The 144,179-nt window shown below is 37.8% G+C and overlaps 1 long non-coding RNA gene across 2 annotated transcripts; it reads left to right on the forward strand.

Annotated features, from left to right (window-relative positions):
• The first annotated feature begins 31,562 nt into the window (after positions 1-31,562).
• Positions 31,563-104,967, forward strand: LOC118011984. 2 transcript variants are annotated; one of them, XR_004679583.1, is made up of 6 exons: positions 31,563-31,759; positions 31,914-32,054; positions 34,925-36,084; positions 101,549-101,758; positions 101,858-102,071; positions 104,854-104,967. It is a non-coding gene; the product is annotated as an uncharacterized LOC118011984 (long non-coding RNA). The 2 variants fall into 2 exon arrangements; XR_004679582.1 differs by lacking the exons at positions 101,549-101,758; positions 101,858-102,071; positions 104,854-104,967 and having other exon boundaries at positions 31,564-31,759; positions 34,925-37,024.
• The last annotated feature ends 39,212 nt before the right edge of the window (positions 104,968-144,179 follow it).

Here is a 144,179-nt window from a genome sequence, read left to right on the forward strand (position 1 = left end):
TTACTTGTTTCCAGCCTCCGCAACCCATATTGACATCCAATATTTTAAATTTATTTCTCTAACTTCTCCAAAATAATCTAAACTCCTTAAAAAGACAGGACTTTATTCTGGATCTATTTCCAGAATAGATGTGCATATGATATATTATAGATTTTTTTTTACAGATTTTTTTTTCTGAATGAATAAATGAATGAATGAGTTTCAAAGTGTAAAAAGTTACCTAATTTCTCAGAAATTTTGCTAATTATTTTTTTCCTGTGAATCGAACCCTGAAGAAAGACAAGCTTGGGGCCTTCATTATTATCTCCTTTTTATAGCAATGATTCAGAAGGCATTGATAGATATTTAACACATCTTTCAGATGCATCCTGACTAGGCCCAAGGTAACTTGGAGGTGGGAGCATTCATCATTTGCCATATGATAAGCTTCTGTTGTTTGCTTGTAGTGCAAGGAGTTCATAATGCCTACTTTATATGCAATATGCTTGAAAAATGAAAGATTATTGTTGATATTAAAGTAAGATATGTAATATTATATGTAATTCATTTTCCTCAATGTATGCCCTTTAGCTATATTCAACCCTGTCCTTCCCACCTAGTCCTAAGATAAATGTAAAAGTGGGATTCTGTATATAAATGGTGCATCTATCTACAAAATTGATTTCTGGGGCCAAAGAAATAATTGTAATTTATGAGATACACTTGTGATAGTCATGAATGTTAAGCAGAGTAGATAGGTCTGGGTGACATGACTTTGATTTTTAATTATAGGTCAACTCACTTAATTCCATAATGTGACACTTCACCCTTCTTTTTTTAAACTGAAAGCTAAAAGTGCAAATGAACTAAACTTTGAATGTCAACCTGAGTTTCAGCAGCTAAATATGCAACTCTGAGCAAGTAACTTGACCTCCTGGGCCCTCAGTTTTCCTAGCTTGGCCCACATTATATCTAATGTCCATCCTTAAATCTGCAAAAAATGCAATAGTTCTTTATCATCATTTATTAAGGGAACCAGCTTGGGAATTAGAACTTAGGTGAGAAGTGTTTTAGTCCTAAGTGTAATACACAGCTTTCTGATAACAAGAGAGTGAGGAAGAAAAGGAAGAGAGAGAGAGTGTGTGTGTGTCCTACATCAGAAATCTTTTTATTTTATAATTTTTTTAAGATTTTATTTATTTATTTGAGAGAGAGAATGAGAGACAGAGAGCACGAGAGGGAAGAGGGTCAGAGGGAGAAGCAGACCCCCCACTGAGCAGGGAGCCCGATGTGGGACTTGATTCCGGGACTCCAGGATCATGACCTGAGCCGAAGGCAGTCGCTTAACCAACTGAGCCACCCAGGCGCCCTATTCTATAAATTTTTTTAAAAGATTTTATTTATTTATTTTTTATTTGAGAGAGAGTGCGAGCAGACTCCACCCTGAACGCAGAGCCCAACATGAGGCTTGATCCCACAACTGTGAGATCAGGACCTGAGCTGAAACCAAGAGTTCGGCCCTCAACTGACTGAGCCACCCAGGCACCCCCATTGGAAATCTTTTAAAAAAATACAACCCCAGTTTTAAAAACACATCCCTAGTTTGCCAGACCTTGCCTATTTGGGAGAACAGATGAGGTCAGAGTCACAGAGTACTCAAGTTTTATTGGAACTTTCCTTTGACTCAAGAATCTCACTGTCTTCTTGAACATCATTCTTCCTCAGCATTAAGAGGTTTCTTAGAATCCCTACGGATTGTGCTTAGCTGTGAAGAAAGGAGTTGGGGCAAGTCTGAGGGAAAGAAGTTTCAGTGATGTCAACAATAAGCATAAGGTTACCATTACCTGAAGGAGTTTGGTGCATTGAAGATAGGATATGGTTAGATACTAAAGAATGGGAGTGGGGGTGGGAGATGGGGGAGATAACATAAGATTAGAAAGTGAGGTGAGGCTAGATCAAGCAGGGGTCTGTAGGGCAGCTATTTTAACTTTCATGTGTGATACTTCTGCTTACCATAAATCAAGGTAGAGCTGAGGTAGAAGGAAAATTTGAGTGCCAGACACCATGATGTATTGAGATAGATCCTTCTCTCACTACCAAGGGTCTCCTCACTAGTTCATGTTCATCCTGGGTGGTTCTTTCTTACCTAAGTGTAAGAGGCCTCCCAGCAAGTCTTAGATCTTTCACAGATTTCTTGGAGATTGGCCCTGCTAACTCACCAGGTATGCCCAGTCATGTCAGAAGCACGATTTAGGTACAAGGCAAAAAAACCTGTACTCAGATTACATCATAATATAATATAATCAAAATTTGTGATGCCTTCAGGAATCTAGAAACTTAAATGCTAAGTGCACTTTAACTTCTAATTGGAGGTTAAAGATGATCTAGATAAGGTTACTGCTCGTGTCTCTCATCAAAAATGGATTTTTCATTAGTTCCTTTGTTATCTGCTTTCTGAGTCACTGATCCTAGCCCATCCCACAGTTCTAACACACAGATGAAGCCAATCCTCCTCTTGAGCTAGATCTCCTTATTAGTAGAACAAGCTGGTATCACTGGGACAATTTTCAAACTCTGACAAAATATAGGCAAACCCTTGCAGAAGGGCTGACAGAGAAGTAGCTGGCCTAATTGGAAGCTGATATTTAAAACAATGAATAGAATCTTCTGCATCACCTTAAAGGATCACTGACTTTATGCAAACATGCCGAGGGTGCCCTGCTTTCCCATTAGAAAATATGACCAAATATATTCTCGTATTATGTATATGTGGCAAGACTAGTTGGTAATGACTAACAAAATACTTGTTTCAGCCACAATGATGAAAACAAATGCCTTTATTTGGGAAAGGTCCCCTAGTGAAACCAATCATTTCAATGAAAAGAACTATGTGCTGCTGAAGTCGTGTCCCAACATAAAATGTGCATTTGTGGAAACGATGCTTTACTTAGCAATGCTCTCAAAGCTTGATGAGGAAGTAAAAGGATCAACAAACGGAAGTGTAGTATGAATTTCTTTGCAAAATATTTTATGTGACTGAACTATTTTGTGGGTTGATTTAAGTATTTTTTGTTTATGAAAAATTATTTAATGACAGTACTCTTGAAATTACATGCCTATAGAGAAGGTCACAATAGTCTGACAATAAAGTTTGTTTCTGAGGGAGTAGAGAGCCAGGCTCACTTGAATAGCAGTTGGGAGTCTGGGTTCCTTTGTGTGTATGTGGTTGTGCTCTTGGTTGGTTTGGTTTTCAGTGGGGGATGGGCTGAGAGAAAAACAGTTTTAACTAAAAAGATATGCCCAGTTGATTAAAATTTACTAAAGAACATATCTACATTTTTAGGCTATCTTTCAAAATCAGTACTCTGTTCTGAATTATCCATTAACTTGCAGATTCAGGTTCACCCCCTTATTATTAAAATACATATTCATAAACCTTCCGCAGTTGTGATGTTCTAGTTGCAAATAGCTTCTACTTTTCTAGGACATAATTTCACTTTGTTTAAGCAAGAATTCTTGAGTGTTTTTTGTTTTTGTTTTTAAAGGGAAAGAATCCATTTGCTGATTTTTTTTCTCTTTATTGGGCTCATCAAATGATTTCAGGCACATTTTTTCAGGCCCTTTGTTGATAAGCTCTTATTGGGTTAGCATTGCATTTATTTGTTTCTAAGATCTGATTCTGGGGATGTTTGAGATGAACTCATTAACATCTAGATTTTTCGTGAAAACAGAAACTTTTTCATCACAAAGTTGGGAGTAAGACCTGGGCGATTAGTTATATCTGCTTCCTGAACCCCATTATTTGTAAAGAAACTCAATAAGGACCCTTTGACTTTTGCCACACACCACTTAACAGAGTTATTAACTAAGAGATGTATGTTATTATATCAGACCTCTCAGAGCAGATAAAGATTTAATGCAGGATACCTTCCTAGCACTGATGACAGCATGAAGAATTACACACTCTGGGACAAGTGTTAAAATGCCTGGCAATTTCTGTGAGTCTATGGAAGAAATAGTTTAAAAAATAGCTTTTATCAGATAATTGTGTTGATCTCATTTGCCAGAGTAGAAGAGTATACATTAAGTTATGTAAGGCTAGTAAGGCTATTAAAATATAATTTTCTTAGAGGCGGAGATACAGTTTAAAACTTAAAATTTAAAAAAAACCCTAAAATTCAAAGAAAAAAAACCCTGTGATTTTTTATGCTATTGACTCTTGGAAAGTTTGCATGAATGGCTGAGGACGAATGACATCATAACATGGACAGAATTGCTCCAACAGGGAAGGGTTTGCTAACTTGTACCTACGGCTTACACTTCATGTATATCATTTAATCCTCACAATAATTCTCTGGGGGGAGCTTTACTATTGTTATCCCTCTTTTATTATTATTATTATTATTATTATTATTATTATTATTATTATTATTATTATTTTTTTTTTTTTTTTTTTTAGAGAGGGGTGGAGGGGCAGAAATAATATTAAGCATGCTCCATGTAGAAATTTTCAAAATGAATAATGCAAGTAAATTGATTAGGCGGGAGCTTGGCATTGGCACTTAGTATGCACTTAATAATCATGAGCCGGGTGGGAAGGATTCTTCTATCCCATGTGGCCATTTTGCCCAGGGAGAAACTTTTATTGACAAAACCCCAAGTTTTTGGTAGAATTACCATGCTGTAAATATCAAGAGTTATGCCAGGCAACTCTCTCATTGCTTCTAGCATCCAAGCAGAGGTGCCCTTGCCTCCTTCCCTCTCTTAGGGTGCGGCTTGGGCCAGTGACTAGCTGTGTAAATGGATTAAGAACCTCACCCACAGGCCAGTTATTCTGGATTCGTATAAAGGGTGAATAAAACAGTGCTTTGAAATTCAGCCTGAGTCCCTTGATACAGCAGTGCTTTCCAGAGAAGTCCTGCATGAGGAGACATATTGAATGTGCAGTAACTATCAATAAAATAGACTTCATGTTACATTTGGTTATTTTTTCCTTTGTGTCAGGGAATTCTAGAAGGCACCAAGGATGAAAAACCAAGACCTAGCTCTTTCAATTATTATAAAAAGGAATATCAGTCTTAGGATCCTACCCTTTATTTAAATGAGAAAATAAAATGTAGATAACAATAGCAACTAGCTAAGGGTTTGAATCCATATTTAAGTGGAGAAAACTGAACATATGATATTTTAAATGATGAAAAGTAGAGGTGACTGGGTGGCACAGTCAGTTAGTTGTCCAACTCTTGGTTTGGCTCAGGTCATGATCTCAGGGCCATGAGATTGAGCCCCAAACCAGGCTCCACATTCAGCACAGAGTCTGCTTAAGACTCTCTTTACCTCTGTCCTTACCCCCACCCCCCATACTCTCTCTCTAAAATAAATAAATACATCTTTTAAAAAAATGATGAAAAGTATACTGAAAAATGTTGACTGCATTTTAATCCATCCCGCACCTCCATACATACTGCCATCATGTTATGGTAAATTGAATTAACATTTACTTACTTCTGAATAATGAAGTCACATACCTCCCTGATATGTGACTTTGGGTTTGCATATATAGACTTTTTGAGTCATTCAAGATGGATTAAGGAATGAGAAAACTAGGTGTTGTAAAATGATAAAGCAGAGGTCTGAACCAGATAGCACCCCCTTGAGGGAGATGAAGCAAAGCAAGGTAACAGCGCAGGCTGAAGAGAGCAAGAGGTGGGGGTGCTATGACAGATGGCAAATGTGTCTCAGAGAATGGCTGTCTTCTGATGAGCACTGGCATTGCTGAACTGAGTAGATTGTAAAAAATAAAAATTAAGTAAAAAATTCAAAAATTACTTCATTTGTTTCTTCTTGAGCGTGAAAGTTTCTTTATGTCTCTGGGGCCACTGTGGGCAAGAGGCAGGAAGTCAAAAATTTTGAGACGTAAACAGACTTTGAGCACTCAAAGAGAGTATTCATTCATTCATTTGCTCATCACTCAGTCACTTATTTATTCCTTTAGTGAATATTTAGTGTGTTTCTTCTATGTCCTAGACAAGAAAAAAAAATGATATTCACATCTCAAATATTTTGAATCTCTTAATGAAAATCCTGGAGATAAAAAATTTGGAAAGATTATAGCAATCCAGAGATGGTATATTAAAAATAACTGAGCCATAGCTGTTACTGTAAAGGAAGCATAAAGAAATATATACTTTTTAAATTATTTTATGTATTAGAAAAAATATATAAAGTATTTAATATATAATATAAAATATATATGTACAAATGTCTGCATAAATTTATTGATGTCCTGAACAGGCTTTAGATCTTAACAATTTTTTTAAATTTTTTTAAAGGTAATGGTTATACGGAATTGACACTGTAAATTTGGTTGTCACTGCTCTCTCTAATAACAGAATGATAAAAAGAAATATAAGACTTTTTTAGATTAAATCATCTATCACCCACTTATAACTGGGTAAAAGATGATTAACATTACTTCATATTGTTGATTGGCTTTTTATGATAATTGCTTTTTGATCGGTTTTTGTAAATTGGAACTTGAAACTCCAAGGTGAGATTTATAACACCAGGAAGATTTTTTTTTTTTTTTTAAGATTTTATTTGACAGAGAAAGAGAGAGACAGTGAGAGAGGGAACACAAGCAGGGGGAGTGGGAGAGGGAGAAGCAGGCTTCCTGCAGAACAGGGAGCCCGATGCGGGGCTCGATCCCAGGAGCCTGGGATCATGACCTGAGCCGAAGGCAGACGCTTAACTACTGAGTCACCCAGGCGCCCCAGGAAGATTTTTATTAAACCCTGAATAACAACAAAAAAATATGCTTATAAAGAGAACTTTAATTATATTCCTCTGCAAAAAAAAAAAGTTCATATTTCAGAATTAAATAAAAACTACTTGGAACTAAGAAATTTCTATTGATGCAACATTGTGAGTTCCTTGAAAAAAATTAAGTCATAATATAATAGGGAAACGGGATGTGGGAAAATATTGTTCATTTCTCACTCTAATAATCAAAATCACACATAAGTTCCATAATTATAATAGTAATGGTAACTCACATTTATTGATCGCTTAGAGTGTGCCAATTCAGTGTCAAGCACTTGTCTACAAGTCATTTTACTTAATGCTCCAGAAGACAAGCATCATTACTCTTCTCATTCTATAGATTAGATGCTCTCGCACTGAGATGTAAAGTTCTTTGTCCAAAGTCACACAGCTGATAAGTGGAGGTTGGATTCTCCAAATCTGTGTGTCTTCTAAACCCACTGGATTGACTATGCTGGATGGCAAACTATAGAAATTACTTTCTTTGATGCGGTCAGCTGGCATTTGAATTAAGGAAAGAAAAAAAAAGTCTTACTGCAATCCTCGTTTGATTTCAGAACGTGGAGGAGAAAATGAAGAGGAAAGTGGACCCTGTCCTTGATGAATCATGAACTCTATCTCAAAGGGATGAACCTCTTCAGTATCCTTGCATTCTGAAACACAGCTTCCCACACAGCACGAAGAACCTACTTAGTTCTAAGAATATCATATGCAAAACATACAGATTGTTTGAGGAAAATTTCTCTTGCGCATGCATTATAGGGGGAAAATCTCAAATGTAACCCAAAATGAAATGAGATAAACAAAAGAAAAATGAAAAAAAAATGAACTCTATTCTCCCATTCTGTCCAGCACTCTTCTCCCCGACAATCTCCATTTGAAAATACTTTCTCAGCCTTCTTACGGTTTTGAGCACATATTTAACATTTTGAAAAACTTCTATTTGTCTTTGGCTAGAATATCCTACATAAACATCCTCTGCCTACTTATTTAGAACAGCTCCTGTTTCTTCTCACATTCTCCTCTTGCAAGTTCACTATTGTGATAACAATCATATCCCTCCAAACGTAATAATTAACACTTAGTAATAGGAATGTAGGAAGTTTATTTTTGGTTTCCCTTACCCCAAAATGAAATTGCTTTTTCTTTATGGTCTCAGGGGAACACTAGTAGTGTGGCTGTATTCTTGAATTTCCAAATCTCATTCCTGAAGAATTCCACGGACAGAGATCAACCATTTATGCTGGGGATTGTGCTTCTTCCTAAAAGCTCTCGAATGAAGAATGATATAAAAATGGCATATTAGTCAGAGATCCTTAACTGGATTGACTTCCTCCCTTCTCATTATCCTTGAGCCAATCAGAGATGATTGCAGCATACATTTACTTGGAATGACAAGGCAGACAAATATCAGGATGATTGAAGAAAGATGAAAATAGAAAGTGGAGTTGGAAGATAGACTGAGAACAGAGATGCATATGCTGTGATTTGAAACGAAACATCAAATTTATTTGTGGTATGACCCCAAATATCAGTGTATGTGTAATGTACTATTTGGGTAATAAGTATATTTGGAAATAGTTGGAATTCTTAATTTGATTTTCTAAACTTTATAATATTTTCATTTTCAGTGTCAGCTTGATTCTTTCCTCTAATCATTCAGCTGGATGGCTGGCCAACTTTTCCTAAAGTTGGTTTTAAAGAGCGTTTCCAGGGGCACCTGTGTGGCTCAGTCATTAAGCGTCTGCCTTTGGCTCAGGCCATGATCCCAGGGTCCTGGGATCGAGCCCCACATCAGGCTCCCTGCTCCTCGGGAAGCCTGCCTCTCCCTCTCCCACTCCCCCTGTTTGTGTTCCCTCTCTCATTGTGTCTCTCTCTGTCAAATAAATAAATAAAATCTTTAAGGAGCCTTTCCAAACTATTCTCATTGTCCCTACTTAAGTGGCCTACACCTCTTAGCATGCCCTCCCCTCCATACCACTTTGAGTTCACTATTTCTTTACAACAGCTCACTTCCCCATTCCACATTTTGTATTTAATAATTTCTGATGCTCTCTAGTAATAGGAAAATTTGCTTCTACTTTTATAGGAGGGAAAAATGTTGAGTATTGTTCCTTTTTGAGCTGGAACCTCTTGATTACATAATTTCAAGGCATCACCTTTTGTTGTCTTTCAATTTCCCCAAGAGTGGTAAAATTGTCAAGATGGTAGAAAAATGTAATTGTTCCTTCATGAAAATAGGAAAAAAAGAACTGATATGAAATATTTGCTTCTCTTTTCTGTGAAATAAAGCAACAAAAATGTATTGCACTTCTCGCTCTAGTCTTGAATGGTCATTTGTTTCTAGGATAGTGGAAGTGTTAGCCACTTGCTGCAGCGCTTCTACACACAAGATGGAGAAAATTCCTATCAATTTTGAAGGTGTAGCTTGAGTTATGGTTGTTTGTTCTGTTCTTGAGAGACCTGTATCTTTATCACACTTGTGAAAACAAAAGAAAATAAACAAACCTATAGATCCAACTATTTGAAAATGGGTTAGCAAAGTCATCGACATGTGATGGGATTTGAAGGATCCTAGGAGAATCTGATTCCTGATTCCCTTCCCCAAACACTCTCCGCCCCTCCCTATTGAGAGGCAAGTCTACATGCTGGGTTAACCCTCTATTTCCTCTACTTCAGTTACAACATTTTTTTTTTTTTTAAGTGAGCGAGAGACAGAGGGAGAGAGATTGGGCAGAGGGGAAGGCGGAGAGGGAGAGAGAGTATTTTAAGCAGTTTCCATGCCCAGCATGGAGCCTGATGCAAGGCTCCATCTCACAACCTGAACCAAATGAACCAAGAGTTGGTCACTTAACCGACTGAGCCACCCAGGAGCCCCTTGAGTTATAACTTTCTAATTTATAGTTTTAAATTCTATTAAAATGCAAGAGCATATTTTGTTGTTGTTGTTTTGTAGGAAAATGATGTATTTACTTTGCAGAGGTAGTGCTAGGGTTGCTGCAGAGCGTGAACATGATTAATATCACCTTAAACTGTTGCTTGGCCTAGATTTGCTTGTGTAGGATGTAACTTCATTAACGTGGAATCCCTTCACCTTCCAAATGAAGAATGTGAAAGAAGACTTTGATAAGGCAATAAGAGCTTCGGGGGGTGAATTTAAATACCCGAAGTGCCGGTGGTGATGTCAGTGAATGGGTGGGAGGGCACAGAAGGAGGAGAGAAACCCTGACCACACACAAACCTGCCCTGCTTTACAATTTTGTTGAAAACAGCTTTGACAGAAGCCCTCGCTTATTTTCACCCAACTTGTTTACAGTTTTCAACCCACATTTTAACCTCACCTCAACCTTCAGCTAAGGTTGCTAAGACACATGCTTATATTTAAATAAGAACACCTAGCATCCAATAACAGACTGTTGGGTCCTGAGAAGCTAGGGTGACAAATGACAGTCCTGGATTGATACAATTGTGAATTTCTTTATTTCAAACCTCATCTTTCATTCAAACTCTGCTCATTCTCCCTTTTGCAGGTAAGGCTTTTCCACGGCAGTATCAGAATATAAATAGTTAACACTTCTATTAAAACAAGCTTTTTAGATGAGGCTGAGCTGTTCTTTATTCTTCACCTATATCACATTAATAGTTGGGCATTTTAAGTATAAGTATATAACGTGTCTTTGTACCCACTGAATAATATTATCATATTATTATACATATATATATAATATACACATATATATACATTATACATACTAGTAATTCACATGTACATAAATGTGAAACTATCTTCTGTTTTCCTTATTAGCTTTAATGACTGGTAACACATCATCTCTTATGAGTCTTTGATTACTAATATTGTTTCTCCTTTGACAAAGACGTTACCTTGGATAACCTATCCCCACAGAGTTTTATGGCCTGCTTTCCAAATTACACAAATTACTCAGAAGTGAAAACCACAATGGAAATATTACAGAATCACATTCCTGGCTCTGGAACACAATGCCTTGGTTGTTAGCCAATTTTCTTTTCTTCATCGTTCAGAGTAGTTTATAAAATTGTTTTTCTATGCCAATATTGAGTACTGGCACTAATGTGTTCTCCTTTAAATTTATTGCTGGCATTTACCAGGATAATTTGGAAGGAACATATCAGTATAAACTGAATAGTACATCTCGATCCAGGAGTTCTCTCATTATCCTAAATAGGTCATTAATTTGTATCATGGAGACTCCATCTGAAATGTATGGGCAAAGAGTGAAAGAACGAACCAAGACTTACAGGAACTTGCTGATAGAACAAGATGTTACTGCTAATTTAGGGTTTCACCAGGGTAAATTTTCTGTGTCTCAATAGTTTCGTTACCAGTATCATTAAACAACCATGTAAGAATTTTGTGCAGTGTCCCGGGCATTGAAACAGTGCTAAAGAAACGAGACAAGGCAAAGAACATATATTCTATGATCAACATACATAGCAGCTATAATACAGTATTACATTAAAAAGCATAAAACTTGATTATGTAAAATTCATTCAAGAATGCAAAAGGGTTTTATTATTAGGAAATTTGCTTATCTACTTATATAGCTCATCATATTAATAGGTTAAAGAAAGACATGCAACTCACTCAATAGATACTAAAGACATCCGATAAAATTTCATAGTATTCTTGTTGAAAAAAGTTTTGAAATGGTCATGGATATTTTCTTCGTAGGATAGGAATAATAAAACTAGACCAGTGACTTGCATCACAGTGGGTGAATTCTCATTAAAATAAAGAACAAGACATGAACGCCATTATTACCATCACTATCTAGCATTATCCTTTGAGAGCCTGCTTATCCATTAGAAGATAACAACCAAAAAAAGAGGTGTAATAATGAGAAAAAGAAGGCAAATTTATCAATATTTGAATTTTTGATTGTATATATATACTCCAAGATAACCAGTTGGGTGGAAGGAAGGGTGTTAGCTCAGAGCTATTTAATTCACAATAATCAGTTAAAATATAATAGAAACAAAACTAAGGTGTCTAAGAATAGCAAGAAATATGTGATATCTTTATGAATAAAATTGTACAAAAATTTTTGGAAGCACAAAAATAAGAACTGAGATATGGACAGTTGTTTTCTGAGGATGTCAATTTTCTTTGAATTAATATATAAATTTAATTCAATTCCTATAAAGTCTTTTTTTTTTTCAAGAATATGATTAAATGATGCTAAGGTTGATCTGGAAAAGTAAATATCTGATTATAGGCAAACACCTGAAAACGATGAATATTGAAGGGGATCTTAAAATGCATTGAAAAGCCATGGTCATCAGAAGATTCTAGAGGGGAGAGGGGTGGGTGGATGGGTTAGCCTGGTGATGGGTATTAAAGAGGGCACATATTGAATGGAGCACTGGGTGTTATATGCAAACAATGCATCATGGAACACTACATCAAAAACTAATAATGTAATGTATGGTGATTAACATAACATAATAAAATAAAATTAAAAAAAAGAAGATTCTGGCACTGAAATAAATATAAAGAAATAGGGGAATTTAATTCAATTTTGTACCACTATGATACTCCCTGAGTACATGTTAAGCAGCATCATTTCCTAGGCATGATTGTTAATCACTTCATAGCCATTACCCTGTAGCTATATACACAACTGATATTCACTGGAAAATGTACAGACAGTTCTTGCTATTGTGTTCAACCAGCTATTTGTCTTGATATGGGTAGACAGGTTACATAGATGCCAACAAACACCACTTTTTAATGTCAAAGGTGTTAATTTCTTATTTCTATTTCCTATAAAAACCCATATGTTTCATAACCAATTATATGTTCTATAATTTTAAAATATTTTTAAAGCAATGACTTATATGTAACACATATTTAGTGAAAATTGGAAAATATACACCTTTACCCACTCTAGGATATTCTTCTTATTCATCACTGACAATATGATGGCTGGGTTAGTATTTTATTCTTTAAATTTTATGTTTAATTATGAGTTTGAAATTTTGCCTTGTGTTTATGAACTACTTGTGTTTTCTTCTGTGGATTTTATGTCTATATTTAGGCAATTTTTCTTTCCAATTTGAGGTTTTTTTTTTTTTTTTTTTTACAAATTGGTTTCTGAAAATGTATCTCCATAGTAAGGTTGCTAGACCTTTGTTTTTCAAACACATGGCAAACATTTTCCTATATTGTCCCTTGACTACTTATAATGCATTTCATCACAGAGAAATTTTAATTTTTATGTAGCCAGATTTATTGATCTTTTCCTTGTGCCTGTCATACTTAATGGGAGCTTCCCCATTCTTACTTAGTGGGAACTTCCCCATTCTTATATTCATTTATACTGCTCTTGTAAACTGGTGGTTTCATTTTCATATGTAAATCTTTAATCCATTTAGATTTATTATAGTGTCAATTACAAGAAGGAATATAATTTTATTAGTCTGTTTCCTTCTATTATGAAATGTGATCATTATTTGATATGAATCAATATAATTTGATATATATTAATATATACCTTAATATATATTTCATATAGCATATATTTATTATTTAGTGTAATTTGATAGATTAATCAACATTAATTTTAGACATAATAATATACACACATGACTTAAACCCTGAAATATCTTCTTTTCTTCCTTCTTCTTGCTACAGCAGACAGAATTGTAATGCTGATGTTGGATGAGAGAAAGCAGCTTCCATGGGGGCCCAGAGGACCCAACTCAGGGGCACATAGACCTGCTATATTTCAAACATAAGCAGTCAGCATTTTGAAAGGCATATCAGAGTGGACCTAGAGGACTTTTACTCCATGCACACTCCAATTCCTCCTGCCCCCTTTATCCCTACTTCTATCGTAGGCATTGGCACCATTGGCACACCATTGGCAGCAAGGCTTCTCCATTATTCCATGAAGAAATCTCAGGTAGCAATGATGAATGGGTATACACTAAACAGTGTCCTTCATTGCTATTCTAATATATGAAAAATGTCATTGGTATTATTTTTAGTTAAGGTACTACCTAAATTAAAGTACTTTATGTGAACATACACATACTTGCTTAGAGAAATTGTAATTGTCCAATTTTTTTTTCAATGCACTTTTATGTCCATTTGAACAGGTTCTCACACCAAAGAGAAACCTGGAAGGTACTACTTTACTCATGTGATCAAAGCCAATATTAACAGTAATGGGACAAATCTAAATTACTGATATGATCTAATGTGAAGAAGCCACCATCATTTCTGTAGTATTACTGACAGAATGGTTATCATGAATCTAATCATGAGAAAATATCAAAAATGTCAAGGTTATGAAAGTCAAAGAAGACTGAGAAATAATTCCAAACTGAAGGAGATTGGAGAGATATGTCAATTAATTGCAATGTGTGATTCTGAGCTAGGTGTTGTTGTTGTTGTTTTGTTGTTGTTTGTTTTATATGTTTTTTTGTCTGTCTTTATTAGTTTAATTGGAAAACCTGAAGGGGAGTCTGAAAAATTAGATGGTAATGATATATCTGTTCTAATTTCCTGGTTTTTGGAGGTAGTATTGTGGCTATGAGGAAGAATGTTCTTACTTGTAGAATATGACAGTAAATATTTAGGGATGATTGGGTTGGATATCTTGGTGGCAACTTACTTTCAAAAAGTAAAAGTTAAGAAAAGAAGAGTTATTTCTACAGTACCTACAACTTTTCTGTAAGTGTGAGATTCTTTTAATTGTTTCAAAATAAAATAGAAAAAAATGATTAAACATGGCTTGATAGCAGGCAAATTATTAAGATGTAGCTATTGATTTCCTACAATGTTGCTAACATTCTGCCATGATTTATCAGTGATGGGTGGTCATTATTTAAGATATGCTTGCTACCTTTGTAGTGTTTACAGTCTACTTGAGTATATCATATATGAAATATAATTATTTAAGGCTAATGAAGGTCTTATGTGTTCAATAGGCATTTACAGGTTGACTGATGTATTTAGAAATCAAAGAGAGTGCCTTTAGGGGATATTTTGCATGAAACATTCTTTAGAAGATAAGAAGAAACCTCTTTTGCTTACATCACTGAATTGTGGTTAAGCAAGGGGCAAAAAGTGACGGTGAGATTGGGCAGGTGAGAATGGATGACTGGCAGAGGATTGTCAGCTGAGCTACTTGTTGTACAGCTAAGGTCTGGATAGGAGCTTGTGTATTTAGAGTCAGCAAAATCCAACACTCCACTCCCAAATTGAAATAAGGCACATGGCAGATACTCATTATTCTTTCACACATAGAGACTGTATGGTAAAAGAGGATTTTATATGTCAACAATTAAGTAATATGTAAGGAGATATTATATAAACTTAATAAATAGATATATAAGAGAAATAGAACAAGTTTTTAATATTTACATTATTTTTGTAAAGGGTAAGAGTAACTGATTCCCCTGGCTTCCTGAAGGCTTTCCGGGATAATCAGCTTTATTATTCTTCCAAACCACATTAAGGTTACTTTCTTCATCCTTTGCCTCAACCACATCGCACTGCTTGAGCTTCCTTTCTGGGCATCACCAGTTACCCATTAGTGATATCCTAGTTCCCAGAGGGAATGAAAGAAAAAAAAAGAAATTAGAATATGAAAACAAATATACAAAGTGACTAATCTTAATGAAATCACATGTGTCATTAAAAAATAGAGGGAAGATTTATCTAATCCACTATCTCTGGATCTCTGCTCCAAATGTTAATTAATGGCCACCTAGAGTTCTGTTGAGGCATCTTCAGCTCCCAGATATACCACCATTTGAAGGAGTATGTATATATGTGTGTCTGTGGGCACAAGTCATGACAAAAGAAACAAAAGCTTTCACACTTCGAAAGGATTTTCCTTTTTTCTTGTCTGTAAGATATAAAGAGTTTTTGATATAAAGAGTTGTGATAAGCTATCATGCCCACCTCCTTCAAATCGTGTCTTTAACATAATAAGTAAGAGGCACCATTGCTATTTTAGATTCATGAGGCTCTTGGGACAATTTTTTTTCAAAAAAGATGAAGACATTTCTGGAGTCTGTATCAGCTTATTAGTCCTGCAAGCTCTCTTGAATAAAGGTGATGCTATCGTTTGATGTGAACATATCGAGGCCAGGTTAACACATCCTCTTGCCTGGTGTATGTATTTGCACATCAGTTTGAATGTTCTGCCTAAAGTATCCCCTCTTCATTTCATTGCTTGCATCAGAATGTCCCTAAAGCTTTTAATCACTTTGATCAACATAAAATGGTTCCCAACACTTGTAACATATTAGAATTATTTGGGAAGTTGAGAAAAAAAAGCCTATGACTGATTTAAAAACAAGGGGAATTAATTGATTTGGAGAAAAATCCAGTTATTGTGACTTTAAAAATCTTCCCTGAGTTCTAAAATATGATCAGAGATGAACACTAGATGGATTAGCTGGGGAAGGCTTCCTAAAAAATGGACTTTTCTCCATCTTGTTGTACTGCTCAGACGACAACTGACATGTTAACATTTTTCTTTCATTGAATGGATGTGGTATACTCAGATTGTGTAGAAATTCAGAAGTTGCTTTGATGTCAGGAAAAGGAAACTCAATATTGACAAATAAGGTAAAGAGATAGATACAAAGCGTGCAATGAGTGTATTCCCTGGACCAGTTCTAAATAATGAGCTCAAATGTGAGGCTACTGATCACAACATGATATTCATTTTGAATAAATTTATTCATTAACCCAGGACCTAACATGAGCCACATCCTACACTAGACATATAGGACTGAAAGCTGAAGCCAATTCAGTCTGCTTTATGGAACACACAGCATAGTAATGCAGCACAAGGCAAACACAGGGTAAATTCATTGAAACTGAACATGGGGCCTTAGTAAAATGCAGTGTAAGAAAAGGAAAAAGGTATTTGGTAACAAATAGGGAAGAGCATTATCCTTGCTGAAAAGTTAGCTTCCTTTATTATTATTATTTTTTTTTACAATGGCAAACTCCCTACAATTCTTACTTTTATTGCAATATTGTTAGTCTTTACTTATATATTTTTTCTTCTTTGTTTGCTTATGTTTGCTTGCTAAATAACAGAACTGCATGACCTGGGAGTCTCAGTGTATTTGAATAAAAATGTTTATTTATGAGAACTTAAGAAAACAAATGGGTCAGTTTCAGTTAATTCTCCAGAGCCTGTAGCAATAGTTAATTGTTTCCGTCCTGGGGCAATTATAACAAGCCTTTCCCAAGACTAGGACTTGGAACTTTTCCAGAGGTGGTTGATAGGCCTAGCTCCAACAGAAGGTTCCTAGTCAAATGAATCTGGGGAATTATGGATTAAGCAAAGTTACATATGTTTATTTACCTCAGGATTACTTAGAACCTTTAATATATTAGTGTACAATATGACTCAACAAGAAAGGGTATTTTGTTCAGGGGTTCTCAAACACAAAGAGCTGGGAACTTTCTTTTTTTTCCTGCTTAGGATTGGCAGCAATACAGCCCTGTGGCTCTTCCAGTTACATCTTATAACAGTCTATGTTTCAAATGTCATCCCATCAGAGAGACTTCTGCCAACTGCCCTATCTAAATGGACATCAGGCTTATATCAATTTCTACCCTCTCACCTTATTTCACATTGTTCTCCTTCGCTGTGTGTTTCTCACTCCCCCTTAGAATTTAAGGTCTCTGCTAGAGTAAAGCCCCGCTTCTCTTCAGTGCTTGACACACAGTAAATACTCAAAATACATGTGGACTGAGTTGCCATCTTTAGAGTATGGCTTTTGTTGTCATGGCCTTAAAATGGCTGGTCTATTTTCAAGCATCACAACCATGTTCTAGACAGAATGACAGGCAAATGATAAAAGTCATGTGCCTGCTGGTGCTGTCCTTCCCGTCTGGAAGACCACAGTTTTCTGAGTGGTTCCACCCTGTAGACCTCTGCTTATACATCACTGCTATGACTATGAGTTTCAGGGGGTTCTACAAAAGATGAGCATCTTAACCAGGCAAACAGCCATTCTGAATGAAGTAAGATTTCTGTTATTAAGGAAGGAATAAGGCTACATTGGGTATTATGTATGCCGTTAGCATGCATCCCCACCAGCCCCAGGACACTGTGATTTTCACATAGTCGGCTTCACTTGTGTTACTTCTTTGGCTTCCATAGGCATTTGAGTTTTCAGCCTTGAACTAGACATTTTTCTTTTTTTTTTTTAAGATTTTGCTTATTTATTTGAGAGAGGGAGAGAGAGTGCAAGTGGCAGAACAGACATAGGGAGAGGGAGAGAGAGAATCTCAAGCAGACTCCATGCTGAGCGTGGAGCCAGACCCAGGGTTTGATCCCAGGACCCTGAGATCATGACCCTGAGCAGAAATCAAGAGTTGGACACTTAACCAGCTGAGCCACGCAAGTGCCTCTGAACTAGACATTTCTTAAAGTCATTCCCAGTCTTTAAATTATATGATTTTACGATCTATGGATCTCTAGCAAATGCCTTTGATTTCTCTGTATACAGAACTTTTTTCACAAATTGGGTTTAAATTATTAATTCAATGATTATTTAAGGGAAAGAAGGTTTCTTTTTTTTTTTTTCCTGTAAAAAAACCCAACCCAACCCAAACCAAACCAAACCAAACCAACCAAACAAACAAACAAACCCCACTTCCAGGTAATGGTCAGCTTTGTTCTGAAGTCATTCTTGGTTGTGTTTGCTGAAGTAAAACAAATGCTCTGTAACAAGTGACCGTCTTTCCCCTGGGAAGGTTTGTCATGCAACCATCACGAGTCCTAATCATGGTCTTAGGAACAATGATGACGCTGTCACTAGAAGGTCAGGAGAGGAAGCTGAGAGGCTCTGCATTCTAAGCCAGAGCAAGACTGACAGAGGACACAGAAAAAAAAAAAAAAAAGAAAGAAAGAAAGAAAGAAATCAGACCCGCATAAAAGGAAATGAAGACACACAAAGAAAACACTTTGAGAAATGTATTGAAAATTGGAACATCTGGTTTTATGAAATATCCTGTCACCTTCTAACAATTTTCCATTTTGCTGTTTGATAAGTGACAAGTTTCACATTGCACAGGTGGCCAATTCCACTAAAAATAGTTTCTTGAGCCTTATCAGTGTCATTTATCAGAGGCAGCAGAAAATGTTGAACTGCACTAGAGATATTCATTCCTGTCCTATCTACACTCCTGAATGGCTAGTGAATTTCAGGATGGGCCAAGATGATACGCTGGTATTTACTGGGTGTGTACTAAATGGTAGGCAGTGTAGTAGACATGCTCACATTCATCATACTATTTATTTCTTGCAAGAAGCCTGCTAGCCTATTACAAAAGAGGAAATTGAAGCATACGCTATAAACTGAGGCATATAACTTGAACCTGCTGACTTTCCATTTTCTCTAATCTTATTAGCATTGGACTGGTTGATACCCTTTTTCATTTGTACAGTGACTGTGTTTAATAATGTCCCTAAAATGGAGCTCCTCATTTGTAGAACAGAGATAATAATATCTGCCTTATTGTTGCAGGAAGGGAGGGAGGGCGGAGAGAGGGAGGGCACAAGGACAGAAGGAAAAAGGAAAGAAAGAAAACTAGAGGTATATATAAGCTCAGAATTAGACTACCTTTAGATTTCTTCTCTTTTTTTTTTTTTAAGATTTATTTATTTGTTTTAGAGAGAGAGAGTGCAGGGTGAAGGAGTAGAGGGAGAGAGAGTCCTAATCAGACTCCCTGCTGAGCACGGAGCCCTACACCGGGCTCTGTCTCAGGACCCTGAAATCACGACCCGAGCCGAAATCAGGAGTGCTACCTCAACTGGCCGAGCCACCCAGGCGCCCCTGCCTTTAGACTTCTTAAGAGCAGCACTGGAAATAAAAAATAAATAAATTTTAAAATACATTAAGTAAATAAATAAATAAAACAATCATTTCAAAATCCTGCAGGAGAATTGTTTTCTCCTTGAGTTCTATACCTAGACAAACTATTAAGAAGGCATGAGGGCAGAATAGAGATATTTTCAGACATGGAAGATCTCCAAAAATTCACCCAATCCCATGTGACTCCTCTTCTATCATCTCTCTGTCCTCCAAATATAGCTATGCATACCCTTCTTCCCTTCATAATTATTGCAGCTGCGTTTCACATGCAACATTCCTTTGTACAATACAGTTAAAAAGGAATTACTAGAAAAAATGAAATAGGTCCCAAGTTATTATTAGATTGAACAGAAATTAAATTATATTTTAATAAATGCAATGTGAAAAACTAACATAAGAAAAAAAGAATGACAAAATCTGTACATGTTTATCATTAAAAGGGAGGGTATGGATTAAATTGAATGTTTATTACACTTGAAAATTTTAGTTGTTCCACATATGTAACTTAACAGGTGTTATTAGTGACAGAGGAATTCCTTATTTTAGACAGATACATACATAGCTTAACACACCAAGTTTTTATCAATATTTAATGTTTTTAATGTCACAAATGTGCATACTTCTTGCTTGTTAATTTATCCATTCTAGGCTGGATTGGTGACAGTGGTACCTCAGGGTATAACATATATCTAAAACATTTCAGGGCACCGGGGTGGCTCAGTCGTTAAGCGTCTGCCTTCGGCTCAGGTCATGATCCCAGGGTCCTGGGATCGAGCCCCACATCGGGCTCCCTGCTCAGCGGGAAGCCTGCCTCTCCCTCTCCCACTCCCCCTGCTTGTGTTCCCTCTCTCGCTGTGTCTCTCTCTGTCAAATAAATAAAATCTTTAAAAAAATAAAAAAAATTAAAAAATAAAACATTTCTATCTTTTTTTTCAATAACATTTGTAGGAGTAAAACTGATCTCCCAAAATGTGTGACAGAAGGATTTGAGAGTAATTTCAGCTTTCTCAGGACATTCAGTTATATCTTTTATTTAAAATGAAGGAAATGATAATATATTTTCAACATTTAACTTTTCACCAATAAGCTAGTTCTAACAATCTACCCTATAGTTTTAATTAAGTTTAAATTATCTTTCAGTGGAAGAAAAGGATTCCAGATCTATAAATAACCTATTGTGTGAACCTCACATGTATATGTATATAACATATATATGATAAAAATAAAAATGTTTTATCAAACTTATGATGTATTCAGTGATAACTTTCCCCAAATGCAGTATGAAGATTATCCCCTACTTCACTGATAATCATGTTAAATTACAAAATATGTCATAAGAATCTGCCAAAATTACTGAAGCTGATCTGCCATTATAAAGTATGTTGCATTCCTTCTTTACATGAGAATATTAAGGTAATTAAAATATAAATGATATCAAACAAGTAAGCAAATATGGCTATCTAATTTAATCTTTAGAATTTGGGATGTCAACTATTTTTTATTTTGCAGGAAAACCAAAAATTCGATCAGTCTACACAGAACTTTTCCCCTGAAAAACCAATGAACTTCAGTATGCATAAAAGCTGCTCATAGTCAGTTTTCATATTATCCCATAATTAGTGCAAAAAACTAAAATTCGCTACATTAGTCTTTGCATAATTCATACCTTATAACCTAGGTGACTTTTTTTTTTTTTTTCAGGACAGCAATTTAGTAGCAGGCATAGAGCACAACTTCCAGATTGAACAGAGACAGAGGACTCAAGGAAGAAGTTGCAAGAAAAAAAACCACATACATACACAAAAACAGTTGAATTGCTAGCTCCCTGAAGTGCGTGACCACGTGACAAAGAGCATTCAAGAGTCTTTTTAATTCACTTGGAGAGTTTGAAAGCATTAATGATAATGACAGAAAATCACGAAAGCAAATAAAAAAAAGATATTTATTAGCTGAGAAAAACTAAGTAAATCATGCTTAAAATGATTGTAATGAAACTATGATAAACTGCATTAAAGGATGCACAGAAAGAGATGCAGGATGTGAGGGAATGTAAGGATGCTTCTTGTTTTCTAGTAGAAAGTTAATAGATGATGCCTACAAATTATAAATTGGAAGGTAGCAGGAAAAGCTTATTATTTAGAACTGTGGAGGTGGGTATCCAAATAAACTGCTAAAAGTCACTTGTCAGTAGTCACTTGTTGGGGGAGGGGGCGTGGGATGAAGAATGGAAGTGAAATAGGGGACTTCTGATTTCGGGATAAGGTTTGTAAAACATTTTGACTTGTAAAACTGCACATGCATAAAATAATTTAATAAAAGATGCTACTCTGATTTAGTATTTTTATACTAAATTATACTAAATTTATCAAAATTTTGATCTACTAAAATACCTGTTTCACACAATGTTTTCTCTAAATATATGTATATGTCAATCTCATAAACTGTTTAAAACTTCTCAGTTGCCATGACTAAACCTAATCTTCTAACATAATTTTGAACCATTCTTAAAACTTTTAAAGTTTTACCTGAAAAATCAACTGCTTCTCATTCCATGGGTCTTTGTGTTTAAAGTTCAGGAATTTTGACATTTTAAAGGTTCGATAGGGGTTATTGCTTTTTGTGCTTATGACTTTAAGTGGCTCGGAAGACTTCAAATTTTCTTTTTAGTAAGTCACCTCACCTCTGAGCAGAGAAACCCCTGCCCCTTAGAGGGAAAGCTTTTGTACAAATTTCAACCAAGAAGAAATGAGGTTAGAGTGGAAAGTATTTGGCAATGATAAATTTTAGCCCTTGCCAGAATTACAGTTATTGAGCTTTAAGTTGGTAAAATTTCATATTGCTATGCTTAATGGAAAATATAATGATGTTCTTTGGATAAATAAGTTAAATTTTATATTAAAGCAGGTAAAAGCGCAGATAAACTTGCCTTCATCAGCTTGCTCACAAATTCTGACTGTATCTTTGTTGAGATTTCTTTTCCTATGTCTTTTTTTACTATGAAGATTATAAAAGCACAAGGCAAATAGCTTAAACCTGAAACAAATTCCATTCTGTTCAGTGACCTGAAACATTTCCCTGGGAAATTTTTACTTGGGCCACATGATCCTTGCTTGTTCTTTAGTCCTTCATTACCTGAAACCTTTCAGGGATTCCATCCTTCTAAGTGAAAAATTATTCTTTGGCTGTAATTTAGAGCCTCTGAAATTCCCACTGGAAATTCTACTTGGGGGTGCCTAGAAAAAAACAAACAAACATGAGAAATTGCCTTGAGTTATTCTGTAGCAGATGGCACTTTGTATTTAAAATGGGGAAGAGATTGCTTTCTTGCACAATACCTATGCTCCATGTAAATCATCCCCTCTGACTGAAGATTCACTGTAGGGTTCACATTGACCTGGAAGCAATTCAGTCTACAGGGATCAAGGCCAAGGGGAAAGATAGATATGGCATAAGAGCCAATTCATTATGCTAGTCATCCTTTCCCAAAATAAGTGTGCAGTTGCAGTCAGGTTAATATGAGCATCAGGGTCACAAAAGCATGAGGAGGCCGTGTGAAATTCCAAGGGACAGAGCGACCTGCTCTGTTTGGGTCACATCATGGCAGATAGATTTTCATCTTATGCTGCTTTAGCAACATATTGTGTCAATGAAGGCTTCTTTTCTACAGGCTACCTTCCCAAGGCCCCTCTGAATCCTCTATTTCTAGACAGTTCTTGAAGGCACTGGGTTTAGGTCTCCAATGCCATTCCCACACTCTTATTTGGGCAGCCATAGGGAGCATAGAAAAAGTGATTTTAAGGATCCATCAGATCCTATTTGATTTCCAGTCTCTGAATTACTCCAACCCATATAGTTTGATTTCATTCACTCCTGCCCTACAGCCCCCATTGGAGGCTTAATTACCAGAACCAGTTCTGCCCTAAAGATGCAGCATCTGAACCACTTCTAAGTGTGTGAAGGTAACTAAGCACCACCACCCCTTTTCTCTGGGAATCTCTTCAATGCAAGTGAATTTCAGCCCAGACTCAGGATGACCCCCAGCTCTCTTTGACCTCAGAGTCTACAATCTGTGACTTGTCCAATACACTGCATGCTACATCCAGGAACTTGACTGGATTTTATCCCTTAGAGACATTAAAAGAAACCTCAAATACAAAATGTTTCAAACTGCAGTCATGATCCTTTCTCGAAACCCTCCAAACAGATCTTTTTCTGTTCACTTCCATTAAGTGGTGACATTGACTTCTGCCTTAATCAACTAAACCAGAAACAATGGTCTTTTCTGAGTCCTATTTCTTCCATGCCTTATTCCCCACATCCGCTTAATCACCAACTCTCGATAAGTCTTACCCTACCCCGGTTCTGCTACTAATTTACACTGTCATCTCCCTCCTATACTGTTGTAAAATCTTCCTTCCTGCTATGCTCACCTAGCCTCCAGCCTTTTCTTACTCTTCCTTCTGCCAATGTAAATCACAAATAGGATGACTACAATCTTGCAATGGCTCCCTATTGCCTCAGGATAAAATTCTTTTTCTTTAAGAAGGCCTGAAAGCCTCTTTTTGATCTGACCTGTCTTTGTCCTATCTTATAACCTTTGTTCTACCCAGATGTTCCATTCTTTTTAATGCCTTGTAGATGCTTCTGTTTTCTAAGGAAACTTCTTGTGTTTTCTTTTTTTTTTAAAGATTTTATTTATTTATTTGAGAGAGAGGAGAGAGAGAGAGAGTCTGTGCCTGCATGCACCAGTGGGGGAGGGGCAGAAGGAGAGGAAGGGGAAGGAGAAGCAGACTCCCCTCTGAGCAGAGGGCCAGACTCAGGGCTGGATCCCAGGACCTGAGATCATGACCTGAGCTGAAGGGCAGACACTTAGGCAACTGAGCCACTCAGGCACCCCCTTCTTGTGTTTTCTAAACAAACCAACTTATCTCAGACTTCTGTGCTTTGCAGGTGTTCTTCCTGTAAAGCCCCTTCTCAATCCACCTGGACCTAGCCTTCTTTCAAAGGCTATTAGGCTTCACCCTCTTGTGGGTCTTTCCAACACACAGAGTGTGGCTCAAGACAGTCCAATCTTACTGTCCCACTAGGTCATTTTCTTACGTCTTATTTACTCTCAGCCCACTGTATTCTGGCTTATCCTGTTGCTATTTCCAAAAGTGCTTTTGCTAAAACCCAAAATGACCTTCAATCTGCTAAGTCAAATGGAACTTTTTTGGAGTTTAGCTTACTTGGCACAACTTTTGTGTTGGATACTGTGGATTATGTTCTTGTTTTGGAGCTCTTCGTATACTACTGGATTGTGGGACTCCCACATTATCCTAATTTTCCTTCCTTCCTTCCTTCCTTCCTTCCTTCCTTCCTTCCTGCCTTCCTGCCTTCCTGCCTTCCTGCCTTCCTGCCTTCCTTTCTTCCTTCCTCCTCCTCTGACCAGTCCTCTGTCTAATCTTCCTCTGTGTACTCTCTTAATAATGGACATTCTTGGGCTACATTCTTAGCCCACCAGCTTACTTACCACCTCAATCTTATCCACATTGATAAATCTTACACTTATCTACAGCCCATTAAACTTCTCCATCCAAAAATCAGACAAGAGCCTGCCATCCAACATGTGTGAAACTGAGCTATCTTTTCTGCTAATATCAGCTTTACTTCTCCACTCCTTTAGTAAGTGAAATCAAAGTCGTCCAATCATTCAGAATAGAAACCTGAGGTTTTCCTTGATCTCTCATTTTTCCTAAATCCCTAAACAATCACAAGGTCCTGTAGAATTCCCCTCAAACATGTGTTGACTCTATTGCACCCTCTCTGCCATAATGTTCCTTCTTGTTAGACTACTGGGCACACTTGCAACTGGCTATGTGTCTTCCCCTGGACCTGTACAGCCCCTCCTCCCCAGAACTGCCAGAGACATCTACCCTCAGCATATCACTTCCCACATCACTCCTTTACCCACACTTCCTCAACAGTTCCCTCTTACTTACAAGAGACTGAAGTCCATGCTCATTAACATCTCAATATAATTTATCTCCATCTTCCTTTCCTATGTCATCTCTTGCACCATCTACCTCCCACTTAATCAGCATCCACAGCGAGCCACTTTTAATTATCATGCCCAATATGGTGCTCTTTGTGTCTATGCTTTAGTTGACATTAACACCTCTCTCTGAAGACTCAGGAAGTTTCTTCTGCCTCCCACTCTTACTTCCAATCCTATTGCATTCACCTACAGACTGGATCATGTTGCTCTCTTCCTTGCTTTCTCCCATAAAGGACTCATTACTTCTACCTGTGTTCTAGACCCACCCTTTCTTTTCTCCTCTGCAATCTGGCCTCTGAAATTATCCCTTGCTTTTATTCATGGACATGATTTCCAATTCCACTGCATATTTCCCTTCAACCTCCACATGTGATTTCCTCTTCCAATGTTTTTAAAAGTCTTTCTTTGTACCTGCATTTCTTTTCTTTCTTTTATCATCACACATACTGGAAGAGTGTGGCTTCAGTTCCCTTTCTCCGGCTTACTCCTCAGCCCACCGTAATGTCATTTCAAATTGCAGCACAGAGTTGAAACTGCTTTCTCAACCTCCCTGATTATTGATTTTAAACTCAGAGATTGAATTTTTGTCCTCATCCTATTCAATCCCCCTGAATTAATTGAAATGAATGCAGGCTTCTCTTCTCTGATATTCTCTTTACTGTGGTTAAACTACAGCACATCATCCTACTTCTTCTGTGTCTACCATCCTGCCTTCTCCTCCTCCTTCTACTTGTCCCAAACACAGGAATCCCACTAAGTAACTATTCCCTCTCCTTCTCTCCTTTTCTTATACTGGAGCTTCAGCCATCACTTCTCTCCAAATGAAACCCAAACATGTACATGTTAACTTCTACTTATTTTTCAAATCTGTATTTCTAATTTGAGTATCCCTCAGATTCAGAAGGGATAAAAGGACCTAATTAAATCTCACCGTGTTCTTCCCTCAATGATCCTGTTCTCCTGTGTCTTCCATATCAACTGTTTTAGAGCCTTACATTCATCTTTTCCCCACCCTCCACATCCAGAGGATATTCTAGTGCTGTTGGTCCTATGTCCACACTGCCTCTTACACCCTTTTTCTCCTTTTCATTCCTGTTACTGTGACACTGGTTTATAGTCTCTCTTTTAAGCTTTTTAAGATTTTATTTATTTATTTATCTGAGAGAGAGAGAGAAAGAGAGAGAAAGAGCACAAGAAGAGGAAGGGGCAGTGGGAGAAGGAGAAGCCGACTCCTGGATGAGCAGGGAGCCTGACAGGACATGGGGCAGGGCTTGATCCCATGACCTTGAGATCATGACCTGTGCCAAAGGTGGCTGCTTCACCAATTGAGTCACCCAGGCGCCCCAAGCATTATATTCTTTTAAGCTTTTTAAAAGAGATGCCTCATTGGCTTATCTCGTCTCTCCAACTTCTTCCATATGTTACCATCATTACCCTTTCCAAAAGCCACGATCTGTTCACATCATTTTCTTGCTTACAGATCTGCTTTCTTTCCTATTGTTAATAAAATCAGATTAAAACATAAAAATTATTTAAAAAAATCACTGTAGTTCAAGATTAACATTTCTCATCATCTGGATCAATCTCTTTCACCAGCCTTGATTTTTCGAATTATATCTCAAAATTATTAGAACACTAATTATTTCAGAACTTGGGCTTTACATATTGATGTTATTTCTGTATCTAGAAGTAATAATTAGGCAGTTGCTATATGCCAGATTCTATGATGTGTATGGAGGATACATAATAAATAAGACAAAAACTTCCCTTAGTCTTTATAGAGATCAGTTCTAGGTCAGAAAAAATAAAATAAATATATAAATAAGTAAATAAAGCGTATTACATGCTATACTAGAGGAAATGTTAGATTTTAAATGTGAATAGTAAGTCACCTTACCTCATGCTTGTGGTGGTAGTGTTGATGGTATGTTGGGTAGGAAAGTTGGATACAGAAGTAGGCACTATTTAAATTGAGTCAATTAAAGATGGGGAAAATGGGTGAGTGTGCAGATTCTGGGCAAGAGAAAATGGCCACACATAATATAACAATTAAAGATGTTCAATGTAGTTATTGCACAGGATCCAAAGGGGAGAATGCTTACTGTGGTGAAGCTTGTCGGGTGAGAAAACACTAGATAATGAAAGTACTATCAACCAACACAAGTACCTTGGACATCATACAACAAGCAATTGGAAGTCCGTTTTAAACACGTGTTGGGTGTGCTAGAATCATATTTGCAGTGGGAAGAATCATTCTGGCTGCAGTGTGCAGGATAAAATAGAGAGAAAAGACCAGAGGAAGTGGGAGTACTCAGGAACTGTTGCAGAAATTCTTGGGAACAACCACATTGACCTTACTGGATTCTTTGTTACATGAACAGAGAGGTGGATTGGTATAGAAAATAGTTACGAGGAATAAAAATCAGGATTTGGTGATGACTTTATTGTTGTTGGTATCCAATTAAGTAGAACAGATGATAGTCAGTGGGCAGGGGATATATAAGTCTGGAACTCAGGAAAGGGATCAGCGCTTGAGATGTAGATTTGTAATTCATTAGCATATAGGGTTAGCTAAGCTATGGAAGTCAATGAGATTGACTTTTAAGAGTGGTTGAAACAAGAGGGCAATGGTGGTTCTAGGAAGGTCAGAGAAGCTGTTTCAGTAAAGAAGGAGTCCAATATAGTCAAATATAGCCAAGAGGAGAAATAAGGATTGTTTTGGGATTGGGGGAGGGAGCATGCAGTGTCAAGGATATCATTAGTGGAAGCACTTTCAGTAGAGAGTTGAGATAGAGGTTACTTTGCTTTGTTTATTAACATGCCTTCATGTCCATCTCTTGGATGGGACAGTAGGCAACAGTCCTGGCTGTGTACTTGGTGGTGGTGGTGGAAAGGGGCAAGACTACAGGCCACTATACCCTACTTCTCTTTTCGACCATAAGTACAAGTCAATTTTGACATTTTCATCTTTTGAAATCCCAAGGAGCCTATGAACGATAGTGGCAGCAAAGCCTCTTTTAAAGTGTGATTATCTTAGGCTCTCTGCCATAGCTGATTGTCCTAGGTCCCACCCTCTTCTAAGGCTAGAACTACCTGCCATCTCCTCTTTGTTGAAATTCCATTAATTTTCAAGAAATAGATCAAATATCACTTTCCCCTAAAGACATCCTGGCTTCATAAGAGAATTATTGCTCTTATTCTGTGTTCTCAGAGGATTCTGTATATAAATTCATTAAGTGTTTAAAACATTCTCCTTCATAAAATAGTTATATATGTAGGTCTGCTTTCCCCTCTTGGGACACTGTCTTATTTATCTTTGCATCCCAGATCTCACTTAGTAAATTGAGGTATTTAATCCTTGTTTATCAAATTAAGTTGAAATGTTTATATAGCACGGTTTGTCTAATTACAGTAAATTATTTTAAAAGTCCAGATTCAGGAGAACTACATTTTTGTGGAGAAAAAAATAAATACGAGACAGTTGAGATCACTTTTGCTCCTTTCTCATACTATGATGGCTACTACCTTCAAGTGTAGTTCTAAATCAGGTAGAGGTCTACTCTTTGAGTCCGAGAAAGGCTTAGCTAATACTTTCCTGCATACAGAAGGAAGAGACTCAGTAAGTAATATTTTGTGACTATAGTCTGTGAGCAGCATTCTGAAAAGTGCACAGTAAGCTTGGATCTGTCTCTAAACTGAATTTGCTTTGGATAGGAAGCTTACATCATATGACAGATATAAGACTTGCTCCTAGAAGTGATGGTCTAATTTATAATCTTCACCTTCAAGAACGTATTGGAGCTGAATTGTGCTCTTATGTAAAAAAAATTCTAAGCTTGTGCTTAAATGAAGTTTATGTTTCCTGCCAATCTTCTGCCTTTAAAATTTTAATTTTATTTACATGGTCGCAGACCTAGAAAAGTTCCATTTAGCACTGTAAGCTGATTATTGCCAATACAGTGTTGGATTTGTGTCATGGTTTCTTGGCAGTAGGGCGACATTTGAAATCAAGTGTCAAATGGATTCTCAGTGTGCACGAATATCATAAAATCTGAATATCAACTAAAAATTTATGTAACTTCACATTGTAGTCAATAGCCTTAAAGAAATTGTGAATTGCTAGTTTTTTTTCCTTTCTATCCAAACTATTGCCTTTCTGTGAGCAAATTGATATTTGGCAGAAGACTTGATGAAAATAAGTAGTATTGGAAAGTGCTTAGAATTCTTGAAATGTGCCCGGGCTTTAATTGCAATTTGACCCCATTCCTCTTCCCACCAGACAGAGCATAGAGCAAATGATATGATGGATGTCAAATGCAGATTCATAATTCACCACAGTTGGGAACACTTATAATGGTGCATTTTCAAACTCAGTGAAAATGCCCAAGCAGATCAGCATCTCATTCAATAGAGTCAGTGTTGATATAATGGAGTGTTTTCTTCAGTACATTCAGTGAAGAAGAGTAAGGGCCAGGCTCCAGTTATTTCTTATGGTGATGGAGGTTTGTTCATAAATGCAAACGGGGACATGAATCAAATGTGTGTCCTCTCCTATAGACAGAGAGAGAGACCGTGTGTGTGTTTGAGAGAGAAAGAGGGAGAAAGGGAGGTGATTCTAGAGAAAAACCTATATTTATGTATTAAAAATGGCTTAAGTTTCCTCAATTGTTACACAAGAAAGAGAATGTCATTGAAAAACCGAATACTTGTTTATGTTAGGGTTTTGATAACATATTTTAATGAATGAATTCCCTGTCATCAATGCTTTAATTAGAATATTAAGCAAAAATCTAATAAAGTGGAATCATTTCTTCAAACTAACAATGAAACTTTGCTTATATTTGTTTACCATGGAAACTGGCCATAGATATGTTTAAAAACGGTTCACTGAAAGTTTTCCATGAATAAATGATTTTTCCCCTCTGTGTCTAAATTCACTGCCAAAATATCTGGGACTGGACACCTGGGGCATTTGCTTCCTTCTTGCGCCCAGGCGCAAGGCTTCCTTCTCATTTCACATACCTTTGACCCAATCAATTCCATCTGTTATAGTCAGAACCCACATACAGCCAAATTCAAAGTGACCAAATTTGGCCTTGGTGTCCACTTCACTTCCTGCTTCATCGACCCACTGGGTGGGGCCCCTCTTAAAGCTCCCCACTTTTATGGAGGGAGGCATTCTTGATCTTCCTCTGCCACCTTTCCCTAAAGCCTCAGGTAGGTTTCAGTCAGGTAGGGCTCATTGTGAATTTTATCCTACTGGTACTTTTGCAATGTCTTTGCATTTTTATCCAGGCTCTGACTGGGGCCTGAATGGTTCTGCTTCCCATCATAGGATTCCCAGATATTGATTCCCATTCCGTGGGCATTCAGCGCCATGTGACCGAGGTCCACCACAAATCTCTCTCCCCTTCACCTCTCTCTCTCCATATATATATATATGAGAAATATATATATGTATATACTCTTCTAAGGTATATATTCTTCTAAGATATTCTTCAAATATATATATTTCAAATATATGTATTCTTCTAAGCTTCTCTTGGAAAGACCCTCCCCTTCCATTCTATTTGTTCCCATTATTGAAACCTAACTGCATTCTATGTGACAAAACAAACCATTAGATCCAACGTGAACCTAATTCCAGGGTCTTTTCTCCCGTTTTTGTTTTGTTTTGTTTTGTTTTGTTTTGTTTTTAATATGTGCACACAATTTTTATGGGCTTCACCTCTGTTACTATTGGGCACACAATTCTGCTAAAGCCACAGTTATTTTGCAAGTCAGCAAGGACTTCTCCAGCACTGGGGCTGGAGTTACATTGGTAACTTTGCTCTAATTTCCCTCTTTAATGGAAAAAAACATGGACGGAAGGCGGAGGAGCATAAATCTTGCAAGTTGCTTTTCCGAGACCAGCCAGAACTAGCCCTAAAGGCAGACGCTGTGCGCTCCTCGCTGGGCTGCTGGCGGCTGTATTCTTCTCATTTCGATTTCAACAAGTAGTCCCAGCCAGAGAAGCATTAGAAGGTAATAGGGGATCAACCAGTTGTTAATCCAGTGGTGACTTCGGTTTGGGGCTCATTTCTTCAAACGGCCAAGCTGCGTGTTGTTCCGTGATCGAGTGCCTTTGTCCTGACAGCGCTTTTCATTTTGTACCTTTCACCATTGTTTTTGGCTGCAGATCAAGCCTCACATCTTCTGGTCACAGAATTCCTTTCTGCAGGCTCCACTGCAGGCTCAGGCCGCCGCGTAACCTGAGACGCCTCAATTTCCCAGCAGACAGCACATTAAAGGGAGGTCTCCCGGCCAGCTGCAGAGACAGGTGTTGTTCTCGCTTCATTTATACCCGCCCCCATTTATTTGTCCTAAGAATTCCTCTCCCAGGCTTCACAACCGCTGAAGGAATCGGGCAGATTTTGTAGGCGCTGGAGTGTGGGATAAAAATGCTTCACCTGCTTGGTAGTTTAGCTGGGCGAACAATGCTTGCAGATGTAGCGCGATCTTTCTGTTGTTTTTGCCCTGCACTCGTTAGGGAGCGAGAGGGGCTGCGGGGCCGCTCAGCGGTCCCACCGCACAGTGTGTTTGCGCACTCGGATTCCATCACTGCTCTTCGGAGAGGGCTGACTCATGCTGCTTTCTGAGAAACTGGAGAAGTCCAGAAAATGCTCTGATTATTGTCCTTTTCTCATCCATATTGCAGAGCGATGAAAACCTAAACTGGTTTCGTCCTATCAGATTGAATGTTGGTAGGGCAAATCCAGATCGATTTTTATAGCGCTATTATGTAAGTGGAAAGGGTCAAATATCATAGTGCTGTTGTTTCAAATATATCTTTGGGGAGTGTCGTGATTTTCATTGGACAAGGAGCCTATAGGGTGAGTGAGGTGCCCACATGTGGCCTTTCTGGCACGGACCACCATGATCCATTATTAGGTCTTCTCCTATTGGCAACTAAGCTGCAGGTGTTTATTTCTCTTCCTGATCTGAAGTTTAGCTGTGAAAATCCCTCTTTGAGTGGCCTCAGCTTTTTATCACAAGCCACACCCATGTTCAACCCTCTGGGTCTCCTCACATGGGCTTGGGTAATCTGGTTCTTCTCTCCTTTGCAGGATTTGAGGTGAAAAGGAATATTTTTCACAACTAGACTAAGGGCTGGTTAACATAAATTACTATTAGCCACCATTAACAGAAGATAACTACGTTTGTGACTTAGGTAAGGTGGAATAAGTAGATCCTAGGCATCGGTGAAACCAGATGACTGTGACTTACGATCCTTCCTTCCTGACACTCAGAATCGTCTCTTTCAAGATGTTAGGATGGGACACGGGCCACCTAGGAGAGAGTATCCTGTTCCTGTCTTCCAAAACTCCTGGAAGCTGGTCTTTAAGGAAAGTGGCACATTCTTCGTTCAGACGCTGTCACCTCCTTGGACTCTGCCTTGCTTCCTTCGTGCAGGAAATCAGATAACCCAGGATGGTAGCAAGACTTCGGAAGTGGTCTTCCACCACCCTGTCACTTGTGGCCTTTTCAAAACACTGTGTCTTTACTGTGTTCGGAAACTCCATGCCACCACAAAATGCCCTGCATTCCAACCACAAACATTACGAGGCACACTCCTTGCGCACGGAGCTCTTGTAGGCCTTGGTGTCTTTGCTGGGACATTTCTTCTGTCCATGCTGCTTCGTCATGCCCTCTTTTCTCCCTTTTTACCGGGTGAATTCCTACTTTCCTCGTAGCCCCACATCAACCCTCCCAACCTTTCCTAAGCAGTGCTAGACACTTCCTTCTCTCTTGGTCTCTTTCCTACACCTCATTTTGTCATGTATTACATGATTTTTGCTCTGATCATTGTTTGCCTTGGATCATTTGTTTTATGTGTCTCACGAGAGCATGCATTTCTTGAGGATCAGGATGGTGTCCCCTATTTATTCATCTTTGTGAACATAGGTCATTCTTGACACTCTTCCCCCCTACCTAGCTCCCATGCGGCTGCCTGGCAGAGTCCCAGACACATAGTAGGTGCTCAGTTAGTATTGGTTAAATTTATAAATGAACACATGAGTGGATAAAGCCACACTTATAAATGATCTTGAAAGGTTTGGGAGGACCAAGGCAGTCTCTAAATCTGCGAAAGGGACAGTGAATGTGGGGTATAGAGAAGGAAGTCTCCTAACTCCAGCTGCCTGTTTTCTGGGACTTTGCACCAATGGACGAAAATGGACTAGTGTTACCCTTTATCCATCGTCTTCCTTTCCATCTATTTATTGCTACTGTGTTCAGGAAGGGCACATGATAAGTGAGACAATGTAGGAAATTCATAGCATGGCATCCTACCTCACCGAAAAACTACTGACCGTGGCCCATTTTATCTAGTAGTTCACATTTACAAGTAAAAGATTTACCTTTGCTTCAAAATAAAATGAGGATTAATATATTGGTGCCCCATAGGTAAATATCAAGGAGCATGGTGTTTTTCGTCTTGTGCAGAAAGTAGTTAGTTTTGATCCCATGGTATTCATGTGCTGGTCTGTTCTATCTTTTTCTCTCTCTGCTCATCTCACAGAGCTATAGGCAAACTGTTCTGGCAACTTTCAAAAACACTCAGAACAATCATAGAGAAAGGGGTGCTATGAAATCCCAGTTTTACAGGGGAAGAAAGAGAGGCTCAGAGGTCAATAACTTACCCAAAGGGCACAGAGCTGGTCAGTGGCAGAGTTGGAATTCAAGCCCAGTCAGACTGGGTCCAGGGCTTGTGCTATCAACTGCCACGATAATCTATCTCTTGTTCAGAAGTGGACTCCACACTCTATGGAGGACAAATCACTTATAGGGAAGGAAACTGAACCGATCATTTAAAGGATCCCCTGCAAATGCTCCATAAAAGGATAAAAAGGAGAGAAAATTATATTTTCACAGACCCTGGGAAACTTGTTCATGTTCATGCGATTTGTACCTTGAACTAAAGTAACTGATTATTTCCTGCAGTAAGTAACTAGTTCTGTAACTTGGAAAAAATCTCTGACTCCACTTAACTCCTGCAGAGGGCCATGGCATATGGCCTAAATGCCCGAGAGTTTAAGTCAAGATACACTGACATAGTAAAACTATTCTTTTGTTGTTTTACTCTTTCCTTCCTGCTTGGAAAACTTTTCAAGTTTAAAGCCATCTACAAATTGTAATTTTTTTCCCTAGAAAGCAGAGGTCACAGAGATAAACGTCAGCTGTCAGAAGAGCCGCAGATGAAGGTGATATTCATTTCTAATGGTTTCTGAGAAGAGAGACCATCAGAGTGAAATCCAGTAATCCCGCATTTCTGATCCCATGCCTACCGAGACGCTCAAACTTGAGTGCAGACCTTGGTAAAGTACTGAGTGCTGAAAGGTAGCTCTGTCTCCTGGGGGATCTGGAATGAGATCTAGTAGAAAGTTTCATTCAAGTTGAATGGAAAACATAAAAGAGAGTATTCTATGGAACTCAGAAGTCTGGCAGTAATGGATTTGCTCCATGTGTGAAAGACTGGAATACGTGTTCTTCCCAGGGTTGATTTATTAATTGGTTTATTAAGAAAGTCCTACAAGTTAATATTTCACTACCTGCTTGAATATAGCTATAAATTCCTAAGTAGAGAGTCCACAAATCAAATAGAAACGGACACGCCAGTACCCATCAAATGATGTTTTCACATTTATCTATATATTTGCCTATAATCGAATAATTTCCTAAGAAATAGTCGTGTGCCTAATTTGAGTAGAATGCTGCATTTTAACTTTGTTTTTAAATTTAGATAGTTCTAAAGATGATCCTGAGTTAATTTATGGGGAAATTATTATACTCCTTCTTGGAATATGCCTGTCTAAATCTATGGTGTGAAATGCACCCATTTCTGAAAGGATTCCTTGGATAATAGTCTCTCATTTTATGAAATTCCATGGCACACCATAGCATGACTGAATAAATTATCCTCTGGACATAGCCTAATTTCCCATAGTCCTAATTCTGAAAGATTTTTCAGATTTTTTTTTTTTCAGGAGGAGAAATGTTGTAAGATTATGAAATCCATGATTTTACTGATGAACAAAATTGTACCTGAACTGTCTTAAAAGTGCTTCTTTTCATTAAAAAAAAAAAAAAAAAAAAAAGCTACAGCAAATGAAAGGCATCTATTATATAACTCCCTGGAGTGGATTCCTCTCCTGTTAACTCAAATTTTCAGGAAGCTTGAATTCCTCCAATTCCATTTTAATGCCTTTTTCCCCCTCTCCCTCTGTTTCAGTGGCAATGAAGAACAGCTGGACACCATCCTCTGTGATAATAACCTTCATATAGTGGAAACCCGAATGGTTTTGGACATGGTACTCACAAAAACATCCCCTTGCATGATGTCGCTTATTTGGTATTTCCCCCTGTAAATAGCTAGATTCCTTATAGCCAGCCCTTCCAGCCACGATCACATTTTGGCTCTGTTCAGTATAATGCAAGCATTTTCTGCCCCGTCTATTCAGGAATGTCTTCCGAGGAGGTTTCACAATAAAATTTATTGTGTTTAATTTATGACATACAATGTAAGAAGAATGGAATGCCTTTCTGTTAGGATTTGCATTGATAATGAAAGGTTACCATAGTGCCGGTCCGCTTTTACCAAATTTGCCAAATTCTGAAGGGAATGCCAATTAGAAGGCGGTAATGTTTCTCACTGCAGCAGATTGAGACCAATACCTGGTGGCGAGGACCCGTCGCTGTTGGCTGGACCTTACTTCTAATTGGGAAAGAAGGCAAATGCTGCATCAAATAGTGTTTATGAAGTGATATCAATCATTCCAAGTAAGAGCCACACCCCAAGGAAGCTGAGGAAGTGATTCAATCTTTCTGAGGTCATCTTTTCTATTAACATCGGGGTAGCCAAAAATCTGAAAACGCTCACATTTTGCTCTCTTTAGGAAAAAACAACATTGATTTTAGAGGCTTTTGTTATGGAGGCCAGGGGGATTTTCCCACTGCAGCTAAGAGGAAGCTGGGTTTGGATTGGGAAGCCAGACATTTCTTGGCCTGAGTTTCTCACTTGAATGGGATTCTAGTTTGCCCCCTCCTCACCTCGCCAACCCCCAAGCAGCTAGAAGCCCCACCTCCTCCCTTGGACCATATGGGGAAGCTGGCTCAGTGGCTGTTATTCTACTGACTCCAAGTTCACGCAGCTGTTCATTCCCTGCTTAATGTACCGGTAATTACAGCAATGTGCTCTTCTCTTTTTCCAATCATGTAACTTTTTTCTAATGGAAAATGATTTGTTTTTAACAACTTCCATGCATTTTGTTCTTTAATAAGAAAGGGTGTCTCATGGTACTGAGAGATTGAATTCTCTATAAAAAGCAAAAGTCTCTATATCAGTTTCCAGCTCCATAGGAGGGCTCCATGGGACTAGCCAAAATTGGGGGGGGGGGACTTAAATGGGTGTAACTAACTTGATATGAATAGGTCAGTTGGGAAACAAAGCAAGCTCATTGCCTTCTGCACATGGAGGTGGTGAAAGAACATTTTTAAAAAATGTGAAACTGGGAAAAATCAAAAGTACAAATTGAGCTCTTCTTTCATGATCCAAATCCAGTATGCTCTCAAAGGATTTTTAAAACAAATATCTGAAGAGCTTTTCACTTATCTGAGTTCTATCTTTTGGAGCATGTAAATTTTCTGCTTTGATGGTTGGGTTTGGGTGGAGGACTCAGATGATAGCAAGGGATGCATCTTTCCCTTCAGCCATGCCCAGCTCTGGGGCACAGATAAAACATGTGTTTGTTCATGTTATCATTTCATTTGTGGATAAAACATATCACCCTTGGAATCTCTGCCTTTGTAGCTCCCTAAGTGGCACTGGGAGTCATTGCAAGAGGATCATTTCTAAAGCAAAACTTTTCCAACTCATTAGAATACTTCGTTTTGGAGGTTTTATGTAAAAAAAAATATATATATATATATATTAATTAAGCAACAGTTGTAGTAAAGAAAACCAAATCAAATCCCTGTGTGTGGATGGAATTGCTAGTTCTATACAAGACGTAAAGCTGATTTGATCAGGAGGATGATAGCAAAATGAATGTTTCCTTTATATGAAAATTCAAAATTCAAGGAAGTTGAGAGCATGATAGATTTCACGTGCAAATCGAATATGCCTCATTTGACATTTTAGGGATTCATAGAATTTAAGATCTAGCTGAAGTTATAAGATAGATGTTCGGAGCCCTAAATCCTTCAGTGCTAAAATGTATCCATATCTTCGAGGGGCATTAATTTTATTACTTGCGTATTCCCTTTACACTAATAATGGTGGGTAACAACATGATTTGCCAGGAACTACCTATCTCTTATCTAGCTCCCCCTCCAGAAATCTGTAGGTTTTTCTTAGAAGTTCCGTCAGAAGTTTTATGACACCAAAGTGAGGAAATTTAAAATACTCATTTTGGAACTTGGAAGTAAATGACTTCTAAATTTGTAATAACGTTGGTAAAACAGTTGCTTGCCTTAAGAACCATCAGAGGTACAACAGCAAGGAGGATTGGCTTTGGTTCCTCTGAAGTCTTTAGTTAGAAGCTGCACACATGGCCGCCTGCAGTGAGGGGGTCGGTGCTACCTCATGAATCCAGTGCATGAGTCTACATTTGATTTCACCCTCTAGGAAATCATTGTTTCAGCTTTGTGAAAAGTAGAAATTCTACTTAACATATTTCAGCAAGCTTTGAGAATTAGGATCTTCAGAATTAGTAGCAAGACTCTAATCCAGGTGTCTATCTTACCTCAAATTCTATTTCTTCAGATGATTGCATCAGTTGCTTTGAGAAGATTTTATTTATAAAGCTTTAAGTTACTTTGATATCCATTAGACTTTCAAAATTTATCATCTGATGAATGTCCAAATAAGTAGTTGTATGATAAATCATTGTCCTCATTCCTACTTATTCAGTCAGCAATTTTTTTTTTTATTTTTTCCATTTTTATTGAGGAATAACTGACAAATTTGTATATATTTAAAATGTACAATGTGATGATTTGGTATATATTCTGAAGGGTTATCACAATCAAGTTCACTAACACATCCATCACCTCACACAGTTACCTTTTATTATGTGTGTAGTGAGAATGCTTAATTAAGATCTACTCTTATAGCAATTTTTAAGTGTGCAATACAGTATTATTAACTATAGTCACCCTGCTGTACATTGGATTGCCAGGACTTATTGGTTTTATAACTAAAACTTTGTATCCTTTGACCAACATCTCCCTATTTCCTCCACCCCTAGTCCCTGGCAAGCACCGTTTTACTCTCTACTTCTATGAGTTCAAACTTTTTTTTTTTTTTAGATTCCACATATAAATGATGTCATGCAGTATTTGTTTTTCTCTGTTCTCTGTCTGGCTTATTTCACTTAACATAATGCCCTCCTGTTTCACTCATGATGTTGCAAATAATAGGATTTCCTTGTTTTTTTTTTTTTTTTTTTTTTTAAGCTGAATAATATTCCATCATATATGTACCACATCTTCTTTATTTATCTGTTGACAAACACTTGGGTTATTTTCCTACACTGGCTATTATGAATAATGCTGCAATAAACATGGAGGTACAGATATTTCTTCCAGATTATGATTTTTCCCCCCCTTTGGGTACATGCCTAGAAGTGGGATTGCTGGGTCATAGGGTAGTTCTATTTTTAATGTCTTAAGGAACCTCCATACTGTTTTCCATAGTGGCTGCACCGGCTCGCATTCCCACCGACAGGCACGAGGGTTCCTTTTCTCCACATCCATGCCAGGCTTTGTTATATCTTTTTGATAATAGAGATCTTGATAGAGGTGAAGTAATATCTCGTTATGTTTTTTATTTGCATTCCTCTGATGGTAAGTGATGTCGAGCACCTTTTCATGTAATTGTTGGCCATTTGTATGTCTTCTTTGGAAAAATGTCTATTCAGGTCTTTTGCCCATTTTTTTTTAAAAAAAGAATTTATTTATTTATTTGAGGGGAGGCACAGAGGGAAAGAGTCTCGAGCAGACTGCCCGCTGAGCGAGATCAATGACCTGAGCCAACACCAAGAGTGATGCTTAACTGACTATGCCACCCAGGCGCCTCTCTTCTGCCCATTTTTAATCGGATTTATTTTGTTTTATTTTATTTTATTTTACTTTATTTGCTATTGAATTGTATAAGTCCCTTAAATATTTAGATATCTATCCCTCACCAGATACATTGTTTGCCAATATTGTTTCCATTCCATTGGTTACCTTTTCATTTTGTTGATTGTTTCCTTCGCTTGTTGAAAATCCATATGTGCCAGTCACTTTTAGGGACAAAGAATTCGGCAGTGAACAAAACAGACAAAAATCTCTGCCTCCTCTAGGTTACAATTTAATAAGAAGAGACAGACAAAATATATCATTAAAAATAGGTTAAATAGCAATAAGAGTCAAGGGAAAAAAAGCACTGTAAAAAAAGACAAGTGATGGGTTACAATTTTGCATGAGGTAGCAGAGAAGACTTCACTAATAGTGACTTGAAGCATGTATTTGAAGAAAGTGAGGTATATGCTATATGGATATCCGAGAGAGCTGTCCAGGCAAAGGAAATAGCAAGTGCAAAGGTCCTGAAGAAGTGTGGATCTAGTGTATTCAAAGAGTAGCAAGGAGGCCAGTGCGCCTAGAGTGAAGAGCGCAATGGGGCAGGTGTTAGGAAATAAGATCAGAAAAATAAGAGGGAGCAAGATCATGCAAAACCATAGTTTATTATAAGGACTTTAGCTTTTACTTTGAGAAACAGGAAGCCACTGGAGATTTTTAAACAGAAAGTGACAGAGTCCAACATACCTTTTAACAAGATCATTCCAGCTGTTATGCTGGAAGTTAATTCAAGGACAGCAAGGAAGGGAGAAGACTAGCCCAGAAGCTGTTATTATAAGCTGGGTGAGAGGCCAAGGTGGAAAAGCAGAGATAGTAGGTATTAAGGGAGTTCCTATTGTATACCAGGCACTCTTCTAGGCCTTATGGATATGGCAGGGGAAAACTGAGGCTCTGCTTCCATGGGACTTACGTTCTTCTGAGACAGAGAACAAGACAATCAACAAATTAACCCATGTATATATAAAATACAGGTGGTGGTAAGTTCTATTAAGAGGAACTCTAGAACATGTTCCTTAGGAACAACCCAGCTTATGATAACAAATACCTACAAATAAATGAATGCCTGTGAAGAGGGGATTGAAAAACAAGTTGTGGCATATTCAATCAGGGAACAGTATGCAGCAATGAAAATGAATACTATAACTCTATGCAACATTATAGGTGGATTTTAGCAACGTCAATATCAGTGAAAATAAGTTTACAGATATTAAAAACATCTGGTGCATTTTTCATGAAGTCAAACACATACAACCAAAACATACTTTTAAGGTGTTACACATAGCTGTGTTTAATAATATAAAATAACTCTTTTAAAGTCGTTAATATAAGATTTGGGATAGTAATTATCTTGCATGAGGGGAAAGTTTTCATGTTGGATTTGAAATCATATGTTTAATTAGATTATTTTGAAGGAAAAAATGAAGGAAGGAAGGAAAGAGGAAGGAAAGAGAGAAGAGAGGGAGGAATTGATGTAGGGAGGGAGGGAAGCCCTCTCATGAGTTAATACTGAGTGTATGTCATGAACGAAGGATTATGATTAATCTGATTTTATGCCCCTGAGGTAGAGGGTAGTTGTTTGTAGTTGTTTACTTGTTTTTTTGATAGAGTTGTTAAAGAAGTCCTCTGTAAGGAAATGGCATTTGAGCAGAGACATGGATGGAGAGAGAAGTCCAAAGAACAAAGATAGTGCTGTGGCTGGGGAGAAGTAAGAGAGAGGACCAGCAGCAGGAGATGAGTCAGGGAGGTAGCAGGAGTAGGTCACTTTTGGCATTATAGTCCAACGAAATACACTTTGACGTGTACTCCAAAGGAAACTAGAAACCGCTGAAAGGTTCTGAGCAGGAGTAACACTATCTGTTGTACATTTTAAAAGGAGCATTCCTGTTGTGGTATGGGGATGGATATACCAGAATTTTCTCAGCGTAATTGACATCTTGGACTGGATAATCCTCTGCTGTGGAAGGTTGGCATGGTAGGATGTTTAGCAGCATCCTTGGCCTCTTATGGAATTATAGCACTCCCCAACCTACTGGTAACAACCAAAAACATCCGCAGACATTGTTGAGTGTCTCCTCGGGGCAAATTCATCCCTGGCTGTGAATCACTGGAGGGCACTAAAGTTGGAAAACTATAGAAGCAGAAAGAGGAGGTAGGGAATGCATCCACTGGGGACCATGGCTGTGACTAGGATAGCAATTCCTGGTGTCCTTCCCCCCACCCTTTCCTTTTCTTTTTTCTTTTTCTTTTTTTGTTTACTTATTTTTTTACTTTTTTATAATTCTCATTTTTTAAATTTATTCAGCTTTAGTGAGGTATACATTACAAATAAAACTGGAAGACATTTTAGGTGTATATCATGCTGATTTGATGTATGTAGACATTGTGTAAGGAGTCCTCCCATGTAGGTTTTTTTTTAAGATTTTATTTATTTGTCAGAGAGAGCACAGCAGGGGGAGCGACAGACAGAGGGAGAAGCAAGCTTCCCTCTGAGCAGGGGGACTGACGTGGGACTCAATCCCAGGACCCTGGGATCATGACCTGAGCCAAAGGCAGATGCTTAACTGTCTGAGCCACCCAGGGCGTCCCTCCCATGTAGTTAATTAACACCTCCATCACCTCGTATATTTACCTTTTGTGTGTGTGAGAAAATGGAAGTTCTACTCTCTTATAAATTTCAGTGATAGAGTACAGTGTTATCAATGATAGTCACCATGTTATGCATTAGATCCTCAGATTTTACTCATCTTCTAGCATGGCTCCCTCTTTTCTAAACACACATTTTCACAGTTTGGATTTATACCTACATGTCTGGAATTTCTACAATTTGAGAGTACTTTGAAACCCTCAAAGATGTAATGTCAAAAATTCATTCACAGGCAAAACAGATATTTTCCAGGTGCTCTAGAAACAGTATATTTGAGCATGAAATCATCCATATGGCTGTTCTTTAAGGACCAGGTCTTAACTATCCATTTCTTCTATTGGTTTTGTCAAGCCTGGCAACTCATTTTCTGACTCGCATCCAGGTGAGTTCTGAAGACCTGAAATGAAGACCTCCTCTCGGCCTTAGCTTTAGTCTATCTGAAAGTAAACTTACTGACAACATTTTAACACAGACCACCAGTTAAAGAAAATATCAGAGGCATACTACTCATCCATAGAATGTGTACTTCTGCAGGCAAGTTTCTTTCAGAAGGCACAGGAAGCCATGACTGAGATCATCAGAGAATCAGCTTTGCACCCCAAACATGATAGGGCAAGAGAGTTGGATAAGAATTGTGTTTTGTGCAGGATGCTGAGCAGAAAGCCAAAGTCCTTGACATCAGTAGCATAGGAATTAAGGAATATTGTAGAGCATGCTACAGCAGAGCCTGAGAACAAAGTTGACAACAGGAACCTTGAGTGCTTTCCCCTGAGGACTCTGTTCTGTTCTCACAAAGGCCAGGCATCTGAAAGGTAGAAATGTAAACACAAGGACACCGAGTGGCCTTTGGTCTGAGAGTGAGCCACACAAGCTTCTAAGTAAACAGTTTTTAGGATTCTGGAGTGGTACTGGAAAATGGTTTTATAGGAGAGAAAAATCATCCAGATGCAGAAAATGCAACTCCACTCAAGCAAATCCAACTTCCTTCTCTGACAGGGAGAATGCAATTAAATCCTTCAGGCCAGAAGGTTAGCTGCCCCTGATGCTGGGGGTCTTAGCTCATGCTCATCACTGGTGGTTTACCAGATGACGTTCTATGCCAGGCCTGATATGCTAAGGTAGCCCTGCCTTTGAAAAGGAGGTCATGGTGCACACAAGAGAAAGAGCCTGGATGAGATTCTGTTTTCGATTTATAGTGCTTAACTGTTCATCCCTCATATTCATGGACAAAATCAGAAGCCCACACCATGCTTGGCTTTTTCTAAATAAGGACTCTAATATAACACCAAAAAGAGCTGTGTCAACTCACTTTTGTGAAGTAGGTGGAGGGGCATATGTCATAACAGCATAACAACAGGAGTAATTATACAAATATTAAATGTTACTGCCACTAGCTAGAGTTGTTCTATGCGATGAACTGACTCAAGCATAGTTCATAATGTGATCAAAATGCACCTTTATTTATCTATTTATTTATTCAGCTGCTCACTCATATTTTAAAAATGTAATTACTGACAGTAATGCCATCTTATCCTCAATGAAAACTCCAAGAGGTCCTTGAATCTGCTACTTATTCTTGGACCTTTGGTCACATTATATCACACAGTCTCAATTTAGAAAATGGAATGTCCTACACAAAAGATTAATCAAAACTGTAGCTCATTATCAACATCAAATATCTAATCTTCTTCCTTCCCAGGGTGGACCTGCTTCTGGCTGGAAATCTATAAAGGGAAAAGGCCAGTATAGACATGGCATGGCATGTATCTGATTTCGTCTCTATTTTTTATAGCACTTCCTTTCTCTTCCTCCAACAGCTCACCAGCCGGTGTGTGTCCCCCCAAGTCACAGCAGTGGAGAAGACAGAGGAAGTCTTGAGCTGGGCCTCTCACTAGCATGCCTCAAGTTTTCTGGGTTTAACAGATGATTAAGGTTGACTTTTTTTCCCTCAAGAGTCTTTTGTTTGGGTGTGCAGGAAACCCCACTCCTACAATCCCCTTGACTTGGGCAGATGCATCTCTAATTATGATGGTAGACTGTAAAGCCTTGTGACACTTAGGAACATGGCATTTTTTTCTATCTCCCCCGCCAGAGGTATCCTCAGGCATCTAGTTGGCCTTGTTAGAAGGACTTGAGGTCTCCCCCTTGGTTCTCTTTCCCATGTTGCATATGTAAGTGAGACACATGTACACCCTTACCCCAGAACTCTGGAATACAAGCAGGTTCACCCTAGGGCAACTACTCCTGTTCCCTTGCCTCAGGCTGCTGTACCTTCCTCAGTCATGAGTTAAGCTGAGCCCACATTTCACACACATTTCATAGCTGTCTGAGTCCTTATGTGGTCATCCCTCAGTAGGTTTGGAACAAACAGGGTATCACCAGCCTCCTTCCCAAGACAGTTTTTCAGTGTATTCTTTTTCTATTCTCTCCATAAAAACTTCTATATTTTTGAAGTTAATGAAGAGATACAAGAATCATGCCATAGATTCTTACCTATTTCCTTTATAAAATCTGTTTATGGTAAACTCTTTCACACGTTTCATTATCTGATGTTAATTTTCTTAGGACCTCATTCAAGTTAAGTCAGAAAAAGCCCCCATTTTAACCTTCTGTTGAATTTGTGAAAGAAATCGTGCATACATAAAATTATCAAGAAAAGAAAGTTGATTTTCTGTGTTCTTCCATCCTTGGTCTTCCCATATGCTCATTGACCCATCCACCTATCATTTTTATTAGTTCTTTTCACCAGAAAATATAGAACTTATGGTGCCTAAAACAAGACAATGCTACCACCATTACCACCACAACTCAAGCAATAGATTTTCTAAACCTTTTATCTCCATTAAAATTCTTTATCACAAGACCCTTGTCCTAAAAACCCAGCACTGCACAGGTCAGAAGATAGTTCTTGACTGTCCTTCTTGTGCCAAGCACGGTAGAGTTCTAACTGCAGAAGGTGACAAAGGCAGTTCCCTGGACCAGAAGAGTTCAAGGTTTATTCTAGTTATTTTCATTAGAATATAAAGCAATGCATAGTTTTGCCAATATGTTTTGATCAAATGAAAATTAATTTTTGCAAGAGCTGGGGATATGTGTGTGTGTGTGTGTGTGTGTATATATCACTATATATATATATATATATATATATATATATATATAGTGATGTTGGTCTGAACAACTAAGTCTAAGGATTGAGTGGGACTGTGTGGAGTGGAAGAGGATAGAACATGCTCCTTTAGGTCACAGGTAAGCCAATGTCACCGAAAAGGATCCTTGTTTACTACAAACCATGAGAATTTTTAACTGCTTTGTATTTGTATTTTCTTTTATAAGATAACATCAGGGACATGAACATTTCTACCCAAACCCCCATATGGGTACTGAAAAAATGGCAAGTGAATAGGGTTGTAATGAAATATATTAAAAATCACTCTTTTAAATAATCAGTATTCACCTTTAATCCCTTCAATATCACCTTAAATTCCAGTGCTAATAACTCAGAAAATTTAACAACCACTGGTCCATTCATTATTAGAGAAAACATTATAAACTCATTTGGATTGACATGTTAATTGTTGATTTTAAGGTTAATGGTTGACATTAGTTTTTCTTAACCTCCCAGGATAACATTTGCATTTTATGCTAAAAACAAACAAACAAACAAACAAACAAACAAACAAACAAAAAAACCCTAAAATGTCCTTAAACCTGAAGGACTTGGTTAGATAAACAGTTGAGGAATGATAGCAAAGTCAGCTATAAAGATTTTTTTGATAGAGTAACTATGAGTACTAACCAATCCCCACCCCTTGCTCAACAAACACACCTAAGTCTTATGTTGGTACTCTGGGACACTGACACCAAAGTATCAGTGGTTATTTGAAGGACAGCTCTTCAATGTGCCATTTCTTTAAACAGGACCGCCTCTTGGCCAAAAGGGATTATTTTCTGAACCATTCTTTTCTGAAAAGATATGACATTGAGTTAGGTTTTTTTTTTTAAGATTCTATTTATTTATTTTGAGGGGGGGAGGCAGAGGGAAAGGGAGGGAGAGAATCTCCAGCAGACTCCATACTGAGCAGAGAGCTTGACATGGGGCTCAAAGCCATGACCCTGAGATCATAACCTGAGCTGAAACCAAGAGTTGGACACTCAACCCAGTGAGCCATCAGGCACCCCATGACATTGAATTTTTAAGATATAATTTCTTAAGCTTCGAGTCCATTTTCCATTTTGAGAAATTATCTCATTATGTGTTGCTGAATTGGAGACAAGATGTCAAGAGCTGGAAAAAAAAAAATTGATCAAAAATGGCCAAGAATTGATAAAATGCCATCTGGTCTGGTCCCTATGATGTGGCCCCTCCCTAGAGAAAGTCCCAAGATGAACTCTCCCCTCCTCACACTGCTCTCCCACCACAAGCTGGTAAAATGTAGGCTGCCAGGAAAGGATCTGTCCTTCCATGTCCTGCTGAACCACACTGGAGCCCGTAGCAGAAGGACAAAGTACACCTTATATATCCTTATCAGGATATTCTTCCACAATTTGAACCAAGTGGAAAAAGTTCACAAAAGCCCTACAATCAAAACAATGACTATATATAAAGCTCTGCATTGCCCAATCTGTTTGTTCACCATTGTCAATCCTCATAAACCAGCCAGTGGTGGGAGCCAGCAACCCAGAATCAGGGGCTGATTGGAAAGGACGGCTCCCATTGCCCAATAATGCAGGGTTATAAAACAAACAACAGCTTGTCTTAATTTAAAATTCTGATATTTGGTTCAACATGGATTTTCAAAAATATTCCAATGAAGTGTTATTTATCTTGATTACTGGATTTTTTAAAGACTTTAAAGGCAATTTAGATTTTACACAGTATGTAATGTATATATACATATATATACTTAATTTAAAATATGGTATTCTATTTAAATGTAATATTATATGTATATATTTTAACAGACTTTTGTGGCAAAGTAATTTTTAGAGACAAGTCAAGAGTAAAGGCAGCTTCCCTATCTCTGACCCTAATTTAGGAATTTCTAACTTTCTTAGTTTCTGGTGCCAAATTGCCTGGTAGATATTTTATGTTGAGTATAGGCCAGAATTCCTAAGTTTTGCAGACAATTATTTTCCAAATGAAAAAAAAAAAAAGGAAACTAAAGATCTCTGTAATAAATAGAGCATTGGGTTAGCTTAAGCACCCTCTCTGAATATTTGATATAGAACAATGCTTAGAATGGAGATGTGTCAATCAAGAATTCAGAATCCATGGATGTTACTAAGGAATATTTTGGAACAGGCATGGCTGTTTTCTAGAATGACAATGCAGAAAAGTGAGGAGGATACCACAAAAACTACTTATGTTGTCATGCTCATCTTTTATAAATCTACTATCTATTTAGTAATTTAAACTTTACTATAACTATCTCCTTTTTCAATAAACTTATTTTTAATATAGTTATAATTGTGTCTTTAAATGCTTTTGTTAAAGTTTTGGGGGTGCCTGGGTTGCTCAGTTGTTAAGCATCTGCCTTCGGCTCAGGTCATGGTCCCAGGATCCTGGGATCGAGCCCCACATCGGGCTCCCTGCTCTGCGGGAAGCCTGCTTCTCCCTCTCCCACTCCCTCTGCTTGTGTTCCTTCTCTCTCTGTGTCTCTCTCTGTCAAATAAATAAATATAATCTTAAAAAAATGCTTTTTTTTAAAGTTTTGAATGTAGTTGAAATGTTTAATTGTGGTAAAAACAATAACATAAAATTTAGCCTCTTAACCATTTCTAGGTATACAGTTCAATAGCGGTAATTGCATTCATGTTGTTGCGTAAACAGTATCAAGAACTTTTTCATCTTGCACAACTGAAACTCTATACCCAATGAACTCTGCATTTTCCTCTCCCTCTAGCCCCTACCAGCCACTATTCTAACTTTTGTTTCTTCGAATATGAATATGCTAGATACTTCATGTAAGTGGAATCATATAGTATTTACATTTTTGTGACTGGCTTATTTCACTTAGCATTATGACCTCAGAGATTAGCCATGTTGTAGCATGTGTCATAATTTCCTTCCTTTTTAAGGTTAAATAATAGTTCATTGTATAAATGCACCACATTTTGTTCATCCATTCATCCACTGATGGACAATGTGTTGCTACAACCTCTTGGCTATCTTGAATAGTGCTGCTATGAACATAGTTATGTAAGTATGCAAATACCTCGCCAAGATTCTGTGTTAGATTCTTAAGGATATATACACAGAAGTGAGATTTATGTCTTTTTTGGTGAAATATCGATTCAAATCCTTTGTCTATTTAAAAATCAAGTTCAGGGGTGCTTGGGTGGCTCAGTTGGTTGGGCGACTGCCTTCGGCTCAGGTCATGATCCTGGAGTCCCGAGATCGAGTGCCGCATTGGGATCCCTGCTCAGCAGGGAGTCTGCTTCTCCCTCTGACCCTCCTCCTTCTCAAACTCTCTCTCTCTCTTAATAAATAAATAAAAATCTTTAAAAAAATCAAGTTCAGATGATTTTTAGTATTTATCTTAAATATAATTCTCAAGTTCTAGTTTCTGAATTTTGATGAGCATGGTATATTGTCTTTAGGCATAGCTCTCAGAGATGGAATCTTATCAATAGAAGAATAGATCAAATGGAACATGGTCAGATCCCAGAACTCAGGAGCAAGGAAGACAGTCCAGAGAGAAATCTATTTTGATCTAGGAATCAAAAACTGAAAAAGTCTTTGGTTGTTACAGGAAAGGATAAGCAACAAAGAATCAGAAGGTAGAGTTGCAGAAATGTGAGAAGAAAATAAACCCATGGATTATGTGAATTGATTTTTGTAGTGTTTTTCTTTGACTCTTTAAGTTATATATGATACTAGATGACAAGAGCCTGGTGGGCAGCCTGTCTTTCCTGGTCACATTTATAGCCTCAGATCTTGGCACAGTAGCCATAGTAGATGCTCAATAAAGGTTTGTTAAGTGGAAGAAGGAAGAGAGGAAGGAAGAAAAGAATGAGGGGGAGTGAGGGAGAAAGGGAGGAATGAGGGAAGAAGGCAAGAAGGAACACATAAAACTGAAGACTGATTTCTCTGTTGAGAGTGACAAGATCACGGTTGAATTACTCACCTTGTTCAGTAAAGTAGATCTGAAGATTTTCAGAAACAATATGGAAGAATGATGTTTCTTCTTGGAATATATAAGCAGTGGGGATGGAATGGACATTTGAGGAAGAAGCTTGGAGATTATCTTTAGAAAACTTAGATCACTTTAAAGCAGTTTCCATTCATATTTCTAAAAGAAGGAGATTTGTTGGAATCATTTATTCATGTGGATATTCATTTATAAAGTTGAAGGTACTCAGAGATCCCCTAATCCAATGTCTTAATTGAAGATGCAGCTGCACTGAAAGATTCTCCACTGGCACTTCCAACATACCTCTTTTAATTTCAAATTGTGGAGTATCTTTCTTTAGAATAATCAGAACTAACATTTATTTAGTGCTGATCATATGGTGCAGACACCTGTTCTAATTTGTTTTACTCTCTCTCTCTCACACACACACACACACATAATGACATTTAATACTCACTAGAACCCAAGACACAGCCCAGATGTAAAGAGGAAGAAACTAAAGATGAAAGATTAAGTAACCTGTTTGGTAGACACAGAATTCAAGTTCAGGCTGACTCACTCCAGAGGCTATGTTTACCAGGCTCCATTGCACTTGCTGCTTATGTTACCTATTTATATGCATGTTTGTTTCTGCTCCTAGAATGGTGGTTTTTAAAAGGGGGCTTGTTAGCAAGTTTGGAAACATTATTTGGTTGCCGTGATTTCGGATGCTACTGTCAACTGGGGGAGAATTCAGAGATGCTGCCAAACATCCAAAAATGAACAAGGGAGTTCCTCATAACAAGAATCAATGATCCTCAAGGTTGGGAGACCCTACTCTAGAATATGAGACACTAAAGGGCAAGAAGAATTATGCCTTAACCAGATTTATGTCATATCTGGAACAGAGCTGGATAAAAATAAAATGTTTATGGATGAAAAAATAACTTACCAAATTTGTTTAAGGGAAGGAATTGCACTTAATAATCAATAAGGCACCACTCAGTTATAACCAGTTAACTGATATCTCCATCCTGGAAACATACATGTTTAGGGATATATATATATATATATGGCCAAGGCGCTGCCTTTTTCTGTCCCTTACCTGCATAATTCTATAGTATGAAATTGGCCTTTCCTAGAAAAAAAATCCAGATATATATGGGGTAGATTATAATGCAAGTGTGTTTGGATATTTGAGAAAAAAAGTAAGTAACACATTAAACATGGTAGAGTTTTACAAATATGATGAACAGATGGAATTGTGATAGCTGTGCCCTTTAAGAATTTACCAATTGCAAGGAGAATATATATTTATAAAATTCTACAAAAAGAAAATTTTATAACTAACCATTTGGGCTAGTAGCACTACATATCATAAAAAAGGGATAAAATTTTACTCTAATGACTCTTATGAAATTTGATCTTGTAAAATCCTTTGTGTTTATAAGACAACAGACACAAACTATGATTCCTTCGGGTACCCCAATCTGAAGGTCAGACTTCTTGGTGTCTAACCGATCAACACAGAGCCCTCACTAGCTCAGAGATAATAGCATCTTCCTTCTCCTTTGCTTTTACTGTCTACTGGGAAGGTGCCCTGCTTGCTCTCTCTGTGGGAATGCTAAAATAAAAGTGCTACACAAAGAGTAATCGCTTCAAACAGATATCATCTCTTTCATGGACTTTCAGAAAACAGGCCACCAAGATACACTTGTGAACTAGCTCCCTGAGGGAGAGAAGTAGAAGATGTTCTAACAATGCTAGTAAGGTACCACTTGATTTCACAGGAAGCAGGACTCTTGGAAGCCTTTCGTGCCCTCCCAGGATGCTTCTTGCAACTGAAGAGTCTCTCTGGTTCAGAACCTCTTTCTTTGTTAAATCTAACAACAGTGTTACCTCACAGGTCCTTTTACCTGTTCCATCTTTATAGGATTTTGAATAGGATTTTTCTTGTTTTTCTGGAATCAGGATCTAGGGCTCAAATCTGGGGGCAAAGTGAGCCACAGAGAGCAGCAATAGCCTTCCACACTTTCTCTAGCCAATTCATTCTCCATGTGGCAGCCATGTTGTTCTGATCACTTGCAGTTCCTGTTTGAAACCCTTCAAAGACCTTTATTTTTTTCTAAGATAAAATACAAATTTAAAAATACAACTTAAAATGTGTTTCAAGACCTGACCCTTCTCCAGCCTCATATTTCACCCTCCACATACCCACACATTTGGCTCAGCCACACTGATCATCTTTTGATTCTTCCGGTTCTCCAAAAGACTGCTGCACATACTCTGTTTTCTGTGTAGGATATGCTTCCCTCTGCTTTTTGGCTTATTCACATTTACCTTTCACGTTGTAACTTACATGCAACTTCTTCCAAAAGTTCTCCCTTGACCAACACACCTAAACTAGCTTTACTGTATTATCTTCTTCCAAAAGGCCCCGAATTCCCCTTTAATAGCCCTTCTAATTACAAATTTAAAAAATGTAAAAACTGTTTTAAAAATTGTTAAGATTTGAATTCTCCTGCTCAAGTTATTATCCCGAGTGCTTTCTCAATGCCTGGTGCACTATAAACACACAATACATCTTTGTTAAGTATGTGGAAAAAATGGTCAAATTAACAAATATGTGGTATAACTTGTTCCTATAATATTGCAATGGAGTTAACACATTCTAGTGCCAGCAGTATAATAAAAGGTATAATCTTTTAAATGATTTTCAATGACCAGGCACTGCAGTCCTTCACCTTAAAATATAAACATGAATTACAAGCTATCAAAGCATTCATAAAATGGTAATTCCAAACAATCACTTGGGTGACTTGTCTGCACAAAGACTGACTCCCTTATGTTTGAGACCTTGGTGACTCTTCTTATGAAAAGCAATGGAATATAGTGGAGGGAGTATCTGATACTCCAGTGGGGCCATACAGTGTCTGAATGAGACTGGTTGGAAGCTGATGATGGAGAAAAGTGTAGGCTGAGCAGATCTGACTGGACACAGAAGGACACAGGAGGCAGATTTAGCCAGACACAAGATGGAAGCCTAAGAATTAATCATAAATATTGTGGCAGAGAATGCCAATGTTGAGTAAACAAAGGCAAAAGCCTAGACAGCATTCAGCAGGTCTGCTGGAACAGCACTTACTGGAATAAAGTAAAAGGAACAGGAGCATTAGCAAGAGGGTGGGTCCTCTGTTGCAATCTTGCAGTTAGCAGAACCAGCATCAGACTCTAAAAAAGGAACACTAAACTTTGGCCCATGAAGTTTTTAAGCACTAGCTTCTCTCTGATATGATCAGAGGTTGGAACCAACATCAGTGTCATATGGCAGAACTTTGGTTCCAGTCTAATTCCACAGGCTCAGCCTTTGTGGTTGCAGCAATCCCAGCTCCTACCGTGGTGTAGTCAGTGGACTGGACATAATTCTTATGGATATAATTCACGTGAACTAGTGGATGCATAACCTAATTTACCACCTCAAAAACTCTTCCAAGATCAAGTATCTTTAACATTTGACCATGGATGGTAACAGTGATCACTTTGTGAGTGGCTAATCTGCAAAGAGTCAGTCTTGGACAAGTTACTCGACTCTTGGTCATCAATAGCCATGCATTTCCTCTTCTTTTTGGACACACAATCAGATGTTCTCATGAGGTCATTTGTGGCCATGTTACTGAGTTTTGGCCAATAGAATATTGACAAAAGTGATACATCATTTCTAGGTCTGATTTCTACCTACTCTTGGCCATTCTTCTACCTTTCTTCATTGTCTGCTGATTGTATGGGATCTATGGAAAATGCTAAAGCCTTAAAAGATAAAGGAGCCATATAATTGAAGGATCCTGGTCTTGGAATGACTGTGCAAAACTAAGTTCCCTGCTAACACCCATTGTTATGTGGGCAAGAAATAAACCAGGGATTTAGTAAACCACTGATATTTAGGGAGTGATATATCACAGCAACTAATATTATATAACCTGACTAATAAATATATAAAATAAGAACTACATAGAAAGAAGTAGACAGCTAGATAGAACATGAAACACATGAAAGATCAAAGCCCACTTTTTGCAGATGAACAGATTCTATGGGACAAAAAAAGTACTATGTCAATTGCCTCTTTTGCTCTTTGTTTCCTAAATTATAAAGTGAGGAATATGTATCTTGACATTGAAAATCTGCCTCTGTATCCTGATATATTTAATGAAATTGCATGATGAAACATCTTACTTCTTTCTTTCCTCTCCCAGTATCTCACTTAGTATCTTACCCATTCCAAAGCCAGTAGATACTGATATTTGCAAATGCTCCTGCATGAGTAGGTTCAACTTACATTCCTGAAACTCCTCCTGCTAAGTGCTGAGGCCGCAGAACTCAATAAGATTTGTTCTCTGCCTTCGAGGCATTAAGAAAGAAGCGTGAGATACAGATGTTTGAACGACACTAACTCTATGTGCTACAGTTGAGAGACATACAAGGCAAAAAATGAGAAACCTATTAGTTTCTTTGAGAAGGTGACATAGGCTAGGGTCTGAGAAGTCTGTGAAATGTAAGAGCCATTTGGTTGAGGTGAGGAAGAACGTGCCTGTATTCCTGGAGGAGAATGACATGAAAGAGAGGGAATGTCATGAACAAAGGTGCCAAGATGGGAAATGTAATGGCCTTTTTGTAGGAAAAAGAAAATGTTCTCTAAGTCCAGAGCTTAAGGTACAAATGGTGATAGAAAGCAGCAGGGAGGTTTTGGTCTCTTAGTTCATTGAGTTCCTTACTTCCAGCGAGTGTATTCTTCATCTTGTCTCAGCCAAGCATTTCCATGCCTATACATCAACCTTGTCATCACAGGTAATGTACCATTTCTGAATTCTACTGCAAGCCATTCTCTGTCTTATTTCCACCTCCTACCTTTCCAGTTCACCTACTTAAGTGCTCTGACCCCAGAGATTCTTCAACTTAATTATGACCTTAATTCTAGTGTTCCCTCTTTTTTTAATCAACCACCTCTCTCATATTTTCACTTCTTACTGACCCAGTTCAAATTTTATCACCTATTATTGGACTTGGTAGTAGGTTCTTCTCTTTATTTATTTAGTTATCCTTCCTAGGTGGTCAGACTCATTCCTTTTGTTTTGAATGGCATCTGAATACATTTAATCCATAATACAAAAATATCACTCTAACTTCCCAGAAGCTCTAATTTGTACATTCACTTAATATGTCCCAAATTGAGAAATTTTGCTTGATTCTTATTTTCTCCTCCCCCATACCCAGCCATTAACAAGAGTTACCTACTTTGTCTTAAAAACAAATATGAGATCCAAACATCTCTCTCTATCTCAGTGACTACTACCATACTAATCTGTATAACTCATATTCCTGTTACCATTTAGCTTTTGAAAAGCCCTATGATTTGCTTTCTACTTACCTCTCTAACATAGTAGTCTTCAACTCAAACTCTGCACTCCAACCTTTCTGCCTTTTCCTCTGTTCCTCTAACTTGTCAAGTTTGTCTCTGCCTTAGGACCTTTGCAATATTGTTCCCTCCACTAAGAATTTTCTTCTCAGGACTTTTCACTCCCTTCATTTACTCAAGCATCAGATTAAAAGTCACCTTCTCTTTGATGCCTTCCCTGACTTCCAACCCTATTACAGAGGAGCCATCTAGTTAATGTCAATTACATCATTCTATTTTAATTTTTCACATAGAATTTACCACTTTATATGTGTGTGTGTTTATTGTTTTCTGTCACCTAAAATGTAAACTCCATTATTATTAGAAGCTTTCCTATCTTTTCCTTTCAGTATCCCTGGTGTCTAGAATATTGCCTGGTGATAATAAATATTTGTTGAGCAAATATATGAAACTATGTCAGTGAACTTTGCTCCTACTCAGCTGACAGTGGAGATCTAACATCAGGCTGAGGAATCTGGACTTCATCCGGTAAGTGGTGGGAGTTCAAAAGGGTTGTAATCCAGAGAGTGACATGATAAGAACTGCATTTTAAAAATGTACTCTGGGAGCCGAATGGAAGATAGATTGCAGAAAGCAGAGCTGGAGGCATGGTAATTACTTAAAAGATGATAATAATAGCCCAGACAAAAGATTAAACAATAAGAGTATCAGTGAGATGGGAAGTGTAGAACTTAATGAGACTGGCTGAGGAAGGAGAAACAATACAACTGAAGGACTCATCGGATGTGGTGAATAATGGAGAGAAAAGAAGGCCAAATGAAGCCCAGGATTTGCTTGGATAATTATAGATGTAGATGTGCTGGATGGGAAATGGGTTTGAGAGAACAAAATAATGGATTCAACTCAAACAGTCTGAGTTAAAAGTGCTGGTAGGACATGTAGTTTGAGGTGGCAAGAAGCAGTTAAATATGTGAAGTTGGAACTCAGAAAATAGGTAAGAACTAAAGGTAAAAATTTGTGAGTCATCTGCACATAGGTGGTAATGAAGTACTGGGCAGGGATGAGGTCAGCCAGAAAGAGTAAAAACCTTGAGTCGAGGAGAACAGCATGCCAGAATTGCCCAAGGTGCTTTTTCAAATTAAACATAATCTCCCTCCTTCAAGTTAGTTTTAGAAATGTAATTTTGCTGCTGCACATTGGGGTCCTCAGTGCTTGAAACATGCATGAGAACCACCGGGTTGGGAATGATACATGATGACCAAGCAAAGAACCCTGGAAAAGAAAATAATTTTAAGAGTTGACCCACAAACAGGGACTTAGGAAGGAGATCAAGACGTATCACTGCAAGATGTAGGACAATAAACACAAGCAAAATTTAAAAAGACAAAGAAATGTCCCTGACACTATGGTTCTTGAAGGGTTCAAGAAGCAAGGGTGATCAACAGTGCAATATCATTAAGTCAAGAAACACCAATATCTAGGAGTCACTAAATTGACAATTGGCTCATTTATGATCTTGGTGAGACTAACCAGATTTTATGGTGAATTTATCAGAGTAGAAAGTAAAGAACTAGAAAAAAAATGGATTATACTTTGTAACTCTTTTAAGAAGCCTGGGCTGTGGAAAGCGTGGATGATAAAGCAGAGAAGACCCAAGCATAATAAACAGTAGTTTTAGTAACAAACTATCAGAAAGAGAAAATAAGAAAACAGTCCCACTTGCAACTGCTCAAAAGTAGTAAAACACCTGGGATTTAATTTAACCAAGAAGGCGAAAGACCTGTACATGGAAAACTATAAAACATTGACACAAATAAATGGAGAGATGATCTGTGCTCATGGTTGGAAGAATTGAAATTGTTGAAATGTTCACACTACCCAAGGCAATCTACAGATTCAATGCAATCTTTATCAAAATTCCAATGGCATTTTTCACAGAAATAGAACAAACAATCCTAAAACTTGTACAGAACCACGGAAAACCTCAAATGGCCAAAGCAATCTTGAAAAAGAATAAAGCTGGAGGTATCACCTTCCCTGATTTCAAACTATATATATATATATAGCTTTGTAAAGCTATAGTAATCAAAACACTATGGTATTGGCATAAAAGCAGATACATAGACCATGTAATCATGGGTTTATTTTTAGGCTCTCTATTCTGTTCCATTGATCTATGTGTCTAATTTTGTGCCAGTAATGTACTGTTTTGATTAGAGCTTTGTAGTATATCTTGATATCTGGGATTGTGATACCTCCAGTTATTCTTCTTGTTCAAGATTATATAATATATATACATATATATGTATATATATATATATATCTGCACACACACATATATAGTTATGTGTATTTGTATATATATTATATGTATATAGTATATGTATATAGTAATAGTATATGTATACAGTATATGTATATAGTTATGTATATAGTAATATTCCATATATATAGAACAGAATATTCCTCAGCCATAAAAAGAATGAAATCTTGCCATTTGCAACTACCTAGATGAATCTAGAGAGTATAATGCTAAGTGAAATAAGTCAGAGAAAGACAAATACCATATGATTTTACTCATATATGGAATCTAAGAAACAAAACAAACAGAAAAAGAGAGAAACCAAAAACAGACTTTTTTTTTTTTTTGAAGATTTTATTTATTTATTTGACAGAGAGAAACACAGCGAGAGAGGGAACACAAGCAGGGGGAGTGGGAGAGGGAGAAGCAGGCTCCCCGCTGAGCAGGGGATCTGGGATCTCAGGACTCTGGGATCATGACCTGAGCCGAAGGCAGACGCTTAACGACTGAGCCACCCAGGCACCCCCAAAAACAGACTCTTAACTATAGAGAACAAACTGGTGGTTGCCAGAGGGCAGGTGGTGAGAGGATGGGTGAAATAGGTGACCAGGATCAAGAGCACACTTATCACAATGAGCACTGAGTAATACATGGAATTGTTGAATCAGTATATTGTACACCTGAAACTAATATAATACCATATGTTAACTATATATTAACTAACTAACTAAATAAAAGAAGTACTAAAATGGAAAAAAAGATAATTAATTCAGGTTGAGATATGTTGAAATTGTGATTCAAAAGAATTTTGCAGGTTGATATCCAAGGAAATATGTAGAAGGAACTCAATAAAAAGAGCTGGGATAGTTATGTATATTGGGGATTCCTTGGTAAATGGTCCTTTAATAAATCATGTTGTTCGATAAGAGGCATCTAGAGTGAACAGAGAAGCAGATACTAGATCTCAAATAAGGAAAATTTATTTGAAAAGCAGTCAAAGAAGAGGTATCTCTAAAGAAGACTCGGGTGCTATAATCAGGGAAGTAGGAAGGAAGTTAGGAAAGATAAGAATTAAAAAATTTAAGACCCAGTGTAACTGACAGAATTGGTGATCAGTGAATATTAAGTTCAGCTGACTTGGTAACAAAAATCGTGACAGAGAAGGACCATAAAGACCAAGAAGATCAACTCAGATATGAGTTCAGGAATGTCTGTTCAGCATATTAGAGATCATTGGGTATCTTACTTGTCAGTTTTTTAAACTTGTGGTCCAGATGGGAAAAAAAAATTCAATTGGTTAAAGACCAAAAGGATTGTGGGGAAATTTTAAGATAAAACATGTCGAATCATCTTTTTATCTAAAACCTTGTGCTTTTCTTACTCTTGAAATCTTTTAATAAACTCATTAATAAATATTCAGGGTTTACTTGATAATTCATGATAATAAAAATTTTATGCCTTCTACATTTTTCCCATGACTGTTTCATAAGTAGATCAGTGGAATGTGGAATAGGCTTCTAATACAAGTCTACTGTGATGGACCCCGGGTGGGTGTGCCTTATCAGACTCCAAGTATGGATGGCCATTTTGCAGTCATTTTTGAATTTACTTTTTCAAAAACGATTTAGTAAGAATATTAAATAAGATAATATTTGTTGAGGACTTACTTTTCATCAGGCATCATAACCAGTATCTGATATAGGTCCTTTCATTTAACCTGTATGTCACTTAACCAGTGAGTACTAATACCATTCTTGTATTAGGAATGATGAAAATTAGGTGCAGAAAGGTAGAGTAATCTGTCCACCATATGGCATGTGGCAAAATGTAATAAATGCATGAATGACAACTGTTTTCAGTGGGTGGCCCCATGTTTGGGGGTGGGTAAGGGGCAGGCCTACATGAAACAGCCAAGCACCACTTCTAAGATCCTCTTATTTTTTTGTCTTTTTTTCAGTCCTGCCCAACATATAACATTTTAGAACTTTCTTCATGAAAAATAGGAACTGGCAATAGACAATATCATTTATAATTTTCCCTAAGAGTTCTAAATGCAGTTAGAATCAGTTAATTCTAGTAGTAAATTTTGCTTGCCTTCTATTTATTTTCTCTTCCGACCAGAAAACTTCAACTTTCCTTTGGGGACCCATTCTTTCCATTTCTTAGTGTCAGCTGTTGGCTGGGGTGCACATATTGACTAAGGTAGGACATGCCTCCAGACTTGTTCAATCAAGCTCCAGATCCCTCTTAGTTACATTAAGTATTTCATATTTCCCAGGTTGTTCTAATCATAGTGAATCTGTATTTTTGTGCTATAGCAACAGGGAATAGATGCTCTCTTATTCTGTTGGGGCAGACACAACCTAGACCGAACCTTATCCCAATTAGCATCATTTTTAGCTATAGGTTTTTCAATTACCTGAGCCAATACATTATCTTTTTTTTCCCAGTTTGAGTTTATTTTCTTGCAATTGATGAAATGGTGAATAAATATTTTATGTCTCTCATTTTGAAAAATATATATATAATATATCACTACAGTGAAGTTCTTGAAATTCCAACAGCATGTATTTGGGAAATTTACCAGGAACTTTTTTATTAAGCCTTTTTGGAGGGAGAAATTAGGTGAGAGAAATAATAAAACTTCTCTGAGTTCAGGTTAAGTATGTATTAAATTACGGTATGTATCATATCAGATTTTGGTATGTATTCTGACCAAATTACCTATCTGTAGGTATGTCAGTGCATGGAACTGAAGATGCAATGTCAGGAGTTTGCTATGCTCAAGGGTATATTTCCTAGTTTTTCCTGTTTTGAAAATAAATATGTGATTTGTCAAACAGAAACTAAATAAAAGAATTGGGAAGAATTACCATCCATTTTGTCAAAGAGCTATAAAAGTGATCATTGCTAGAGGAATAGACAGGTGATATTTCAAGATTTAACCTATGGTAATCATGTTTAATTACAACTTAATGGCCCATAGTCCATCGGTGGAATTGTTCCAGAAACCAGACATAATCTTGAACTTTTTTTGTAAAGGACCAGATAATAAATATGCGAGCCTTTGGGGGCCATACAGCCTCTTTTGCTGTACTGTGCCTCTGGGGCATGAATGCAACCACAGACAATATAAAAATGGCAAAATGTAAGTGATAAGCAAAGGCAATATGTAAATATAGGCAGTATGTAAATGAATGAGTATTGCTGTGTTCCAAAAAATGTTTATAGACACTGGAAATTCAATTTCATATATTTCTCACATTTCTTGAAATGTTCTTTTTTCTTTTTTTTTTAACCACTTAAAAACGTAGAAAATATTAGCTCACACACAAAAACAAGTGGTGGGCCAGTTTGGCCCATAGGCTGTATTCGTTTGTTTTTAATTTCACTACAAGAGAGTAAGAGAGAAGAGAGGAGTACAAATTGATGGACCTTGTAAGTTAGAAGGGACATTAGGTATTGTTGTTAGACATATAATAATAGAATCAACCAATGTGACAGATACCAAGAATTCTCGGTGGTTTTTCAATGTTTTAGAACTATGTCTCAGAAGAGAATTAACCCAAATATTGAAAGATGGGTTGAAAAATGGACAAAAATAGGGAAAATATCAAGAGAATATGAATTATTATTTTGAGTTGGTAAGCATTTGAGAAAGACACATGGACATTTTTCTTATGTGAGTTCAAAAATAAAATAATCTTTTGGTAGATGTTTGATCAAATGGCAAGAGAATATTTTATTGGTGGCAGCTACTGTTATGATATTAAGAAAATACAGATTAGTGGCAAGTTTTGTAAAGTATAATCTGCCTTAAATAGGATCATTGGGTATAGTTTTAACAGCAGAATTTCCCAAATGGTCTTTCCTCTCCCACTTTTCAGGGACAGAGAAAGGGCTGTATTACAAACTTTAACCTCTAAAGCAAAATCCACAGAGTTAAACAAGGGTAGAGTTCAAATTTCAAAAGATGTCCTGGTTTAAAAAAAAAAAAAGGGAACACAATGAAACAAACCGCTTTTGAAACTGACAAACATAAGCATCTCCTCTTGTTAAATTTAAATTTAGCAAGAAGAGATACTTGTTAAATTTACCTTTGGGTTTAAAAACGGAAAATGCCAGGCAAAGCACAACTGAGCTTCCAATCAAAGAAGTTATTGTCTCAGAAGCTGGGAAACTCACATTCTTGAAATTCTTCTCTAGATACACAAGACCCTTGAGACATTATTTTGCCTCCTCCAAACTATCATGTATTTGAAATAAAACCCAAAGATATCTTTAAAGAACACTCCTAGAATATTTATATATAAACAGATAATATTCCCAGATTTATGTGCTATACATACAGATATGACTGGGAATAGATTTTTATTCACATTTATATTTGAAATGAGAAGAAATGAACTTCCAGATTTTCTAAGGCCAGAAATAGCCCACAATCTCCAAAGAGAAATCAAGAACAACATGATTTATTGTTTACTTTAGGAAAAGATTGAAAAATTCTTTAGGTATTGAAAGGCAAGCACATAAAAAGAAAAAAATATATATTAAAAAATGTTCAAGTGAAAAAGTGAAAATTGCTTTACAGAATGAGACATATAATGTATCTGTGGAATATATTAAAAACTCAATTTAATTATGTAGCTAATAGATGTATAGCTCAGGGATATATAACTTCCTGGTGGCCCTCAGTTCACTGATAAGCACAGATATAAAGATGTCAGATTATGTAAAAATAGAATATGGTAATGATCAATCAAAGAAATGGTACTGCAAAGGGCAATAGAAATTTGGAGGAAAGAATCAATGAGAGCTCGCAGTTAAATAAGACATTGCTGAAACAATGTATTTAGGCAGACCGGCTGGGTGGGTGGGGTGTGTGGGGCACTGGAAAGAAAAGCCTTTCCAGGCAAGAAGAAACCTGGGAGGCAGGACCTGACAGGGGGTCTGTGACTAAATAAAATGAGCTGGAGTGGAAGTTTTATGGATCTAACGAAAGAGACAAAAATCAGTAGAAATGTTATGCTGAGTGTACACTCTCATGGGGGGCAGCTACACCTCCACCTAATTTTGCATCCCCAGGTCTAGAGGGGGGATTTTTTTTTCTCTGCCTGAGTTGTGTCTTTAGCTATGAAATGATGAAGCTAATAAGAAATTCTACGGCTTCTTAAGTCACCAAACAGAATCTCGATTTAGAAATTAGAATGTCCGGGCGCCTGGGTGGCTCAGTTGGTTAAGCGACTGCCTTCGGCTCCGGTCATGATCCTGGAGTCCCGGGATCGAGTCCTGCATCGGGCTCCCTGCTCGGCAGGAAGTCTGCTTCTCCCTCTCCCACTCCCCATTTGTGTTCCCTCTCTCGCTGTGTCTTTCTCTGTCAAATAAATAAATAAAATCTTTAAAAAAAAAAGAAAAGAAATTAGAATGTCCGGATGTGTTTAATATGCAAAACTCCAGACTTGATTTAAAGTTACCTTTTCGCCCCTCCTCCTCGCTGGGAACTGCTAGAGACAGGAAGTCAAGGGAGTGTGTGTGTAGCGAGATGGTCTTCCTTGCCTCCATCTCTCCCTCCCCACTTTGCTAAGCATGGTTTCTGATTCCAAGCCCTGTTCCGGCATCAAGGTGGGGTAGGAACCAGATAGGGGATAAGAAGAGGCAAGTCTCCCCTGATTTTCCTGGTTGCAAGTTAGCTCTGTGCTCTCTGGGCCTGGCAGGGGTTTTAAGCTGCCTCTTAGCTTGTAAGTATCTACCTGGGTTATTTGGAGGCTCCCCACGGGACACAGGTGATTCTGCTGCATTGATGCAGGCCACCGCCCCCACCATGTTCACCTGGTGACAGTCCCCCCTCATAGACTCCCTCTGTTTGGTCTCATCATTCCAGTTGTTCATGATGCGGGACACTCTTGTTTAGAGAGTTACCGGTAACTCAGAGGTTTAAAGGAAATAAAATCTCATCCTGAACCTCTCTCTCCCTGGCCGTTTTCTACGGCCCAAAAAAGGGGCCTCAGGGAGTCTTAGGTCTATGTGAGGCCTCCACCCTTAAGTTAAGTTATATATTGGGAATGTGTCCTAATATCTGATGTACTTCTTTCTTTCTTTCTTTCTTTCTTTCTTTCTTTTTTTAAGATTTTATTTATTTATTCAACAGAGAGAGAGATAGCGAGAGCAGGAACACAGCAGGGAGAGTGGGAGAGCGAGAAGCAAGCTTCCTGCTGAGCAGGGAGCCCGATGTGGGACTCGATCCCAGGACCCTGGGATCATGACCTAAGCCGAAGGCAGACGCTTAACGACTGAGCCACCCAGGCGCCCCTATTTATTTCTTTTTAAAGATTTATTTATTTATTTTAGAGAGAGAGAGTGGAGGGGAGGGGCAGAGGGAGAAGGAGCCTAAGCAGACTCCCCACTGAGCTCAGAGCCTGCTGCGGGGCTCAATCTCAGGACCCTGAGATCTTGACCCGAGCCGAAACCAAGAGTCAGAGGCTTAACCGACTGAGCCACCCAGGTGCCCCTCTAACATATTTAAAAGCACATCTTATTCTAAATGCCATTGTTTTTAGATTCCGGTGCTGCATTTACACCTTTGACAGTGGGAAAAACAATTATTGGAAGTTGCCTGGGTCCATCATAGTGATCTGAATAGGTCTATGCCTGGCAATTGAGATCACACACACACATACAAACCCTGGAGGAACACTGTTAGGGGCTTTGCCTACTTGATTCAATCCTATATAAGACAAAATTTCTTAGGGTTTTTTTTTGTGTGTGTGTGTGCTATGGACTCTGTAGTGAAGCATATAGAAGAACCCCTTCTCAAAAAAAAAAAAAAATGTTTTTGAATGCCCAAAATAAAATACAAAGGCATCCAAAGGAAATCAATTCTACTGGAATTTAGTTATCAAATTATTAAAAAGAGATATAATAAGGTATGCATTTCTTTTTTACGTATCAAGAACTAGCGGCAGGTGCAAGAATACTATAGTTTTGTAATAGTGGTGGGTATAAACAGTATTTCATAATGATGAAGGAACAGAAGGCAAGCTGAGGACAAAGCAGAAGCTGACACCCCACACCCTCTCCTCCATGGGATATATGTGACATTCCTCAGGGACTCCTGGCTGCCCTAAAGCTAAGGAAAAAAAAACCCAAATAGTTAATTTATAGAGATGACAATCCTGCAAGACAGGAGTCTCCCTCAGTTTACAAATGTTTTAGCAATCTACAAGAACGAAGCATTTCTATCAATAACCTAACTTCCAGAAGGAAATATAGATACAATTAAATGTCCTTATAACCTGCAACCCATTGACAGATACTGGAAACAGGCAGAGTATAATGTTCCTCCAGGAAACTCCCAACTATCTTAATGTTAATACCTTGCTAGAGGGAAAAATAACCTTAACTTGATGATGTCAAGGCCTCAGGTATCCTGTGAGTCTTCTTTAACATATGAAAATCCTTTTGAAAACCTCCCTTTTCTTTACTTCCTCCAACCCCATAGTATATAATCAGCCACCCCTCACAACCCTGGTGCAGCAGCTTTTTCTGCCCCTGGGTCCTGTTCTGTGCTGTCATAAACCACCATTTTGCACCAAAGATGTCTCAAGAATTCTTTCTGGTTGTCGGCTCCGGACCGCACTCCACCGCACTTCACCTATCTTCCAAAACCCCATCAGTAATATCTCTCCTACTGAAAAGTGATAATTGTGATTTCTGCTGGTGACACAGTCAGAGGTATTGTGAATACAGCTGTGGTTTGCTTCATCAATTCCTAGTTAAGTAAGGTGCTAAGTTTCAGTTAAATAATATGGAAAATAAAGGTTTCTGAATGTCATCCCCACTCAAACGCAATCTATTTGCATACTCTCACGGCCCCTTCCAGTGAAACATGGCCAATTGCTCTAATGAGGTGGTTTAGTCCATAGGAGTTCAATGAAAGATTTACCTTTTCCTCGAGCCACTCCTCCTATTCATCCCTCCCACCCTTGCTTCTCCTCAGGGAGATTGTCCCAGGATGTTTAGAGCTCTCAGCAGGACCTGGCTTCCTCTAGCAGCAAGGCGTGGTCCCTAGCTACTGAAAAATATTGCCATTTCTCAGAACGGGAGTTTACTTTTTCTTAGAATTTTCCCGCACATCGACGCATCATCCACACAGGATGGGACTGTTGAAACAGGAGGAAGGGACTATCAGTATCAACAGTTTTTCTTTTGCCTAGTAAGATGATGATGGCATCACAAATAAAACGCCTCCCTTCCCTCTGGAAGTGCAGGCTTCCTGATGGGATTTCTACTTTGCCTCTTCAGCAGTGTGAAATGACCCAGGGAAAGACTTAATAAGTAGATGTCAGCCACAGAGTAAGCAGGAAAAAATGATAAATGGACCACTGGACAACCCTATCATGACACAGTTTGGCCGTGCACTTTGCATTCGATTCTAGAGTTTTTCTGTGTTAAATACGGTCAGGGATTCCCACGTAGTTTCAGCCTGAAGCTATTACTTCTCATAATTGAGACTGAGGAAAGGTCGTGGTATTTTTACAGCTTAGCTGTGACATGCAATAGATCACTTTGCTTCTGTCAAAGAAAATATTATACACTTCATTGGCAAAAGGTTTGATCCTGAGTTTCCCACCCCCACCCCCACCCCATGCTGTCTGCAATGTATTTGCTTGGGTTTACCAATAAATTTCACATTTAAAATGTTCTAGTAAATTGCCTGGTGCTAGAATAAGATCATTCAGGTATAAAGCAAATGTTTCAGGATCATTAGGAAATTAATTACATAAAATGATTGACACGTTGCCACAGGAGCAGGAGTGTTACCTACATTTTAACTTGTTTGAATACAACGCCGCCGATCCTTTGTGAGAAACTGCTTAATTGCGCTAAAATAGGAAAAGTCATTTAGAATGAAAACCAACTGTTTAGAAAATTGTACATTCGTGGGATTTCAACTCTGTGGTGGTTAATTTCTTTTCCTTAGCTATCCTTAAAGTATTGGTAGTTTCTGAATTTTTAGCAAAGAGCTAGCACCCCAGGCATTGGCGCTTGGGGAATTTTTTATTTTTTAATTAGAAAACATTTTAGTAGTTTTTTGGAAGAATGAAGGAAATCTGCAATAAAATTTTTTTTTAATGATAAAGGAAACGGCACATATTAAAACCCAGGAAATCTGTTCAAAGAGGTATTGAAAGGAAAATCCACTTTGTAAAATTTTACATATATTAATTTAGCCATACAGAAAAACAGAAAATAGTGACTTAACCTGTAACCTAAGAATCCTTCCAAAGTCTTAAAAATGACAAGAGAAACTGACAATAAGGATCGAAGTAAAAATAAGTATATTTTACAAAAGAGAAAGACTGGGTTTAATAAATCCTAGAATTATTTAGTTGTGAAAATCTGGACAAATACCTTAAATTTTAATTTTAAAAAATCAGAAGTTAAACAAAAAAACAATGTATATAGCCAGACATAGAATGGTATAGCAGGAGCATCTAGGACCTGTTACCACAGTGACCTGGGCTAGGCTGCTGGCTGTGTTCTCCTAGATTCAATTCTAGACAAACTACAGAAGCTCACGGAAGGCATGCATAAGGGAAACCAACACAAACTGAGGAAAAGACATGAGAGTGAAGACCACCAAGAAGTCATGCCTGTGTGGGGAGGGTCTCGATGCATTTGCGGTCAGGGTACAGGGTGCTAGGAGGCAAGTCAGGGAGAATAGTTTGGAGGAAACTTTTCAGTTCTGCTTTGACTTTTTTTTAAAGTTTATTTTATTATGTTATGCTAATCACCATACATTACATCATTAGCCTTTGATGTAGTGTTCCATGATTCATTGTTTGCGTATAACACCCAGTGCTCCATTCAGTATGTGCTCTGACTTTTACATGCATTACCTTATCAGGAGACTATCTGTTCCTTTGCCCAGAGAGATGTCGGGACAGCCTGGGCCATGGGTGCTGTGGAGGAGTAGGATTGCAGTGGGAGGGTGTGGTTTGTGGCTGCCCCTGGACGTCCCCTCTACCATTCTACAAACCCCCAGGCTGGATTTATAAAGTAAATAAGAGACCTCTTCCCAAAACTTTCTTTCTTCTTATTTAAAATAGTTTAAAAGAAGAAGATAGCAGGAAGGGAAAAATGAAGTGGGGGAAATCGGAGGGGGAGATGAACCATGAGAGACTATGGACTCTGAGAAACAAAACTGAGGGTTCTGGAGGGGAAGGGGGTGGGGGGATGGGTTAGCCTGGTGATGGGTATTAAAGAGGGCACATTCTGCATGGAGCACTGGGTGTTATACGCAAACAATGAATCATGGAACACTACATCAATAACTAATGATGTGATGTATGGTGATTAACATAACATAATAAAAAAATTTTTTAAAAAGGTTTAAAAGTAGGGGTCGCCTGGGTGGCTCAGTCAGTTAAGTGTCTGCCTTCGGCTCAGGTCATGATCCTGGGGTCCTGGGATCGAGTCCTGCATCGGGCTCCTCAATCAGCAGGGAGCCTGCTTCTCCCTCTGCTTCTGCCTGCCACTCCCCCAGCTTGTAATCACTCTCTCTTAAATAAATAAATAAATAAATAAATAAATAAATAAATAAATAAAGTCTTTAAAATAAATAAAATAAAATAGTTTAAAAGTGAATCTCAGACCAGAAGACTTGAGTACCAGGTAACGTAATTCCGAGGGGCTTGGGTCTCTCTGCCCTGGGACACATCCCCTTCCCTCTCCTTATGTACAGTAGAAAGACAAGGGCCTACCTTTTGGGCTTATTCCAGTACAGATTACCAGAAATAATAGCTGATAGTCACAGCTATTCACAAACCAAAATTCCTTGAAACCTTCAGTAAGTGAGTGGATAAACAGTGGTGCATCCGAACAATAGAGTATTATTAAGCACTAAAAAGAAATGAGCTCACAAGCCCTGAAAAGACATGGAGGAAATTTAAATGCATATTACTAAGTGAAAGAAGCCAATCTGAGAAGCGACATACTGTAGAATTCCCCTTCTTGAAAAGGTAAAACTATGGAATAGTAAAAAAAAAAAAAAAAAAAAAAAAAAATCAATGCTTGTGGGGGATGGGGTGGGGAAGGGATGAATATGCAGAGCACAGAGGATTTTAAGGCCACAAAACTATTCGTACAATACTGCAATAGTGGATACAATTATTATACATTTGTCAAAACTCATAGAATGTATGATACCAAGAGTGAACCCTAAGGTAAACTATGGATCCTGGCAATAATGATGAGGGTCACCAGTTGTAACAAATGTAACACTCTGGTGTGAGGTGTTATACTTGCTTGACAACAGGCAGTGGATGGGACTTCTCTGTACTTTTGGTTCAATGTTGTTCTGAACCTAAAACTGGTCTAAAAATATGATTTCTTCATTAAAGAAGTAAAATACCATACATCGTAATAGAATCACAAAGTTTTTAATATGTAAAATAGTCCTTCATATTTGGTTCATGTCTTTGATTCCAATCTGTTGAAGGGTCCACCAAAAAAAAGGTAAGAATGGTTCCTTTGCCCTATTCTGCTAGTGCCCCCTCCTCCTGCAACATTTTATAGTGAAAGTTTGCAAACATACAGAAACTCTGAAAGGACTTCAGAATGAATACCCATATGTCCACCAACTAAATCCTACAATTAGCATTTTACTATAGTCGTTTTTATGACACATACATTTATTTGTGCTTTTATTTATTTATTTATTTATTTATTTATTTTTAAAGATTTTATTTATTTATTTGACAGAGAGAGACACAGCAAGAGAGGGAACACAAGCAGGAGGAGTGGGAGAGGGAGAAGCAGGCTTCCCGTTGAGCAGGGAGCCCCATGCGGGACTCGATTTCAGGACTCTGGAATCATGACCTGAGCTGAAGGCAGATGCTTAATGACTGAGCCACCCAGGGCCCCTATTTGTGCTTTTATTTTTAAGATTCAGACTTACATGTCATTGTACACATGTCATTAGTATGTATATCATTAACTAGGGCTCAATGCTTATTTACAGTTCTTTCTTCTTCTTTTCAGTAATATTTACATACAATGACATGTACAAACAATAAATGATCACTTGATGACCTGAACAAACCAACCTCCTGTTAATAAACAGAATATGACTATCACTCCAGGGAGTTCACTAATGCTCCTTTCCAGTAAATCCTCTCCTCCATGTCCACCATAAATTACTTTTGCCTATATGGAACTTTATATAAATAGAATATAGAATAGAATTCTATAGAATAGAATTTTTTAGAAAATTCATTGGTTTAAGGAGTAGCAAAATGCTGTGAGAACACACATCCTCACAACATCTCTGAAAAATAGAACAGGTCATTACTGATGAAGGAATTGGGTGCCTTGGAAATGGATCCAGCCCTAGAAAGCTATGCAAGGAAGAGCCCAGTTAGGCACATGGAGCTTTGCCTCCTTGTCTGGGTTCTTCTACTCTCCAACACTGCATCTTTGGACAATTCCCAAATGACCAGTCCATTCACCCACCCAGGATTGTCATATCAAATAACAGATGGTTAACAGTTCTTTAAAACTCCCTGCTATTCTACTGGACTGCACAGGATAGCAGAAGTTAATGTTAACCTGTACCTACAAATTTGTTTCATCTTAATGTAATAATTTCATAGCGTTTAGGACCTTGTGGCATGAAATCAGAATGCATGCATTTATTTAATCTCTATATAAGCCATTATGTAAGATCTTTGGGGGTTCATGGATGATGTTGGCACTGGTAGAACCAGCAACAAGTAGGGCTGCTTCCAGAATGACCAGGTTGAGACGTTCCAGCAACCCCTGGAGCCGCTTTCGGTCAGCCATGCCTGCTCTAGAAGCATCAGCCCACCAGCTAAAGCTGAAATGTTAGCAGCCTCTTGTTGCCAAGCATAATGTAGTATATGCCTTTGGAGAGTGCAAGAAACAACATTTAATTAAGTGTAAATTGTTTCAGCAATAAGCGTTCATTTAGAATGCCCTATAACCAAAACAAACATTTCTCTTTCATCCTTGATCTGTTTTGCACCCATTGACAGAGTGCTTTGGCTGGTGACCCATACTTCATCAGATTAGTGACCTGGGTGTATAATTGAGGGAATGGAAAATGCATAAATATATCAGAGACTTCCTTGGAATTGGGCTGGTTTATATCAGATAGATGTTTCCGTGCTTTAAAAATCCAATTGGTATGCCTGTTTTATGAGCATAAGCATGTGCAGTGTAACTGTAAAAATAAGTAAGTGTCTTGGGGAAATGTGCCCTGTAGCAGTTTATGTGGGAAAGGTAAACAAAATCCAATTTGGCTAACCTCCTCTCACTCCACGGAAGGTACTTAAACCACAGTAAAACGAGACCGTGAGGGAAAAAGGATTTGCTTTTTTTTCTAATTCGAAAGAAGAAAACCAATTTGATCTTGGTTTTAGTGATTGGATGAAAATGAGAACATCATGAACAACACACAGTATATAAAACCAGTGAGGTCTCATTTACAATTTGACAAATAACCTCCAGCAAAAACATTACTTATTTTTAACTGTCTAATGCAGAACAGAGTATATTGGGCAATGTGTCCTTGAGTGATTGTGTTTGTCAAGTTATCTCATGCAACATATCATGTATTGAACCCTATATTAACCCCCCATGGCTCGAACAGTCAGGCCCCCTTCACCATGTGGAGAACCTGGAGTTATCGCCTTCCTTGGAATGTTCACATGCTCACTTGGTGCTGAGATCTTGGCAAAATTAAAAGGAATGACCTTCAACACTGACATTCTTTTATATTTTCATTTTATTTTCATGCTGGGGTGGACTTGTTCATTCCTCTTTCATCCCCTGCTAGAGCAGAGCTCTCCTGATTTTTGCAGACAGAGTCTCTCTCCCACTTGATCATACCATCTGTCTCCACATTACAGTTTACTCTGCATGAGTACCAGGTAGCAGACGCGGTTTTGCCCAATAGCAAGTACAGTGGAAAGTCTTTCACAGGCTCCCCACAATCTGTGAACATATGATCAGTCTAGGATAACACATTGTCCTAAAAATATACCAGAGAAATGTGCATGTGGGTAATAAACAAGAAACCTGAATCGAGGGGGAAATGTGCCATGAACTTCTGAAATATATGTTTCTGTGTGTACCCGAATGATGATGGTCTGTCAATGGGAGATGATGGGACCAACTAATGTTTGTTTCTTTATTGCAAGTGTTAATGTACATTTAACAGTGTGGGCATAGTGTGTTTGGCCTAAAACCAAACTGTGAGTTAAATGAATGGAAATCTGGAAGTATTTGTCAAGAGGTGGTTGGTTTGATAAATAGAAATCTGCAGAATTTCCATGCGAACTTCTTAAACTATACATTGACATTGGCAGGAACATCTCAGTAGGTCTGAGAAAGCAAATGCAAAAGAAAGGATTGTATCTCCTATATTTTATGCTATGTCATCACCCCTTATTTATACCATATTTTTTAATAGAACTTGACCATAGTCTTCAAATGTTAGTGTACATATTGTAGAGACCTTATGCAGAAAGATTGTTTATGCAGAAAAGTTTTGTGTATATGTTTAATATGTCATTTTACTATTGGATACTGGGAACTGATTTCGCAAATTTAGAACTTGTAACTTGCTTTAGTTCATCTAAGATTCGATATCCACTTTCAGTCAATCAGCTGGGATGAACATTATCTTATGCCGTATCTTTCCCCCACCTCTTCTTTCCAGTTCTGTTTTCTGGGGGAGGATAGGAATGGGAAGTTTGCTGCCTTCTTCGATTGGTCAAATGACTGTGTTGGGGTTTGAACTGCACCATATAGACCTGGATCCAAATTCTGGATCTTCATTTCAATTCTTGCACTGGTCATAAAAATTCTGAATCTCAGATGGTATCTGGTCCCCCAGGGGCAGGAGAGCAGTGGGGAGTAAGAAAGATATAGTACCCCGAGTGTCAGAAGCTGGTGTTCACACATCAACCTTCTCTCTTGTGGCTGTGTGGCTTTGAACCACTGATTTAAACCTTGTGTTTCACCTATAACATTTGTGAAGTCATATTGATTTCCCTGAGTTATTGTGCCTGAAAATGCCTGGTCCACAAACTTTCTTACTTGAATCATTATGATCAGTTGGCATGCAAGTAACATTGCCTCTACTGTCCTCCAATACACTGTTTTAAGTATAGATCTAAGACAATATGATGGTTTCATGGTTAACAAAGCATGATAGCCAACAGTGTGGCAGACACATGACTGAATCTGTCCCCACTAGCTGGGTAATGAGAGCAAAGCACTGAAATTGAGCCTGTTCTGAAGATGAGAGCTATATCTACTTCATGGCTGTGGGCTGTTGTGAGGATTGAACATATATTAGAATAATATCAAATATGTAATATGTGATCCATAATAATTACCATTAACACCATACATGAATGTAGATTAAGATACACTGCTTCCATAAGACTGCTTATTTGGGTGTCCTTAAAATGTTACCCAGGGAAAACAAAACAACAATCACAACCACAAACCTTGGCCCTAGCTCCTTCAGATACAGATTTTATTTTTCTTCTGTCTTCCCTACATGATATTCAGACAGCCATTCCAGTTGTCAGGTTGATTTTCTCCACTGGACTGTTAGCTATGCAATGACACACACACACACACAAAAAAAGTATTCTTTTAGATCTCTCAGTATTGGGCCCAGGTTTTGTTGACAAATAAATAAGCAAAAACAATGTGGGCTTAATGTAGTTATTACTGAATAGAAGACAAATATTTATTCTTCATATTTTCCCCTATAAAAGTATGTTCTTAATCTGTGATCTGTGGATGTATCTGAGCTGGTGGGCGTTTGTGAATCATCTCACATTGTACAAAAAATTAATTATGATTGTGGTTTCCCCAGAAAAGGGGTCCATAGTTTCATCAACTTCCCAGGGCAGCCTATGGCCCTAAATAGTTTGGGAACTATTAATATGGAATCTCCTTATATTTTTTCTTTGAACATCATTTTTAAAAAATCATTAATGCTTTAAAGTGATAATGGCCCCAGATTACATGTGCCTAATGTCTAAGATTGGCCCCCTTTTATCCTTGATTCTTCAGTTCTGTCCAATAACTGCTGCCTAAAGAAATACAAGCACTTTCTGTAACATTACATAGGCAATATCTGCCCATGAGACCACACTATGGTCAATCAGATTCCTTTAACAAATTATTTGGTTCTCCCATGTCAGCATATAATCAGTCTTGTCAATCGAGAAACAATCAATCATTATTATATCTATAAAATTCAAATTAACTCCAACCCATTATTTGCCTGACTAATGAAGCATAAATGTCATCTAAGGTCTTCCCTCTCCCCACCTTGCCTCTTAAGAAAGGAGTGGCAAAACGAATCAAGTAGCAAATAGAAGTTTGGCTGATTCCTAGAATATTCAGTATTTTCATTATTTTCTATGTAAATGCATTTGACCTTTTATAGGCTATTTATAAAAGAATGAGAAACTTTTGGATATTTAAAAAAAATAAGCAAATACAAGATTCCTACTAATTATATTGTATTAATTAGAGTGAAGGCTGAAAAACAGACCCCAGAGACAATGGTTCAGCAAGAGAAGTTTACTTTGTGTCTCCTAATGGCACAGAACATGAGAAACTTTCCGTTTAAGTCATGCCCTTAACAGTAGGGAAGCTCTGACCTCTTCAATGTGTAGCTTCCAAGGGTACTTTCTTATTCTCATTCTCAGCCAGCAGCTAGAAAATTGAGGCACAATTTCAGAGCAAGTAATTTCTAAGCAAGTGAAAGGGAAGTTGCACATTTTACTTCTGCTCATACTCCATTGATGAGAACTTAGTGACTTGGCTGTACCTAGCTACCAAAAAACCAGGAGGATGTAGTATACTTGAGCCACTCTGCACCCAGATACACCCTATTATTCTAAAAGGGCAGAAAAGATTTTGGGTGAGATGTAACAATCTCTTTTGGATGTGTAGAATTAGGATTTAGGCACATGCATCAAAATTGGGCAAAACCAACTACTTTTGGGACTTGATAAATGGATTCTTTGTTTCTCTTCCTTCTGAAGGCATTCAGTAATCTGGAGTACTGTAAACTCAAAATAACCTCATTGTCTGAGAAGAATGTGAAAGCCACTTAAAGAAATTAACAGGACATAGGTTTGGGTTTCAGCAGAATAGACAAAAGAGAATGATCAGGATCCAAATGTAAGTCAGTCTCATTTGGACAAGTTAGGTGATCATGAAAGATACAGGCATAAGGTAGTAGAGAGGGTAAGAAAGGGCTCTGAGAGCAAACAGTAGGAATATAGGCATGGAGCCCAGGGCTGAGATTCACATTGCTGTAGCTCCTACAAAATCTGGGAAGGGCAGGCAGGGAACTGGAGCTGAGAACCAGAGCAGCAGGCAGAAACTTAGCTCTGAAAAATAATGCTTGGCTGCTAGAACACTGATACATGATTGCCCAGAGTCCATTTAATGCGATTAGGATGAAAAGAAAGACCTAGATCACCTACAAAGGAGATTAACACAGCGTGGCCCTGCTAAACATATAGGTTCTTGTTAGGTTTTATTCTTAGGGGCTTAATAAAGTCCCACAGGCTAAGATGAGTTAAACCTGCAAGTGTCATTGAAATAAACCCAGCTGCAGATTTAAGGAACTGTAAGGGGCCAAGTTGTTACCTGTCCTAACTTCTTGAATAGAACTCTACTCTCTGGGTTATTTTGAAGAACGGATTGTTGCTTTTCATACAGGAAGGCAAAAGTTATAATAAGAAAAGAATCAGTTAAAAACATTTCTAAGCAACAAATGGTATTAAAACAACTGGACATTCACATGCAAAAAAAAAAAAGGTGATTCCAGACACAGACCTTACACCCTTCAGAAAAATTAACTCAAAATAGATCATGGACCCAAATTTAAGAAATAAAACTATAAAGCTCCTGAAAAATAACATAGGAGAACACAGATAACCTTGGGCATGGTGATTACTTTTTAGATACAACAACAAAGGCACAATCCATGAAAGAAATCATTGATAAACTGGACTTAATTGAGATGAAAAACTCTGCTCTCTGAAAGACAATCTCAAGTGAATGCGAAGACAACCACAGACTTGGAGAAAATATTTGCAAAAGGCATATCTGATAAAGGACTATTGTCCAGAATACAGAGAACTCTTAAAACTCAACAAGGAAATTTAAAACCTGCTTAAAAGATGGACCAAAAACCTTAACAGACACCTCACCAAAGAAGATATACAGATAGCAAATAAGCATATTAAAAGATGCTCTACATCATATGTCATCAGGAAAATAAAAATTAAAACAACGAGATACCACTACCAACCCATTAGAATGACCAAAATTCAAAACACTGACAATACCAAATACTGTTGAAGGTGTGGAAAATGAGACTCTCTCATTCATTGCTGGTGGGAACACAAAACGGCAAGGCCATTCTAGAAGACAGTTTGTCAGTTTCTTACAAAAGTAAGCATACTCTTACCATATGATTTAGCAACTATGCCCATTGGTATTTACTGAAATGAACTGAAAATCTACGTCCACACAAAAACCTGCCTGCGAACGTTTATAGCAGCTTTTTCATAATTGACAAATCTTAGAAGCAGCCAAGTGGTCCTTCCATCGATGAGCAGGTCAATAAACAGTGGTACATGCGTACAACGGAATATTATTCAGTGCTAAGAAAAAGGAGCTATCAAGCCATGAAAAGACATGGAGGAAACTTATAAACCTTTTACTAAGTGAAAGAGGTCAATCTGAGAAGGCTACATTCAGTATGATGCCATTTACATGACATTCTAGGAAAGGTAAAACTATAGAGACAGTAAATGGATCAGGCATTGCCCAGGACTGGGGAAGGGAGAGATGAATAGGGAGAGCACAGAGGATTTTTAGGGATGTAAAAATAACCTGTATGATACCATCATGGTAGATAAACATCATTATAAATTTATCCAAACCCATATAATGTACAAAACCAATCGTGAACAGTAATACGAAGTATGGCCTTTGGGTGAGTATGTTGTATCCATGTAGATTCACCAGTCATATCAAATTTAACACTTTGGCGAGCAAGTTGATGGGGGAGGTTATGTGTGTGTAGGGACAGGGGCCGTGGGAAATCTGTTCCTTCTCCTCAGTTTTGCTGTGGACCTAAAACTGTTGTAAAAAATAAAGCCTTAATAAAAAATAATTAAAAAAAAGATTTCTAAGGCAGGAGAAAAATGTGACAGTAAGTGTTGAGGGTACAGTGATGGGTACAGAGTTTCAGTTTGGGAAGATGAAAAAGCTCTGGACACATTGGTAGTAATGGTCGCACAACAAAAATCTGGGATGCCTGGTGGCTCAGTCGGTTAAGCGTCTGCCTTTGGCTCAGGTCACGATCCTGGGGTCCTGGGATCGAGCCCCACGTCGGGCTCCCTGCTCAGCGGGAAGCCTGCTTCTCCCTCTCCCACTCCCCCCTGCTTGTACTCTCTCTTTCTCTCTCTCTCTTTCTCTCTCTCTGGAAATAAATAAATAAAATCTTTTTAAAAAATTAGCAAAAATTTAACTAATAAAACGTTTAGAAGCAATTATGGTGGATGTTTTAGAAATGTGTATCTGTCAATTGTTACAGTGAGTACGTGTAAAGAGCAAAGCTTTCAGTGGGCCTGTTCATGCTGAACATAAATATTTTATCAGTTTACTTATGTCTGAGACCAATTATTGGATCTTGAAATTTTCATTGTTGAAGTTAAAGCAAGTAAAATAATAATAATAATAATAATAATAATAATAATAATAATAAAGTAATATAGAGAAAAACCATCTGTGAGAATGGGATGCTAAGGAGAGTGATAGGGACCCCTGTTCAGGGCACATGCTTCAGAAGAGGGTCTGTTCTGCCCTGACCACCTGCTGCCTCCTACCACATGTTTTTTTGCTGCTCTGTTTGGGGACAGAAATCAGATGTATAGCCATCTTCTTCCACTCTGGCTACCAAAGCAAGCACAGAGATAGTTGTTTATCTATTTTTAAATGCCAGAGAGTACAGATGAAGAGACATAGGAAAAAAGAAACCTATCTGGTCGCACTTCCCTTCCTCTTCATATCTTCACTAGGCAGCCTTAAAATTGGCTCCCGATGACCCCTGCCCCCTGGTTCTCACATCTGTGTGTATTTCTCTCCCCTTGAGCAGGGACTGGACCTGTGACTTGCTCCAGACAAATAAAATATGGCAAACTAGGTGCCGGGATGAAACTATCAAGGTTAAGCCACAAAAGGAATGTGACTTCTGTCCTAAGCTCCCTTTCTCACTCTCTTGCTACCTTGTGATGGAGGAAGCAGCTGCCCAGCAATGAGCTGCTCTATGGAGAGAGTTTGTGGCAAGGAGCCAATGTTTACCACCAGCCAAATGCCAGTAAGGAAGCAAGCCTGCCAATAGCTGAAGATGGAGCTTGGAAATGGATGCTCCTGGCAGCCCCTGCTGATGTCTACACAAGCACCAAATTGAGCCACACCTGTGTCCCTACCCACAGAAACTGTGGGATAAGAAGTGTGGGGTGTTTAAAGCCACTAAGTTTGGGGAAGTTTTTCTTCACAGCAATAGATTACCAATACCCTCCTGGAGAGTGTTATTCTCATGTGGGGTAGTGGGAGAAACGCTCTGCGTATCACAAAGGTGCTAAGGCAAAGATGGCCGTGACCCACCCAGATCCACGACCATCTCTTCCAGGGTAGGATTGTGGCTGGAAGCACCCGCCAAGCCAGAGACTACATTTTCCAGCACCACCTCCATCCCTCCACGCATATGTGGGGCCATGTGACTAGTTCTCACCCCTGGGACGGGTGTGGGAACGGTAAGTGTGGCACTTCTAGGCCTTGGGGTGGACACAGGTGTGGGTCTCTACCGTCTCTCTCCGTGTGCGCCAGGCTGAATTCCTGAACGGGTCTGAAGAGCAGTGCTAACTTGCTCGGAGGACAGACACATTTGTTCTCAATTAGTAAAAATGGAACATCTGTTCTGGACACGAAAGGAACTTTTAATGGGTTAAAGCCACTGACATGTTGAGGTTTGCAGTTTTGTTACAGCAGCTACTGTTGCTCTAAATAATACAGGGATACAGGAGCTGGGTTTAAAAGACTGAGATGAGATACACTCCACATGGAGACCGTCTACATGTCCAGCAATGTCTAAAGGCCCAAATCAAAAGCATTTCTACTTCAGAGCAATGCCCAGGCTATCCCAGGCAGGTGTGGCCTCTAGGGTAAGGCAAAGACAGAGGACGAAATGATACCATGTTGAGTTGGGGACCTCACTAAGTCCAGCGTTGCCACATCACCAGGGGGGAGAGGTGGAAGGAAAAGCCTTGTAAGTTCTTGTTTTGGTCCCTATTTCCTCACTACAAAACTCTTGTGAAGCAGGGGAATGTGGGTGGTTTAGTGTTTTGAACTGACTCACAGAAGATCCAACAGGGGAGCAAGGAGGTGGTCTGGGGAGAGAAAGGGAAGGGAAAGGTCAGACAGGTTGGGTAACTACTGCTCTATTTTAGCAAATTTGGACATTTCATAAACTGTTTCTGAAAAACCCGAAAATGGAAGCTCTTTACTTGGGGTTCAAAAAGGAGCTTCAGAGGTTTGGATTTATTTAACGTTCTCCACAAAATTTCAGTGCTTACACACACACACACACACACACACATATTTTTCTGCGATTCATGACCCCCTCAAAAGTTTAAGAACTATTTCTCTAAAGTTACTTTGGTCATGTTATTTGGGGCATTTTGATTTAATCTTGCTCTTGCCAATTTTTTTCACCTCTTTAAAAGTCTTCCTTAAAAGTTATTACCAAAGGGAAATTTTATAAAAGCCAGATGAAGAATGTGTTTTTAAAAGTGTGTTTGAACAATATGTTTGAACAATGCTGGTTCTGTCTGTCTCTATGTTGCTTTCTTGGATTATAAACTTGATTAAAACAGAAACCATGTCTTTCTTTCCTGGAAGCCTTCTTTTATCAGAATACCCCAAACCAGCTCCCAGGCAGAATAGAGAATTAAAAAAAAAAAATGTGATTGGCTCTGGTGATGAAGTGTCTAATCAAGTTCACTCAGAAGTCAATAGCAATACTGGAAATAAAAATTGCATTTTCTATGCCACTGTCTAGTTAATAAACTTTGACAGACACGTGTAATTATTTTAGATGCAGGAAGACAAAACGATGGATGAGAGGAAACCACTGATAAGATGTTATTGACTTAAATAAGGAAGCCAATTTTATGTGATGGATGTATTGCCCATTGCAGCAAGAGGCAAATATGATCATGCTTTTATCCCTATGTAGGGTGGCCTATTTAAAAGAAAGGTCAGGTATGGTGATTTAAGGCATGTCTTTTGTGCATATTGTATGTTAATGAGACCTGTTCTTAATCTAGATTTTACTCCACTGGCCCGGACATCTTCTCTTAGGCCCAAATTCGCCTGAAGAACCCCTGGACAAATAGGACTATTGTTATGATTTCACTGCCAGGTTAATTAAAGCTTCCTTTCTTATGGAATTATTAAACAAAAACATTTGCTGGTGATTACCAAATAAAAAAATATGAAAATTAACCAACATTATCACTTCCAGATTCTTGACCAAGATAATAAAAAGGAAAAAGGCACACCTGGATGGGAATTTTAGTTAAACTATGAAACAAATGAAACAACCTCTGAAAACAAATTAGTTACTAATCACTTTCTATTAATAGAAGTTTTAAATAGCCATTTTATAATAGGCAATTCTGCCACTCACTTGTTTTGTAGGACCAATTTTATTAAGTTGATGAACTTGGAGATGAGAAAGACTTAGAAGGCTCATGAAGTGCTAGATTTGGAGTTGGAATCCATCTACAGCTAGTCCACCATTCCAGATGTGAGCAACACGAATCCAGGCTGAGCAAGATGCCTGTGGTTCTCGAGGAATCTACTTGTAACGCTTGACATGAAGAGGAGTGGTGGGGAAATGGAGAAACCAGGTTGATGTTTCTTTTATCTGCCTCGTATCGGTGACTAAGACTGACCACTGAAAGAATCCCAGTGAAGGGGAAGAGCCTGGTTGCACCATAGGCTTTACAAAGCACCGGGTCCCAGCAGCTCAGCTCTGGGGTATAGGTACAAAGCCCAACACAGGTGGAGAGGAACACATCTCCATACCTCTGACAAACCACCGGATTTCAGGTGGTGCAGAGAGGACTAGAGAGGAGACATTTGGCATTTTGCATATTTGCAGTTTGAGGATGCCCCAGGGGACAGCATCCCTAGAGGAGAACAGTGTGCCCAATGAGCTCACCTCTAGCCACATCCTGGAGAGACACATCCCTCAAGTGGCTGGCAGGCAGTGGATGTCCAAAAGAAGGCCCTCTCAGAAGGGCAGGATTGGGCTTTCTCCTAAGCATCCCTGGGGAGTGGGAAGAGCTGGAGAGGCGAGGTGAGATCTCAGGCAATGACCTTCACAGATCGCACCCTATACCATTCCAGTTTGTGCTGCCTTGAGGCCAAGGAGGGGAGCTCAGAGACACCTTCACTTATCTGTCCAATCAGCCATCGCCTTGGGGCCTCCTGGCACTTGGTGGGTAGTCAGAGCACCTTGGCGAGGCCAAGGATAGTCCTCTGAAGAAAGTTGCAGATGGGAGTCCTTAAAAGCAGGGCCCTCGGAAACTGGAGGAGCGGGGGGGGGGGGGGGGGGGTTTGCATAGAGAGATGGTAAGAGGGACTCGAGAGGATCCCGATGGAGCCTTACCAGTGTTTGTTACACCATCTTCCTGAGAAACAGCTGGGGCTGACTTTGGAGAAAATAATATGGAGCCTGAGGCCTGTAGTCCTGCAGGCAAGGTCTAGTGAACTTGTGAGTGCAGTGTTCATGCAAACATGACCTTATCTATATGTGCAGAGTGCTGAAGGCTTAAAGGTTACAGATCAAAGAGCTCCAGAGCTGGAAGGGACCTCCTGGATCATCTCTTTTCCCATTTTGTAGCAAAGATACTGAAGGACCAAGACAGAGAGATGATTTGCCAAAGGCCAAATAACCATCTAGTAGCAAAGCCAGGATTAAAATTCACATTTTCTGATCTCAGACCAATTTTTGTTTCAACTATACATTATTATGCAAGGTACATTATGTTACAGAAAATGTTGTAATTTGAAGATTTGCAATTCCTGTCCTGAAAATGTGTCCATCTTCATGTAAAATGATGGAGCTTTGGCATCATGGGCTCATGAATCTTATGTTCCTATTCATATCATTATAGTATTTAAAATTATCCTAAATATGAACTGCTGTAACATTTATCTATGTTTACTATTGTTTATTACCCTCATTCTGTAGCACCAGAAATTTGAGCTTTGCACTATCCTCTTGTCTTTGCCAAGTCCCTTTACCTCCCCAGGGCCAGCTGTCCTAGAATAAATTCCTGTTTTTCCTTCTAGAAAATTGGGCAGTCCATCTCTGACTGTCTAACCTATTGCTTTCTTGAGCTCTGAAAGAGATTGTTCTATAGCTCATCAAACTGCTCTCAAATGCAGAGGGTGACACAAGGATGCCTTCTGTAACCTTATATGAATGGCCGAGAGAAAACAAAAACAAAAACAAAAACAAAAAACAATGCCTATAAAGCATTTGATTGATCATGGAAAATCCTACAGAGCAGCTATGGCTTTGGGTATTAACGCCAATGGGCTGCACTGGGAGCATAGCTGCCCTGTGCAGGCAGAGCAGTGACAGAGCCCAGAGCACATTGGGCCATGGCCAGGGAGGAAAGCCAGAAGAATAGCAAAAATAATCCTGCTATGTGACCCTGACTGCCTGGTGCAGAGCCACATTCCTCTCAAGGTGAGCCTGGTTTTTCCCTGTTCTAGTTATCACGTGGATAGGGTGTTCTCTATGATTTCCAGACTATTCTTAGGCTGGGTTCAAAGGGAATATACAAGGACACAAAAAGTAGATTTGGAGAGAGGATACTTATTTGAATTCCATATACGTCACTGGCTCTAGGACATTATCATTTAGAAATGCTATGCCTCAGCTTACCCATTTTACAGGGAAGGCTGCAAGAACATGGAAAAATACTCTGTTATTGTATTATTATGTATAGAGTAATTATGTATGTACTATACATTGAACACAACATACATGTCTACTGATGGAGATTGGGAATAATTTGAGGATTGGAAATTAGAAGTCCTAGCTCTCCTTGGAGACAGTGCTAATCTTCTAAATTTCCCTCTGTCTTCTTAGTCCTTTCTTTTATTTCCTCCCTCCTCAAGCCACACTTTTTTTTGTACTGAGTGCTGCCTTTATTTTCTTATTTTAGCTATCTTTCCTCCTCTTTTTAATATGTAGAACACATCTAAGGTCTTCTCCATAGTATATCATAGAGAATGAATTTTGTTCCTAATAATCATCTTGAATCATCAACAAAAGTTTAGATCCTCAGTAATTCTCTTAGGACAGGTTGTTTTATAATACATCTTAAGATATTTTTCATCGAAAAGATAAAAGTTAGATAAAGTGTTGGGGTTTAAAGTAATCACATTCAGTTATCTAGAAAATCCAATTTTGTAGCACATTTTGATTCTATTCCATGACAGATGAGACAATACTATAATAGAATCATGGGACTAAAAAAAATATACCATTAGAAGAAAACAGAGATACATATTCAGGAAGTAAAAGTCAAGAGAAGATTGAGAGAGTATATAGAAGGATGCAGTTTCTAGTTCAGAGAAGCAGCCAGTGAGACTTGAGTTTCTATATTTCAGAGATGCTAGGGAAGTGGCCATTCTCTGTAATGTTACCGTGAGAATACCTTGGACAGCGAATGTCCATGGAGGGCACTTTATCAGCAAGAGAGCCAACTGGTGGGATTTCAGAGAAATCCTGAAAAAGTTGGGATGCTTTATGATAACCTTCAAAGAATTTGAAAAGGTCCCACTTATCTCGTGTTTTAGTCTGGTCCGATATATAAATTGTACTTTTCATTATTTATGAGTGACCTTTCCTAAACAAATAAGCAAATATAAAACAAATCCTTACATACTTTCCCTTTGATATGGCTCTCAGAACTAATTTGATTCTTGATGTATTGTCTTGGGTAGCTATATGTAGTTAGAGTCTTTCTTACAGTTAATATTAATTGTATCATACAATATTTATAACAGCATAATATGAAAATTCCGATGAACTGTGCTTGTTAAAAATAACTCAGTAAATATTTAGCAGATACTGTTTGCCTATGTCAAGGTCATTTTTCTCTTTCTCTTAATCACAGTTTAGTTTGGGGATCCACTTTTTCTTCATTTGATTTAGAACCGGGCTTTAAAAGTAGATCTCGGTTGGTCTAACACAGTGTTATTCTGTGTGTTGCAAACACTCATAGATAATAAAATAAAATTAATGGCTTACATTATCTTTTTTCAAATTATACAGAATAGGAAATATGAAAGTGTTTCATACAGATTAAGGGTAAGAAAAATTTCACAAAATTTTTTTTTACAATTATGCAAACTTACATAACTTGATGTAAAAACATACTTTTTATTGTGAGTCTCGGTCAAAAAGTCTGAAAACCATTGGTGTGAAGTGATCATCATGATGCTGTTTCCCTTGTGATTGGCTTATTTATGGATTTTGGACAATGAGCTTTGAGAGGGAATTCTCTAAGTGTCATCCAGAAAAGATTGTTCTTGGGTTGCAGGAATCTCAAGATAAGAGACAATCCCATTTCTTCCTCATATGTTTTCATGCATGTATGGATATGCTAAGCTGAACCTACTGCAGAATCTTGCAAACATGAGACAAAATGGCCTTCGGAAGAACCCACCTCAGGAACAAAAAGGCTGAAACCTAGAATGGACCTGGCTTCTTAATGACATCACTGAGTTGCTAAGTTACTCTGGTGTTCTCTTACCTTTGAACTTCTTGGTGTGATATAATAGTTTGTGACTAAGCTACTTGGCTTTTGGGTTTCAATTTTTTGAAGTTAAATAAATTCTAAGTGATGTGACTACCATCCTACATTTTGGTGCAAACATTGAGACTATGACTAGTTTATTCAATAAATTATGGAATAAGTGACTGTTACATGTGAGGTCCCACGTGCTGGGCAGCTGTGAAAAAGATAAATAATATATGCCCTCTATGGTTTACATTCCAGTGATATAGACAAGTAATAAATATGAAACAATAAGTGCATTTAGAATATGATTAATCTTCTAATGGAAATAAACAGAATGGCAAGATGGAGTGATTTATTTGGTTAACAAGTTCTTTAAGCAGGGTGCTAACTTTTCTGAGGAGGAGAGGCATTAGAACTGGGACTTGAAAAAGAAGTTAGCCATGGGAAGAGTGAGGGATACATCATTCCTGAAAGAGGGATAATACAAATTATAGACTGTACTGCTAGGAGAGTGTACTCACATAATTTTTCTATTATAAACATTCAATTCTGGGAAGACTGAAACCATGGTAAACTTTTTATATTGATCCCTTGGTAAGAATTTTTTTTTTTTTAAGATTTTATTTATTTGACAGAGAGAGACACAGCAAGAGAGGGAACACAAGCAGGGGGAGTGGGAGAGGGAGAAGCAGGCTTCCCACGGAGCAGGGAGCCTGATGCGGGGCTCGATCCCAGGACTCTGGGATCATGACCTGAGCCGAAGGCAGACGCTTAACCACTGAGCCACCCAGGTGCCCCCTTTGGTAAGAATTTTAATATCAACTAGAATGCACACCTCTAGACACTGGAATTTACTGGATTATCTTTCACTAGACTGATTACCTTTTTTTTTTATATTAACATATAATGTATTACTTGTTTCAGGGGTACAGGTCTGTGATTCATCAGTCTTACACAGTTCACAGGGCTCACCATAGCATATATTCTACATATTGTCCATCACCCAGCCACCCCATCCCTCCCATCCCTCTTCTTTATCCATTCATATGTTGATGGACGTCTAGGCTCTTTCCATAGTTTGGCTATCGTGGACATTGCTGCTATAAACAGTGGGGTGCAGGTGTCCCTTCGGATCACTACATTTGTATCTTTGGGGTAAATACCTAGTAGTGCAATTGCTGGGTCGTAGGGTAGCTCTATTTTCAACTTTTTGAGGGACCTCTGTACTGTTTTCCAGAGTGACTGCACCAGCTTGCATTCCCACCAACAGTGTAGGAGGGTTACACTTTCTCTGCATCCTCACAACGTCTGTCGTTTCTTAACTTGTTAACTTTAGCCATTCTGACTGGTGTAAGGTGGTATCTCATTGAGGTTTTGATTTGGATTTCCCTGATGCTGAGTGATGTTGAACACTTTTTCATGTGTCTGTCGGCCATTTGGATGTTTTCTTTGCAGAAATTTCTGTTCATGTCTTCTGCCCATTTATTGATTGGATTATTTGTTGTCTGGGTGTTGAGTTTGATAAGTTCTTTATAGATTTTGGATACTAGCCCTTTATCTGACATGTCATTTGCAAATATCTTCTCCCATTCTGTCGTTGTCTTTTGGTTTTATTGACTGTTTCTTTTGCTGTGCAAAAGCTTTTTATCTTGATGAAGTCCCAATAGTTCATTTTTGCCCTTGCTTCCCTTGCCTTTGGTGATGTTTCTAGGAAGAAGTTGTTGCGGCTGAGGTTGAAGAGGTTGCTGCCTGTGTTCTCCTCAAGGATTTTGATGGATTTCTGCCTCACATTTAGGTCTTTCACCCATTTTGAGTCTATTTTTGTGTGTGATGTAAGGAAATGGTCCAGTTTCATTCTTCTGCATGTGGCTGTCCAATTTTCCCAACACCATTTGTTGAAGAGACTGTCTTTTTTCCATTGGACATTCTTTCCTGCTTTGTCAAAGATTAGTTGATCATAGAGTTGAGGGTCCATTTCTGGGCTCTCTATTCTGTTCCATTGATCTATGTGTCTGTTTTTGTGCCAGTACCATACTGTCTTGATGACGACAGCTTTGTAATAGAGCTGGAAGTCTGGAATTGTGATGCCACCAGCTTTGCTTTTCTTTTTCAATATTCCTCTGGCTATTCGGGGTCTTTTCTGGTTCCATACAAATTTCAAGATTATTTGTTCCATTTCTTTGAAAAAAGTTGATGGTATTGATAGGGATTGCATTAAATGTGTAGATTGTTCGAGACAGCATAGACATTTTCACAATATTCATTCTTCCGATCCATGAGCATGGAACGTTTCTCCATTTCTTTGTGTCTTTCTCAAATTCTTTCATGAGTATTCTATAGTTTTCTGAGTACAGATTCTTTGCCTCTTTGGTTAGATTTATTCCTAGGTATCTTATGGTTTTGGGTGCAATTGTAAATGGGATTGACTCCTTAATTTCTCTTTCTTCTGTCTCATTGTTGGTGTATAGAAATGCAACTGATTTCTGTGCATTGATTTTATATCCTGCCACTTTACTGAATTCCTGTATGAGTTCTAGCAGTTTGGGGGTGGGTTTTCCACATAAAGTATCATATCATCTGCAAAGAGTGAGAATTTGACTTCGTCTTGGCCAATTTGGATGCCTTTTATTTCTTTTGGTTGTCTGATTTCTGAGGCTAGGACTTCTAATATTATGTTGAATAGCAGTGGTGATAGTGGACATCCCTGCCATGTTCCTGACCTTAGGGGAGAAGCTCTCAGTTTTTGCCCATTGAGAACGATATTTGCTGTGGGTTTTTCATAGATGGCTTTTATGATATTGAGGTATGCACCCTCTATCCCTACACTGTGAAGAGTTTTTATCAAGAAAGGATGCTGTACTTTGTCAAATGCTTTTTTCTGCTTCTATTGAGAGGATCATATGGTTTTTGTTCTTTCTTTTATTAATGTATTGTATCACATTGATTGATTGGCTGATGTTGAACCAAACTTGCAGCCCAGGGATAAATACCACTTGGTTGTGGTGAATAATACTTTTAATGTACTGTGGGATCCTATTGGCTAGTATTTTGGTGAGAATTTTTACATCCATGTTCATCAGGGATATTGGTCTGTAGTTCTCCTTTTTGATGGGTCTTTGTCTGGTTTTGGGATCAAGGTAATGCTGGCCTCATAAAACGGGTTTGGAAGTTTTCCTTCCATTTCTATTTTTTGGAACAGTTTCAGAAGAATAGGTATTAATTCTTCTTGAAATGTTTGGTAGAATTCCCCTGGGAAGCCATCTGGCCCTGGGCTCTTGTTTGTTGGGAGATTTTTGATTACTGCTTCAATTTCCTTACTGGTTATGGGTCTGTTCAGGTTTTCTATTTCTTTCTGGTTCAGTTTTGGTAGTTTATACTTCACTAGGAATGCACCCATTTTTTCCAGGTTATCTAATGTGCTGACATATAGTTGCTCATAATATGTTCTTATAATTGTTTGTATTTCTTTGGTGTTGGTTGTGATCTCTCCTCTTTCATTCATGATTTTATTTATTTGGGTCTTTTCACTTTTCTTTTTGGTAAATCTGGCCAGGGGTTTATCAATCTTATTAATTCTTTCAAAGAATCAGCTCTGAGTTTTTTTAATCTATTTTACTGCTCTTTTGTTTTCTATTTCATTGATTTCTGCTCTGATCTTCATTATTTCTCTCCTCCCGCTGGGTTTAGGCTTTATTTGTTGTTCTTTCTCCAGCTCCTTTAGGTGTAGGGTTAGGTTGTGTATTTGAGACCTTTCTTGTTTCTGAGGAAGCCTTGTATTGCTATATTCTTTCCTCTTAGTACTGCCTTTGTTGCATCCCAGAGATTTTGAACAGTTTTGTTTTCATTTTCATTTGTTTCCATGAATTTTTAAAATTCTTCTTTAATTTCCTGGTTGATCCATTCATTCTTTAGTAGGATGCTCTTTAGCTTCCATGTATTTCAGTTCTTTCCAACTTTCCTCTTGTGATTGAGTTCTAGTTTCAAAGCACTGTGGTCTGAAAATATGCAGGGAATGATGCCAATCTTTTGGTAACAGTTGAGACCTGATTTATGACCCAGGATGTGATCTATTCTGGAAAATGTTTCATGTGCACTAGAGAAGAATGTGTATTCTGTTGTTTTGGGATGGAATGTTCTGAATATATCTGTAAAGTCCATCTGGTCCAGTGTGTCATTTAAAGTCTTTATTTCCTTGTTGATCTTTTGCTTAGATGATCTGTCCATTTCAGTGAGGGGGGTGTTAAAGTTCCCTACTATTATTGTGTTATTGTAGTTGTGTTTCTTTGATTTTGTTATTAATTGGCTGTGCCCATGTTAGGGGCATAGATATTTACAATTGTTAGATCTTCTTGTTGGATAGACCCTTTAAGTATGCTATAGTGTCCTTCCTCATCTCTTAGTATAGTCTTTGGTTTAAAATATTTGTCTGACATAAGGATTGCCACCCCAGCTTTCTTTTGATGTCCATTAGCATGGTAAGTTGTTTTCCACCCCCTCACTTTCAATCTGGAGGTGTCTTTGGATCTAACATGAGTCACTTGCAGACAGCATATTGATGGGTCTTCTTTTTTTTATCCAATCTGATGCCCTATCTTTTGATTGGGAATTTCTTCCATTTATATTCAGGGTAACTATTGAAAGATATTCATTTAGTGCCATTGTATTGTCTGTAAGGTGAGTATTACTGTATATTGTCTCTGTTCCTTTCTGGTCTATGTTACTTTTAGGCTCTCTCTTTGCTTAGAGGACCCCTTTCAATATTTCTTGTAGGGCTGGTTTGGTGTTCACAAATTCTTTTAGTTTTTGTTTGTCCTGGAAGCTTTTTATCTCCCCTTCTATTTTTAATGACAGCCTAGCTGAATATAGTATTCTTGGCTGCATATTTTTCTCATTTAGTGCCCTGAATATATCATGCCAGTCTTTTCTGGCCTGCCAGGTCTCTGTGGATAGGTCTGCTGCCAATCTAATATTTCTACCATTGTAGGTTACAGACCTCTTGTCCCAAGCTTCTTTCAGGATTTCTGTTTGTCTCTGAGACTTGTAAGTTTTACTATTAGATGTCAGGGTATTGACCTGTTTTTATTGATTTTGAGGGGTGTTCTCTGTGCCTCCTGGATTTTGATGCCTGTTTCCTTCCCCAATTTAGGGAAGTTCTCTGCTATAATTTGCTCCAATATACCTTCTGCCCCTCTCTCTCTTTCTTCTTCTTCTGGGATCCAAATTATTCTAATATTGTTTCATCTTATGGTATCACTTATCTCTCAAATTCTCCCTTCATGATCCAGTAGTTGTTTATCTCTCTTTTTCTCAGCTTCTTTATTTTCCATCATTTGGTCTTCTATATCACTAATTCTCTATTCTGCCTCATTTATCCTAGCAGTTAGAGCTTCCATTTTGGATTGCACCTCATTAATAGACTTTTTGATTTTGACTTGGTTAGATTTTGGTTCTTTTATTTCTCCAGAAAGGGTTTCTCCAATATCTTCCATGCTTTTTCAAGCCCAGCTAGTATCTTTATAATCGTCATTCTGAACTCTAGTTCTGACATCTTACTAATGTCTGTATTGATTAGGTCCCTGGCAGTTGGTACTGCCTCTTGTTCTTTTTTTTGAAGTGAGTTTTTCCATCTTTTCATTTTGTCCAGAGAATAGATGAATGAGAGAACAAAATGCTAAAAGGTTAGCAATGGCCCGAGACAAATATACACTAAACAAATCAGAAGAGACCCGAAACTGGGGGGAAAAGAAAGAAAAAAAAAAAAAAGAATATGATCAGGCTGGTGAATAGAACAGAGCCGCACACTAAGTTTTGGGTGTATTTTGGTCTGCTCGAAGAAATTGTCTCCCAAAATTTTAAAGAAAGAAAAACTTATATATATACAAAAATAAGGCTAAATATGATGAAGGGATGGGATATGACTGTAAAGATGAAAATGAAAAAAGATTTTTAAAAAGGAATTTTTTGGCTGAGAAAAGAAAGCAGAAAAATTAAAAAAATAAGGGGAGGATAAAATGTGATCAGGTGGGAGACTAGAATAAAGCCATACAGTAGATTTAGGATATATTTTGGTCTGTTAGAAGAAACTGTATCCCAAAATTTTAAAGAAAGAAAAACATATATATACAAAATATAAGGTTAAATACAGTGAAGGTATAAAATATGAGTGTAAAAATGAAAATTAAAAAATATTTTAAAGCAGAAATTGATAAGATATTGGTTGAAAAAGGAAAGAAGAAAAAAAAGAAATATGAAAAGCAAAAAAAAAAATAAAATTAATAAAATTAACTCTGAAAACTAAAGAATCATGGGAAAAAAGCCATGAATTCTATGTTGCTGTTTTCACCTAGTGCAGTAGTTTTGCTGTTCTCATTGATCAGTAAACTTGGTCTTGGCTGGCTATTCTTGCTGATCTTCTGGGGGAGAGGCCTGTTGCAGCGGTTCTCAAATGTCTTTGCCCGAGGTGGAATTACCCTACCCTTGCCTGGGGCCAGGCTAAGTAATCTGCTCAGGTTTGCTCTCGGTAGCTTTTGTTCCCTGAAAGCTTTCCGTACAGTTTTGGAGTAAGAGAAAGAAAATGGCAGCTTCTTAATCTGCGCCCTGGAGGAGCTGAGAACTCGGGTTCCCCCTCCTCAGTGCACTCCCAGAGGAAAGCAGTCGATCACTCCCATCTCCCCGGTCTCCGGCTGCACTCTGTGCTCACCCGGCCTGTGAAAAAGCATTTCTATCTCTGGCACATGATCCTGTTTGGAGCCTCCAAACCCAGCAGGTCCCTGCAGTGCACTCCTGCACCATTTCTCCTGGTGGGGGAAAGGCAGTCTCCCCGGATCTGCTGCTTGTTGGGTCCCTGCTGTAAGAGCAGTGGCCTGACTGTGCCGCGAATCATGGTTTATGGCAACCCTGAGCTAAGAGCCCACTCCTTGGCTCCGTCTCTGCAGCAGGCTTCCCCGCTCTGATACATGGGAGTTCTGTCGCACTCAGGCACCCCCGGTCTGTCTGTGACCCTGAGGATCCTGAGACCACACTGTCCCAGCGAGGGTTCCACCCCTGCTTAGCCACTGGAGTGACGTCCCTCGGTGGAGCTGACTTCTAAAAGTTCCAATTTTGTGCTCCACTGCTCTATCACTTGCCAGTACCCCACTGACAGAGGCTTCCTCCCCCTGGGGTCTATCTTCCCAAATATCACCTCATATTCACTTCTCCCAATGTCCTACCTTCCAGAAAGTGGTCACTTTTCTGTTCAAAGAGTTGCTGCTATTCTTTTCTTCGATCTCTTGTTGAGTTGGTAGGTATTCAGAATGGTTTGATAACTATGTAGCTGAATTCCTGGGACCAGACAAAATTTAGGTCTCCTACTCCTCTGCCATCTTGCTCTTTCTCCAGACTGATTACCTTTTACTTTATTGGATTATCCCAATTGAGTCCAGTTCTCCAAGCATACAGCTCAGTGCCTGGACTTCAAAAAGGCTCAATGTTGGGTGAAGAAATTAGTGAATGAAAACTCCTAGGGATCTCATCTATCTGGTAATGACTGATGACTTATAGAAAACTCAAAGTCCCATGGGGAGCTTGGGTGGCTCAGTTGGTTGAACGTCCAACTCTTGGTTTCAGCTCAGGTCATGATCTCACTGCTTGAAGATTCTTTCCTTCTGCGCCTCCCTGCCACTTGCATCCACACACTCTCTCTCTAAAATAAATTAATAAATCTTTAAAAAAATAAAAAAATAAAACTCAAAGTCCCTGGGAAGGTTTTTTCAGGTCGCTATGGTCCACTGCTAGGAGACCGTGTCATCAAACCACAGGTAAGAACCCAAAGATATGGCTATAATGTTTCCCCTGAATGATTCCCACTTAAGATGTGTTATTGCATAGAAAAATAGTTTGGTAAAACCCATACCAAATGTTAATGATAGATATTGCTAGGTTAGAAGATGTTGTTGGTGATTTATATGAATTTCTTTTCATTTTATCTGTTTTTTATTTTATGTAATTATAACGTATCATATATCTTAAACTTTAAAATATATCAATTCTGTATTAGAATAGAATTTTGTGTATCAAGTGACTCACTAATCCCTGATATCTACTTCTGAAAAAAATTCTCCTGATCCCCACTTCTTCTCTCCCATGTCTGAATAATTGATTGCCCTTAGGAGTGCCTATTGTATATGTAATGTGCAATTCTGGGATGACGATGACCAAGTTTATTATGGCCTTATATTGCCTTGTGTCCCTCACTAAATTATAAAACCTTTCAATACAAGATGTAGGTTTTATTGTATTTTTACTCCAGTGGATACCATAGGGCCAAGATATGCTGAGGTTTCAATAAATCAAAATGAAAAAGGATGAAAATCAAATTCTCTGTAGAATCAAATTGTCTTGTTTTTCCTCTGTTGACTGAACCTCACAATATACTCTGTTTTTTCTCAGTTCCACTATTGCAGCAACTTCCTACAGGTTTTCCCCGATTCTCCCTCCTCCAGCCTAGTTGCCTCTCCTCACTCCTTAGTGTTAATGTACAGTGTAGCTGAGCTTTAGAGTTGGAAGTTGGAATTTTAGCTGTGACATTGATTAACCATGTGATTGTTAGCAAATCCCTTTACCTCTCTGAGTCATAAGATCATTTGAAGAGTAGATTTTAAAAACTTAGATACTTATCAGAGTGAAAGACAAAGAAATATTGGCTATGTGATCAGATTATTCCCTTTTTTACTTTAAATACTTTCACTCACCTGATTTTTTTTCTACCATTCTCTGTTTCTGTGTCAAAATTCATGATGAAGCTTTCAAAACCTTCGATGTCTGAAGTCTCATTTGCTTCAGACTCTTCCACAAGGGAATCTCTCTGTCTTTTGCAATTCTGTCTGAAACCAAATATATAAATCTATCTACTTTTGAGATTTAATTGGCAGCCCCACCCGGGCAGTAGACCAAAGTTATCTTCTCTAGTCTAATCTTTGTTGGTAATGAAAGTGATATTTTGGTTCCTTTTTAAAATTTTTCAAATGTGAGGTGAGGAAAAGTACTAGTATATATTGAAGACTTTTTGAAAAACCCCAACAAGAGCTGCCATTTACTGAGTGTTCACTATTTTCCTGGATTGGTGATAACGTGTTTTAGATATGTCATCTTCCCATAAATAATTACTTCAAACACTGTTTAAAAAAATAAACAGATATCCATGTCCCAGTTTAGACCTCTGAATCAAATTTTCTAGGAGAGGCCCCACTCCTCTGTTATTTAACATAAATACAGTTCTAGGAGAGCTTTGTTTTCAGGGTAAATTTGGGGAAACACTGAATTATCATATTTAATATGTGCACCAAAATGGATCAATGGAAATTTTTTATAAGGAAAAAAAATGGAAACTGTGTCAAGAACTGTGATTGAATCCTACTTGTAAGCTAACAAGTTAGCCTTCACAGGTTCATGGGTGTTGGCAGAAAACACAAGATAACTTGCCCAGAGACAAAGGTGGTTTATTACTCACAGGAACAGCAGTAGCAAAAGGGTCTGAATTTTCTTCTGCTGGTTCCTTAAGCTCCAATTTCATAGAGCGATACAAAGACAGCCATGTGATGCCTGCACAGGTAGTGGGTTATGTTATAGAAAACCCCAGGCTTGCTCAAGGAGGCATTATCTCTGTCATCCTGGGCTGTTGGCTGTACGTACACACGTCTCTGAAGATAGTCTGGAACAAAACCAATCCATGCCTCTGCTCTTAAGATATGTAGAAACACAAGACACCCACAGAGAATGTCTCCCAACAAGCTGGATGATGATAGTTCAAACAAGAGGAGTAACTAAACTCAATAAAGTTTTACAGATGAGGAAAAAAATGGGAAATTTGAAGGCAATAGCAGCAAATGTTTAGGGTTTTTTGCAGAAGACTGGACCAGATATAGATTATGTTTAAGCTCAGTAAATTGAAAAAATTTGTATACAGAATGCCTGGTTGACTGAATTTGGTTCCTACTACTATGACTTCCAACAGAGCAGAAGTTCACAATAGAAGGAAGGACAAGGCTAGCTACCTTACAAGTCCTTGACCTCTGTGCTCAGGTTTGGAAGACACGTAGGTCTGCAGCAATCACCTGATGATTCAGTACACCATGTACAACCTGCCTGGAACTAAATTACATCATGCAAATTTTTGAAATAAAATTATGAATGACAGGGCAGAATCAGAAGTGATTAAGACCAATAACAAAAGGAATGTGTACTTGCAAAGTTGACCAGATTAAATTTATTAAGCAACTCCACTATAAAAAGCAGAAGTCTGAGTCTTACAGTATTTCACTTTGTTACTTAGCTGGGGGACACTACTATAGATAAATTAATTAACCTTTTGTGTATCTAATTCTCTGAAATGTCTTACTTAGGAACCTAAATGAGTCCGGTTTTGTTTCATTGATAGCTTTCTTTTTCATCTCTGTTTACTTCACATTTTCTTATCTTGCCACTACCTTGTGCCAAAAGTATTGCAAATACACATTAATACAGACCATCTGGAACATCCTTTTTAAGAAGGGAAAGAAGAATGTGAGGGCCGATAGATTCAGTGCAGGCCCCCATCCAACATCTGTAACAAGAGTTGTGGGACATAGCAGGTTTCTTTAAATTCCATCTGAATGCCATTCACCCCCTGCTTTTTCCACAATGAAAAGGCTACTCGGACTCAGAGGGGTTTCCTGGATACTTCGGGAAGTGGTGACATTTCCACCCGATCTTTGAAGTTAAGTAACTTCAGAACTCTCAGGGAAAGCTTTGACACAATCCATGAAATGGGAACAGAGATATAGTAAGAGCAAAAAAGCACACTCAGCCACATAGAAGTAATATTGACTGCATTTTCCTAGCACTAGCAAAGTTTGAATACAGATGGAGATATCTCATGAAGGCAATTAATGAAGTAAACGCATTATTTTACTTTTTTTTTTTTTAGAGGCAGGGAGGAGGGGAGAGGGAGAGAGAGAATCTTAAGTAGGCTCCATGCTCAGAGTGGAGCCTGACTCGGGGCTCGATCCCAGGACCCTGAGATCATGACCTGATCCAGATTCAAGAGTCAGATACTTAACTGACTGAGCCACCCAGGTGCCCCTGCTTATTTAATTATCCTCAAAACATATAGTTATCACAAGGTCTGCTATAAATATAATTTTATTCCAGAGTGCAGATTAAGATTCAAATATGTTTGTGTATTCCAGATAATAACAAAAATAGTAATATTAAGAGAGGGGCCATGTAGATTAAACTTAGTAGCTGAGAAACATGTCAATAAAGGAATTGGATGGGGCACCTGTGTGGCTCAGTCAGTTAATCATCTGCCTTCTGCTCAGGTCATAATCTTGGGGTTCTGGGATCGAGCCCCACATCGGGCTCGCTGCTTAGTGGGGGAGTCTGCTTCTCCCTCTCCCTCTGCCCTCCCACTCATGCTTGCTCCCTCTCTCTCTCAAATAAATAAATAAAATCTTTAATTTTTTTTAAATAAAGGAATTGACATTCTAGAGATGAAAATCTTTGTCCAACCCTGAGGATAGTTTATTAGATTACTAGACTAACACATGTTTGAATTCTCAGAGAAAGCCATACTTCAATTAACATTAGTATAATTTTCCTTTTGTGATAATTTAGCAAATGACTAAATATTACCTTTGGTGAGTAATCTTCGGAAGTAATGTAAAATGTGATAATTGTCCTGTAAAAGAAAATCTCTATTTTTTGCCACATGTTTATTTGGATGTAGTTTCACAAAGTATTTGAAAACAACCACTACTATAACAAAATTAGACTGGAAAAAATAGCACTTCTGAAGTCTGCGCATATGCTCCCAGAACAGTGGCTGACTGATGAGGAAAGATATTTTAAAGTCTGAAAATAAGAATTATTCTGTGGAATCTGGTCTGTAGCCATTTTACCTGTCTTGGATTAGGGCTCAACTTTTGGCAGAAAGAGCCCTTCTTCATATGCCAGGAATGGTCCAAAAGCATTCATCAATTCCATCACTGATGAGGAAAGCATGAAAGCAACTGCAGAAAAACTTAATGACAAGTCATAGACTGTCCTTTCTCCCTTCTTGATAGGTAGGAGAAAAAATGGGAGGATTGACAAAATGAGTCAAGGTGAAGGAGAGAGCTCACATCAAGGCTCACATCTTTCTCTTTGAGAAAGAGAATGAAAATAATGTACCCAATCAGTTGATTTCTTGCTCTTACTACTCTATGTAATTCATCTGTTGGAGCAGTTGGCACTGTTTAAAGTACCACAAATGAGCATCATGAAGCTTTTTTCATTTTCATTTTATTGCTTGGCTGGCTCATCGCTGGGAAACAAAGCCTGTTCACTTTAGTTAGCCATTACACTGACATTTGAATTCGAGAAAGAGGACACAATTGTACAGTGCAGTAAAAGAAATGTACTGAGGTTATAAACATCCTCTTGCTAATGTATGATTTAGGTGGATGTGTTTATTTAGATAAAATGGTCATTTCTCTTCTTCTGCTTTTCCTTCTCTTCCTCTTCTTCATTCCACTTTCTCCCCCTTCATCTGTGTACAAAAACCTGTTGGGAAGCTATGTATTCAAAATAATGATGATTGATTCAGAGAATGCCAGTCTGACATGATTCCAGTCAGAAGCGGCCCACAAATGATAATAAATGCCAACTTCCTTTTCACTTCCTCCTTCTTCTCTCCCTCCTTCTACTTCTCTCCATCCTCTTCCTCCTCTTTTGCTGTTTCCTCTACATCTTCTTTTGCAACCGCACGTAGGGATAACATTTGCAGAAGTTACTCAAAGAAGAAAGGAAAAATGTGATTCTGGGACTCTAATTGCTTGAACTTAATTCTGATTCTATTACTTACTAGTTGGGTCAGTTACTTAACATATGTAACTGGCAGGGGCTGAGAGTACCTGTCTTATCACATTATGAAAGATTTACATGATGTGGTATAAGTAAAGCTCTTAATGTGACTCCTAGCCATGGAAACATTAACTATCATCACAGTCATAATATTTTCTTCTATTTTGCTTTTGTCATGTTATCCTGTATTTTCATTGCCTCTGTAGCATGAACTTGGACCACTTGATTTGTTTCTGCAATTTAATGGGTAAGTGTATCATGCAGGTATGGAAGAATCTTTACAAATAATTGTCATATCTTTTAGTGTAAGAGGGAAGATTTATTTTGAAGTTGGCATGATATAGTCCCCTTTCCTCCCTGATTTAAATTTCTCTATTATGTAGAAACCTCAAATCTCTTTTGTTGTCTAGCAACTGCTACAATATGATAGGCTGGAATATGTATCAGGAAATGGACATGCCATAAATATGCTCGGTGTTTTCAAAGATGACAATTTTAAATGTGAAAACTGTGGAAGACATGAAATGAAGGAAATAGGAAGCTATTAAGACGGAAGAAAGCAGGAAACATTTGGATTTAATTCCATCTTGGACTCATTCCACCAAAGTTCAATGTAACTCAAGACCTGAGCAACTGTGATTGCTCTCCCATGCGCTTGTTCTTTTAGTCTTCTTTGTACTTTTCCTCTGTAAGGCTAGGTTAAAGCCACATATTTTTTAAAGGATCATATCACAGTCAATTAGTAATATTATTTACTCTTTTTAAAGTTAAAAAAAAGAGAGAGAGCAAAAAAATAAATTCAATTTTAGACTCTAGATGTATCTGGAAGGGGTTATTTAAAGCTTCAAACCGTAACAGAGCATTAAAGAGTGTTATGCAGACAGGATGCATTTCCATGAACTAACTCTGAACAGGAAAACTGCCTTTGTGAACATTTAAGAATGGTTCTTCCATAAAAGGTCTTTTGATCCAGAATTACAAATATGCTCCCACTGGGAAACCAGTGAAACCAGTAAGAGGTGGCTTTTGGGGATATGAATCTACTTGGTAACTCTTACAGATAACATATTGTCGACTTATATTTTATTTTTAAAGATTTATCTATTTATTTATTTGAGAGAGAGAATGAGAGAGAGCATGGTACGGAGAAGCAGAGGGAAAAGGGGAGAGGATCTCAAGCAGACTCTACACTGAGACTCTGCACTGAGCATGGAGCCCGATGCCGGGCTCTATTTTACGACCCCAAGATCATGACCTGAGCAGAAACCAAGAGTCCATCACTCAACCTACTGAGCCACTCAGGTGTCCCAACTTGTATTTTATTTTAAACTATTGTTTGCTTATGAAAAAAGAAGAGAAATTCAATGGCCAATGGATGGAGCAACATTTCTCACCCTTACCCATCAGCTGAATCCCATGGGTTTGCATGTGCTGCAAAACAAATATTATTTCAAATCAGAAACTCACTTTTTTGAGGGTGTATAGGAAGATTAAAACCACAGTGAAAAATAATATCCTGAAAGATGACTAGATACTGTACTTACAAAACTTCTTTAACCCCCAAATTTCACAAATGTTTGGGAAAAGATTTAAGATAATTGGAATACGTTCAAATGGTCTTATTTCATTATGTTTAAAGTATATATAAATTTTACCTGGAAAACAACTAATTTTTTGCTTATTTAAAGAATTATCTAGGGGCACCTGGTGTGGCCCAGTTGGTTAAACATCTGACTTCAGCTTGGGTCATGATCTCAGGGTCCTGGGGAGTATGCTTTTCTCTCATCCTCTCCCTGTACCCCTCCCCCCTGCTTGTGCTCTCTCTCTCTCCCTCTCAAATAAATAAATAAAATCGTTAAAAAAATTATCTAGAGATTATACTTACAAGAAAAACTTAATTATGGAGTCATTTTATAGCATATAAAATCATGTCAGCTCACTAACAATTGGGAACAAATCATATTTGATGTTCTTGAAATTACTCAAACCATTTGTAATAAATAAATGTATCTTTTCACCATGTTGGAATCATGACAAACTATATGACAATTTCATACAAAAAGCTGTTAATGTCATAATGTAAGCATTTATGAAATATGTAAACATTAGTATAATAAAGATTTCCAGAAATTTTCAGAAGTAACTGATGCTCTGACATATTTTGGGTAAATACTGACTTGCGCTTAGGTGTTAGGATATGCTTGTGTGTGTATGTGTGTGTCTGCATGATGTGGCGTGCATTAACTCTGTAAGATAAAAATGGTTAAATACAAGTATAAGGTTAAATGTTTAATTTAATTTAATTGCGATGTATTTCTGTTTTCAGATTAATGAGCAAAACCTATAGGCAAATTGATGATTTCTGCTCATGTTCATAAGTAATGTAGCATAAATATACTTTCCAGTTTTATGAAAGGATTTTCATGTGTTTTTGAAAATGGATTTAAGGACAAAATCTAATGTTTTAACTAACAACTAGAAACTAATTAGACTATAAATGTAAGATATAACATATACTTTGTGTATAGTAAACAATCATCTTGTCCTATCTGACCACAAATCTACCCCCAGATTTTCCTGTGAGCCCACAGGAATAGCTGTGGGAACAGCTATCACAAATTCTCATTTTTATAAGAACGTGAAATAACCTACATGATTTTTCTCTAGAAGAAAATCCTATATAGGAACAAAATACAAGAAGTCATATAGTGATTTTTAAAACTTTATTGGTGGAGTTAATATTACCCTATTTTATACTGTTTCCTTTACTTCTCGAAGGAAGAAAATTTGGCTCCCAATTAATTGAATCTTAATGGCTCTCTAAGTTAAATACTTATAAGAAAAATGTCAATGACCTAATATTAATAATTGACAAGTATCGGGGCACCTGGGTGGTTCAGATGGTTAAGCGTCTGCCTCCGGCTCAGGTCATGATCCCGGGGTCCTGGGATCGAGTCCCGCATCGGGCTCCCTGCTCCGCGGGAAGCCTGCTTCTCCCCCTCCTTCCTGCTCGAGCTCTCTCTCACTATCTCTGTCTCTCTCAAATAAATAAATAAAATATTTTAAAAAAATAATTGACAAGTATCTGCTGTTATCACAGACCCTCTGTTGAAAGGTGAACAAGGTGAACACAGATATAAAGTGATACCGAATATATGAGTATGTGGCCATTAAGAAAGCCTAATAGTTTGCAATGTTTTTCCCCACCTATTTGTCAACTACATCTAATTGATTACCTTCCTGTAACATTTTATTCTGTTTGTGAAACCCTGTCCTTAGCCATCTTCTTCTTCCAAGTGTGTATCATAAATTATGAAATCAATGGAATAGCTTGTCTGGCACACATAAATTGATAGCTTCCCTTTCTTATATTAGCATAATCTGCCAATTTATTAGGAAAGAGTGAACGACACGCTTGCTGTTAGAACCGGTCATAACAGGTCACTTGAAAACATTGATGGTGTGCGAGACATGCTTTTTAATTAAAATGTGGGACTGAGTTGGCTAGTCAAACACCCTTTTCTCCTTACTCATCACATTTAATAAGTCATGTATTTGCTTATTTATATTATTTTAAATGAACAATGATGAGTCAGGGTAGCGCACAAAAGGCATGTCCCAGAGGGGGGAAAAACACAAAAAACAAAATAGCAAGCAAAAACACACTGCCTGGAAAACCCGTGTAAGAAGATACAAACATTCAACATGATAACTCGGATGAGAAATATTTTTAGCAGGGTTCCTGGTCACTTTTAAACAGCCTCCTGTCTTCACCCCGACTTGATTGTTTTAAGCAAGATCATTTCCCCACTTTTGCCTGCTTTCTTTCACAAAGTTATAATTTAGGCCAGAGATTCCAGTCCCCATTGCACAATAGTCTCGGGGATTATTGTGATCTCAAAGGATGTTGTGAAATTCTCAAGGCAAAATTAATTGCGATGGGACTTAGGTTTTTCAAGTGAAATGTGTACAATAAAGCCTCCCTAGGAGGAGATTTGGTGGATGAAGAGGGAGGTTACAATGAGCGAGCCGATTACAGGGTGTCAGAGCCCCAGGACCCGGGTGGCTGGCAGTGACTTCTACTTTCATCCCACAGACATGTGTGGGTGAGGGCATGAGATGAAAAGCCAAGCATCTTCTCTGTAATTTATATTGCCACAGCATTCCACCGTGGCCACACTGTTCAGCCCCAGGGAGCTCACATGTACTTTTGTTTGCTCAAAAGAGTTTCCAAAAGGCTTCAGTACGAGCTCTTCTTACTGTGGAAGAGGATCTTGCTGCTTTTTGATAAAATGTTGTGAGTTAGGGTCTGGTTTTTGTTTGTTTGTTTGACTTTGCCTCCTTGTTTGTTTCAGAATACAATGTCTGACTTCTAGGCACTCCGTTGGCTTTGAGACTGGACAGACCCTGGGTTCAATATGTCTTTTCCAGTAGCATGACTGTGACATCTTAAGGAATATTCTCCTTGTATGTAAAATGGGCCAGCACCTACCTCCTAGGACTGTTGTTTAAGGGTTTTAAGCACTCTGACAAAATGCTCTCTGGATAGAAGAGACTCTATGAAGGTTCGTCCCGGATGGTTTCCTGATTGAAATATCTCAATTACAGCTGCTATTTCCACTGCCTTTCCCCTCTCAGTCTGTTTATCTTCTCTGTTTTTACAGCAAGTTCTAGGTCATTTGCAAGTGGAGTTGATCTCCCATTTATCAGCTCTAAGCACATACTGCGTCAGCTTGCTGTGTTGCCATAAAAGGCAAAACCTGGAAAGTGTCCTTTGGGTCATCTGGTTCAACCTCCCTTTTCTATGACTGAAGGAATGGAGATTTAATCAAATTTCACAACCTTCCCATTACTGTTCAGGAACAATTAATGAAACAGGTGAGACTAAAATCCCATTCTCTAGACCAGAGCCAGTCTTAGGCCTTTTGCCGTATCACCTATCATTCCTCTGTATAACCATGTTTTTATTTCAAAGAGCTACCGGAGTACTTATGAATAAATGAGAGTGGAACTTGGTGGAACAGAAAAAAAAATCCTCGGTTAATTGCTATAATTAAATTTGAAATCTACTTCGTGCGATCCAGTTACTGTGAAGGGTTGATTTTATAGCGATAATATGAAATGTGTTTTGATACCACAGTCAGTGAGCTTAAATTTATCCCTTTAAGATGTGGAAGCTAAGCAGACAAAGCAAATTGAGTCACAAACAAGACAAAAAAGTGGATCCAGCTGTAAATAAAAAAAACAAGAAACAAGGTTTTGGTTTTGTCCCTGGTACCGTCTCTGGTTTGTTCAGGTTTTAGGGAGTGATTGTCCCATGAAAATAATCTAAAATAATGTTTTTAGACAGAGGAGAATTCATTCAACCTCCAGGTATGATCAGCTAAGCACAAATTATTTGCCTGGAAATATCTTATCTTAGGGAATGATAAAGAGTAGATTGGAGCTATTCAGGGAGATGATATGTAGCTCCGGTAGCTGCCATACCTGGCATGTTGGTATTTCTCAAAACCCTTCTGTATCTCTATGTTCTGGATGTTGGTTAGAAATAAGAGAAACTTTCTTATGCTTTTCAGGAACAGTTCACTATGATCATGTTGCATCATACTTATTATTGCTCCATATGCCCTGCAATAATCTAATTATAAGACATTACAGGGGTGCCTGGGTGGCTCAGTCCATTAAGCATCTGACTTCGGCTCAGGTCAAGATCTCGGGGTCCTGGGATCGAGTCCCACGTCAGGCTCCCTGCTCAGCAAGGAGTTTGCTTCTCCCTCTCTCTCTGTCCCTCTTCCCGCCCCAGCTCATGCTCTCTCTCTCTCAAATAAATAAATAAAATCTTTTTAATGAAAAGACATCACAATAAAATGGAGTCTAACAGTATGCAGGCTCATTTCAGGAAGAATAGACACAGTGTAATTCCATCCTTCTGGAAATTTTGCTGCTTGCATTCTCCAGGCACAGAGAATTCCTAGCCCTATCACAGGATTCCTTGGGTAGTTTTGCATCATTGTCAACAGTTGTCCAAGGCTCTTTTCCCAATTCTACTTTACTTTCCAGAATCATAGATCTGAGCTCATGGCTTATGAGTTGTGATTTATACACCAAGATTTATGACTATGAATGTAATGATTTTTACTTGATTTTAATACATTTGTGCAACATCAAATTAAAGTTATTCTCTCTTAAATTTCTCATTGAGAAAATAGCTTATATTTTTTTGTGAATCCAGGACTTTAAAAGTGCTAATAGTTTGCTTAAGTGTATTTTACAGACTGAGCTACATTGACTTCAAACTTTGTCTCTAGTTTTGCGATAAACTGACCTTAGTAAAAGATGTCAGCAAGTAATGTGGAATATTGCTAAAATCGTTGGGCTTGACGTTGGCTTGGAAAGGAATCCAGGAGATGAGATGTCTTTTGAAAGACAAATCCTGGGGTTCCTGGGTGGCTCAGTCGTTAAGCATCTGCCTTCAGCTCAGGTCATGATCCCAAGGTCCTGGGATCGAGCCCCTCATCGAGTCCCGCATCAGGCTCCCTGCTCAGCAGGAAGCCTGCTTCTCCCTCTCCCACTTCCCCTGCTTGTGATCCCTCTCTCGCTGTGTCTCTCTCTGTCAAATAAATAAAATCTTAAAAAAAAAAAGAAAATTAAAAAAAAGAAAGACAAATCCTTCTAGCACATGTCCTGTTATATATTTTTTTTCTTATGCTTCTGCAGATTTCTATCTTCCCTGCCTGATATCACCAAATGCTCTCTCAATGTACAACTGTGTAGCAGGGCAAGAACATGGACTTGGCATCACAATGTCTCAGATTTGATCCGAGACTCTGTTTGAACTATTTCTGTGACTTTGGATAAGTTATTTTACCTCTTCAAATCTAATTGGCTAATCTGGGAGGTAGAGAGTTGATTTCTAAATTTTAGGGCTGTTGTCATGTCAAATGAAACGTTTGTGTAGCACCAAGGGAGATACATTGAATCCATAGTAATACTGGCCCTACTATACCACTGAAGAATCTATAGCACTAAGATGTATGATCTTGAGTAGATCCTTTTACCATTTTTGGCCTCAAATTTTTTTTTTTAAGATTTTATTTATTTATTCATGAGAGACAGAGAGAGAGAGAGAGAGGCAGAGGGAGAAGCAGGCTCCCAAGGAGCAGGGAGCCCGATGCGGGACTCGATCCCAGGACGCTGGGATCATGACCTGAGCCAAAGGCAGACGCTTAACTATCTGAGCCACCCAGGCGCCCTTGGCCTCAAATTTTTTATTCATTGATTCATTAGACAGTATTTTATTGAACAACTCAACATGCAACAATAGTTATAGGAAAGAATATTAGCAGTCATTAACATATGTTTTCCTCTTCCTATTACTCACAGAAAAGATTCTATTTTTATTCATTTTATAAATAGTTACATAATACTTATTAAATGCTAAGCACTGTTGTAAGCACTTTACAGGTATTAACTCATCTGAATCTCACATAACTTTATGAGTGAGGCGGTGCTTTTATTTTACACATGAGGAACTGACACAGAGGAAGTTAATAATGTGTCCCAGGCTGCACTGTTAGTAGGTAGTGTGGGCAGGATATGAGCCATAATCGACTGGCCCTGAGTCATTGCTGTGAACCATGTAACTGTGTTGCTTCTCCAGGAAGAAAAATCTCTTAAAATAAGTAATTGAATATAATTAACATGAATTATAATAAGTGATATGAAGGAGAGGCACAGGGTGCTATACAATGAGAAGAGCAAAATCTGTCAACAAATGACTTTTTGAAGACCCATTATTCTCTATATTCCATGGAGTCCATGATTCCTTGAGTCTCCTTACCAAACACTTCTCACCATTGACAATTCATTATGCACTGGAGCTGAATACCTGCTGTTCTGACAACTGACCCGTGAGGTCTTCTGCAAAGAAGAAACAAAAAAGCCTCAAGAAGTTACTTGTAAGTATTATAGTGTGAATGCTACTTTAATTCAGAAAAAACATAGCCCAGTCCATTGCCATTCTTTTAACTCAAAATCGCATTTAATAAAACTTTTTTTGGTAACTGAATGTCATGATACCTTTAAGCATAGTTATCAAAAATGGTAATCAGGCACCTGTGCCCATTGCTGACAGTCAGTGGCAAGTCCTTACGCTAGCCTGATGGAGTTCATGCCAATAGAAAAAGACCATTCTAGATTAAATCTCAAGAAGAGTAGCCATGGTTGTCTTTTTCATTATCTTTTGTGTTTAAGCACTTTTTAAAAATTGATATGTTGTAAGTGGTTTTTAGCATAAAAGAAAAGTGATCTTTGCTAGAAAGTAAACTCCCTCATAACAAAAACTTGTCCATCTGATCTACTGTTCTACATGCTATGCCTGAAACAGTACCATGTGCCTTGATACGTTCTCGATAAATATCAGTGGAATGTTGAATTTTGAAGAAATGTCTTTTTGGTTACATCAACACCAGTCAACCAAAGAAATCTGAATGGAAGGCAGTAGGATGTGGTTAAACATTAGACACTGTATTTGGATTCTAGACCAAGTTTTGCCACCTCCTTGGTTTGTGATCTGAGGTGAAGGATTTTATCTCCTTGTTTCTCTCCTTCCCTGGCTATGAAATATCCACTTTTACCTCTAAAAATAGAGGCAAACATCCTTTTGATGTCTTGTTCTCAATTTTAGCTTGCCAGAGGCTTATAACTTCTTTTTTCTTTTTTTAAAAGATTGTATTTATTTATTTGAGAGACAGAGAGAGCAAGCAGGGGTGAGGGGAGGCGCAGAGGGAGAGGGAGAGGAAGAAGCAGACTCCCTGCTGAGCATGGAACCCAAGGACACAGGGGTTTGATCCCAGGACCCTGAGATCTTGACCTGAGCTGAAGTCAGACACTTAACCAACTGAACCACTCAAGTGCCCCATTATAACTTTATTTTTGACTGCAATTAATATCTTTGTCTTGTAGTACCAGGAAGAAAAGCATAATAATGTACAAACAGAACCAAATATGCCAAAAGAGTGTATATATATATATACATATATATATATGTATGTATATATATATATATATATAGACACTCTCTAAAATACATATATATAGATATAGACACTCTCAAAAATAGTCCTAGTAAATTTGCCATGGTCAGCAAGGAACCTCAACTTTACTCTGCCCCTGATTAGGACACTGACTCACTGTATGACTATATGACTAAATACACACCAGATATTTGTCTCAGGCCAACCCTGGTTGACTCATAATCTATGGTTTAAAATGAAGATCTGAGCTACCTTTGATCTTCTTCTTGCAAGAATTTCAAAGAGGATAATACCAGCAGAGCCAACTTGACAGTTACAGAGGATGTACCCAACTCCCATTATTCTGATTCACTGGAGAAGAGGTTACCACCATAGCAACAGGGGTGAAATGTCACTTGCAAATTTGCACTTGGGGCTGTAAAAGCCAATAGAGGTTACGTTCAATTGTGTAGCTTCGAAGAAATAAACATCTAAAAGCATGAAAGAGACTTTTAAAAAATTATGTACATCCTCATAACCTTAGACACAGAAAAACATGTCAAAGAGGAACTACTTCTTTCCCCATTTTATAAGCATTTTCCACTTATAATTTTTTAGACCGTTGCAGATTATAATCTTTAGAAACAGAAGGCAAGCAGAGATTGGTGTGAAGGGTGTTTATCGGGCATCAACACCTAAGAAATGGAGGGACCAGCAGGAGGGTTGGGCTGAAAAAGAGAAGTCAGCCTTTGAGGCAAGCCCAGCAAAGCCTTGGCCAAGCACGAGGAGAGCCCTGGAGTACAGGTCAGTCCCTGGATATGGGCTACCCCTGGAAAGGTATTATGTCACGCAGGGGATCCCTGTCACTATGGAGGACCCTAGAGCTGTTGACAGCTAGAGGCTGCTTGTGGTCAGCACCACTAGCAACAGCCAATGGTCCTTCTCTGGAGAGAATATAGGAGACAGATCTCCTGGTCTACCATGCATATCAAACAGTGAATGACCCGTAAGAAGAAAAAGGCAAAATATGGCCCAATTTCTATGGGATAAACATAATCACTTGAGAATAAAAATCCTATTAAGTGATTTAGTATGAATCTCTACATGGGAAGCTGGCATGAAGCTTCTTTTCTGGAACCTACAAATCTCTTGAGGGTGAGGACTAGGTCTCTAAACTCTATTTTATTTCAAAATATATTAAGGGATCATTAAACACCTATCTAGTAATAGGCTGCTTCTTCTAATCTGCCATTTTCCAGAATAAGGAGATGACTATATGCCTCAAGTGGTTAGGAGTTACTGTAGATGAAAAGCTTATCTTTATTGTGTATATATAAATTCTACACACATTAATATCACTTAAATAAATGTACATCTATGTATGTGAATTAACATGCACATATATCTGGCTCACAAATGAAAAACTGTATTTTACTAATGATATATATTTATATATATCATATATATACAGCAATATATCTTTGAAAATCTTTTTCATAGCTTAAATCAAGTACTATAATCACAATACACAGATTCAGTACCTGCACTCTGCTACTTAATTTTTACATGTAATAAACTTTGATTTTCTTAGAAACGTGTTAATACACAGGACCTTTCAGGTCTCGGACATATAAATGGTATCACGAACTATACAGAAGTTTTCCTGAGGGTTGTGAATACCTGAGTCTGATCCAGTGTCTCTCTAAATTATTGGCACTTTTCCTAGAATTCTTCCATGGTGCAGGACAAAGCAGGAATAATAAAGAATAGGACTGATCAAGTGTTTTCATTGATCAAATTTCCTCTAGAGAAGCCAGGCTTCTCCAGCACCTTTTTCTCATGAATTTCCTCCACTGCACTGTGCCACCTAATGCCTTGATTCAGGCCTTCATTAAATCTCGCAAACCTTCTTACTGTGTCTTTCTATTTGCAGTCTTAACTGTGCTCCTGCCAGGGATTCAAACTATTTAAAGCAAAAACTCACAAAACTTTAATGACAAATGCACGGATGCACCTCCTTCAGTGACTGATAAATAGAGCAACTGGAAAGAAAAAGAGTATAGGGTATAGGATATTTGAACACAATTGCCAAGCTTCATCTGATAGACATGTATGAAATGTTTTATCCAACATTTGAGGGATATACATTCTTTGCAAGCACATGCAGATTATTAATGAATATTTACCATATCCTGGGCTATAAAACACATCTCAACAAATTCCGAAGGACAGCTATCATACCGAATATATGCTCTGACTGTCCCAAACGTGTATCAGGTATCCCTCCCCTAAAAATCTAGAGCATCCTATGCCTCCCATTTTGCAATTAGGATTAGTCTTGGCTTTTATTATTTATTTCTGCATTTCTTTCTCTACCATTGTTCCACTCATCCCCGACTTCACTTCATTGTTGGAGCTTGTGTTGTTCTCCTGTTGATGTTCCCATTCATTCCTGATGCAGTGCCTGGGACTTAGTTAAGGCAATAAATAATGTGTATTTGTCTAATTTAATTTAAGCTTTGTGGGATAGACAACTACAGCCAGATCTATGTCTATAAAGCCCTGTGTAGTTGGTTGTTCTCAACATTTCTATGAGAGAGGAGACATTTGGGACAAGAAGACCAATGATATTACAGTATGAGCTTTGAGATTTCAGGCTGCACCGTTGCCTCAATAGATCTCATCAGGCCACAATAAATGTAATATGTCTTACCTTCTTACAGAAATATTTATTTCTATAATTGTAGTGCTTTGGAAGACATTATAATCACCAATTGAGCTGAATTAATAGCATGAGACATTTAAGGAAAATATATGTATTTCATATTTGTATATAGTAAATGGTGTCTAAAATCCAATTCAGAACAAAACATTACATTACAATCTCTAAATAGGATTGCTAAACAAAATATGTCTAGCATACAGAAAAGCATAGAAGGGGGGTGCCTGAGTGCCAGTCAGTTAAACATCTGGCTCTTGGTTTCAACTCAGGTCATGATCTCATGGGTCATGGGATGGAGCCCCGCATCGGGCTCCAAGCTCAGGGCGGAGTCTGCTTCTCCCTCTCCCTCTGCTCCTCCCTGGCTCATGCTCTCCTCCTCTCTCTCTCTCTAATAAATAAATGAAATCTTAAAAAAAAAAAAAAAAGCATAGAGGATAATAATGAACCAAATCTTTTGTCAAATCTTAGCATTTTTAATATTAGTGTCACATATTCTTGAGCCAGCAGATATCACAGACGTAGTAAAAGACCATGATTTATCCTCACTCATCAAATAATAACTTTCAGTAGAAACTCTGACTCTATTCTAATTACAGGACTCAGTGCCTAGTGTAATATACTCTGGAAGCATAAAACATTATTAAAAGGGGCGCCTGGGTGGCTCAGTTGGTTAAGCGACTGCCTTCGGCTCAGTTCATGATCCTGGAGTACCGGGATCGAGTCCTGCATCCGGCTCCCTGCTCGGCAGGGAGTCTGCTTCTCCCTCTGACCCTCCTCCCTCTCATGCTCTCTGTCTCTCATTCTCTCTCTCTCAAATAAATAAATAAAATCTTTAAAAAAATGTAAAAAACATTATTAAAAGTGATAATAGGTAAAAAAAAAAAATGTCCATAGACTAAGGAGATACCTATTTAATATACTTTAAAAACCTATTGCTTAATCGTGCCCACTCTTACGTTTTTAAGAATCACCAGTTATCTATTTCAACACCTTACCATTTATATTTTGGGGAAATCTGTCTATAATTTGAGTTAGAATTACAAGAATGTAAAGATCAAGAGAATGCTTGTAGACTTGGCTGCAAATGCACCACTCAATTTCACATAATTGGAGATGACAGACACTGAAGCTCAATGAATAATATGCTCTCTGTATGTGTCAAATCAGGTATGAAAAAGAGGTAGTTATGCCAGTGGGCAAAAAATATACATAATTTACTAAGAGTGGAATAGGCTTGCACTAATCTTATTTTTCAACATCTGAGTCGTTTGCTTTCAGCATCTCTTGTCATACATCCTAATAAGCTCTCCACTCTCTGAAACCCTAGCAGACGATCACAACAATACCTGGGAATAAAGAAAATAAAAAAAATTCAATGTAGCACAGCAGTGCTAAAGCTTTTCAGTTAAGAAGTCTTTGAAAATTGGGAAAATAGCTAAGGTTCCAAATGGAATTAGTGCAGAATAGACAAAAGATTTTCTACGTACCAGAAGCATATTATATGCAAATATGTACAAAACTTAGAAATAAATTATGGTTCATTCCTATAAATATTAAAGGCATTTCTATTTCTTTATATGGATTTTCTTTTCTTTTTCAGCTGTTTTGACAAACCAAAAAACAGATTTATAATGGAAAAAGTCTAAATTGCAGAGAGCAAAAGGAGCCTCCTACTGACCTCTGGAATTAGGCATACATATCTACTCCCTCACTACAGTGTTGAACACAGGTCAGTGAGCCTATGAGCTGCCCAGATGGGAAGAAAGGAGGATACAGTCCTCTTGCGGGTGTCTTACGCCCCCAACAATACAGTACCTCAACTCCACATGCCAGTTCCTTTCTTAAACTCATTTATCCGGGAGCTCATTGGTTTTCCTTAAGATAATTTTTTAACAAATTAAAAAGTTGATTATCCAAATGAATACAATGAAGTAGAGATAAGTAACTTTCTAGTTCACCCGTAGATAAAAATAAGTGAGCCATGTGTGTAACTTAAAATTTTCTAGTAGCTAATTTAAAAAAAAAAAGCTAAAAAGAAATCAGTTTAATAATATATGTTACTTAACCCAATATATCCACTATATACACATATATATCCAACTATGTCCAAAATATTCATTAACATGAAAAATTTATTAGTAGATTACACTCTTTTCATATGAACTTTTCAAATTTGGGTGTGTCTTTTACACTTACTGGACATCTTAATTTGGATGAGGCACATTTCAAGTGCTCAATAGCCACACGTTGCCTAGTAGTTTCTTTATTGGACAGCACAAAATGGATTATCAAGTTAAGGAAGTTCTACTAGTATTCAGAAGGTTAAAAAAAGTTGCTTCCCTTTATCTGATATGTTAAGAAAAAAAAAAGAAGAAGAAGATAGCAGGAGGGGAAGAATGAAGGGGGGGAAATCGGAGGGGGAGACGAACCAGGAGAGACGATGGACTCTGAAAAACAAACTGAGGGTTCTAGAGGGGAGGGGGGTGGGAGGATGGGTTAGCCTGGTGATGGGTATTAAAGAGGGCACGTTCTGCATGGAGCACTGGGTGTTATGCACAAACAATAAATCATGGAACACTACATCAAAAACTAATGATGTAATGTGTGGTGATTAACATAACAATAATTTTTTTTTTTAAGTTGCTTCCTCTTTTTTTTATCCTTTCTTTCCATTCCTTTCCAGATTCAGTTGGAAGACAAGAATATAGTTGCCAAAAGCAGTACTAAATCTTCTTGGAATTCAATGAATTTTGTATAAATTAATCCTCCCAATAAAGAAGAGGTGCTGTAAATGAGATGTATTATGTGACTAAATTGACCTTTACATTTGTGTCAATATTAAGGTGCAGAAGTTAAGAGATATAGTAAATGTGTCCCTCCAACATGAAGTAGTTGGACTGAAAAGTAAATTTCATCATCCTGTGTGTTCAATCTATAATACATATGAAACTGATTTTTTTTTCTTTTTGCTGAGAAACTTGCCAGGGGAATATTATCATTCGAGTTATGTGTCTAGATCAGAATATCATGTTTAAGGGTATATTTCAAAGTATCACTACTACAATTCAAATATTCCTGTGAAGATTTGTTAATGGTAAATTTTAACACTAAAATTACACAGTATAGTAATACATGCACAGAGTGTGTATTCATGTCATCGAATTCATTATCCTATCCCAGCAAGAATTCTGTTTGCCTTTGCTATTCACTTTTGAGACTCAACTAATTCATGTTTCTTAAATGTTTGAAACATCTGTAATGTCATCATAAATATGCTATCTGGAATTTTTTTTGCTTTCCTCTTGTATGGTTGTTTCCTGAAAATATTGACTGGTTTTACTAAGTAATTCCAAGAAAGTAGGTAATTCTTGAAAATCTTTCTCTCATAGGTTTAGAATGATGTTACAAGTCTTGGGAAAGTATTATTGTGTAAAGTCAGGAATCAATATGAAAAATATGAAAAATGAGACAAACATTATTTTCTTTCATTAATACTAATTTTATGGTTACCAAATTAAATATTTAGAAGAACAGACCAAAATCTAAGTCTAATTTCATAGTGATAATACTATTAAGTATACTATCCTAGATCCTGCTTTGAGTTCAAGAGGTTATGAGCCTTAACTCAACCATTTCATTTACTTATATATTTTTTTCATTTTTGTCAAATGAGACAATATAATTAGATTAACTTTTAAGTTTCCTCATTATAAAATCTGAAATTTAACTTTTATCTTATTTTTTGAAATATGTGGTTCCATAATGACTCCTCAAGTGACCTCCAGAGTTATAGAATTTATATATTAGCTGGAATGTAATTAGCAGATTAGCATCTGGAATGTTTTTCTGAAGCACCCATTGTGCAAGTACTAGAAAACACAGACTTATTTTTCTCAAATGTATTCTTAAAGATTTACTGCCCCCCCAAAAATTAATGCTGAAATTGTAACCCCTAATATGTATTTGGAGATTGGGTCTTTCAAGAGGTAATTAAGGTTAAATGAAGTTATATGAGTGGGGCTCTAATCCAATATGACCAGTGTCCTTACAAGAAGAGGAGGGGACACCAGGGATGCACGCACATAGAGAAAAGGCATGTGAAGACACAGCCAGAAGATGGTCATTTGTAAACCAAGGTGAGAGGCCTCAGGAAAAACCAAACCAGCTGATAACTTGCTCTTGGACTTCCAACCTCCTGAACCATGAGAAAATAAATTTCTTTAGTTTAAGACATCTCATCTGTGGTCTTTTGTTATGACAGTTCTATTCCTATCGACAGATATATCCCCAAATCCAAGCAAAGACAGTTGATTGCATGTACTAGCACAGTTCTTTCTACATCAGCAGTCACTGTGACATATTTGTTGTTGTTAAGGCATCATTTATATACAGCAAAATTTACCAATCTTAAGTGTACAATTTGAAGAATATTGGTAATTATATCGCACAGTCGTCACCATAATCAAAATACAGGATGGTTTGTTTCTCCTGCATCTTTAGAGTATCTTTGCTATACTACACCCCCAAACCCAGCATCAGACAACCACTGATTTGCTGTCACAATATTTTTGCCTCCCTAGCGTATCATTTATATATAACTATACAATATGTTTTTGTGTGTCTGTGTGTGATTGTCTTCTCCTACCTAACATGCTTGTTTGCGAGTCATCCATATTCTTGCATATGTCAATATTTTTCTTGTTTCTATCGTTGAACCACATTCACAGTATGAATTTGTCACAATTTGTTTATCCTTTCACCAGCTGATGGCCATTTGAGTTGCTTACAGTTTGGACTTTTATGATCGTATTACTAAGAAGATTTGCATAGCCTTTTTTTGTGGGATTAGGTTTTATTTCTGTTGGGTAAATACTTAAAAGTGGAATTGCTGAGTCACATGCTGAGTCACAATGTGTCCCATTGTGTATTCCCATCAGCACAAAGGAGATTTCCAGTTGCTCCACATCTTTACTAGCACTTGGTAGTCAGACTTAACATGAGACATTCTAGTGGGTGTGCAGTGATATGTCATTATGGTTTTTTTCTGTGTTTTTCTGAGGGCTAGTGATGCTGAGCATCTTTCCATAGAGTTACTGACAAACAACACTTTATTTTGCAAGTGTATGTTCACATCATTTGACCATTTTTTTGTGTGTTGTTTCTCTTACCATGTTTTAAGAATTCCATATATTTTCTAGGAAAAAAGTACTTTACCAAGGGTTTTGCAAAAATATTGTGCCTGTCTGTGACTTGACTTATTGTTTTCTTAACTATATCTTTTGAAGAGCAAAACTTGGAATGTTGATGAGGTCTAATTTTATCATGTTTTTCACTATGTTTGGGCTTGTTACATCCAATTGAGGAAGTTTTTCCTAATTGAAAGTCACAAAGATTTTTATCCTATGTTCTTTTAGAAGGTTAGTAACTTTAGCTCATTCTGAGTTCATTTTGTGTATGATGTGAGGCATGTCAGATGTCTATTAGGTACATGAAAATGTGCTCAACATCACTAGCCAGGGAAATGAAAATCAAAATCACAATGATATATCATCTCACACCTCACATCCTGGTAATAGGATGGCTATTGCCAAAAAGACAAGAGATAAAAGTGTGCTGAAGATGGAGTAAAGGGAACTTGTGGGCACTGTTGGTGGGAATGTAAATTTGTGCAGCCAGCATGGAAACAGAATGGAGATTTCTCAAAAAAGTAGAAGTATAACTACAATATGATCAAGCAATTCCACTTTTGGGTATATATTTGAAGGAAATGAAATCATTATCTCAAAGAGATATCTGCACTCTCATGTTCATCGCAGCGTTATTTATAATAGCCAAGATATGGAAACAACTTAACTGTCCATCAAGAGATGAATGGATGAATGGATAAAGAAAATGTAACACACACACACACACACACACACAGTGGAATATTATTCAGGCATGAGAAAGAAGGAAATCCTCCCATTTTTTAACAACATGGATGAACTTGGAGGACTTTATGCAAAGTGAAATAAGCCAGACACAGAAAGATAAATATTGCATGATCTCACTTAAATGTGGAATCCAAATCAGTTGAACTCACAGAAGCAGAGAGTAAAATAGTGGTGCTGATGGCTGGAGAGTGGGAAAATGGGGAGACAGATGTTGGTCAAACTTTCACTTAAGAGATGAGTAAGTTCTGGGGTATTTAATATACACCATAATGATGATAGTTAATAGTGCAGTATCATATACTTGAAATTTGTTTAAAAAGTAAACAAATAGATTTGTAGATTTTAAATGTTTTTACCACACACACACACAACTGGTAACTATGTGAGGTTATGGATGTATTCATTATTCTGATAGTGGCAATCATTCCACAATGTATGCACATATCAAATCATCACATTGTACACCTTAAATACATACAATTTTTATTTGTCAGTAACGCTGGAAACATTTTTTCCTAAATGCAAGAAAGTATAAAAATAATAATCATAAAAATCTGACCCACAATAAAGAAAATCACAAAATCAAAGTCAGCTCTTTGAAAAGATTAATTAAGCTGATATATTTCTAGCAAGACTGATTTTAAAAAAACAAAGAGAGACAGAGACACTTCAAATTCATAGAACAGTGACAGAAAAAAATGAGGACATCACATAGGAATCTGCAGGCACTTAAAGGAAAATCAGTTCTATTACCAGCCAAGAAGGATGAAGCCCACCATCTCTCACTGATGAAAAGTAAACCTCTGGACACACTTGAGGACTCTGGAAAGTAAACAGTAGGAGACAGTTTGAGGAAAAGTTAAAATTCAGAGAATGACCAATACAGCAGCAGTGAGTCTCCTATTTACTCCCTCCATATTTCATTTTCCATCTTTGACCACAGAGCTAGCTCAATAGCCCCATCGCATCTGTGGACAGCATTATCTTTGAGAAGAGCTCAACTTTTGGTCAGAAAACTAAAAAAAAAAAAAAAAAAAAGAGCCCCTTAGGATAGTAAGTTGGGGGGTTATGTCGTGTTGAGCTGTAGTTCATCCTCATGAGTAGATCACAATTTATTTTCCCATTTCAACAATGATTGACATTTGGGTTGGTGTTGCCTAGGAGTTTTACAACAATGACTATTTGTATTTTGGGGACAGAAGTGTGTCAGTTTCTCTATGGTGATGTTGCTAGGCCTTGAGATTAACCAGATTCTAGGGAGTTTCTATACCATATTAATTAAGAATTATCTTTACCATTTAGTTATCTTTATAACTTTGCTTCTAGGACCAACTTTGGATCTCATATACTCATCGATCAGTTTACCTACTCTTTTTCTAGGTACTTGTTAAATGATGGTGCATTACTTTTGCCGAAATAGCAGAGTCGCTTACCTAACAAAGAATACAGGAGACTGCATCCTAACTCTTTCAGCTTAGGGATGCTTATAGTGTACTTCTGGCATTACTAACACGCTCCACATGATAGCTCTATTTTCTTTTATAAAAGGACTCTGGGTGTGTGTGTGTGTGTGTGTGATAGAGAGACACAGAGAAGAGAGATAGAGAGGGTTATTTAAGAATAAAGTCAAGGATCTTCTAGCTTAGTTCAAAATTATGAAAGAACTCTTCATGCCAAATGTTGTGCTACTTTGCCCAACCATTAAATGTTTATAGAGTTTAACTTCAGAATATAGTGGAAATTAATTCTCCTTTTCTTATTTCTTTATGGTGTTAAATTGAAATCCAATCATCACTGTTTCACATCTTTTCTAAAATTTTTAGGGAAACTCTATATTATTTTTGTTTTCAACTCTCAAATGTTCATATTCTGGGATCTCTTGTGATCATTTTTAAGGTTAGTTATACCAACTATAGAAATAAAAAGTACCATTTATACATAATTATAGCTAAGAGATAAAACTAAAAATACATTACTTTTTTCCAATGCCTCAGAATAAAAGAATGTGCAGTGTAAACTCTTATTTTGGATATGCATAAACTACATGCTTCATGCACTATCTTTCCTGAGATACATCAGAACATTTTAATTCAAGTACATATTTATTATCAGTGTCGTCTGGCATTGTATGTTTATGATTAAATCATGAGATATTATGCATACAGGTTTGAACATTTCTTGACTCTTCTTTGTGTTTCATTTTAGATGTGTTAAATTATTGTTGAAAATTTCCCTGGAGAATGTTACACTGATAGGAGGTTTCCACGATGAATTCTGCATTCTAGTGCTGATGTGTCTCCCTAAGAGTCTGCCATTTCACTTTGAATACTAAAAGACAGATTACCTTTCTGTAACTCAGAAGCAGCTTAAAGTCGGGCTCATGTTTTATTGAAATGAACAACATACCAACTTTTATCATATGTTATGAAATTCGGGAAGTGATTTTTTTTTTTGCCCTGGAGCACTTCTTTCTCACCCACTCACATTTTTCTCAACATCCTTCTTAAATTTTCCAAATTATAAAAGGGCAACAGTTCAGTGAAGATGGCAGTGTTTATGTAACAATGCTCCTTTAAGCAAATCACCATTCAGTTACTAATTGAAAGAAAATAACAGGTCTAGGAAAGAACAGACACCCAGCCCCCAAACCATAGAAAGCAAAGCCTAGGATAATATCACATCACTATCCACACTCCTCAAATTCCTGTCCTACTGTTTCCAGTGTCTATGGTTTCAAGCTTGATATGGAAAAGGTGGGATGGCAGAAAGTGAGAAAAAGAACGATTACTGTGGAGTCCAGAATAATCAAAGGGAATAGGGAATATTTGCTCAGATTTGTGCTTACCATACACACTTGAACTCTGAGTCAGGTACAGGATGAGCATAAACCTGCCTTTCCATTTTTTTTTGTTCTTTTTTATGGTATTTTTTAAGTTAAATAAAACCCACTGTCGGGCGCCTGGGTGGCTCAGATGGTTAAGCTTCTGTCTTTGGCTCGGGTCACGATCCCAGGGTTCTGGGATCGAGCCCCGCATCAGACTCCCTGCTCAGCGGGGAGACTGCTTCTCCCTCTGCCTCTCTCTCTCTCTCTCTGTCTCTCATGAATAAATAAATAAAATCTTAAAAAAAAAAACAAAAAAAACCCCACGGTCATATTTTTAAAAACTCTGGAGAGTCTCTCAGGCGTGTACTATGTGCCTTATAATTAGCATCAATTCTTTTCAAATTAAAGTAATATTCTTGATGGTACTTAGCATTTTTATGAACTTATTGGCATTTTTAAAAAAGGTGAGAAGAGGCTGCTGTTGGAATTGTCATTCACATGTCATGTGGTACCGTTATTAGTTTACATCTTTTTTTAAATTTTTTAAAAGATTTTATTTATCTCTCAAAAGGAATGAAATCTTGCCATTTGCAATGACGTGGATGGAACTGGAGGGTATTATGCTGAGCGAAATAAGTCAATCAGAGAAAAACAAGTATCCTATGACCTCACTGATATGAGGAATTCTTAATCTCAGGAAACAAACTGAGGGTTGCTGGAGTGGTGGGGGGTGGGACGGATGGGGTGGCTGGGTGATAGACACTGGGGAGGGTATGTGCTGTGGTGAGCACTGTGAATTGTGCAAGACTGTTGAATCACAGACCTGTACCTCTGAAACAAATAATACATTATATGTTAAAAAAAAGAAGAGATAAAAAAAAAAAAAAGAGATAGCAGGAAGGGAAAATGAATGGGGGGAATCAGAGGGGGAGATGACCAATGAGAGACTATGGACTCTGAGAAACAAAACTGAGGGTTCTAGAGGGGAGGGGGTGGGGGGATGGGTTAGCCTGGTGATGGGTATTAAAGAGGGCACGTTCTACATGGAGCACTGGGTGTTATACGCAAACAATGAATCATGGATCACTACATCAAAAACTAATGATGTAATGTATGGTGATTAACATAACATAATAAAAAAATAAATAAATAAAAGATTTTATTTATTTATTTGTCAGAGAGAGAGAGAGAGAGCACAAGCAGGGGGAGCTGCAGACAGAGGGAGAAGCAGACTCCCAGCTGAGCAAGGAGCCCAAAGCAGGGCTCAATCCCAGGACCCTGAGACCATGACCTGAACCAAAGGCAGATGCCTAACCGACTGAGCCACCCAGGCGCCCCCATCCAACTCAATGACAGTTCTACACTGACTCTATACTTCTACATTGCTTATAGCCCTTAGCTATATGACAACCAAGGCAAAAGAACAGGAAATGAAGTTATGCCTCGGATGACAAAGTGTAATCTCTTGCTTTTTCTCTTCCTTGATTCTAAAGGTTCGCTACATAAGGCAGATGTTGCACTAAATACTGTAGCTAGAAAAAAAAATACTGTAGCTAGGTATCTTCATAAAATTCATAGGGATATTAAAATCAACAAGACATTGAGATTTCTGATTCCGTTCCGTGTTTCCCTTCCCCTCCTCTCTGCTGGGCTTCTGCCTTCCACAGTGTGCAAGTACTGATGTGGAAGAATTGTAGGACTGACTGGAAGTCAAAATCAGCACATCTGAAAAGGGCAGTGAGGAGTCAGTGGTGCAGAAACCCAGGGAAGAGGTTGCTCAGCAGGGGCTGCAGTACAAGGAAATGACTTCATCCAGCTGGTAAGGTTAAGTCGGGATGTTAGAGGAAGACAGGGGTTTGGGAAGTCGACCCCATGAAGAGAGAGAAAGAAGAGGATGTTCAAGACCTTAAACTGGCCACCATGCATAAAAGAAGGAAACTACTAAGTGTCCCTTGAAGCAACTGTAGCAAACAAAGAAATCACAATCAATAAAATAAGGTATTCATCATCTCCCCAAGCAAAATTCCTCACAGTTGATATGGATACTTTCTTTGTAACCTGATTTCACTCTGAGAACATCACAAACATCTCAAATGATGGCTTTCTACAATATGACACTACAATGCAGTATGTAATGACAGCATTATTTAGTAAAGCAAAAAAAAGTATTATTGCATATTTTACACATTAACAATTTTTGCTGTTATAAAAATGCTTCACTGACAATGCTTTATAGATAAATCTTTTGTAGACATGTAAATGTACGGGTGAGTGTGTTGGGGGAGTTCTGGAATTTCGATTTTGTTCTATTGATTCATTAACTTCACTTCCCAAAATCCATCTTTAGGAACTACTTTGTGTAAGGCTACAGATGTATCTGTATATGGTTGCTTTTTGAACCTTGTTTATAATGACTAAAAAATAACTACCTTGAATAACCAAAATGAGGGAATAAACTTAATAAACTGGTGCATTCATGTAGTAAAATGCCATGAAAGCATGAAAATGATGGTATACATGTGGATCCTTGATATACTAAATATAAAGCAGATTTCAAAAGAATATGTATGGTGTAATCCTATTTGGAAAGACAATATATGTGTACATAAATTTTAGATAAATATTTGAAAAGATATATAATATTATATAAGACAGATTATTGGTAGCTTGTAGGACTTCAGATAATTAAAAAATAATAATTTGTTTTACTTTCTTTGTCTGTATATCCCATTATTTTACTGTATACTTGTTTAAATATGGGGAATGCAGAGTTAAGAAAACACCATCATTTTTTCTAAAGATTTTATTTATTTATTTGAGAGAGAGAGAGCACAAGCTGTAGGGGTGCAGGTGGGCAGAGGGAGAGGGAGAAGCAGACTCCCCACTGAGTGGAGAACCTGACATAGGACTTGATCCCAGGATCCTGAGTTCATGACCTGAGCTGAAGGCAGACGTTTAACAGACTGAGCCACCCAGGTGCCCTTAAATAAATATAACTTGTTTGTGTTATCTTTTCAGGTCTGGGAGCAAAAGTCCCTTCTCATTATTCTTTTATACAACTTTCCTAGCTATTCACACTTTAGTTTTTCATATAAAATTCATATAATTTTGTCATTTTATTAAAGTCCCATTGTTATCTTTATTGGAATTAAACAAATGGAAGAAATACTTTTCTCTCACACACACATATTCTCTGTATAAGCCATGTATGTACATTTTTAAAATTTTATTTATTTTATTTATTTTAGAGAGAGAGCACGAGTGTGAAGGGGGTAGGCAGAGGGGGAGGGAGAGGGACAAGCAGACTCATGCCAAGCATGAGCGCAACATGGAGCTTGATCCCAGGACCCTGAGACCATGACATGAGCCAAATCAAGAATCTGATGCTTCACCAAGTGAGCCACCCAGGAACCTCTAGCCATGTATATTTCTTATTAAATTAATTACTTTGGTGTTTTTACTTTAATTTATATATTTATATTTATTATATATAATATTATATATAATATATATAATTATATATAATATTATATATAATAATATATAATTATATATAATAGATATTTTATATGTATATATAATATACGCTTACTTATTTTGAATTTAATACTCATAATAAGTTTTGTTGTTACTTCCTATAGCTTTTCAGTTGATTTTCTTCAGTCTCCACGTGGAAAAGTCTATCTAGAAAAAGTGACGACCTGTGGCTTCTCCTTTACAATACTTACATGCCCTATTTATTTTCTTTACCTTCTTACATTGATTCTGATCATAAAACAATGCTAAATAATGTCAGTTATGGTTATATGATTACTTTTTCCTTATTTTAATGAAAATAGCCTGTTACTTTAAAAATTTTATATTAGATTTAGTGGACGTGTTGAAGTTTTACTTTTTAATTACCGTTTGTTTACTTTGCTTGTTTGTGTTCAGAATTTTTAGAGAATCAGAACAGAATTTTGAGATGTTGAAAGCACATTTTTGGCATCTATTGGAATAATTCAATGACTTCTTTGTTGCTTACTGGGCGTGCCTGTTTTGAAGGCTCATCACTGTGTCTCTCAAATAATAGTAATAATCTCATGCAAGAGCATATTTTATCTTGAAAGCGGTGTATGAATATATCCTGTTCCAATTGAAAAATAAATGGTTACTATGGCTAGAAAATCCATTCAATCAGGATTTAATTGTATTAGTTGTCTTAATTCCAACCTAGCTTATTGTATGGATTTGCTAGGGGTGATGTAACAAAGTGCCTCAGATTCGGTGCCTCAACAACAGAAATTTATCGTCTCGCAGTTCTGGAGACTCGGGCCATGCTTCCTTTGAAGGCCCCGGGGAAGCATCTCTTTTTTTTTTTTTAAAGATTTTATTTATTTATTTGCGAGAGAGAGAATGAAAGACAGAGAGCATGAGAGGGAGGAGGGTCAGAGGGAGAAGCAGACTCCCCGCCGAGCAGGGAGCCCGATGCGGGACTCGATCCTGGGACTCCAGGACCATGACCTGAGCGAAGGCAGTCGCTTAACCGACTGAGCCACCCAGGCGCCCATGGGGGAAGCATCTCTTGTAGCCTTTCTCCTAGCTTCTGGTGTTTCCTTGGCATGTAGTAGCATAACTCCAGACCTCCCATGGTATTGTCTCCGGGTACATGTCTATGTCCAGAGTTTATTTTCTTTCATAGGTCCACCCTAATGACCTCATTTTAATTTGATTACCCCTGTAGGATCCTATCTCTAAATAAGGTCACATTCTGAGGGACTGGACTGCAACATAGCTTTTTTTGAGGGACATAATTCAACCCATGACATTTACTTCCCATTTTAGAAAATATTGTTTTGTAGTCCATGAGATTTAAAAAATATATACATAGAAACCACTAATAGGAAAAATATTCTAACATGAGATAACTTCAGTTCTGTGAAAGTTTTCTGAGTAAAGTACCAAGAAATTCACATAATTTTCCTACCAAAACTTCTTGCCGTATGAAATAAGTATCTGCTTGGTAACATTAAAAAGCATAATTGGATTATATCTGATGTGATATTCAACGATCAGTCAATGAAAACCAGTTGTATTCTAGAACTTCATTATATACTCAAGCTTATGTTTTTGGCAGTAACTTTTTTGTGTATGTTAAAAATTGCTTTCTCACATGTTTTGGTAGTAAAGATGAGAATGTGCTCGCAAAGAGGTTTTACTAGGTGCATATATTTTTCTACTTAAATTTTTTTCTTTTTTTAGTTTTAGAATGAGTTTAGCTCCTACTTCTGAGCTGGAACTGTATCTTAACATGTTGCTATCCCCATTTCAAAAGTACTCATTTGGCCCACAATACGAGCTGTGTAAATGTTTGTTGAATGAATCAATGGAGTAAGTAAGAAGCCATGCATTTTATCTGATATTCTGTGTGTTAATTTGCAGAGGTGGCTTCAGTTCCAATGGTGAATTTTATTAAAAATATTGGTCTGTGTTTTTCTTTAAAAACATTTCTCTTAATGTGGATATTCAATCACGTATTGATTATTTTGCAACCATTAGGATTGGATGTCTCCTTGGTGGTAGACGGTGTCCTATGTGTTAAGGACACAATAATAAATACAATGAACTGAGTCCTTGGATCTTGAAGCTCGCAACGTTCTAGGGGGGAAAGTCAGATGAGAAGTACATAGCCTCCCTTATCTGCAGTTTTGCTTTCTGTGGTCTCAGTTACCCACAGTCAACCGCAGTCCGGAAGCAGATGATCCTCCCTCTGACAGCAGGTCAATAGCATCCTAACGCTATGGCACAATGCCTGTATTATACAACTCACTTCATCTCATCATGTGAACATATATTGTTATAATTGTTCTGTCTCATTATTAGTTATGTTGTTAATCTCTTACTGTGACTAATTAATAAATTACACTTTATCAGAGGTTTGCATGTGCACGAAAAAACATAGTGTATATAGGGTGAGGGACTACCTGTGGTTTTAGGCATCCATTGGCAGTATTGGAATGTATCCCCAACAGAGAAGGGGGAATGACTGTACTCAAATGCACAAGCCACTTGCAGATGATGGCAAGTATTATGAAAAAATTTAAATAAATAATAGGAAAGGGTGTCATTAGGTCAGAGAGACAGGCTATTTTAATGGAGAGGCTCAGGGACAAGACAGCCTCTGTGTGTGGTAACTTTGAGCCAAAACCAAATCATCAGTACAAGATCCTGTGACTGTCATGTGCAAAATATTGAAGTCAGTTAGTTAACTCTTTTGAATAAACATACACTCAATTATATATCTATTGTTCCTGAAAGTGAGCCACTGCCTGTCAGTCCAACACAGACACTCCTTCTTGCAAATAATTCTTACTTTAGTCTTCTTTAGTGACAGATAGCTCAACACCATGAGGATATCTTTTTTTGCACTGTGGCAGTGTCCTTCTTAGAGAACTGTATGGAAATTGCTATCAACATATCCCTTATAATTTTGAAAAAAAATTAAGATCAGTTAGAAAAGAAGATGAAAATGAAAAAGATATTTAAAATCACTTTTCTAGGGGCATCTGGGTGTCACAGTCGGTTGAGCAGCCGACTCTTGGTTTTGGCTCAGGTCTGATCTCAGGGTCTTGAGATCGAACCCTCCATCACACCCCCACATCGGGCTCGCACTCAGCACCAAGTCTGCTTGTGTTTCTCTCTCCCTCTCCCTCTGTCCCTCCTCCTGCTCTCTCTCTCTCCAAAATAAATAAAATAAATCTTTAAAATAAAATAAAATCAGCTTTCTATGTTTTCCTGCACTTGGCTCTTGAGAAGATAGTCCCTCGTATCTTATAGTTTCTTATGATATAGTACTACTTGCCATTGACTGAGTTTCTAAATGATTTTTTGTGTTAGAACTTTGTAAAACAAGTGACAGATAACAGTGCAAGAAGTTTCATGAAGGCACAGTTCCAGTCATGATAACCCCCAGGAGACATCAACCCCTGCTCACACTCTTTATGGTTTATTGGCCCCCACCTACTCCCAACAGAGGATACTGTGGTCAGCCAACTAAAATGAGGAGGGAACAAGGAACATGAACTAAGAAGAATGAACCCCAAACATGGTTTGCTTAGCGTCTTGATAATTTAATGTACCGCCGTGCTTCTCAGTTTCAAGGCTCCCACATATGAAATGAAAGTGTACCAATGCATCTCTTCAGAATGCTGCAATCATGAGATCACCCTGCTTACAAAGATTCAAAGTCTTCAACATTTCCTCAGTGTTCTGGCCAGTTAATTTAGTGCATAATATGGATACAGATGATTTTTTGCAGATCTGTTAGTCACATTATGATTTGGACCTCCACAGTATGTATGAGTTTACTTCTAAATATAGGAGACTTGGTCCAGCTCTCCTCTTAGGAAAAGTATAGAAGCTTCTCCATTGTCTTGGTTATAATTATGTTAATCCCCTCTCCAAAGTGAGGCTTTCTCCCCAATAGCTCTGATGGTTATAACCATCAGGTGGCAGTGAGTCATTAGATTTGGCTCATTTCCCTTGGTCCTTCTTCTAAGGTGGAACTATGCTGGAGACAGCATAAAAACCTTGGGTTTTAAATCCAATTAGATTCTGCTCAGTCTTTCCATCTGTAAAAGATTAAAATTTCCTCCTTCTAGGATTGTTGTAATGATCAAATATGTTTTCACATCTTAGAGTAGCCATTATCATTTTTAAGATTTTAGCTAACATTCATTGAGCTTTTACAATGTACTAGGCTCTGTTCAAATCCTTTCATATATACCATCCTATTCAAATCCCAACAACACTATGAACTAAATGCTATTATTATCCTCATTTTCAGATGGAGGAACTTTGGCACACAATAATTATGGCAGGGGTCAGAACAAGAACACAGGCAATCTGATCCCAGAGCCAGTAGTCTAGCTTGCCATTGATATGCAGTAGAGGCAACATTGGCTGGCAGGGAAATCCAGATCAGTTTAGAAAAGGCAGCAGGCCTGAATGGGCAGACACAGCCAAGCTAATAAAGGAAGATGAAGGAGATGTGCCTACACAGTGTGGCAGTTGAGCTACAACGTGGCAAGAATGCCACCATGTTCCTGATTAGTACAACCTGATGGGCATACGAGCTACCATGAATCTAACGCTTCACTATGAGATTAGAATAGAGGTGTCAGGCCATCCCTGATAAAAGAGACTAGGAATGGAGTCTTAACTTTAGTAGAAAGGAATAAAAATGCAAGTTTAATATAAACTGAGTGCAAGGGAAATGGGCAAATAACAGAATCTGGGCAGTAAAAGGATTCAGGTACTTCTAGAGGACTGCCAAGGACAGATTATGGTAAGGCCTGGAGGATGGGACTTGTGCATTAGCTTAAGTAACCTTCTTCATGTGTGCTGATCATCACAGGGCTCAGCATTTTAGCCTGATGACTTTCATTATGGTGAAAAGCTTAGGTGAGGAGGACATCCTCCATGTTCAACAGAAGAAAACATTAGACTCTGACCTGTGGTTAACAGTCATAATGATTTGTAAATGGTGGAGCGCAAATATCTTCACAACTGTATCAGTGTGCTAGGGCTGCCATAACAAAGGACCACAGCTGACTAACTTAAACAACAAAAATTAATTTTCTCACACTTCTGGAGACTGAAGGTCCAAGATCAAGGTGTTGGTAGGGTCAGTTTCTTCTGAGGCTTCTTTCCTAGGCTTATATGTAGATAGCTGTCTTCTCCCTGTGTCTCCACATGGTCTTCCTTCTGTGTGTGTGCCCTAATCTCCTCTTCTTATGAAGACACCGGTCATCCTGGATTAGAGTCTACCCCAATGATCTCATTATAAGTTCATTATTCGTTTAAATACAGGTAGATTCTGAGACACTGGGGATTAGGATTTCAATATATGAATTTAAGGGGATACAATTCTGCCCATAACATGTGATGCAAGTTTGTTGGTGAGGGACTAAGAAACATATCTCTTATACCACTGTTTCACAAACCCCAGAGACCCTGAAAAGATTGGGCTGCGTGAAAAGCATCAATCATGCAATCATCTCTTTGTGGACAAGAATTTATAGTCCTAAGTGAGTTATTATCATAACAATGCAATTCCCCTATAACCTTATGAAATAAATACTATATTATATCAAGATAATCTGATCAAGATGACTCCCAGGGCAGTTTTAAATATCGCCCAGAATAGGGGACAATATATGTCTGAGATTATTCACTGTAAACAAAACATTTTAGAATTACTGTGGAACCAGCTTTATAAGAAGCTAAGACAGATCTAGTCAGGCTTGCAAGTTTTAACAAAACTTTCAGATAAGACTTCATTCTCTATCTTCCCATCCTTACGTATTTCTGTTCTGAGGTCAAGGAAATGAAATGGGGATAAGCAAAGGCAAAGAAAATTATTGAAAATGGAAGTTTATTTGTGTTCATGGCCCTGAGGGATTCTGCACTCCTCAGATAGGTAAAGTATATGGTAACATCGCTTTGAAGTCTTCTTGCTAAAACTTAACTGTTCTCCATTAAAGAACAAGTAACTTCTACCTTTCAGAAAAGATTTCCTAAAAAGAGAGAGTAAACCTCCAGTGTTTGGACCGAGGGTATAAGGGACATAAGGTATCTCAAAATAAGTTTTGAGAAATTTACCACATTTTGGTTTTCATCAATTCCAAGTATAACTTACCAGGCATTCTCTTCAGCTTATGTTTAAACCCATGTGTATCTCAATAGAAATCCAATCCATATGTTTCTGATTCATTTACACTTAGCTCATCAAAATATTGTTTTGCAAGAGCTATTTGAAGTCCAAAAAAGCTTTGAAAGCTTTTTTTCTTAGAAACAGGAAATCGGTTTTTGCCAAGTGTAAACAAACACATTCCCCTGCTCCCTGTGCTCACATTTTAATTGGAAATTTAGAAGACAGAAGGTTAAAACTCTCTAAACCTGTCCAAAAACAAATCTATCCTCTATATGGCATGGTGCTGAAGTGTGTCCCTTTTTTCTTTATCTTAATTTTTAATGTCTTTTTTTTTGTAATTTTCTCTATAATTCGTCCACATGTTTAGATCAAGATTTTCTATTTTAATTTTCATTAAATTATGTGGTTTTTTTAATCTCAGTTTTCTTAAAAGAAATAATTTCTTCTAGGAGAACATTATGTTTAAGCTTTTGCCTGATAGAGTTCCAAATAAAATGGTACCCACTTAGATTTTTCTTATAAACCTGTGAGTCAGGTCAAAAATAGCCCTGCTGGGGCACCTGGGTGGCTCAGTCAGTTAAGCGTCTGCTTTCGGCTCAGATCATGATTCCAGGGTCCTGGGATCAAGCCCCGCATCGGGTTCCTTGCTCGATAGGGCAGTCTGGGGAGTCTGCTTCTCCCTCTCCCTCTGCCTGCAACTCCTCCTGTTTGTGCTCTCTCTCTCTCTCTGTCAAATAAATAAATAAAATCTTAAAAAAAAAAAATAGCCCTGCTTTGGGTGCTTGGCTTAGATGACCACATGATGCCGTTTAATCATAGCATTGTTTTTGTTTATATTCCCTAGAGATTCAGTCAATGCATGGTGAAGGTCTCCAAAATACCATAGAATAAGACATTGGTGGGATGGGACCCAGAAAATTGAACTCAAATAGAAGGCACCCAGGAACCATCAGCCTATTGTAAGAATCCCTAAGTGTGCACTGGTGATATGTTATCATTTGGCATTTAGAAACACCATCTCTCTGGCACCTGGGTGGCTCAGACAGTTAAGCGTCTGCCTTTGGCTCAGGTCATGATCCCGGGGTCCTGGGATTGAGCCCCGTGTCGGGCTCCCTGCTCAGCGGGGAGCCTGCTTCTCCTTCTGCCTGCCGCTCCTCCTGCTTGTACACTCTCTCTCTCTGTCAAATAAAAAATAAAAAAATCTTTTAAAAAAAAAAAAGAAACATCATCTCTGTGCTTCACCAACAGTAATTTGGAAACAGGCCATTATCTATCCATCTTCATGAATATTTAAGATAAGCCTCAAAGTAGATCCACCTGAATGTGCCAGTACCAGGGACTGGTGGGGTGGGATGGTAACTCAAACCAGGTGCTGATCAAATGGGTGAGTAACTCAGAGCATCCGGAGTAAGAGCACCAGAGGCCAAGTATAGACTCTGACCTTGAAAAACATGCAGAACCAAAACCAAAGATTGAGTGAAGGGCCTGAAGGAATAGGTGAAGATGAAAGTGGGCAATCATAAAAGGGCAGTAATAGAATGTGAAAAGGCAGGAACAGAAGCTGAAATGAAGCAATAAGATTCAACACTTTTTCCCTGAACAGTCTAGGATGACAAAAGAGGTCTATTCCCGATTCCTGTATGGGTAGGTGGAGGCCATGTGGCATGTGGATGGGTTACCCTGGTTTAAAATCTGTTAGGGAATCTGTGTAGATTCAATGCTTATAGTAGCCTCCCAAGTAAGCCAAATACCCCTTTCCCTATCAGCCCTGTAAGAACCTCCTGTGTGGGATGTAGCAAGGGATACAGGAAGGAGGACTGGAGTGCTGGAGAGCAAATCAACAGCCAGGCCAAGGCTCAAATCAAAACCCAGTAACCAGCTATTTTGAGGATACTTTAGGAATTTAAATGGAAACATACTAATGAAATAGAAACCCCATGCCATGCACAAGGTCCAATTTCTGCATTTTATTAACTTGACACCTATAACGTTTGATAAAAATAGCTGATGAATTAGGTTGTACCTATTGCCTATCAAGATTCTTATAAAGACATATACCTACAAAGAAGATGTCAGGCTATGGATCATGATAGCATTATTTGCTAATCAAATGAAATCTGTATTTAATCTTCATTGCCAAAGTTTCTGGAGAAAATAATGGTTTGTGGAATAGTGACACATCAGGCAGGCATGGCCCCATGACTGGGTTCAGGGTGTGCCCAGATGCTCAGACCAAGCCAGATCTTTACTAACTTGAAGGGTTGGAAAGACCTTGAAGTCATGAAATTCAACACTGCTCCAATGCTTGATTACATGATCCAGACTTTGCTTCAGCATTCTCCCTGAGCCTGGAAACTACTCATGTAGTTTCTCCTAATGTGGGTCACTCTGGTAGAACCAAATTGTTAGAGAGTTCCTCCTTGCTTTGGCTAAGTTACATCTCCCTCAAACTACCCTGAACCGATCCTGGGTCTGCCCTTCATGGATCCAACCAGAACAATTCCCCACGAAGAGAACATTAGCTTTGTTTTGGGTTTTTGTTCCCCCCTCTTTGCTTATGCTCTGCTTTTCAGATACTTGTAAATGCTGTTGCAAGCCTCTGTAACCAATCCCCAGTTCCTTCAGTGTTTCCTCATGTTTCCCAATTGCTTCTCATCTTCTCCTCTGGCCACTCTGCCCTGGCTAGATATGCTCCTTTTGCTCATGTGGCCTGCCCAGCTCTTCACGGTAGCTCCCACGATGTACATAGCTTTCAAGAATTCCTTCCACACCAGGGAGTTTCTTTTAATCTCAAATCCAAGTTCTTTGTAACAGAATCCCAGGTCTGACCCAATCTCTACTGATTTCTAAGAAGAAGCAATATGTTAGAATTTTACCATCATCCTTTGCTTGCCTTTTCTGTATCATACACCCAATGTTCAAGCTCTGTGACTCATGATTCATGGTTAGCAATGTCAGAGAAAGACCCCCTCAAAACAACCTGGAAGGGATTTTTGGGACTCACATTACTGCTTAGAGTAATGTGGCCCTGAGAGCAGAAACAGAGTTTGATTTTAGATAGGAGCCATAAATTAAACTCAAACTAAAGTGAATGGCGATGTGACAGCTAGCCCCTTAAATTACTGTAGGTCCAAACACATCCCTCCTCTGTCCAGTGTGTGTCAGAGAACACGTCAGAACATTTTCTCAAGATCACCTACTCCAACTGATCCTGTCAGACTCCTACTTTCTTCTTTATGCACAAATGGTAGATTGAAGTTCTGTGCACTAACATATAAAAGGCAGGGCTTTATTAGCCCTCTTATAATCTCACAGATGCCATCTGTAGATGCTCAAAATAGTTTTTCAATTGGTTGTAGTACTTGTTTATTTGGTCTTCTTTTATTCTCAGACTGTGCTCAGAGAACATTCTCCATGGAGGTCTGGTAAAATGCCAAATTCACAAGTTATTATGCAGCATTTTTGGTCACTGTTTAAGGAAGGCAAGTTATAATACTTTAATTTTATCCTTTTAAAAATGTAATAAAACGATCTCCTCTACTCCTTCTGTATCTCTTCTCTTCATATTCTCTTTCTACTGTTTTTTATTTTTTTTTATCAAGTTATTGACTCTCCCTTGCATGCAAGTAGTTAGGTTTGTCATGAGGATTTTTCCTTGGAAAGTGTCCTGTTTCTTATAACAATGACCATATCATCATTTACTCCAAGGACTGTTGGCTCAAGTGGCAGAGTGACCTTAAGAGTAACTTAGGATTGGTCTCACTGCAAATTCTGTTTTCTGTAAAATTTATAATTTATGATTGAGGGCTTCTATGAAACACATTTCTATTTTAAAATCAAATATCTTTTCTTAAAAGAATGTTTGAAACAGATTAATGGTGACTTCATAGCATTCATGATTGGGGCCAAAATAAAGACAAATGTCTTACTTGAATAAAATTTGAATTGATCATAAAAAATTATGGAAAGGAGCAAGACTGAATCTGGAAAGGATTTAAGACGACTTGGTTTATATTTAAGAAAAATGATCATTATTGGTGCCTTTCCTATCTCTCTCTCTTTCCCTCTTTCTTTGTTTTTGCACGTGGTTTCTTTCACTGCTTCCCAAGAAGCCAACAAAACCATGAGGGCACAGGGAAAAATATTGAAGTATACCACAAGATGTTAAAAAAGAAACCATGTTTTGCATTTTAGGCAAGATTCTATTCAAGTCCTTTGAAAACATGCATTTTAAGTCTGGCTCTTCTCCAAATAGTGAGGGAAGATTAAAGTAAGATATATACTGAGTATAATATATTGGAGCCAAGAAAAGGGTGACACTTGCCTGTAATCAGATATTGGGTTTTGACATCTGACCTTAAATTTCCTGCTTAAAGGCGAAAACCTCTGTGCTCTTCACAGGGCAAAAAAGTAAGGGAGTTTCCTTTATTTAAATTAAAAACCTGTGTTCTGTTAAATGTCTCTTGGGGTTTCAACTTCTCTGAGGAAATACAGGTTTGGGACTCTGTTTCCAAAAATGTATTATTTTTATATTGCATTTTACATAAAGTTTTAGTACATGATAGTCATGAGACCTCAAGATTGTATTTGTCCTATAAAATTTGTCTTGATTCCACTAAACCTTACATTAAGGGGACATCATGCAAACCTGCCAGTGCAGAAAGGAGCAAGTAGACAAAAAATGATTTTTTTTAAAGGCTTGGTAAAGAAAGAAAATTGAAGAGGGAAGGGCTTTGTTTAAAGATGGCAGATTGAATATATACATTTGGGTAAATTTCCTCCCCAAAACTTCTAAAATTATACAATAGGTATATTGACAACAAAAAGCCTAAATCTACAAGTACAAAAAGAAGGGAAACAAGGTAAGAGAAGAGATAATTTGGGTGCTTGAAAGCAGGAAGATGAGTGGTAAAAGGCCAAGGAAAAGAAATCCTAAGTCATCTGGAAGGAAACACTTTGAAGAATTACCCCAGATCAGGTGACTCTGGAAATGAGGAAGAAGATACAGTTAAAAAATAATTAATTGGGTCAAATCCTACTTAAGAGGCAGGGTCCCTGATCCTTCCCACATTCCTTCTCCCACTTTGAGCAGTGACACACATGTCCTTTTCTTATGGACAGAACATTTCTGGAAAAGGTTCTCAGCTTTTAAATATTTATGTGGTTTGATTAGGTCCACCTGGATAATCAAGGATACTCTTCCCCACTCAAGGTTCTTAACCTTAATCATATCTGCAAAGTCCCTTTTGCCACATGAAGTAACAACTTCACAGATTCCAAGGATTAGGATGGGGACATCTTTGAGGGGCTATTATTCTGCCCATTACAGAGATTTAAGAAAGGGATTAGTTTTAGAAGGATGTTTTTCAGTATTCCAGAAAAGGAATCATACTTGCCTAAAATAAGCAGTACAGCAAGAGGGCAAATGGACTAACTCCAGAAATATTTTGAAAGTAGTACAGACATTACTGGGTAGTTGATTGGCTATGGAGAGTGTGAAAGAGGGAGCACTCAAATATAATTCACAGATTTCCCTGTTGGGTCACTGAATGTTGAAGCTATTTCTAAGAATTAGAATCAGAGGATAAGGAACAAGCATGAGGTAAGATGAACCTAGTTTAGGGCATGAAATGAGTCGGGAGCCAAGACGACTTTTCACTATTAAGACAAATCTCATTTGGATTTGTAGATTTGGGAATTATTAGTCATGATATATGAAGTCATGATACTAGATAAAATCACCAGTGGAAACGAGTAGAAAAAGAATGGAAGGATTTAGAGCAGAACTCAGAGATATATTTAAATAATAGATAGCAGAGGACAGGGGGGTGGGGATAAACTATGAAGGGTAGATGAAAAACCAGGAAGCTGGAAGCAAAGAGGACAGTGGGATCTGAGGAACTCTCATTCTCGGAAGACTTATATCTGTGTGCTGTAACACTGGGCATGCTATTTATCTTAGAAAGAGAACATAAAATTTGATCAAGTTAGCCATGTAAACATAAGTAATTACCACAGATTGCCCCCCAGCCAGGGAATAAGTATTTATTAATTGGTTCTGGGAGTTGTGAAAATTTAAAGCTTATTTCTCTGTCTTAGATAGGAAGAGCCTTTTCTATGCTTCCTACTCATCTTCTAAGTAGTTTTTTCTCCTATACTCTTCTCTTATGTTTAAAACAGACATAGGAATAGATCTGTGCTAAGGACATGAAAAAATGTTCAAATCGTATGAAAAATTTGCCTGTAGGAATTCGAATCTGTAGACTGGGAGACAGAGTGTAACATTTCTATCTACTGGCTTGCATAATTTTCACTTTTGTCTCTTCCAAATGAGCCGGATTTTAAATTTCATCCTAAGAGTACATGCCAAATCATGTTAGGATGTACCTGTTTACTTTCACTATTCTTAAAACCAATTGGATAGGGCGCCTGGATGGCTCAGTAGGTTAAGCATCTGCCTTCAGCTCAAATCATGATCCCGGGGTCTTGGGATCAAGTCCCACACTGGGCTTCTTGCTCAGCAGGGAGCCTGCTTCTCCCTCTCCTCCTCCATTGTGCTTTCTCTCTTTCTCAAACAAATAAATAAAATTAAAAAAGAATTGGATAATTACTCCAGGTATTGAGCTTTCACTGGGGCCAAGGTAATGCTGAGAATCATGTTGACTCTTTCACTGAACTGGTCTGTGGCTTTGCCTAAGGCTGCTGATACCTGTTGTGGGCTAACCCTGACACATGTCTTTTCAAGTGACTTACATGCATGAGCTCATATGAATATGGAAGTGAACAAGGCATTGTGATCAAAAGCCAGCTGGTATTGAATCAGGTAACCATGAAATTTGAATTAATATAGTAAAATTGTTAAAGGGCCTATGTTGAAACATTTCAAACAATTATTCATTTTCCAAATTATGAATGATACCATTTCTGAAGATATCCCAATGCAGATGTCTAGGCTAGTAGTAAGTTGATGTGTGATTTCTTACTCTAGTAATTAAACTATTTTAAGTGGCAGATATAAAATGTGTTAGGTTTTGTCAAAAGACTGTTTCTATCCAAGACAGTATTTTAATTTTTTTTTTCAATAAAAAAAAGAAAATTCTACTTGGTGAAACTCTTTTCTATAAAGTTACATTGATTCTTTAGAAAGTTAACAGTCCCGGTAGTTAGGTGTTAAGAATAGAATGGGTAATCGTAAAATGCCTCAGACATGTTTCTGTTAGATGCATTCTTGAATTTGTCATTGCAATGAGAGATCTTGGGATTTTGATGGCTATTTTCTCAGTCACTATTACCAAGTGCTTGGTGTCTTGCTATGCCACCAACATGGCTCAAAGTCATAAATTCTTGTTACCTTTGACCCTAAGTTCCTTAGTCACAATTTAAAAGTTACCCAAATGAAATGCATGCCAGGGCATTACAATGTAGAATCTCTTCTACCGTGGGATTCCCATCCTCAGTGTAAGGAGCTACATTCATTTCATTAAAACCTGAATATCGTATCCTGGGGAGGAGGCAGGTATGGAGTTAGAGTTGTAGATGCCCCTAAAACCATAATATTGAACATTTTGAACAGTGGAATTTCTGCTGCTGCTCTTCTTCCCACTGAGACCAGGAAAACTGAGGAAACAGGATTGAGAAGGAACAAACATTGGCAAAAATTATAGTCTTAAAGGTATCCTGGATCAAGCCTTCAGTTCTGTGATCTGAGGAAGTCTGTTTTAGAATGATCCTAAAGTTATTGTATGTTTATTTTTTGCCTGGGTTTGTTCTGGAAATAGTATTTCAGCATCTCCAGGATGTACACGTCACTCTAATTTTCAATCTTTAGAACTGGCTTAACTCAATGCCTCCCTGGTATATAGTGGGTGATCAGTGTTTGGCTGGATAGCTGCTGTAAGCTTTAGTAAGACCAACCCTGGAGCAATGGGAACCCAGCAGTAGGGTAATAAATTTGACCCAGACACTAATCTCATAGAAGTAGCTTTGCTAAGGAGCTCCAGTTACTTCACTTTTTGAAAATCACTCACATTTAAAAGAAAAATATACATAATCTCAAGAAGAGACTAGAAGGAAGAGGTATTGCTATTTATTGTCTATTCTGTAGGATCATTAGGCACTCCTACGTGTTATTATCACATTTAATCCCTGTAATCCTGAGATTACCATTATTATCTCTGTATTACAGATATGAAATGGAGGCCCCGAGAAGTAGCTAACAAACAGGTTTATGCCACAAAGAGCATGAGGGGAGTTTAAAACCAGATATCTAATGCTAAAGCTGATGTTCATTGTATTAGATGACATAGTCTTTTTAGTAAGGAAGAAAATACATGATTCTTTTCTGCTGTTGCCATAGAGGGTTATTTGATTATAGCTGTAGGTAATTTATCATTCTCAGATTTTGGCACATATAATCCTGCAGTCCCAGTATACTTTTTGAACTATGACCTGCTAGTATTCAAACCCTAGCTAGAACAGGTTTTTCTAGAGATAATAGGCATTGTATTCATCCCCATCAAGCCAATCAATCATGAGATTTTTTTATAAAGACTTTTTACATTAGCTAAATATTTCTAAATATCACTCATAGTGATATTTAGTAGTTGTTAATCCCAGTAGCATTTATTTTTTTTATTTTTTATTTTTTTAGGATTTTATTTATTTATTTGAGAGAGAGAGTGAGAGAGAGAAAGAGCACAAGAGGGGGAGCGGGAGAGGGAGAAGCAGACTCCCTGCTGAGCAGGGAGCCCAATGCGGGACTCGATCCCAGGACTCCAGGATCATGACCTGAGCCGAAGGCAGTCGCTTAACCAACTGAGCCACCCAGGCGCCCCAATCCCAGTAGCATTTAAATAAAAATATATTTTGGCATTAAATGTCTTTTAACTATAGTTCTATGACTTTTTTTTAAGAATTTATTTATTTATTTGAGAGAGACAGTGAGAGAGAAGGCACGAGTGAGGTCAGGGGCAGAGGGAGAGGGAGAAAAGCAGACTCCCCACTGAGCAGGGAGCCTGACAGGGGCTCAATCCCAGGACCCTGAGATCATGACCTGAGCTGAAGTCAGACACTTAATTTACTGAGACTCTTAGGTGCACCTTAGTTCTATGACTTTAAATTTATTTTGCACAGGATTTAATTTGTATGTATACAGCATAATATTTTCAATTTTTAAATGTTACTATAAAGAAATGTGGTTTATTTGTTTGCAAATGGGGCTTACATATTTAAAGCTATAACTTTAGAACATTATATACTTTTTAGAGTGGTCAAACTTTTTGGATTTTCCCGAATAGTCTCTGCACAGGAAATTATTTCTGAATTTTCCCTCCTAGGGCCTCAGATAAGAATGCATTTTCTAGCGATATTGAGTTCTGAGGAGTATTATATGATTAGGTTTAGCCAATGAGTCATAAGTAGAAGTCATAGATGTCAGTTTGGGCTAAAGACTTAATGACCTACTCATGACGCTTCACTTGTCCCTTAGCACGGGAATCACCAATATTTGACACAGTGGTCTGTTAGCCTGGGTTCTAAAGCAACTAGAGTGATCAGAGACCCTTTGCCAAGTATTCAGAGAGTATAATGTAAATGAGAAATAAAGCTTTGTAGATGTAACATACTGATATTTGAGGACTATTTGTTAGAAGGCATAACCTGGACTGTCTAATATAGGTGACTGATACAGTGCGCACCATGGTAATACTACTCCATACCTAGACACAGGTTGTTTTTCTGTATTGAAAACTTACAAACAAATGGCTTGCTAATAGCAACCCATCTTTTTAAACTCAGAGCATATGTTCACACTTCTGGAAAACCATCTCTCATAATTTATTCAGCAGCAAATCTGGATTAGATAATTTACCTTTTGGCTCCCATGTACACTGTGATTATACATATCACATTCTCTCTGTGTATTTTCTGTTTCCACTATGTTAGCTCTGTAAAGGACCAAGGCCGGTCATTTTATATACCATGCATATCCTATACTTAGCAGCATTCTTAGGAGAGGTAGATATAGTGGGGACTGAATAAATATATGTTGGTTGATTGAATAATTGAGTTAATGTATACATGAAGAAATAAAAGCAGCATTATCAATGGTGGCAAGATTTCGTTTTTGGAAAGAGAAAACGTGATAGGAGACAAATTATAGTAACTTAAGATAAAAAATTACATTTTAGGCATACTGGTAAAATTTATACAGTACCATTTATGTAGTACCATTTATATTTACATGGTACTTCAATGTTTATGAAGTATTGTGTATTGTCTACTTAATATTCCCAATAATCTAGTGGTCTGGTGTGGACATATGTAATATTTGCTTCATTTTACACATGAGGAACCTGATACCCAATAATATAAAGTGATTTGTCCAAGACCAAAAGGCCTGGGGAGTTAAGTCTCCATGTTCGGTCATCTATTTAAATACATTCATTCATAGTTCCTCACTGACTTTGAGGTTTTAGTTCAGGTGAAAAAATTCATTAACCTAAACTTAAAAAAACGGACACCGGCGTGGCTCAGTCGGTTAAGCATCCGACTCTTGATTTCTGCTCAGGTCATGATCTCAGTCTTTGGATTGAGTGCCACCTCAGGCTTTCCACTCAGTGAGGAGCCTGCTTGAGAATCTCTCCCTTTCTGTATGACCCTCCCCCCACTCATGTTCTCTCTAAAATAAATAAATAAATCTTTTCTAAAAATCTAAAAAAAGTTCTAGTCAAGAGAAGAACAGAGGTCAGGACTCATGCTTAAGAGGCTCATGTGTCTAGCATCAAAGATACAAAAGTAAAGGGAAAAAAGGTGTAAGGAGTGGGTGAGAGGAGGAGTATGGAGGAAAGAAAAAGTAAGAGAGAAATGGAAGCACCATACAATGCCAGAGGAGAGTGTGGTGTCCAGCAAAAAAGAAAGCAAAGAGCATGCTTGTGTGTAGGAGACTGAATTTCTAGAATAGATTCTATGGAGTGTGTAGATATCAAACAGTAAAATCTTTTTTTTAACAGCTTTATTGAAATATAGTTCACATACCATACAATTCACCCATTTAAAGTTTACAATCCAGTGCCTTTTAGTATATTCACAGATATGTGCAACTATTACCACAGTCAATTTTAGAACATTTTCATCACCCTAAAAAGAAATTCCATATGTTTTAGCTATCATTTCCCTAAACTTTCACCCCCCTCTTCCCATCCTAGGCAGCCATTGATCCACTTTGTGTTTCTGTAGATTTCCCTGTTCTGAATATTTCATATGAATAGATGCATGTAATACGTGGTCTTTTGTGGCTGGCTTCTTTCAATTAGCTTAATGTTTTTAGGATTCATCCATGTTTTGTCATGTATCAGTACTGCGTTCTTTTCCATAGCTGAATAATATTCCACTGTATGGATAAATAAACCACATTTTTACAACCATTTGTTAGTTAATGGACATTTGGATTTTTTCAGTCTTTTGACTATTATGAATAATGCTGCCATAAACATCCATGTACAAGTTTTGGTGTGAACATATGTTGTCATTCTCTTGGGTATATATCTAGGAGTGAAATTGCTGGGTCATACAATAACTTTATGTTTAATCATTTGAGGAACTATCAGACTGTTTTTCAAAGCAACTGCACCTCTAATTGTGAAGTCCTAACATAGTGATGAAGATTATGAAGAAGAGATGTGTCCCGACCCCTTTAAGATGGGGATTTTAGAGCTTTGAAGATTTTGGAGACAATGTGGCTGAGCTTGAAACTTGGCTCTGTCACTTGCTGGCTATATGACCCAAGGAAAGTTGCTAATCTTTTCTATTCATAAATCTCCACCTCCACAAAATGGGCACAATCATAGTAACTACCTCAAACAGTTGCTGTGGATCTTAAAGGAGGTACATGTGTGGAGGACTTGGGGTGATCACTGGCACACAACAAGCTCTATATTGGTGTCAGCCTTCACCAGGGATTTCTACACTGAAGAATGTGTTATTTGAGTAACAGGGCTGCTAAGGACTGAATTGTGTCCTCCCACCCAAAATCCATACATTAAAGCCCTCACCCCCAATGTGGTGGTATTTGGAAATTGAGCCTTAGGGAGGTCATTAGGTTTAGATGAGGTCATGAGGGTGGAGCTTTCTAATAAGAAATTAGTGTTCTTATAAGAAGAGACACAAGAGAGCTAGCTAGCTTCCTTTCTCTTTCTCTCTTCTCCATGTAAGGGCATGGCAAGTAGGCAGACATCTGGAAGCCAGGAATAGAGCCCTCACTTGGAAATCAAATCAGTCAGCACCTTGATCTTGAACTTCCCAGCCAAGAACTAAGAGAAATAAATTCCTTTGTTTAAGCATTCAGTCTATGGTATTTTGTTATTGCAGCCCAAGCTGACCAATACAAGGACTCAAGGTATTTTTCTTTTTTTGTATTGGAGAAGCCTATACGTATTTAAAAGCAAGAGTGGCAAAAACTAATGGGTAGAGTCTGAAGATCCTTGAAATGGAAAGGTGAAATATCTACGTGGTCTTTTATGGGCTCCAAACTTCTACTCTGGAATTCACAACTTGCACTTTACTAAAGTTGGTGGGATCCTGATCACTTATTTTCTATATTGCATTAGAATTGAATTCTAGAGGGCACAAATATCAAATATTTCATAAAGGGCAGGTGACTTATGGATAGAAATAGTCTTGTTTTGCTTTGCTTTATGTTGCTTTGTTTTAGAAATTAGACTTTTGCATGTCTAACAAACCAACGTCTTTCTTTCAGCTATAAAATTGAATTCCTATTACCTGCTTTTTCCTAGTATTATGACTGAGATTAACAGTAATGTGATGGAAGATGGATGCTGGTGCCATGTATCTTACATTTCCTAATTAACAATGGTTATTTACCACTTTTTATCTAGTGCCCAGCATTGTACTCCATGCTTTGCAGGGGGTATGCATAGAAAAAAAAAAGTAGAATAAATTCTTTTAAACTTAAGGACATTACATTTTATGCTGTAAACAAACCACAAATTCAGGATTAATTTAACACCATTACAAAACAACATTCCAGTAAGTTTCAGCAATTATCCTACCAAAAGAGGTATAGAGACTGGAGACAAAAACAATTCAGACATTGAAGAACTAGAATGGAGAAAACCTCTAAATTGAAACATGGAAATGAGTTTGTTTGGAGATGAGCTGTACAGTTGATGGATCAATGGGGGTGGAGACAAGGCAGAAACACAATTCCAGGTATTGGTTATAAAACACACAGAGGCAGAAACTTGGACATTATAGGTAAGGGTTAGCACATTGTGGTTTGAATGTCATAGAGGTTATTATGCTGGGAAAATGCTCACAAAATTCTTATTCCCTGGTGATTTCCAAGTCTCTTCTCTTTCTCTTGTCATGCAGATGAACATGTGGGTCTTGAAGAAGTTGGTGGCAAGAAGTCATTGACCGAATAAGAAGTTCATTCAAAATACTAATTTTTAGGCTGATCCTTGAAACACATGGCATTGTGCATCTTCCTTCATGTCATCATTTAACTTTGACATAGATTCCTCCCTTTTTCTCCATTGTAGCACAGACAAGATAGAGATTTCTAATAGGTGGCCAGAATTCGGCTTTTGAAAATATGTTTATGTCTGCTTTATTTTACTGGACTTTGAAAACACAATCTTTTGATTTAAAAGATAAGAAGGAAGAATTAGGAAGGAAGGAAGGAAATTTGGACAGAAAGAAGAAAAGAAGGGAAGATGGGAGGGAAATACAGGTTTATTTACACGATTTGTTGTAAGTTCTCCTTTCTGTCTTTATCAATTTCCTGTCATCTGCTTAAATAGCTCAGCTTCCCAGTATGTGCTGAAGTGGGAAGCCGTGGGTTGGAAAGTTCCAGAGCAAAAGAGGATGCTCTGCATTCACCATGTAAGCTGTTGGCTACTTATGGCTCAGCTGAAAGTGACAGCAATTCCCATCAAGGCCATGGCTGTTAAATGTAAACATCCCCTGCACAGAGCTGCTTTCTTTCTCTAGCTCTATCCCCCAAATGATTCTGGAAGCATAAGATTTACTAAGTTGACTTTTAAGAAGTAAAAGCTGATGGTAGTTCACAGGATGCCTTTCAAAATTGAGCAGTGGACGTGGAGAGCATCTCCTGCAACTGAGTAGACAGACATATTACAGGCTGGGATTCTGGGGTCGATGTCACTGATGGGAAACTGGATGAAGATAATCCAAGATTCATTAAAGGATTGTGTCTTCCTCCAGGGGGAAAAACCTGCAGAGGGGACTGTGACATTTCATGTTAGGGTAATGTGGCATGGTGAAATAGACCAAAGGACTGGTTATATCAGGGCTATACTTAGGGAATATGAGAGGCAGAGAAAATCTGAGTGTGTTCTATCTTCCTCCTCCTATCATCTCCTCATTATATTTATAGAACAGTAAATACAGATCAAAATAAATATCAAAACTATCCTCGAAGGGTAATTATAATAGTATATAAGAATATTGCTAATAATAATAATAAATAATAGCTATTAAAATTATTTGAAGAGCAACATGAAAACTAAATGTGCAAATATGGACATAAAGATCAGTCAGTCAGCTCTGAAAAGAGGTTAATAGATAGAAGGTAGGGTGGGTAGAATTATGGAGATTAATATAATATATAACATAATAATTATATCATTAATACACATTATAAATACAATATACATATTGTATGTACATTATATACCATATATATATGGTATATAATGGCATTTTGTATTTGAAAAAACACTGCCTCTTCCCATTGGCTGCCTTCTTGAGTTACTGCCATTTTGCTTGCAGTATGGTCTCCTTCAACTATGAGTGCCATCCTCCTCATTCAGCAGATTGTGTGAATGACATTGAGGCTCCAAATTAGGGCAGGTCTATGTAAATATTCATATCTTTGGATATGCATATGCACATTTTATATATATACATGTGTGTATATATATGTATATGCAATGTGTATACATACGTGTATATATATATAATGTGCATATGTATATCCATATATATACATTATATATGTGACAGCTCCATGGAACATGGTAATTAGACTTTTATTTTTTAATGTGCATTCTAAGCTGAGAGCTTTCCCAGTCCTAATCCTTTTGAATTATGTTAAGGAAATGGATTCACTAGCTGGAATTTAAAATTCTTCAGTATGTTCACATTGTATACCCTCTTTCACCTCATCTGCATCCTGCTGAATCAACACTTGAATTACTGTTAAAGGGAGGGAGACTCCAGTGAAGATCCTGAATCCTGACAGGCATCAACTTGAAAGGGGTTGGAAAGTGCAAAAGAGTCAAGGTATCACTTAATAATGGATGGAAGAAGAGGGATCAAGGGCAGAGGGGACTGCGGTAAGTTTATTTCAATTGCAAGTTTTAGCCATCTGAGACTCCAGGGTGGGAAGAACCTCCCAGAGATCAATCAGTCCATTCTTCTGCCTTTGGGCAGAGCCACACCTAGGTAATTCCAGACTGATGAGATGCTACTTCCTTTAGGATGACTGCCTGATTGTGCTGACCAAAAAGTACTTCAACTAGAATTGCTAATGACTCATGCGCTTCAGAGTCACGATGTTGTCATTTTACAGCTTAATTAACACCTTTTAAACCACATCATATTTTACTACATTTCTCATTGTCAGTTAGTTGTAACTAATGGGAAAAACTTAAATCCTAAACAACTTCATTATTTAAAATATTAAAAGGAATAAGCCAGACACATTATGTTGGCTTCCGAAATTGTAGTAGTAGGATTTGTTTCAAACAGAGATGAACTATATAAAAATGCTCAATTTTTAAAAAAATGTTGAATCTAGCCCAGCCTATTAAATACAAGAGAATATGAATCAGTTATATTTTTATGAATAAACATTAGAAGACCCTAATAAATGGATTTATTTCAAACAGATGTACATGAAAAATACTTTCACTTAAGTAAGGAAAAGCAAAAGTTCCAGTATTATTATTCATGTTAAAAATGTTCAAAATGGGAACAATGGAGGAATGCCTGGTGGCTCAGGTGGTTAAGATTAGTGTTTGCCTTTGGCTCAGGTCATGATCCCAGGGTCCTGCGATCAAGTTCCACATCAGGCTCCCTGTTCAGCAGAGAGCCTGCTTCTCCCTCTGCCTGCTCTGCCTGCCATTCCCCCTGCTTGTGCTCTCTCTCTCTCTGACAAATAAATAAATAAAATCTTTTTAAAAATTGAAAAAAAAGGATAGTAAAGTTTCTATCTCTATCATCTATCTACATTTATGTGCATTTTTTTTTTAATTTTAAGCTGTTGCTTTTTTTCCCCTTTTTTTCTGCACTCTCAAAAGATTTTGCTGTATTTATTAATTAATTTATTTAAATGGTAGAATTTATTTATTTTTTTATGAGCAGTTTTAGGCTTATAGAAAAACTGAGTGGAAAGTATGGAGTTCTCAGATACCCATTCACTCCTCCTGATACTAACACTATTAGTGTTTTGGATTTTCAGCATTCTAATAGGTGCAGAGTGGTATCTGATGGTTTAATTTGCAATTTCTGAATGCTCAGATGGCCAACACCTTTTTTTCTTTTTTTTAAGATTTTATTTATTTATTTGAGAGGGAGAGAATGAGAGACAGAGAGCACGAGAGGGAAGAGGGCAGAGGGAGAAGCAGACCCCCTGCCGAGCAGGGAGCCCGATGTGGGACTCGATCCAGGGACTCCAGGATCATGACCTGAGCCGAAGGCAGTCGCTTAACCAACTGAGCCACCCAGGCGCCCCAAGCCAACACCTTTTCATATGT

The sequence above is a fragment of the Mirounga leonina genome, unplaced genomic scaffold (genome assembly GCF_011800145.1).
Source record: "Mirounga leonina isolate KUSES-001 unplaced genomic scaffold, KU_Mleo_1.0 Mir_151, whole genome shotgun sequence".
In the NCBI taxonomy this organism is placed as follows: domain Eukaryota; kingdom Metazoa; phylum Chordata; class Mammalia; order Carnivora; family Phocidae; genus Mirounga; species Mirounga leonina.